We start from the raw sequence: 144,179 nt of genomic DNA on the forward strand, positions 1-144,179 counted from the left end.
ATAATTTCCTACTCCACATATAGTAAGAAAAAAGAACAAAAAGAACAGACCGAGTTAGAAGAAAAAATAAAACAATTGGGAACAACAATAGCTACTAATTCTTCTGAACATTTACTAAATCAGTTAAGACAATATAACTTTCAATTAGATATAATAATTCATAAAAAAACGGTTTTTTTTAGCTCAGAGACTAAGACAAGAACACTTTCACTTTAATAATAAATCTGGGAAATATCTTGCAAATCAAATAAAAAAAAACATGAAAAATTTACAATTCCTGTGATTAAGAACTCAGCAGGGAAGCCAGCATACTCCCCACAAGAAATAAACAGTACCTTTAAAGAATTTTACGAACAGTTATACACTTCACAAAATACTACTAAACACACAGAAACACATCATTTTCTAAACAACATTATACCATGGTCTGGGTGAATACTCGATTCTGATTGGCTGGTGGGTGCTAACAAGCGTGCATTATTTTCGTATAACCGCACACGTAGTCCGGTAGTAAATCACTGGGATGTCACTCCGCTGTGGTGGGCATCGCCATAGCAACGCATGACACAGCTGAATCAGATAAACACGTAATTAGTGACTGACAGGAACGTATGAGATGGATTTTGTTTAATTTCATCGTTTTTGGCCAAAACAAAATGTTTGATAAATGGGAAGTAGAGGAGAGTGAGCAGCTAGGTTAGCTACTGTTAATAAAATATGAGCTTTCCATTTCTATTGAAAACGGTTAAGGCACTATTCATGATTTTCAGGCGTACATAAAATGATCCTGCATTGAAGCATCTTTGTCTGGATTAGTAAAGTCAAACATAAAAGTTTGAGTTGGGGGGGCCCAGGTGTGAGCGACTCCACCGCAGCTGTTTCCATAAACAGTTGAGCTGGTTGAGCTAGCTAGCTAGCTTCAGGTTAAACAGCGTAAAAGTGAAATAACTCCTGCCCACGAGTGCCGCATATCAGTGTTTACTTCCACGGAAAAGTGCCGGGTTAGTCCTGTTGTGTTGTGATTCTGTGCTTATGTTGTGTCGTTGAGCCTGACTGAGATCCTCGTAATAGCTGCGGAGAATGACTCGCTCTGAGACCAGCCTTCAGTGACCGGCTAATAACACACACAAAATAGTCCCGGTGGTCTGGCATATTTAGTGACTTTAGTAAATGAAACAAATATTTATTATAAATGTTACGTTTGTGGGACCATGGTATAAGCGGATTAAACAACTCGGAGCCGTGCATCAGACGGTTATAATGCACTCCGCTGCGCGTCGTGGTGTTCTTGACTCCGCGTCGTGCATTATAACCGTCTAATGCATGGCTCCTCGTTGTTTAATCCTTACTTAACCTACCACATCTCACAGAGGATCAAAAAACCTTGCTGGATTCACCCCTAACTGAAAATGAACTCTTTGATGCGCTTAAAAAGATGCCCAACAATAAATCACCCGGACCCGATGGCTTCCCTGCGGAGTTCTATAAACATTTTTGGTCATTGCTCACCCCACTTTTTCTTAGAGTGGTGGCAGAAATCTCTCAAACTAACAAATTACCTGCCACAATGAACACTGCAACAATCTCACTCTTGTTAAAACCCAATAAAGATCCAACTCTTCCAACAAGTTACCGTCCCATCTCTCTAATCAATGCTGATTTAAAAATTATTACCAAAACACTAGCTCATAGATTGGAGACAATAATACCAACAATTATACACCCTGATCAGACTGGCTTCGTCAAAGGTAGAAACTCCGCCAATAATACACGCAGATTATTCAACATTATGGACCACTCAATATCTCATAATTTGGATACAGTCATAATCTCTCTCGATGCGGAAAAAGCATTCCACAGAGTTAACTGGACTTTCTTGATCTCCGCTTAACATAAATTTGGGTTTGGGGAATCATTTATAAATTGGACTAAAACTCTTCATTATCTCCCTACGGCTACAGTAACCACAAACGGCTTATCTTCTCAACCGTTCACTTTACACAGAGGGGTTAGGCAAGGCTATCCACTTTCACCAATCTTATTTACAATCTTCATTGAACCTTTAGCTGCCTTAATTCGTCAAAATTTGCGCATCCAAGGAATACAAACATCCAACTTGCATCATAAAATTAGCTTATATGCTGACGATATATTATTATTTTTGCAAAAACCACATATTTTTTATTACCAGAAACTATTACACTTATAGAAGAATACGCGATTTTTTCTGACTACTCAATTAACTGGCAGAAATCATCTATGCTTTTGCTTCAAAAGGATGCATGGGATGTGGCGGTCCACCCTCCACCAGTACCAATATGCCAAGATCATATCAAATATCTAGGCATCAATATTTCCCCCAGGCTGTCAGAGTTGTTTCACCTAAATTTTGTTCCTCTCCTCCAAACAACTACAGATAACCTCCTCCACTGGATGAACCTTCCACTGTCCATAATGGGTCGAATAGCCTTAATAAAAATGTCCATATTGCCTAAAATAAATTACTCCTTCAAAATGATACCAATACAACCCACAACCAGCTGGTTTAAATCGTTAGATTCAGTCATCACTAAATTTTATTGGAAAAACAAAACCCCTAGAATCAAATTAAGTACTCTTCAAAAGAATAAACCACAAGGTGGGCTTAAAGCTCCACATTTTTATCATTATTATATCGCTAGTCAAATTCACTACATACTTACATGGATCCACCCAGATAACTCAGACTCCGTATGGCGAGATTTGGAACAAATTCCATGTAAAAGCATCAATATTTCAGATCTTCCATTTATTAACAACTCAGTGAAACGCTACCCTTGTTTTAAATCTTTAACAATATCAACAACTCTGACAGCCTGGTGGAAACTCCACACCATCACAAACTCCATCGTAACTCCTACAATACTCACCCCAATATGGAATAACCCCAACATACAAATCAGGAAATCACCATTGTATTTTAAATCATGGATAGACAAAGGAATCACACATTTTAAACACATATTTCATGACAACGCTCTAGTCACATTTAAACATCTCCACGAGAATTACAATATTGGGAACAATGAATTTTTGCATTTCTTTCAGCTCTCTTCAGCAATTAAAGGAATAGGCCACCATTTTTACATACTGAGATATGTTCTTACCTCACTTTAGCCGAGTTAATATATCCCCGTCTGGTCTTTGTCCGTGCGCTCTGTCAGGCAAACGGAGCACATACGCAGCCTCTCCCACATGTCACATAGCTCCAAAAAAGCTCACGATAGAAGCTACCAAGCTCTTCCACGTGTTCCCTATTTAAATAAAGTTATGTGAAGTGTTTTCATACGAAGTATATTTACACAGAAATGTAGCATGTCGATTTTATAAGCAAATAAAAAGGGGGACTATATTGTGAGGCGTAATGATACGAGGAGCAAAACGTCCGCGCAGTAACTCCTAAAGGTTATTGACGGAAGTGAGCGGGGGAAGTCTTTAGGAGTTTCAGGAGTTAGGAGTTCATTTCTGTGTAAATATACTTCACATGAAAACACTTCACGTAACTTTATTTAAATAGGGAACACGTGGAAGAGCTTGGTAGCTTCTATCGTGAGCTTTTTTGGAGCTATGTGACATGTGGGAGAGGCTGCGTATGTGCTCCGTTTGCCTGGCAGAGCGCACGGACAAAGACCAGACGGGGATATATTAACTTGGCTAAAGTGAGGTAAGAACATATCTCAGTATGTAAAAACGGTGGCCTATTCCTTTAAGGAATCATTAAACCTAGAAACATTAAATCTGAGCCCACCAACTCCAATACTAACCTTTCTGAATATTAAACATACAAAAAAAATAATAGCCAAAATATGTATAACCATTCAACAATCTAATAAAGAAATATCTATACCAACCAAGAAATGGGAAAAAGACCTAAATATTCCTCCGAATGAACAATTCTGGAAATCCACATGTACCATTATTCAGAATATATCAAACAACGCAAACATACAACTTATTCAATATAAAATTCTTCACAGGACACATTACACAGGACACAGGCTAGCACAAATGGGCCACACCAACTCGGACATCTGCAACTACTGTACTCTGAACACTCAGGATAACTACATTCATGCACTTTGGGAGTGTCCACCTATCAAAGTTTTCTGGAAAAACATTATAGATTATCTCTCCTCATTTCTGGGCCGTCACATCCCATTATCATCTTCTCTCTGCCTATTAGGAGATACCTCAGTAATTAACACGGATCCCCACATAGATAATAAATTGCTCATAGTGGCCTTAACCATCGGCAAAAAGACCATTCTCGTGAATTGGAAATCTAGAATCAACACAAACATATCCCACTGGAAAACCTGCTTCTAAATGATATTTCTTTGGAGTTCATGTCTCTGGAAAATCAAGACTTTTCCATTACTAGCTGGTCAGCCCTGGTTAATTTCCTACAGAATTAATTACTATTATCGTAGTAATTATATATTATTTATGTATTCATTAATTTTGCCCCTCCTTCTATGTGTACTTTCTAAGTATATGTATGTATGTATGTATGTATGTATGTATGTATGTATGTATGTATGTATGTATGTATGTATGTATGTATGTATGTATGTATGTATGTATGTATGTATGTATGTATGTATGTATGTATGTATGTATGTATGTATGTATGTATGTATGTATGTATGTATGTATGTATGTATGTATGTATGTATGTATGTATGTATGTATGTATATATGTATGTATATGTTTTTTTTGTTTTTTTTGTTTCTGTCCATAGTTGTCAATGTTGCCGTTTAACACTATTTTCAATATGTTATTGTCATTAATCATTAACAATACTACCTTTTCCTCAATATTTTCATTGTTTTACTGCCTGTGTTGTTATTTTTTTCCCTAGTTTTTTTTTTTTTCTTTCTCCCTTGATGTTGTCTATTAATCTACCCTTCTCTCTATGGGCTGCTTCTATCTGCACTACCATCTTTGTTGTTATTACTGTTAATATTGACTGATTACATAGTCGTCGATTCAACATTTTGTGGAGATTATGCTTACTATATTTATCCCAAAACTGTAAAAGCACAATTTTTAAAAATAAGTTGAAAAATAAATAAATTTAAACAAAATTTACAAAAGGGGGGTAGGAGAATCAACTTCTAAAAGGAATCCTATAGTTACGCTGGTATCGGTACTGGTCTGAGACTAGATGACTGAAAGAAGAGCCTTCATCGGACGGGGCAGACCTCCTCCCAAGGGGTAGGGGGTTGCTCTTACTGGTGCCTCCTCCTTCAATCTGCCTCCTCCACTATGTAGTGTGGGCGATTGGGGAGGGGAGAGGCTCTCCCCCTCTGCTGCCCTCCCCCTCTCCAATGGGTAGGCACTGAGGGGAAAATCGGTTCATTCTCCGATCACACTGGAATAGGGGAGAAGTGATAATAGCAATAATAATAATAATAACAATAATAATAATAATAATAATAATAATAATAATAATAATAATAATAATAATAATAATAACAATAACAATAACACAAACCTTTCAAATGAAATACAATACAAATAGGAAAAGGGAGAAATATTCATGTGTGTATATGTATAGGTATATGTACTTATATGTAATGGGAAACCCAATCGTAGTCTGCATAATCCCTACAAATCCCAGCAAGAATCATTCAACAGAGGTAGTGACGAGCGAAGCAGCACTTGAATTAGTAAGCCAAAATGATATCTTATGTTTCGAGTTTTGTCCCTTTTCTTTTTTTTTTTTTTTTCTCTAGCTGAAACTTACGCTTGTAAATTAGGTCAACATGTTTAGAACAAAAGGAAACGTATAACCACACACACACATACACTCACTCACACACACTACACTTTTCATTTTCTCTTTATGTTGCCTTCATACAAATTCCATTTCCTTTTCTGTACTGTCTTATGTCAATGTGTTGTCTTGTAAGTGGTATGTATGTCAGCATTGTTAAAACAAATGAATAAATAAAAAAAAGTAATACTTCTGGCCCAAAGCACTTGCATTAATCCCTTACTGTATGAAAAACGTATCATGCAGCAAACCCCCATGTCGACTTTAAGGGTTTAACTGGACTTTAGAGGTTAGGTATTTTTAGCTTCGATTGTTAGCCTGAAATATGATGTAAACCCCAGATTAGCACATGTGAGGCTGACAAAACTCACGACAACAGGTTCAGCAATAAGAAGCTCGCTGATCCAAGACATATTTAAACCACAACTACTGATAATTAAACATCAGACTGAACAGACACATTATGCCTTTGAGCAACCTACTGTTTCCGCTTTGGTTATTTTGAACCATAAACTGACAAGAATATGTTTTTATCCCTCAGAGAAAAATGGAACAAATGTCAGATGAAGTGGCAGAAAGAGAGACTCCAGCTGAATGTGATAATCCTTAAAATACACAAGTCTTGCAGTCGACATTTCTCTCACTGATTTTACTGAAAATCTGTTTCTAATTTAATGCACAGCACGTCATGGAGAGGACTTCAACAAAGAACCCAGTACAGACGTCCAGAAGAGTGAAAATCCTCGCTCAGACAGCTCTGAATGTGAGGACTCTCTTTTAATATTTCCATCTTAAATCAAACACTTATTGTTTATACTTGTAAATATATCTCTTGATTGTTCTAGTGACACATGGACCAACATTAGGTCAATGTGAGGCTGACTGTGACAGGCCGCTGGACTCAGAAGAACAGAATAACTCTGACCAAGAGGAGAGACCGACTCAAAGCCAGTCAGGTTAATATCTCCACATTCTGTCACTCTTTTCAAATGTGCCAGTGTTAAGTTAATGTTCAGTACTAAAGTAACACACCATTGTGTTTGGACAGATGGAGACACAGAAACTGAGGCCACTCAGCGAGGAGATCCTCCAACAAAGCCTCCTGGAGACAAAGGTAGAAAACAACTCTCACAGTCTAAAGATTTTTAAATGTCTTTAGTTTACTGATAACTGTTTGATCTTCCAATTTCCAAACCACATATAGATGAACCAAGGGGCAGCTCTGTGGACGACACAAAGGTAAGATTTATTTCAAAACTAATTCAAACAAACAACAATCATAAACGTCTGACAGGTCAATGTTTAACTTGGTAGGAAGGAAGTCTCGACATAATCTTTATTAAACGGTCTGAAACACATGTATTTTTTATTTTATAAGCGACCCACTGATAAATTGTATTAAACACGTTAGAACTACATTTCCCATGATGTGGCTGAAGATGTGGCTGATGTAGCGGTTCTGAGTAAACAACAGACAGAAGGAAGAGGTGACACTTGGTGGTCTTGGTGGTGACGATTTATGAACTTTTTAAACAAAGAATCAGACTAGAGGCAGAGACAGAGACAGAAGGAGCGTCTGAAACAGGTGCAGACCGAATTCAAGAGGTGAAACTATCTTTGTTCAGCTCAAATATTACAACCGCATGGTATTACAAAGTGAACCTCGTGATAAGAGTTTAAGGGTGTTTATGTTGGGTCGACTAGAGGCCGCCCTCGTTCCAACTGTATTTACTTCATAGTTAGTTCAGTCCGTGTTCACAGGCGCTCACACCATCAGCCACTTAACAACGATCAGCTGTTCATGAACTTATTCCCATGACAACGGGCATCGATCTGTCAATGCGCTGACACACTTCCCCGGTGTTATGCTATGGCTACTCCTGTCTGCTAGTTAAATACAGGCTGATGTGTGAAGCAGGAGAAATAACCTTTAATTGGCTCATGTAGAGGAAAGTTATTCTGCAGCAGCAAGAGAAGAAGTACAGAGCAAGAACAACAATAATACATAACTACAGTCCTGATCAAAGGTTAAAGAGAAGTTGAGAAATGGTGAAAATTCACATTGTTCATGGTTGATCTTAAACAGGTTCAAAGTAGAACTTCAATCTGCAACAAGAAGAAATGGGAGAGACAGAAAATGTTTAGAGTATAGCTTTTATTGGAAACAACAATTTAAGTGAACTGGTCTGTTTTTGCAGCTGATCAAGAGTTTAGGACCACATGCTTTTAAAAGGTCAAATCTGTTATAAATGTGGATTCAGAGTCAGTTTCTGTGAGCTTTTCACTCTGTCATGACTTTGTCCTGATGCAAAGGTTTTGATGGTGGTCGTGTTGTTGATTTGCATAAACTCTTGCAGAGCCTCATCACTGCTGAGACAGAAGCTGGTGGAGATCTTGACTCTGGCTCCTCCTGCAGGCAGCTGTAGGAATAACTTTAAAAAAACAAGGTCCAGTTTTAAAGCAGAACTATGTAACTTGTTTACCTTTAATAAATCCTTTCCGTAGTCCCTCTGGGGTAATACAAGTGTTAATGGGATGATTGGGGGGTCTTTCATCTCCCTCTGGTGTCTCTGGCCAGAAAACCACACTTGCAACTTCGCTGCCACCGTGTCAGAGTCACCAATACACACTAATGGAAATGGTGCCGACATCTCATTGTTCCGAAGGTTTACCATTGAGCAGATGTGCCATTAGTCTAACCCTAACAATTTCGGAATAATGAGACGTCCAACTACTGGGCCGACCCCATAGAATCACGAAGAAGAAGCTAGCAAGCTAACTGGCAAAGCTAACTGTGCCACTTAATCAATATTTACAGAGAAGTTTGAGTGGAAAAAATAATCTCCATTGTGTAAATGGATGAACAATATCCATTTGTCTTTTCTGTCAGTGTAGTATTTACTCTCATGGACAATTAATGAGTAAAACAACATGTACGACACCTGCAGTGGCGCTTATGGCCTCTAGGGGCACGAGTTACTTAGTACTGCTTGAATTCACAGGCTTCATAAACGTGGACGACAGTTTTTGTGTTTTAATAATAAATACAGAACAAAAGAAAACCAAAGAAAAAAAAAAGAGTGGAAAAAGAGTGGTGCGCAGTGAATGGGTGCTGCTGCCGGATGCTCTCTCATCGAATGCAATTTCTCCATCTGTGAGATCAATAAAGTATCATCTTATCTTATCTTATCTTATCTTATCTTATCTTATCTTATCTTAAAGTGCTGACACCGTAGAAGAAGACAAAGCTAAATTTAACAGCTTTGCACAAGGATTACTCAAATCTGTTTGAATGTAGTGAAATACTGCTCCAGGTCTGTTGGAACATGGTTTAATGCTCTAAAAAGTCGATTATGCAGGATATGTCGACTTTAAAGAACTGGACTTTAGAGGTTAGGTATTTTTAGCTTCAATAGTTAGCTTGAAATCTGACGTTAACCCCAGATTAGCTCATGTGAGGCTGACCGAACTCACGACAACAGGTTCAGCAATAAGAAGCTCAGTCATTAGAAACAGTTCATAATCTGAGACATATTCAAACCACAACCACTGATAATAAAACATCAGACTGAACAGACACATTATGCCTTTGACCAACCTACTGTTTCAGCTTCAGTTATTTTGAACCATAAACTGACAAGAATATGTTTTTATCCCTCAGAGAAAAATGGAACAAACGTCAGATGAAGAGGCAGAAAGAAAGACTCCAGCAGAATGTGATAATCCTTAAAACACACAAGTCTTGCAGTCGACATTTCTCTCACTGATTTTACTGAAAATCTGTTTCTAATTTAATGCACAGCAGGTCCTGAAGAGCATTTCAACAAAGAACCCAGTACAGATGCCCTGAAGTGTGAAAATCCTCGCTCAGACAGCTCTGAATGTGAGGACTCTCTTCAATATTTCCATCTTAAATCACACACTTATTGTTTATATTTGTAAATATATCTCTTGATTGATCTAGTGACACATGGACCAACATTAGGTCAGACTGAGACTAACAGGTCACTGGATTCAGAAGAACAGAATAACTCTGACCAAGAGGAGAGACCGACTCACAGCCAGTCAGGTTAATATCTCCACATTCTGTCACTCTTTTCAAATGTGCCGGTGTTAAGCTAATAAGATAAGATAAAGATAATCCTTTATTGATCTCACAAAGGAGAAATTCACTTGTTACAGTCGGCGTTGAAGAAGATCACTCAGAGTTAATAAAGTGCAGCTGATACAGAGATTATTGCACATGTTACTTTACAGTCTGACAGCAGTGGGGATGAAGGCTTTGCGGTAGCGCTCCGTCCTGCACTGAGGGTGTCTCAGTCTGCCACTGAGAGAGCTGCTCAGCTCTTCTACAGTCCCGTGCAGTGGGTGGGAGGTATTGTCCATGATGGAGGTGAGCTTGGCTAACACCCTCCTGTCACTCACCTCCTCCACAGAGTCCAGGGGGCAGCCCAGGACGGAGCTGGCCCTCCTGACCAGCTTGTTCAGTCTGTTCTTGTCACGCTCTGTGCTGCCCGGGGCCCAGCACACGGCAGCGTAGTGGAGAGCAGAGGCCACCACAGAGTCATAAAAAGTCCTGAGCAGAGGCCTGCTCACTCCGAACGACCTCAGTCTCCTCAGAAGGACCTCAGTCTCCTCAGAAGGACCTCAGTCTCCTCAGAAGGACCTCAGTCTCCTCAGAAGGACCTCAGTCTCCTCAGAAGGACCTCAGTCTCCTCAGAACAACCTCAGTCCAGTTTATTGTTGAGGTGAACACCCAGGTACTTGAAACTGTCCACCTCCTCAATGTCCTCCCCCTGGATGTTCAGCGGTGTGTGCGGTCGTGGCTTCCTCGTGAAGTTGATCACCATCTCCTTCGTCTTACTGATGTTCAAGCACAGGTGGTTGCGTTCACACCAGTCCACAAAGTCTATGATGACTGACCGGTGCTCCAGGTCGTTCCCCTTAGACACACAGCCCATGATGGCGGAGTCGTCGGAGAACTTCTGGAGATGACAACTGTCCGTGTTGTATGTGAAGTCCGATGTATAGATGGTGAAGAGAAACGGTGAGAGGACGGTGCCCTGAGGGGCCCCAGTGCTGCAGACGACCACCTCAGACTCACAGCTGCGCAGCCGCACATACTGTGGTCGGTCCGTGAGGTAGTCGATGGTCCATGCGGTGAGATGTTCATCCACTCCCGCGTCCTCCAGCTTCCCCCGCAGCAGCGCCGGCCTGATGGTGTTGAAGGCACTGGAGAAGTCAAAGAACATGACCCTCACAGCGTTCCCGGCGTGCTCCAGGTGCGTGAGCGCCCGCTCCGACAGGTAGATGACAGCGTCCTCCACTCCGATGTTGGGTCTGTAAGCAAACTGCAGCGGGTCGAGGGTGGGGCTCACCACAGAGCGGAGGTGGGTGAGGATGAGCCGCTCCATCGTCTTCATCAGGTGGGAGGTCAGGGCGACTGGTCTGTAGTGGGCCGGTTCCCTGGCGTGCGCTGTTTTAGGAACCGGGATCAGACAGGAGGTCTTCCACAGGACGGGGACCTTCTCCAGGCTGAGGCTCAGGTTGTAGATGCGGCTGAGGACCTCGGAGAGCTGGTCTGCGCAGGTCCTCAGCAGCCTGGGACTGATGCCATCTGGTCCTGCAGCTTTCCCCCGCTTCAGTCGCCTCAGCTCCCTCCTCACCTGGTCCGGTGTGATGGTGAGGGGGGAGTGAGGAGGGGACTGGTGTGAGGGTGGCCTGCCGGGGGTGGGGCAGGTGCTAGAGGAAGTCCGTATGGTGGGGGCTGGAGACGTGGGGCAGTGTCCACTGGGCTGGAGACATGTGAAGAGACATGTGAAGAGGAGGGAGTGGGGGGAGAATCAAACCGGTTGAAATGTTCGTTGAATTGATCCGCCCCGCGCTGGTCTCCATCAGCTGTCCCTCTGGCACTCTGTCCAAAACCGGAGATGTTCTTCAGTCCCCTCCACACGTCCCGTGCGTTGCCCTGCGCCAGCTTCTGCTCCGGCTTCTCGCCATAGTCCTTCTTGGCCTTCCTGATCCTCCACTGGAGTTCATGCTGGACTCTCCTCTGCTCCTCTCTGTCCCCTGAGTTGAAAGCCCTTTTCTTTTGGTTCAGGAGGGCTTTAAGTTCAGGGGTCACCCAGGGGTGGTTGTTGGAGAAACACCGTACCTTCCGGGTTGGTACAGTGTTTTCCACACAGAAGTTGATGTAGTCTGTGATGCAGTGGGTCAGGCCGTCGATGTCATCTCCATGAGAGCTGCAGATCATGTTCCAGTCTGTGGTCTGGAAACAATCCCTAAGTCTCTCTTCAGCCTCTTCACTCCACACTTTCACAGACCTCTTCTGTGCTGGCTCCCTTCGCATCTTGGGTGTGTAATCCGGCCGCAGTAGGACGAGATTGTGGTCTGAGCGTCCGAGCGGGGAGAGGGGGGCAGAGGTGTAAGCGCCCTTCACGTTAGCATACAGAAGGTCCAGGGTCTTATTGTTCCTTGTGTGGCACTTAACATACTGTGTGAGTGTGGGGATAGTGGCAGAAAGAGAGGCGTGATTAAAGTCACCGGTGATGAGCAGCAGGGCGCGGGGATGACGCATCTGGGTCTGGGTCACGGTACTGTGGATGCGCTCACAGGCTGCGGCGGCGTCGGCCGAGGGAGGGATATACAAGCACAACACCACCATGTGTGAAAACTCCCTCGGTAGATACCTAGGCCTCATGCTGACGACGATCATCTCCAGGTCCCGGGTGCATATCTGTTCTTTCACGTGCACGTGTCCGGGGTGGCACCATCTCTCATTCACAAACACAGCTACTCCCCCGCCTTTCTTCTTCCCGCTCCCCTCCACACACCGGTCTGCGCGCGCCAGTTTAAATCTGTCCAGGGAAACCACAGAGTCCGGTATATTCCCGTTCAGCCACGTCTCCGTAGAGCACATCAGTCCGCACTCCCGATAAGCCCTCTGATGTCGGGTTAGTGCGGCCAGCTCCTCGGTCTTGTTCACGATGGAGCGAACATTACCCAGGATCACTGAGGGCAGCCATCTTCTCCTCTTGTGTCCACCTCTGCAGCCTCTGCGTTTCCTGTGTATCTCGGTGGGGATCACCGGCCTCTCCACATGCATGAAATGTACAAAAGTAAATAATGTTCAGCACAAAAGTAACACACCATTGTGTTTGGACAGATGGAGACACAGAAACTGAGGCCACTCAGCGAGGAGATCCTCCAACAAAGCCTCCTGGAGACAAAGGTAGAAAACAACTCTTCAAAAAGACACAGTCTAAAATTTTCAAGTATCTTTAATTTACTGATAACTGTTTGTGATCTTCCAATTTCCAAACCCCAAATAGATGAACCAAGAGGCAGCACTATGGACGACACAAAGGTAAGATTTATTTCAAAACAAACCACAACAATCATAAACGTCTGACAAGTGCAGACTTTAAAAAGTTTCCATTCAGTCTCTGCCAAAATCGGATATGTTCGTTGTCCACGAGACCAACCTAGAGACTCGCCCTGCCTCCAGGGCACGTCTCGAACACATCTCTGTGACCAGCAGCAACTCAGGTCTCTAACTGGTCTCCAACTGTACTCCAGGCCGGTGAGACAGGCCCTTTAAGGCGAGACACGGCAGGTCACTGTGGTAATACATCATTAACCATTAGCTCAAATGAGATTCATTAAAAAAACACAAATTGTGTGTCTGCGTTTGTAATTTCTACATTCAGAAGCAAAACAGATACTAAGTCCGATGAAATCATGGAAGCTTAAAAGAATATAAGATAAGGCTCAGTCTGTTACTGCCCGAAAGGCCTGGTCAGTACTTGGATGGGAGACTGGAAACACCAGGAAGCCGAACGAATGTAGTGAGTGGTTGGTGGTGGTCGATGGCACAGATTGGCTGCCTCGCTTCCGTCAGTCTACCCAAGGGCAGCTATGGCTACAATAGTAGCTTATCACCACTGAGTCTGGAGTGAATGAATAATGCAATGTCTCAGAGTGTCCTGAAAAGCGTTATATAAAACCGATGCATTATAAGGCCCAAGTGGCCTGGCAGGGCCCCGGGGGCTGTTTCTGCAACTTCCCACTGACGAAAATTCCTGATGTTTGCCTCAAAATTCAATAAGGTGAAATAAAAACCCTTCACATCTCCAAAATTCATTTTTTTAAAACAATGGCGCGATAGTGCCCCCTGGAAAAAACTTTAACATTGTGCCTTATGGCAAAACCCCCCAAAATAGCGAAAACCACGAAAATTTTAGTTCGTCGTAGACGATAAAATTCGGGAAAATGATTGCTGACATGGTTGCTAGGCAACCAACTGCATGGCGGCCATATTGGCCTGAAGAGGGATTTGGGGCCAAAGGCGCCATTTCATTTGAACAAACTCGTGCTAGGGCGTTGAACGCAGCGACTCCCCGGTCGCTCCAGATCATCTACACAAGTGGGACATTAATAGTTGTTAAAAACTTTCTAATAGGATTAACGGTGTAGTCATGGCAACGCCATGAATTCAGTGTACGTTTTCGGCGCTCGCCGTCACCTTCAAAGAGTCATAACTCGCACATACTGTGGCCGATTTGAGTATAACTTGAATCGTTGGTCGAGTCACCAACCCCAGATGTTGTGATATATGAAATTTGAAAATGGGCATGATAGCACCCCCTGCAGAGAACCGAATAAAAATGAATGAAGAAAAATAGTGAACTCTGTCGTTGACAGATAAAATTTGGCACAGACATCCGTCACGTGACCCCGATCAAAAAAATAATGATGGCCACGCCCATTTCCCCACCGTGTTGCCATGGCAATGATTCGATGCATCATGACTGTCCGGAAAAAAAAGTACATTACGTGGTTGCTAGGCAACCAACAGGAGGTCCTTGTTCTTGTACTCTGTACAGCGACATTATAACAACGTAGGGCACGGCAGCACCCCCCAGTTTTTGCAGTGGGGGCCTCTAAATGCCACTTGCACACAGTGTCTCATGAGGGACTAATTAGTGTCAATAACGGGGGACGAGCTAAGGTAGGAATATAAACCGCTAAACTCTTTATGCTCCTGTCTCCTCCTCTCCAGTCGCTCCTGTCTCCTCCTCTCCAGTCGCTCCTGTCTCCTCCTGTCCAGTCGCTCCTGTCTCCTCCTCTCCAGTCGCTCCTGTCTCCTCCTGTCCAGTCGCTCCTGTCTCCTCCTCTGGAGCTCGTGCTTCTCTCTGACCTGCTCGTGAGCTCGCCGCTCAGCTGCAGCGCTACCGCCCCAAAAGGCGAACATAACAGTGAAAATAGATACTTCTTTGGGGAATAAACTGTCGGAAAGTGCGTATTGGCAGAAAGTAATAGAAGGTTAATTCATGTCGGGACACGTGGCTTCTGTTGCTGTCTGTATTTCACCTGTCTCTCGGACAAACAGGGAGACCGGGGCACTTGCCTGGACAAAACGTTTAGCATAAACACCAGCTGACTTCTTCAATAATAGTAGAAGTTTGGGCTGACTTTACTCCACAGAATAAGCATAAAACTGTGCACTCGATCTTCTGGGGATCCATGATTCTCACTCTGGTCAGTCATCAGCTCCAGTTGGAAAAACTTTATAATCCACAAAAACAGACTTTCACCTGCCCCGCGCCCATCGCCGCTTGATTTACGTGTCTAAGGTTGTTAATAAACTTGTGTGAAGTTAGCCCCCCCATAGTGTCAAATTTGCTTCAAAATAGTGTCATTCGTTTGTGCACACAAAATTAGCGTTTGTGCGCACTTAGTTTTTGAGGTATTGATCATTGATTGGTAGTTGATCAGCCCCCCCATAGTGTCCTATTCACTCCAAATTAGTGTCATTGTTGATCAATTGCCAATCAATGATCAATACGTCAAAAACGAAGTGTGCACAAACGCTAATTTTGTGTGCACAAACAAATGACACTAGTTTGAAGCAAATCTGACACTATGGGGGGCTAACTTCACACAAGTTGTAAATAAGCCTTAACTTATCCATGTTGTAGCTGCTGGAACCACGCACTGTTGTTATGGTGCGAGGCAGCGTGGGAGATGCATTCAGGAACAGCACCGCATCTCCCTTTCCCTGACTGATGTTTACATTCCCACGTCCACAGCAGCGTTGGTGCCACCACGCGGTGCCTCACGGGAAATGTAGTTCTAACGTGTTTAATGCAATTTACCGGCAGGCTGCATATAATATAAATAAGAAATTATCTTGCGGGCCGCAAAAATTATCTCGCGGGCCGCATTTGTCTGAGACGCCAGTGCTATAGGAAATCGGCCATCTTGGCCCGAACCTCAAACCTTCAAAATCGTACCTCTTGAACTTCTGGCCCCTGATCCCCGAGTCTTCAATGGAAAGCCTCCAATTTTGGCCAACATGTCCCAAACCCATGTGGCTTTCAAAATCATCATTACATTTTTGACATATTATTGGGCGTGGTCATGACAAGCCCACAACTCAGAGGCCATTTTCATTAAAATTCAAAGCCTCATGTCTTTCACACGCTTTGTCGGATTGAAACCATAGACTGTAAAAAACAATGGACGTCTTCTGCTCACTCCTCCCCGTATACCATAATGACCACGCTCGAGGGGGAATTCATGGAGGATTTACAGACTCCTCCTCCCCAGCTCTGACGAAGCATGTTCCTAAAAAGGGCATAAGGGCGGGATCTTCACTGTAGACTCCGCCCTTGCGTAACGTGTAGCTCGCGCTGCTCCAATGCTAACAGTCCGACCCTCATTAAGTACGAGATTTCTAAAATTCTTCTTACGAAAACCAGCCTGGTTTCATTAATTGTGATTAACCCAGCGTTATCTCAGGAGGAAGATCTAGCCTAGTTTAGTGTTGAAAAAATTGAAACCAGGCTTAGTTAAAGTTTTTTTTTTTCAAGGTGTCTAAACTCCAATGCTTTTCAATGGGGGCCTAGTGGCGATATGGAGGTACTACAGCAATGGCGGAGCAATGGCAGCCCCCAGTGTCGTGGTCATAAAGCAGAGCAGCCAGCGCCCATTGATTGAAATGGACCCAATACGGCGCGCATGCATATTCCTGACCTGGACCTAATGGTGTGCACACGCAGCCACTATCGCCAAAAATGACTTTAAATGGCTTGTAAGTGTCCTACCCATCCTTCGTAAGAATATCCAGAGTTTTTAGTTTGGCAGCATGTTGGTCTCTTTCAGCGTTTCTCCTGAAATTCGTCAATTTCCTTGATTTCCCAACCGTTTTAGACTTGTACGTATTTGTACTACCCCTTTGTCACCAAAAGAAGTTATAATTGGATGTTTTTTATTCCAAATTCTGCTTTTTGTAGTCAATCAAAGGAAGTTCAGTTAGGCTGTTTCCTGTCCGTCTCCCTGTGTGTTCCTCGTCCTATATGGGTCTCTCCAAAATATTGCTTCATATATCGAGGGGGCTGCGGGGCTGGAGCACCCTCTCAACAAATATTTGGGCGGCCAGGGGAATTTACCCTAATTACAAAATGATTCAAACTGCAATTCCGTTTTCTGCAAATACACAAGTGCGGTCGTTCATAAGATTAATGTAACATCGGCTATGTTGTTCACTCAGTGTGTGTAGCTCCATTGATAGAGCGCTGGTTTCCCATCTATAAGACTGCTGGATCGATCCAAACATTGACTCTTTTTTTTTTCCTTTTGGACTTGACCCTAACTGGAAAGAACATGAATCGGTGCCTATGCTCCAACTCTCATTAAAAATGAGGAAATTACCCCTCTCCTCCAGTGGGGTGCTGGGACCTAATTTTGCCCCGGGAAGATAGAGAAGCCTCTATGTTGTGCACTTTTACACACTTCAACAGAGTCAATAACTAAATTGTGTCTTCATCTTTTCCAGATGAAGGCGCTGTTGAGCAGACTCCACCTCCAGGACAGATCTGAGAATAAACTGACCTCTGCAGAGTTTCTTCAGATCAAACCGACTCTGAAACATGAGGACGAGCTGAGTGAGAGAGACCTCTGCTCTGTTTATCTCCACAAACTGATGATGTTAGACTACAGGGTTAGGTACATTCAGGCTAAACCGGAAAACACAAATGTAGATGAACAAAATGAGACAGATGATTTTTTTGATGACACTGATGATGTATCAGAACAGACCAACATCCATCCTCTGGACCTCCAGATGGCGGTGTTTCACTGCTCAGACAGCTTTCTAAAGCAGAAGATGGTCACTAAACTGTCCCAGTGTCAGTACGCCTTACCTCTGCTGGTGCCTGACCCTTTCACTGGGGACATCGAGTGTCCTCTGTGGACGTTTCGACAGATTAAAAAGACCTGGAAGAAAAGTGAAACCAAAGATAATAAAACTGTAGTGACCATGAAGTCGATGTCCATCTGCAAAGCAGAGATTCCGATGGTTCTATGTTTCCGTCTGGGATCTCTGTCTGGGTCTAAATCTCAGCTGTTAAACTCTGTGATCCATGATCACCACAGCACCTTCTTCCACAGAAACTGTCCAGGCAGCTCTAAAAAGCGCCTCCTGTTGGATGGTGTAGCAGAGATCGCCTGGTACTGTCCCTCTGGAAAACCCACTGACAGCTTCTGCGACTGTGTGGCCTTCTGCAATCTTCATGGAGATGGTCTGACTCACCACAAACAGCTGCAAATACTGATGGACAAGGCGTCAGTCAATGTGGCTTTTGTGCCTACGTTGGATCGGAGTCATGAGAGTGCAGCTGTGATCAAAAGTCTTTTAAAGTCCACCAAACCCCTCATAGCTCTAATTGAAAACAGTGGCAATGATATGACTAAGCTCAAAAATGAAAACACAAAATACAAAGTTGGCCTTAAAGACAAAAGCCTGTCAGATGTTTCTGAGGAGCTAAGACGAAAAATAAAAGACATTATATCCGGTGAACATAAGTCCTTTCAGCTTGAATCCATGTCAGACACTGGACTCAGAGTGGATGAACATGACACCAGCTGTGAAAATGGCCTAACTTTAACAAAAGAAATGATGACGATAATTGAATCTGTCGATGCGTCTCATGTTAAAAAGAAATTCCTCCCATGTCAAGGCCAGCTGTGGCATGACTGGAGCAAGGTAAACAAAGAGCAGTATCAACTCAAAGGAAACGTTGAAGAAGAAAAATCTAAAAAGCTGAATGTGTGTAAGAAACTACGAGAAGATCAGGTCAAAGCTTCCTCTGGTGAACTGATGAGGTCTTTGATTCTTCACCTCTCGTCTTTGAGTCCAACAGACAGAGAATATTTCCTCAAATGGGCTCAGATCTTATTGGATGATTATGCCACAGATCAACTTTCTGCAATACTTCAAAAATATAACCAAAACTGGTCTCTAGTCTTGGATCTAAAGAAAATGTCTGAGGACTTGGACCAAAAGAAAAAGTCTGAGGACTTGGACCAAAAGAAGAGGTCTGACATAACTAAAGAGTTACAGACCAAACAAGCAGAACTTGCAAACATCTCACAAGACCTTCAGTCTGCCACATGTGGCCTGGAGCACATCTTCAGAGAAATGGCTCAGATTTATGAAGCCCATAAGAGTCTAGATAAACCTCCAGGACAGAGGCCGACTGACTGGTCTAAATACCCAGAGCTGGCAGCAGAGCTGATGATCTCAGGACACCCAATGGAGCTGATGGATGGAGATGCAGGTCACGTCCCTTTGACTTGGATCTCAGGTCTTATTGATCAGGTCATAAAGAAACTGGGAAACAAGAAGGTCTTTGTTCTGTCCGTGTTGGGGATACAGAGCAGTGGGAAGTCTACGATGCTCAATGCCATGTTTGGACTCCAGTTTGCAGTCAGTGCAGGCAGATGCACCAGAGGAGCCTTCATGCAGCTGGTCAAACTCTCAGAAGACATGAAGAAGGGTTTTCTGTGGGACTACATCCTTGTGGTGGACACTGAGGGCCTGCGAGCTCTGGAGTTAGACGGAAATAAAACCATTCATCACGACAATGAACTTGCTACATTTGTGGTTGGTTTGGGAAACATGACTCTGGTGAACATCATGGGAGAGAATCCCTCTGATATGCAGGACGTTCTGCAGATTGTGGTCCAGGCTTTCATGAGGATGAAGAAAGTCAGACTTTCACCGAGCTGTGTGTTTGTTCATCAGAATGTCTCTGATGTCAGTGCGACAGAGAAAAACATGGATGGAAAAAGGAAACTGCAAGATAAATTGAATAAAATGGTCCAACTCGCGGCTAAAGAGGAAGTTTGTGACGCTGAAAGTTTCAGTGACATCATTGAGTTTGACGTTCAGAAAGATGTGAAGTACTTTGCTCAGCTGTGGGAGGGAAGTCCTCCGATGGCTCCTCCAAACCCAGGATACAGTGAATGTGTCCATGATCTGAAGAGCTTCATCCTCGAGAAAGCAAAGAAATCTCCTGGTGTCACTCTCTCTGAGTTCAAAAGTAAAGTTACAGATCTGTGGAACGCTCTTTTAAACGAGAACTTTGTGTTCAGCTTCAAAAACACTCTGGAGATCGCTGTTTACAGGAAACTCGAAGTTCAACACGGAAACTGGACCTGGGCTTTGAGAAGTGAGATGCTGAAAATTGAAGAGAAACTTTATACCAAAATTACAAATAAAGAAATTCACCACGTTGACCCCAGTTTACTTTATGGAGAAGTTCGCAAGAAATATGATGAAACTAAGCTTTTAATGACAAAGTACTTTGAAACTGGGGAAGACAAAGACATGTTAATTCAGTGGCGTCTCCAACATGAACTAAAACTTAAAGATTTTCTGGATGAACTGGTTCGAGGACTTCAAAGAAAACTGAATAATGTGATTGAACAGAAGAAAGCAAGTAAAGAGGCTGAGGAGAAGAAGACTGTGTTTGAGAACAACCTGCTGCAGAGGAGCAAACAGCTCGCTCTAAAACTGAAAGACAACTTACCAAAAGATCAGGATCTGCGTAAACAGTTTAACGTTGATTGGGATAACTGGGTTTCTGAACTGACCAGAGGCTTAAAACCTGCTGAAAAGATCAACATTATGGAGGACCAGATTCAGGCCATTCAGGAGCTGGGATTTGAATATGACTTAATCATGAAAAGAAAAGAGACAATATGTTACCAAGAAATATCTGTCCTTAGAGATTATACTGAGTATGTCGGCCAGAAGCGCCAGAATGCTTTTATGGAGACCTGGGATAAAGTGAAAAAAGTGGTGTCATCATCTGGCAATCTTCCACATGAAGACCAAGAGAAGATCAGAAACCTCATCACAGATGTGGAAAAACAGGCTGTAGAACAAATTAAGCAAAGGCCTGTGGCACAAAGAGGCTACAGTTCATCTTACCTGAGTGAAATGAGCTCAGATGTGATCACATCTATGACTGAATTTGAATCATTAAAAGAATGGAAATATCCTCTAAAGAAAGAGTTCAAAGTGGATCTGATCCTGTTTGTGTTCTCCAGGACTCAGAGGTGGATCTCAGACTCTCATTCTCAGTTCATCAAAAACAATGACGTCCGCACATATTTAGAGAGTAAGAAAGATGGATACTACAGTGTCTTCAGGAGTTTCTGCAGAGGAAGCTCCTCAGCTGTTGTTCTCGCTGAAGTGATCTGTGAGAAACTGAAGTCCTCCATGACTGAAGCTGTGTGTAACCAGACTGCTATTGATATCGCTGGAGACATGAGATGTAATGTCCCAGCGTTCAAAGAAAACAGACTCAACCTGGAGAAACATGTGTTAAAGTCACTGGCAGAAAAGAGAAAATTTAACAAATATATTAAATACATCAGAGATCCAAAGGCCTACACTGAGAAGTTCATCAGAGAAGAAGTGGAAACTCACCTTCAGAAAAAAGAGAACATGGACAAATGCAACAGTTTCTACAAACAGAAAATCTGTAACATCCAATCACAGATTCTTCATGCTCTTCATGAGACGACCAGAGAAAACTGTGGAGACATAAACATGTGGCTGAAGGAGTTTACAGGATCTATTAAAGGTGAACTCCCATTTGGAACAATAGACCCTCAAAACTTTAGTGATGTGAACAACTTTGATTTTCTGAAGGAAGAAATAGAGAAAGGACTAAACTCCAACTCTGCCGACCTTTCACATCTCTCAGTGGACAAGTTAAAAAATTCAAGACAGAGACCAGACCAGATCCTCATCGATCAGTTGTGTAACTGCTGTTGGGAAACATGTCCTTTCTGTCGTGCAGTTTGCACCAACACCATCAAAGATCATAAAAGTGCTGAAGATGGAGGTATGGATCATAGCACTCCTTTTCATCGCTCTCCTTCTGTCAAAGGCTTCCACTACAGAGACACAGTGGAGATGTCTTTGCCGTTCTGCACTACACAAGCAGCAGGTGATGAATCCTTCTACCCTTACTCTTCTTCAAAAATATCAGTGCGTTACAAACAATACCGTACCGCTGGCCCTCCATATGACACATGGAGCATCACTCCTGACCTGTATCAGATGTGCTACTGGCAGTGGGTCGTCTGCACATTTCAAAAGGAGATAGAAAAGCATTATAATCTGAAATATGAAGGTCAAGGAAAAATTCCTTACGATTGGAGAAAAGTCACTGATAAACAGGCACTGGCAAACTTGGAGGAAATGTACAAATAGATGAAGAATCAGTTAAATACAGTACATTTGTACAATATCAGAAATGAAAAAAACAAATTGTGCAACTAGTTAAAAAGTAAAAGTAAGAAATTATTTTTATGAATAAGAAGAACTTTGGCAGAGGCTGAGAAAGCTATGAGTGATCACTATTTTTTTTTATTATAAACAAATGTCAAATACTTCACTTTTACTTTTACTTTCTTTCTATTGTTATTATTTTAGTCATCTAAAATGGAGAAACAATACTGCATGGATATAATACAGCATGAAATGATCTTAGTTTTATTTTGTCATTTTAATCTAAGGGACAATATAAACAAAGAAAATTATTTCTACATTTAATCACATTTTTCACTTCAAACTTTCTAGATGTGATGTAACAGTTATACTTTTTTAATGATGAACAAAACTGTTGGATATGATACTAACTTTAAACATGTAATGATCATTTTATGGTGTTGGTTTGTTTTATTATTATGTCGGGTTAATCATAGAAAAACATTTAACCTGAAGTGACAGTTTACTGTGTGTGTAACTATATCATGTGTGTGTAACTATATCACCTTCATCATTAAAATCCAGCACAAATAAAAAGAACAATATAAAAGTTGTGTAACTATATGGTTGAAAACAGATTTAAATCATGTTGGAAAAATGTCCTGAAGACGTTAATATTGTGAATGAAACTAACCAACGTTCTTATAATAAAGTGATTAATGGTGATGGAAAACAAGTTGCGGTTTATTATTAACTATATCACTGTTTTTAAAGTGTTTGCTCAGTCTTTATATTGAGATGTTATTGATTGTTTGGTCTTTGAATGGACTGTGGTAGTATTGAAAGGTCCTGTTTCCAGAAGGACTGGGCCACACGTCTCTGTGCACATGGATCAATAACAAGAGAAACTCAGACTGGGTTCATTTTCTTTGAACAGACTGTATTTAAAGAAAACAGATGGAAAAACACTGTGATCACAAAGTTTCTGGCTTCCAAGTCGTGAAGGTCCAAGTCCCAAGCAAGTCCAAGTCAACTGGTCATGAGGTAAAGTCAAGTCATGCCTTTTGTCAAGTCAAGTCTTTCTTTAGCCGGCAAGTTAAGTTATACTTCATTAATCTCTGTAGAGAAGTTTGTTCTCTGCATTTGACCCATCCTCAATGTTGCTGGGCGACCTTTAGGAGCAGTGAGCTGCCAGCATGGGCTGGCGCTCGGGCTAGTCACCTCAAGTCGCAAATGTCAGCATTAAGCCTAATTCTTCTTTTCAAAATGTGTTTAATGTACTTGAAAATATAAAGTGCTTTCTCAAGATTTGGTAATTTTGAACATTTTGATTAAAATCAAACTTTTTACAAATCTAATGGATTTGAAGTCTATTTAATGAATAAATAGCCCACCATTTAAACTGTATATATTTTAATGCTCCAGTCTATGTACAAAATTACTGGGACAGCTTTTTAAGGAAGGGGGCCGGGGGGGCTTGCTTAACAAAAAAATAGAAACAGAGTTATTTAAACATCAGTTGCTTTTTCCTGCAGTCTGAAATATAAATATATACAATAATATGGTTATTTTAGTTACTTTTTGGCAGGTTTTCTGTCAGTGGTTCCCCTGTAATGCCCCGGCCCCTGTACACTTGGATTCGTGCCTGTTCAAAGTAGACTTAGAGCAGCCTTCAGTCCCGCTGTCACTGGGCTCAGTGTGGCTGTGGAAAATAACCTCGAAATGCTGTAGCTTTTGAGAGAACGCCACCAAAAAGCCCCAAGATTTCTGCCATTAATCAGCTCTTACATCGTGGTTCTGGAGGCTCCTTTCTGCGCTGTGGTTTCAGTCATTGTCAAAAGTTTTCCTGTCCTTAATAAATTTCTGTGAATCTTCACCTCTTCACTCACTGTAGAAAACTTTGAATGCATCCAAAGAAACACACATTTCCTCCTGCCACACTGCATTGATTTAACACTCCATCTTAAGCTGAAAAAGCATGTGGCAAATTACCAAATGTAAACATAGATGCGTTGCTTTTATCAATGAATCCTGATCTTTCAACAGTTTCACTCAAATAAATAATAGCTATAAAGTCATCGCGAGTCCAAGTCCAAGTTGCTGATGAGGTGAGACGGGCTTTAGAGGTCTGTGTTTGCTCTTTCCTGTCGCTCCGTCACTCTGGCTTGGTGGTCTTTACAAGCTCTCACTGTCAGTTACTACCTTTGCCCTCATGTTCTTCAGGGTCCTCTGTGCTGCTCTTTCTGACATTGCTTGCTCATTCCTTTTCCTCAACACTGCCACCAATTCCTCTGAAAAGGTCCTTCAGAAGATCCTTCAGTATTTGTTATTTATTTATTTTCACATAAATAACTACAGAAATTTTGATAACATGAAAAAAAATTAAGGCGTGATGGAGTGTAAAACCTCAAAGGGCTTATACTTTCCGTCACTCCCCTAAATGAATTACAGCGCTTGAGATAGAGAACAGGGATATATTCTTTGGGTCAAATACATAACAAATGCAAATCCCATTGCAATATCATCAAAGAATCACGAGTAGACCATCATATCGTATAATATTTTAATCACCAACTTAAACCAAAATGCTGTAAACAGTATTTTTTTTCTTTTCTTTTTCAGATTAATCTTTTGACTGAGATCGAGGCTTATATTTAGTGAGCAAAAGATTTTTTTAGGCTCTTTTTGCTGTTAGTATGTAGCAGTAGAAACTTAGAGCTGTGGTTTTGTAAACTAATATGACACGAGTAAATTTGATTAATTAAATATAATTAGAACAAAATAATCTAATTATAATTTAAATAATACATTTTCTCTCAGAGTTAACTACTAGTGGCAACTGGTAACTTGTAGTAACCAAACGGCTAGTGCTACAACAGTTAGCTCATACGATGCTAATTTATTTATTTACCTTTATTTAACCAGGATAGTCCCACTGAGATTAAGAATCTCTTTTTCAGGGGAGTCCTGGCCCCAGAGGGGAATCTATTGTACATGTTTTTAGTGGTAGGGGAAACCGGAGTACCCGGAGGAAACCTACGCAGACACAGGGAGAACATGCCAACTGCACACAGAAAGGCCCTGTCCAGGTGGGAATCGAACCCAGGACCTTCTAGCAGTGAGGTGTGAGCGCTAACCGCTGCACCACAATTTTATATGAACATTTCCAAAAACCAGGTGTAATTAAAAACATAATGTTTTGTTTAAAGCTGTGAATAAAGTAACATCATGTCACTGAGGCAGTGGTTTAGTTACAGTTTGATTTTTAACTCCTCCACTGGGGGGCGCCGTTACTGTTTTCATCTGTATCTGGACTTGTATCTCTCTGGAGGTCTCAGAGTTTATAAATTGCAATCACCACCGCGGCTCCAATGCACTTACCAAGTGTGAGGTGGAAATTTACCAGTTTCCTGGAACGCACCTAATTCTGATTCAGATTTACATTTACATGTTTTAGCTTCTTCAAACTCACAGTCAGAGCCTTTCCTCTGAATATAAACTCATATCAGGTCTCAGTGCTTTCTCTTTCTGTAACACAGATCTGTGTGACTGTACAACAGTTCAGCCTGTGACTCTAAATAAAGGTGAAGCAGTTTGGTGGAGCTGCTCTTCAGTCTAACCTGTGAGTCTGTGAAGGATCTGACCAGACTCTTCTCCTGCTCGGTGTCTCTCAGACCTTTCCTCCAGTGTTAGTGAGCAGGAAAAGGTTTGTGAAAAGGCCTCGGCTGATCCCCTCCTGTCCCTCAGCCCCTCCAGAGTCCAGAGCCCAGGACAGAGCTGATCCTCCTGACCTGATGGTTTAAAGAGCCTCAACATGTGACGAGGGTCATCGATTTAGCTTTGGAGAATTAACTATAAATGTTAAGATTATGAATAGAGAAAACGAATGAATGTCCTAAATGTTTACACAAAGATAACGTTTAGTTTGTGACTCTAAAACATCCACAATCCTTCTCTTGAATCTCACAAGCTCATCTAATCTCTCTGTGAAATCAAGATCATCTTAATCCTGCTTCAACTTTCCTGTTCACAAAAAAAAACAAAAAAACAACAACAACATCTGCACAATCGTTTAAAAGGTTATTTTATGTTACTGGACAATGTGAAGCTGTCACTGTGTTTAAGAAGTAAAACAAAGTGGTCTGTCTCCATCTAGTGGACAGTTTAGCTTTACCCAAATCTAAAAGCTTATCTACTGGAGAGTTTACAGCCTATAGGTCAATGTAGCGCCTCATTTGAAAGCTAAGACCTACACAACTGATCTAAATGGGTCTTTTTCCTAGAATTTTTGCCCCTTTTCTGTTGCATTTTTGTTGCTACTTTAACACTTTTTTTTTTCAAGAACCTTTTAGATTTGGATAAAACCAATCTAGTAAGTAAGTGTGTTTGGTTCAGGTGGGGGTTAAGAGGTTAAACAGTAGAAAATGTTCCCTGAGGTTTGACTCTAACATGTTCCATCTTAGTTCTGTTCACATTTGTTCTTCTTTGTTTTAGCTCAATCATCTGAGTGAAAGTTCTATAGTTGATCCAAATGGTGGTACATGAGGCACAGGTTTCCTCAGGCTCATCTGCACATTTATTTACAACAGGTAAGGTTTTCAAGTGTTATAATGATGCCAGTCTTGATTTGATCTTGATCTCGCCTGGTGGACAAGGCTCAAACATGTCATGAAGTGGCACTTGGTGTGCACAGTTTGGAGAACTCGACAGCACAGAAGGATGAACCCAGAATGATTCACAGTCGTGTTGGAACATGTGGTTTGTCCAGTGGTTCGGATGGTTGGACTTTCCTGAGCAGTTGGAGTCACTGCTGCCTCCTCATCTTCCACCTCATGAGGGATTTCATTTCATCACGTTATAGTCACGGTGAGTGCATGTAGTTATGAGTGACTCCACTAGAGGGAGAACAACCACATGAAAACTCCACACAAGTTATAATGGAGGTTTTAGGTCTGAATAACTTCAAAGGGTTTATTAATATTTTTCATATTTGAACTTCATTTAAGCAGGTTTGGCTGAAGTTCGACCTGGTCTATTTCTGTCCTGACGTCTAAATACTTTTAATCCTGGCTTCATATAGAGTTTCAGTGCACAGACATTTCCACCTTTGTCCCACATATTTAGATTAAGTCCCACTTTTCTAATAAAGTTAGATTCAATCAGAGAAAGATCCACCAGTGTTTCAGAGTTTGAAGAATCATGAAAAGAAGTGTCAAAATGAAAGTCTTAACCTCTTAACCCCCACCTGAACCGAGCATATTTTCTCCAGTTCAGCTTTACCCACATCCATAATGTCACAGCCTATAGGCCAGAGTAACACCTCATTTGAAAGCTAAGACCTACAAAACTCATCTAAATGGATCTTTTTCCTCAGTTGTCATCCCTTTTTTGACATCACTTATGTAACACCCGTCCCATGTGACCAGAGTTTTGGAACTAATTAAGTCCAAGAAACGTACTTTAAAGTTTAAGTACAAACACTAAAGTTAGATGAGGACATCTAAACCCTTTAGAAGGGGGAGGATGTAGCCCAGTCTAAGAAATGCTACTTTAGACTAAGCTGTCGATGTGCATAAGTTCATTGGATAAAACTACTAATAAATATTCATTGATTAAAATGTTTGATTAAAATGCTTTAAAATTGACCTAAATAAATAATTAATTTCATGTACGTATAAATAGTGAAAAAATAAATAAGCCTCATGTTGTTTAAAGTTCATTTGCATAAGAATGGTGTGAAGACCGTCTAGCCCTCGAGTCACTCGGCTTTTAGCAGCGTACTGAACAGATGTAAGGAAACCAGTCCAGTAAACACGGTCTATCCAGGTGGATGCAGAGTCTACACGCTGTGGATGGAGTTGTTGTTACCAGTGATGTGAGTACATGCTGTATTTATTGTTTTTATTTGTGTATGCTCAGACGTAAAGTGTGTGTGTGTAGAATTTTGATGCTGACCGTGGCGTGGTTTAGCATGCTAAGCGCGGCTAACGCTATTGCTAGTTTTTTTTTGCTTCGTCTGTATGAAGAGTGTAGATGGGTCAAATTTGTTTAAGACTAAGTATAGATTTCTTGATACGCAGTGGACCATGAGAAGCCCTCTTTGGACCCTACTGCGGGAGTTTATAGTCTTGCTGTTCGTCGTTTGGATCTGTCCTGCTGCTCCGGGGAGGACTTGTTGAGCCGACCCCGCCATTTTACCGCTTGATGTCTCATCTCGTCTCATCTCGTCTCATCTGCCGCCGAGCCCGGACACTACCATCTACCATCTAGTAGAAGCCAGGTTCCTTGAGTACTCCGAAAACACCAGGTGCACGTGCTGTTTTTTTTTCTGCTTGCATGGCAAGTGAAGAGGCCATTGTTTCTGTTTGTAAGGCCACAACGATCGCAAGCATCAACAGGCCTGCAACAAAAAAACTGAAGTAATCTGAAAAGGGGGGTATTTGAAGAGTAATTGTATCAGCCCACAGTTTTTTTTCTTTCTAATTTTTATACTAAATTTCTACTTTACATTCAACTTCACTGTGTGTGTTTTGTTTAATTATTATTTTTTTTGTAAAAGGTTTCAAGAGTATTAATTTTCTTGGTGGAAGTATTTAAATTGTATTTCTTTCGCTAAGTGGAGGCACCGTCATTTATAACTTAAGTAGTCCTTATTTTCTCGTATTTCCTGTTTACCAGAATATTTATTTTATAGTAAAAGTACCCAGGACCCCACCCATAGTCTACCACCACATTTAATTAGTTCCAAAACTCTGGTCACATGGGACGGGTGTTACACTTATATGTTGGTTTTTTGTCCATTTTTTGCCACATTTTCATCTTTTTTTTTGTCACCCTTTAGTCGCTCTTGTGTTTTTTTTTCATATACTTCTTTTTAGACTTGGGTAAAGCCAAACTGGAGAAAAAGTGTTTGGTTCAGGTGGGGGTTAAGAGGTTAAACGTCACTGAAAAGCATTACAGTTGTTTCCAGTCGGCATTACATCTACATTTCTTAACGTTTATGCCATAGATTCATAAAACAAAGATATGCATGAAGTGTGTTCTAAAGCGCATTCAGCTGCATGTTTCGATGTCATTTGCATTGTTTGGTTCACTTTACATAAAAAAATACAATTACAAATACACATTTTGTCACATTTGTGCAATATCCAAATATGACTCTTCCTCTGTTTATTGTTCCCAAAGTTTTACAAAAGATAATTGCATCGATTTGAGACATTTACAAACTGTGTTGCCGTAACTTTCGGGATTACTGTATGTCCTTTGTGTGATTTGGAAATGCTCCGGTGCTGATCCTCATGTAATCTAAGATCTAATTCCTCACGTCTGTTCCTCCATGTCCCACCGCGTCACATGACCTGTCCCACTTTCACCACGAGTGGAGTAGGTCACCCGAGCTTCACAGCGAGTCAGGATTAAAACTACTGACTGTAATTTAGGGGAATCAAGTTTTCTCTGGTTAAAATAAACTCGCTAATCGTCCCTGTTTAACTGGCACTGACAAAAACAAGTGTCAAAGTGTTGAGACAAGCATGAGGAGATCAGCTGAGAAGAGACTGACCTGATACAGCAGGACCCTGTACACTCGGGTCACCAACTTGAGAACAGAAAATAAGGGAAACTATTGGACGACCGGGCGAAACGACATTAAAATATGCAACTTTTGAGCTTGTGATTTGTAATTACAGATTCTGCTGGCATTTATGCCAGTTTCATTATGTAAACTTTGAAAAATGTCTAACTAAAAAACAGAAAAACTTGAATATTTTCTGAATAATAGATAGTTTAGAGCTGGGGCTTTGGTGACAGCATTTGTATTTTTTTTGTAGTGGACGATTCTTTATGTCAACATGTTCTTGGCCCCCTTGACTTCCATTATAAAGACATTCAGGACTTCCAATTGTCTTTATATACTGTATTTTGTAATGTCAGTATTTCATTTTGAAGAACAAGAGTCCGATTTGACATTTTGGTTGTATTTTTTCAGTTTGGACCTTGCTCCTGTTGTCGCAGATGAATGAAATCATGGTATTTTCCCATTAGGATATAATGGGGCCATGGCAGAACCTGGGACCTTTCTGACATAAAACTTCACATATTAAATCTCACTGTAATACAGGAAAAAAGTCACATATCTGTGATGTCAGCATTTCATTTTGAAGAAAAGGAGTTGAATTTGACATTTTCACAGCATTTTAGAATTTTCCACTTTTCTAAAATTGTACACAGATGCATGTATCTTCAGTCAACTTATACTGAAGCTGTGGCCGAGGGGAAACAATAGGATTTGTTTGCCTTTGTGTTTTCTCTAAAATATATCTATATTTTTAAAATTAACAAGTAATTTATTGACAATAATGTTTAGTTTGAAGATTTTTACAGTATAGAAATCTTAAACACCAAAAAAGCTCAGCCGGGAGCGTCACGATCACTCTGTTTTGAAGCAGAAAAGTCTCTGTTTTGAAAACGAGGCCCAGGTTTGTAAACCTGAGGGAAACACGAGAATAAATCCAGATTGCAGGTCTTTGTCCAAGTTTTTTTAATGTGTTGAGGTCACTTTCAGCTGCTTATTAATATTTTTGCACAAAAAAACTCATAAATGAGTTTAGGCTCCGCCCACCACGCTCTGGTTATCACATAAACATAGCGTTTACAAACTGTAGAACATGGTAACAACACTGGCTTTGCCAATTGTCAAAAAAGTTGGAATTGATACAGTACCAAAAAATTTAGAATTTCACTAATTTTCTTCCAAATGAAACCCTGATATTACAGTTTGAGTGATTTTATGCCGTATTTCAGTGAAATTTAAAAATTGAAGTTTTCAGGGTCAAATCCATTGGAAATGCCTTATTTCTCTTATATTCAATAGGAGAAAATACAGTGATTTTATTCATGTGCCAACAATGCAATGAGGTCCAATATGATGAAACTCAGTAAAAATTTTCAATTTCACTCCTTTTCTTCCAAATGAAATGCTGACATTGTTAAAAGTGAAGTTTTAAATGGCTCTGGAAGAGCAAAGGAAACATGTGTTTATAATGGAAGTCAATGGGGCTGTTTCAGCTGCTGCCATTTTCAGATAAAGAATTGTCCAATACAGAAAATCTGTAAATGCAATTAAATCCATTTGACTTCATCTGTGACACAAACAAGGCTCTGGAAACAGACAAAGCCTCAGCTCTCGACATTTTATTATTACAAATATAATCCCTCTTTTGTGTTTTTGTGTAACAATTTTTTTCAGTTCTAAGTTTTGAAACTGGGATTTTAAATCCAGAAAATTATAACATGTTTGGTAGTTTTGGAAAAAAAATCAAGTATTCCATGTGATTTATGCAAAAAGAAGTGAAAAAAAAAACTGAGATATTATGGCTGTTTTTAGGCGTGTACATTTTTGTACCCTAGGGTGGTGAACGTATGGAAAGTTGTAAATCTCTCACTGCAGAAAAACTACAAATGCTGTCGAGTCAATTTTTGTCTCAACTTTGACACATCCAAGGCCCTAAAATCCACCAAAGTCCCAGCTCTGTAATATGAATTTTTCAGAAAATATTCCAGTTTTTATGTTTTTTAGTTACTCATTTTTCAAAGTTATTGTTTTCAAACTGGCAAACAAAGGGCTACGATCCCCAAATAAAAAACAAGTTTGGTAGTTTTGAGAAGGTGAGAAGTGATTCTTGAGATTTATGGGAAAAAAAATGAAAGAAAGATGAAAGTATGTGTTTTTTATAGCAGTTTGAAAAGTGTGTACATTTTTGTACACTAGGGAGGCAAACGTCTAGCAAATAAAGATCTCCAATATAAAAGACATGAGAGAAAAACAAACACTGGATTCGGAAAATTTGGCTCAAAAGAACATTTTCTGCAGAAATTCACATCTCAAGCTGCAGCACAGACAAAATGGTCGTCAAATAAAAATAAAAAAACTTGCAAAATGTACACAAATGTACATAGGATGACACAAGGATAAATGGCAAATTGGGAATAAATAAACAAACAAAACAAAAAAATGTGCAAATCTTCCATACTTACTGAGCAGAAATCCAGCTTACCAGAACTTCCAATACAGTTGACACGCTAAAATTGTTTTGTCAGTGCAACTGAGAGCTAGCACAAAACCACAAACGACATAAAGCTGTTCAAATTGCAACTGACATTTTTAATTTACCTAGAAAATCAAATGTAAAATCTAAAATACGACAATTTAAAATGAGCAACTACAGTGCAGGGATGCACCAATGGCAAGGGCATCAGCGCTTTGAGAGCAGTTCATTATGGTTCGACATTGCATCCTTTACCGTGACGTATTATGTATATGAGGTGCATCCATGAAACAAAATAATCAATGTATATGAGGCGATCCCAAATTATGGGGCTGCGGTGCGCCCCACATTCCTTTAATACAAATTGTAAAAATCAGTACTATTCTCTTAGTCACATTGACGACTCTCATGAAAATACTTAAACATATAAAAAAAATAAGCTATACTTTATCAAACTCTGTAGAAAGTGTTCCATAATATCATAATTTCAATGTTTATGTAACAATTGTGTGCATGGCAAAATCTACTCTGAGATGGCATTTGTAACTTGACTCAAAATGTTCATGAAATGATTTTCAACAAGAAATACATATTTATAATACTTACAGTTTGATTACTATGGAAGACAGAATTCACAATCACATAAAAGTATATGTTGATTTTGTTAAGGAATATATCAGAGCAACAACCAACTCATTTGTCCACATATTTCTGATTTGACCAAATGGAATAGGTTTGTAGATACATCAAATAAGACAGATTTTTAACAGTGAATATTTTGCCTGGCTTTGATTGATTTTTTTTGTTTCCCTTTTACCGCAATTTTCATTCTCGCAATTCTCTTCACACGCACTCTTTGATGTAATTGAAGAAACAACTAATGCTGTAGACAACAAGAAATATGCAATAGGGTTATTTATTGACCTGAGCAAAGCATGTGACACAATAAACTATACTATATTTATTGATAAACTAGAACATTTTGGGATTAGGGGGGTAGCTCAACAGTGGGTTACCAGTTATTCAAAAAATAGAAAACAATGTGTGAAAATAGGAGACTATCAGTCGAGTTGTCGAGAAATTCCAAGGTTCCATTCTGGGCCCAAAATTATTTAATATGAAAAAACGACATGAGTAAAACATTGCAAGTACTTCAATTAATTTTGTTTGCAGACGATACTAATATGTTCGCAGCAGGAGATGATTTGCAACAACTGTGTCAGGTTGTTAATTTTTCAAGGGTGTCAATAAGTGGTTCAAACAAAACAAATTATCCTTGAATTTGAGTAAAAGCAAATTGATGATATTCAGCAACTGATTCTAATGCTCTGGAAGCAATTCAGATAGAGGGTGTTGTTATAGAGCAGGTGCATGAAATCAAATTCCTCAGCGTTATTACAGATAACAGAATTACTTGGAAATCACACATTAAATATATTTCTACTAAAATTTCAAACAGCATTGCAGTAATAGCAAAGCACATTTTAAACATCAAAGCTCTACATGCTTTATACTGTTCTCTAATTTTGCCCTATTTATATTATTTTACTGTGGTTTGGGGTAGTACTTACAAAAACAGAGTAAAAACAATTGTATTGCTGCAAAAAAGAGCTGTTCGATTAATACATAAAGTTGGGTTTTTGGACCACGCAAACTCATTATTTTTAAAATCAAAGATCATGAAGTTTTGTGGCATTGTTGAGTTCCAAACAGTACAGATGTTTTACAAAGCAAGATACAAACTGTTACCAAACCAAATACAAAGAAGGTTCCAAGAACGTGCTGGTCGTTATGAATTACACGATGAACTAAACTTTAGGATTCAGAAACATAGCTCAACTTTGAAAGGTTTTAGCCTGACAGTTAATGGTGTACAATTGTGGAATACATTGGAGATGGAGATGGCACACTGTCCAAATATCAACCTGTTCAAATATAATTACAAACAAAAGACTTTCGAAAAGTACAGAGGAGAAGAAACGCGTTGCCACTAGGGGGAGTAGTAGGATCAATTTGTTGCTCTGAACAGTTGTCATTCCATTGCTCATAATTGCAAATAGAGAATCAGGGCAGGTGAGATACAAATCTGCTGAGAGGCCCCTCCCAACGGACTCATAGACCTTGTCTTTTAATGCACCTCACAGTACAGAAACATCATCTAAACAATCAGCTGTTAGGGCAGCTGGGTGGGGGTTTGTTGATGGGGAGCTAGTAGCCCGCTCGACACCCTGGCTTTTTAATGCACTACACTATGCAGGGCTTAATTACTTAGTACATATTACGTAATTCGTTGTAAATTGAAAATAAAAATGAACAAGGATAATATGTATCGTAATGTGCCTTTTAACACAACACTAGGGACTTTTGGGAATGTTAACTTTGTTTGGCATTGATTGATAGCCATCTGTAAGTCAGTAATGATCGCCGTCTGTCACTTGCTTTGTTCCAGACATCGTACATGTAACCAGACAGTTGTAGTTGTGCTTCGCTTCTGTTAATTACTGCTAATTACATGAACATTTCATAAAGTGCTTTGTAAGGGTGGTCCGTGTTAAAACAGCCGCTTTGTACTGTAACAGGTTCTTTTGCTAACGAGGCAAATCCAATTATGATGCTAAATGTATAATTGATCATGTGTAAGGTTAAATCACAAACGGGTGCATTGTGCGTACGTGTGCATGCTGTGTTCCAAGGCTTTCGTACTTTGTACTTGCAATAATGTTCTTTTGTACTATTGTTGTAATAAACATTTTTATTGTAATGACTTCGGGGTGGGCGTTTATAAGCTTTTGCTTGGGCCCACTCCTTTTGAGCAGAATTTCAACTGCTCAAATAAACAAATAAACTAAACTAAGAATTTCGAAAGCAGTGCAGTGTGATGCAAATTCAAACATTTTTTTCACTGTGTAATGTCAACCAAAATTAAGTGGGAAGTGCTCAGCATTGTTCATCTTTTTTTTTTTTTTCAGATACCGAGAAGACACGTTTACGCATTCCAAAAACCCTAAAACTAAGACCATAGGGAAAACAAACAAGGCAGTATCAATACCGTAATTTTAGATTGAGGGAGACAAAACCCTTGCTTTGGGCAGGGCGGTCGGCGAGGGCCAATAATCGCCGATTTGCGGCTATATTATATATTGTTTTTGCTTCCTAGATAACTGCACATCTAAGAGTGCGGCTCGTACTGGCTCTTCATTCTCAGATATAGGACCCTTCCGACTGTCAAAATGCACAAATATACGTCCAACCCTTTATCTGCTTCACACGTCGTTTTCTGTGGATTATACCGTGAAAGACGCTTTTGAACTCGTCAGTGCCTCTTTCACATCTAAAACCTCTAGTATTAGATATTTGTTTTAGTTGATAACGTAAAGTTGTACATTTTGCAATAAGAATTTACATCTTATCATCTAATGATTACAAGGTCTACACAGGACTATATAAGCTTTTTGGATATTATTTAGAAAGCAGACTTTTCTCACTGAAAAGTGGATATAACTTGAAATATTTGGTGAATTGGGCACTGGGAGAGGCTCAAAGGTAGAGCAGGTTCTCCATCCATCCATCAATTTTCTTCCGCTTTATCCGGGGCCGGGTCGCGGGGGCAGCAGTCTCAGCAGAGATGCCCAAACTTCCCGGTCCACACACACCTCCTCCAGCTGTTCTGGGGGGGCCCCTAGGCGACACCAGGCCAGCTCGGAGACATAGTCCCACCACCGTGTCCTGGGTCTTCCACGAGGCCTTGTCCCACTAGGACATGCCTGGAACACCTCCCGCGGGAGGCGACCAGGAGGCATCCGGAACAGATGCCCGAGCCACCTCAGCTGCTCCTTTTGACATGAAGGAGCAGCGACTCTACTCCGAGCTCCTCCCGGGTAACTGAGCTCCTCACCCGATCTCGGAGGGTGCGCCCAGCCACCCTGCGAAGGAAACTCATTTCGGCCGCTTGTATTCCCGATCTTGTCCTTTCGGTCATGACACAAATCTCATGACCATAGGTGCTGAAGGTCCTGGTTCGTTGAAGCCATCAGAACAACATCATCCGCAAACAGCAGAGATGAGATCCTGAGGCTCCCAAACCGGACACCCTCCGGCCCCTGGCTGCGCCTAGAAATTCTGTCCATAAAAGTAATGAACAGAACCGGTGACAAAGGGCAGCCCTGGCGGAGACCAACACGCACCGGGAACAGGTCTGACTTACTGCCGGCAATGCGAACCAAGCTCCTGCTGCTCATACAGGGAACGGACAGCCCTTAGCAGAGGGCCCCGGACCCCATACTCCCGGAGCACCCCCCACAGGGCACCACGAGGGACGCGGTCGAACGCCTTCTCCAGATCCACAAAACACATGTGGACTGGTTGGGCGAACTCCCACGAACCCTCGAGCACCCGATGAAGGGTATAGAGCTGGTCCAGTGTGCCACGACCAGGACGAAAACCGCATTGTTTCTCCTGGATCCGAGGTTCAACTATCGGCCGGATCCTCCTCTCCAGCACCCTGGAGTAGACCTTACCGGGGAGGCTAAGGAGGGTGATTCCTCTGTAATTGGAACACACCCTCCAATCCCCCTTTTTAAAGAGAGGGACCACCACCCCGGTCTGCCAATCCAGGGGCACTGTCCCCGACCGCCACGCGATGTTGCAGAGACGTGTCAGCCAAGACAGTCCTACAACATCCAGAGACTTAAGGTACTCAGGACGAATCTCATCCACCCCCGGAGCCACCGCGGAGCTTTCTCACCACCTCGGTGACTTCAGCTTGGGTGATGGACGAGCCCACCTCCGAGTCCCCAGCCGAAGTACTCCTTCCACCGCCCGACGACATCCCCAGTTGAGGTCAGCAGCTCCCCACCCGCACTGTAAACAGTGTTGGTGAAGCACTGCTTCCCCCTCCTGAGGCGCCGGATGGTTTTGCCAGAATCTCCTCGAGGCCGACCGATAGTCTTCCTCCATGGCCTCCCCGAACTCCTCCCAGACACGAGTTTTAGCCTCCGTGACAGCACGAGCTGCAGCACGCTTGGCCTGCCGGTACCTCTCAGCTGCCCTAGGAGTCCCACAAGCCAACAAGGCCAGGTAGGACTCCTTCTTCAGCTTGACGGCATCCCTTACTTCCGGGCGCTACCACCGGGTTCGGGGATTGCCGCCGCGACAGGCACCAGAGACCTTACGGCCACAACTACGAGCAGCCGCATCGACAATAGAGGAGGAGAACAGGGTCCACTCGGACTCCATGTCCCCAGCCTCCCTCGGAATCCGGGTGAAGCTCTTCCGGAGGTGGGAGTTGAAGACCCCACTGACAGAGGGATCCGCCAGTCGTTCCCAGCAGACCCTCACCACACGCTTGGGCCTGCCAGGTCTGACTGGCTTCCTCCCCTGCCAGCGGATCCAGCTCACCACCAGGTGGTGATCAGTTGACAGCTCAGCCCCTCTCTTCACCCGAGTGTCCGAGACACGCGGCCGGAGGTCAGACGACACAACTACAAAGTCGATCATCGACCTCCTGCCTAGGGTGTCCTGGTGCCACGTGCACTTATGGACACCCTTGTGCTCGAACATGGTGTTCGTTATGGACAAACCGTGACTAGCACAGAAGTCCAATAACAGAACACCACTCGGGTTCAGATCAGGGAGGCCGTTCTTCCCAATCACTCCCTCCCAGGTCTCACTGTCGTTACCCACGTGGGCGTTGAAGTCCCCCAGCAGAACAATGGAGTCCCCAGTCGGAGCACCATCTAGTGCCCCTCCCAGGGACTCCAAGAAGGCCGGGTACTCTGCACCGATGTTGGGCCCGTAGGCCGAGACAACGGTGAGAGACCTGTCCCCGACCCGAAGGCGTAGGGACGCGACCCTCTCGTCCACCGGGGTGAACTCCAACACGTGACGGCTGAGCTGGGGGGATATGAGCAAACCCACCACAGCCCGCCGCCTCTCCCCGCGGGCAACTCCAGAAAAATGGAGAGTCCAGCCTCTCTCCAGGAGTTGGGATCCGGAACCCAAGCTGTGCGTGGAGGTGAGCCCGACTATATCCAGCCGGTATCTCTCAACCTCCCGCACAAACTCAGGCTCCTTCCCCCCCAGCGAAGTGACGTTCCATGTCCCGAACGCCAGAAGCTGTGCATGTGGACCAGGCCGTCGAGGCACCCGACTCCTACGGATCCCTCTGCGGGTGGTGGGTCCACAGGAGGGCGGGCCCACGTTGTCCCTTTGGGCTGTACATGGGTACATGGGTCTCACAAAATTATTGCTTCAATATCGAGGGTGCTGCAGGGCTGGAGCACCCTCTCAACGATTCTTTGGGCAGCCAAGAATTTACTCTAATTACAAAATGATAGAATGTATTATTTTCTAAACTGTAAATCCGTTTCCTGCAAATACACAAGTGTGGGTCTTTCATATCATTAATCTCAAATCTGCTGCAAATCCTTATCCTAAGTAGCTCCATTGGTAGAGAGCTGGTTTAGTGTACAGGAGGTAGCTGGATCAAATACCAATTGTGGCTCTTTTTTTTTCCTTTTTCTTTTGGACTCAGCATCTTCCGGGAAGAACATGAATCATTGCCTATAGTCCCACACTCATTAAAAACGGGGAAATAACCACTCCTCCAGTGTGTCGCTGGGACCAAATTTCAGTCTGGGAATTTAGAGAAACCAAGCCATCATCAGGCCCACGTTTCAAGTGAAGGAGGTAGCTATTCGAAACCAATGGCCGCTGGCTGCCCTGCTTTTTGACCACAAACATGGGGGCCGCCATTGCTCCACCAGTGCTGTAGTACCTCCATATCGCCGCTAGGCCCCCATTGAAAAGCATTGGACTTTAGACACGTTAAAAACTACTTTAAAGCCTGGTTTCAATTGTTTCAACACTAGACTAGATCTTCCTCCTGAGATAACGCTGGGTTAATCACAATATATGAAACCAGGCTGGTTTTCATAATACGAATTTTTGAAATCTCGTACTTAATGAGGGTCGGACTGTTAGCATTGGAGCAGCGCGAGCTACACGTCACGCAAGGGCCGAGTCTACGGTGAAAATCCCGCCCGTATGTCCTTTTTAGGAACATGCTTCGTCAGAGCTGGGGAGGGGGAGCCTGTAAATCCGCCATGAATGTCCCCACGGCCGTGGTCATTCTGGTAAACGGGGAGAAGTGAGCATAAGACGTCCATTTTTTTTTACAGTCTATGTTCGAAACACAGCCTTGACACTTTTTTTAATGCCTTCACCTTTTACTGCTGCACACATGCACACATTGTCCAGGCCTAAAACACATGAGCCCGGGGCATTTCATCTCAGTTCGGCTGGTACAGTTGCTGTGCCTGTGTAGCATCATAGGTAGAGTGTTGTGTTCCCAACCAGTAGACAGCTGGATCAATTCTCACCTAGATTTTTTTCTCTTTTTTTTTTAGACTCGTACGTAGATATATTACGTCTTTGTCACCGAAAAAAGTTTTCATTTAGACGTTGTTGGCTCCAAATTCAGCTTTATTTGGACTGTAATCACAGGAAGTTCAGTTTGCCTACTTCTTGTCAGTTTCTGTATGTGTTCCTCGTGCTACATATGTCTCACCAAAATATTGCTTCATATATCGAGGGTGCTGCTGAGCTGGAGCACCCTCTCAACAAACCAGGGGAATTTACCCTAATTACAAAATGATTCAATATATTTTTGCCCAAACTGTAAATCCGCTTTCTGCAAATACACAGGTTCGTTTTTTCAAAAGATTAATATAAAATCGGCTGTTTTATTCTCTCAGTTTGTGTAGCTTCTTTGGTAGAGTGCAGGGTTCCCATCCGTAAGGTTGCTGGATCAATCCCAACCCACCCCTTCACTGGGGTGCTGGGACCTAATTTCGGCCCGTGAATTTAGAGAATCCTCGCCCTAGTCAGGCCCATGTTTGTATGGACTTATACCTCAGTGATAGTGTGGTCGTCTCAGCCTTGACACTTTTTTAATGCTTTCTCCTTTTACATGGGCCGCTGCACACTTGTCCAAGTTTAAAAGACATGAGCGCGGGGCATTTCATAAGATGTTTTTCCAGATCGGTTAGTTCTGCGATCTCTGTGTAGCATCATAGTGTTGGTTTCCCAACCGTGAGGTTGCTGGGTCAATTTTGACCTTGACTCTTTTTTTGTGTGTTTTTTTTTGGACTCGCCACCAAATGGATATAACATAAATCAACGTAAATCAATCATAAATCAACCCACCCTCTTGAAAAACGTGGAAAGAACGCTTCCAGAACAGGGTTCAAGACTAACTTTTATTTTAGTAGCGCTGGTGCTACCAACTTTTTCATTTGGTCGCACAGACAATATTTTGGTCGCACAGACTCGAGACACAATATCAAAATTCACCATTTTAATAAATTAAAACAAGAACAATTATAAACATGTTCGATAAAACTTATAATTGATCTTAATAATGATAAAAATGGTGTTAAAACTTTTTAAAATTGAGTTTTTCATATTATTAATAATAGTGATTTTATATGTTTTATTATATATTTTTTTGCATTGTTCTGCTTTAATTTTGTGTTTTCAATCCATTATTATTCATCTTCCTTGGCAATTGTTTGTCTCTTTCTTTCCAAATCTGCAATATCACTGTCACTTACAGGATATTCACTTATAAAATTATGCATTACTGCCAATTAAGACCGTATTAATCACAGGCAAAAAGTATCTGTTTTAGCCTAAAGCCTAAATAAAATACAGGAGCTGAATCTGCTGCGGCTGAGGGGGAGGGCGGGTCATAACAGCAGCTGTTAGCTTTATGTTAGCTCTCTGTTAGCTTTATGTTAGCTCTCTGTTAGCTTTACGTTTGCGCTCTAAAACAAGCTTTTTCTGACCGCGAGGAGATCAGAGCGAGCTCAGGTAGGAACATAAACCGCTGATCTCTTTCTGCTCCTGTCTCCTCCTCTCGAGCTCGTGCTTCTGTCTGACCTGCGCTCGTGAGCTCGCCGCTCGGCTGCAGCGCTACCGCCCCAAAAGGCGAACATAAAAGGGAAAATAGATACTTCTTTGGGGAATAAGCTGTCGGAAAGTGCGCATTGGCAGAAGATGATAGAAGGTTAATTCATGTCGGGACACGTGGCTTCTGTTGCTGTCTGTATTTCACCTGTCCCTCTGACAAACAGGGAGAGCGGGCACTTGCCTGGACAAAACGTTTAGCGTAAACTACCAGCTGACTTCTTCAATAATAGTGGAAGCTTGGGCGTGTGCGTGCGTGTTTGTGCAGTGTGTGTGTGTGTGTGTGTGTGTGTTCTCAGAGGAGTGCTCTGGAGACGCTGTTTATAACGTTATTTGCAGCACTCCTCTTAAAGCCTATTAGACTTTCTTTCTTTTTTTTGCTCGCACAGATGCTACCACTTATTTTTTTACTCGCACATTCTCTAAAAATAGTCGCATATGCGAGCATTTTGGTCGCAGTCTAGAACCCTGCAGAATATAAAAAATAAAGACACAGAAATTGTGGGACAGTAGGGAAACAACTGAGGCAACACTGGGGACAATGTCGAAAACAATTGAAAAAAATGTATGGGGGGACACATGACCTGAACTGACCCCTCTCCTCCAGTGGTTTACTGGGAACGAATGGTAATTTAAAGGAGAGTAGCCCACATCAGGCCCACATTAATATGAAGTTACAGCTCAGTGATAGTGCGCTGGTCTTTGGTGTAGGAGGTCGCCAGTTCAAATATGGCTTTGACCCTTTCAAAATGCTTTCACTTTTCTTCAGGGTGTGAGGCAGAGGTGAGAGCAGATTTGGGCGAGAGCGAGCGGGGTGGTCGCAAGGGTGGAGTTCGCCAGGGGCGAGGGCCTTTATCGCCGCGCACGGCTTTAATTATTATTATTATTGTTATTATTATTGTTGTTGTTGTTGGAGTGCATTATCCCGCTTATACCTCGGTCCCGCCAACTGAAACTGTTCACTGGGGCCTGTTTGCATATTTTTTGTTGTTTGTTACTCGTATCATTACGCCTCACAATATAGTACCCCTTTTTATCTGCTTATAAAATCGACATGTTACACGTGGGAACACGTGGAAGAGCTTGGTAGCTTCTATCGTGAGCTTTTTTGGAGCTATATGACATGTGGGAGAGGCTGCGTATGTGCTCCGTTTGCGTGACAGAGCGCATGGACAAAGATCAGACGGGGAACCACATCTAAGGTTAGGTAAGAACATATCTCAGTATGTAAAAACGGTGGCCTATTCCTTTAACTCTCCTACGGCGGCGTGTCGGCGCCGACACAGTTGCGCATGCGCTGTTCTTTTCCCCATAACTGCAAAAGTAAACACGCAATCTTAAAAATTTTAACTGTGTTGGAAAGCCAACCCCTTGCGCTGTTTCTCAGTGTTGTTGCCATTACGGTAGGAAGCTTCCTTCGCGTGACACACGTCGTCCAATCACAGGCAAGAAAACAGACGGATACACGCTGTGGGACCAGCGCACTATGCAGGGAAGTGAAGATTTCGAGCGAGAAATGTGTTGTCAGCGAGTGTTTTGGGAGTATTTGGAGTGTTTGGAGAGTTGGAGCGATGACGAGGAGGAGCTGTCGTGTGCCCAAACCCCCCCGGAGGTTTATCGAAGAGGGTGAAAATGCGCTGGACGTCGGGGCGAAAGAGGAGGAAGAAGGCACCGGTCTGCCTCTCATCCAGCTTCGAGTAAGTTTGCAAATGTGTAAAAACTAACATGTATGGTGGTAGTATGAGTTAGCATGTATGTTATCTGTGTAAAACGATCATAGAGGCGCGTAACGCCACTTTTCTCTGTTTGTAACCGGGGCGCGCGTAAAGTTTGCCGCGGTTGTCTTTGCGGGAAATGTAGATTCGCAAAACCAGGATTTTTCGTGACCTACCCGCGGACTATGACAAGCTTACGTTCTTTCTTTGTGATTTTTATGTCAGAAAGACCTAGATCTCAATATGTATTGCAAGTTTATTCCTAAATTCAACCCGTGTAGCTTTTCTCTATGAAATCTGCTAGTCTGAATGTACAAATAGGAAATTGAAGTGCCAAACACATTATTTGAACAGATCAATGTATTAGTTTTTCTTTGTAAATGCTCACTACTGTGATGTTATACTCACTTCTATATTGAGTTTACTAATGTACATAGCTTCAAGAGCATGTTGTCAGATAGTACATGGGGTAGACAATACAATAAAGTTTGCATGCATGTTGTAGCAAAAAGTAATGAAACTATGGCTATTTTCTGAAAGAATAATGGTAGTTGGTAAAATGTATTGATCATTGAAGTAATTTCATATTACTGTATATGTACTTCACAGTAAGTAATTTGTATTTATTTTCTATAGGAGGCCTTGTGAGAGGGCATCCAATGGCCATGCTTTGGTCCGTGACTGGAGCAGGGTCAGGCTTGGCCGATCTGGAGGGTGGAGATGCCAGGAGCAGGTCACCCATCAGGCCCGCTCCAGTGGCGTGGAAGAGTGCGGAGGGATGCCACCTCTGCCACCTCTGCCATCACTCCACTCCCTGGCACTGTAAGACGTGCCTTTTGCCACTGTGCCTAGATGACCAGAAACTGTCATGACTACGGGATGCAGCACAGGTGTAGAGACTTTTTAGAAGCCCACCTTTTGTAAATAATGTAAATTTGTATATAGTTAGTTTGTGTTCATTTTCTAATCCTGCTTCACTGAAAGACCCAAAAAAAAACTGCTAGATATCCAAATGGAGTAGGCATGTAATGAGGATCAAAAGCACATGTATGTGACAGTTATGATTCAAGGTGAACTATGTCAACCTAAAAACGTCTGGAATTTTCTTCATATTGAAGACTGTACAAGCTAAACTAGAAGCCTAGTGAAGCCTAGTGAATGCATAATATGGTTCTAGGATCCAATTTATTGTGTTATTCAGTTGGCCCTGATGCTTTGCCAAGAATTGTTTTCTTTGAAAAGTAAAAATGTTACCCTAGGCCAGCTATCTCAACCTAAAAACGCCTGGAATTTTCTTCATATTGAAGACTGTACAAGCTAAACTAGAAGCCTAGTGAACATTCTATTTTGTGTGAATGCATAATATGGTTCTAGGATCCAATTTATTGTGTTATTCAGTTGGCCCTGATGCTTTGCCAAGAATTGTTTTCTTTGAAAAGTAAAAATGTTACCCTAGGCCAGCTATCTCAACCTAAAAACGCCTGGAATTTTCTTCATATTGAAGACTGTACAAGCTAAACTAGAAGCCTAGTGAACATTCTATTTTGTGTGAATGCATAATATGGTTCTAGGATCTAATTTATTGTGTTACACAGTTGTTCCTGATGCTTTTTCTATTATTGCCTAATAAAAAAGGCTAAAATTAATTTCCGTTTTTTGAAATGTTCTTCTTTTACAACAGCAATTACACATTAAGTAATAATGCTATGTTATTGAAACTTTAAATATATAAAGAAGTGGTACTTTTGTGAATAACTGCCAAACCACACATTGATATCTCTTTTTTTGGCCCTACAAGACAAGTTACAAGGAAAATATTCCAGGCGAATTTTTTATATCAGTATTGCAGTCAGACCACAGAGAGTTAAGTGTGGATGCCGTTTTTTTTTTTAAACGAGGCAGTGTGGACTGAATTTTTCTTCTAGGCGGAGGGCGGATATATAAATAAATGCCCTGCTGCGTGTGGACTAGGCCTAAACTGAAGTTTGTGTATTTGTTGTTTATTTTATGAAACAAACCAGTTTGTGCAGAGGAACGTCCATGGTTTTTGTTACATAACAACCACACGGTCTTTAACACGAGATCTGCAAATGCCGTTCAAGCAAAAGGATTAACTTTAGTAAACTGCACCCTGTGTAAAAATCTCACTGTTCCCGACAGCTCTGTGAACAGGTGAAAGGTCAAAGCGGTCACTGTGAAAAGCACTCTGTTACATTATGCTCTCCTTCAGACCCAGGGTAGCCAACATGTAAATGAACTTATATAGGCTCAACCATTTCCAGATGGTTGCTATAGCGCGCACAGTGGCGCAGCGGTTAGCGCTCGTGTCTGCAGTGGATTGTGCACTAAAGGTCACTCATAAGTGACTAGATTTTGGATATCAAACACAACGCTGGTGTTGTGATGTCATTATTTGTTGCAGAGAACCGGGCTTGGTAAACGATCGATTAATGATCCCCAACACGAATGGTATCCTGGATTCATGAAATAGTTGTGTGTTTAGTCCTCAACTCTATGTGGACGGTGATTCAAGGGCTAAGACCGCCAAGAACACCCAAGGCTGTTTACTCTGCTCACCAATGACTCCAATACAAAACAGTTCTTAAAGATTGGAATTAAACAAAGTTGAATAAGTGTGTAAATTTAACCCTCATTACAGTTAACATGTGGAAATCTGCAGTGTCATTGTCTCGCTGAAAGGTGCGGCACTGACAGGAATCCAGTGTTATCTTTTTAGAAGCGGATCTGGATAAACTGGTTTTATGGCGTGTATAAAATGATAATAAAACATGAGTCCAAACAAATACACTGTGCTTTTACAGTTCAAACACTTGTCCTTTCTGCTTCATCCGTATAGAACAGAGGAAGGCAGACTGCAGCCCCTCGACTCTATCCATTATTTCTATAATATTTTCTATCATGTGAGTGGGCTCAAACGGCTCTATAGTTTTTATTTTCTCATTTTCATTTAATTTTTTATTTACAAATGTATATCAAAATTGCTGAGTTAATGCAGATTGATTGAAAAGGAGCAGAGGGAAGAAAGTCTTAGTCTGTTGTTTTGGCCCTTTTTAATTTACAAATGAATTACTAAATTAATATAGTGCATTTTTCAGTGTGAGAAAGTTGAGCAAAAGTAAGTTCAAGCTATTGCTGGTGTGGCCCTTCAGGTTACTCATGTGGCCGCTCACGGTGGCGCAGCGGTTAGCGCTTGTGCCTCACAGCTCGAAGGTCCCGGGTTCAATTTATTTCTGTGTTGAGTTTGCATGTTCTCCCCGTGTCTGTGTAGGTTAGTGGTAAAAACATGTACAATAGGTTAATCCTCCAGCCAGGTGTTTCTGACCACCAGCCTGGCTCCACATCATGGAGATGGGTCCCCGAGCGCTGGCCTAGGCTGGAGCTCCTACAGGTCACCCATGTCACAATTTTCTCTACAGAGATTAATAAAGTATAACTAAACTTAATTTGTAAAACTTTGTTGTGGCACCGATTTTTTTCCTTTTGGGATTTTGTATTGTAGTTTTGGATTCGCGTCTTGCCATTATTCATGTGTTCTTCATGTTATTCATATTCTGGCTGACTGTTGCGGACAGCACTTTTTTAAAATGGTGAAAAAAGCAGAGGCATTTGCTAATTAGTCCTCACACGCTTCCAACTTGGAATTCACCTTCAGAACACAGAGGATTTTCCCGACTTAAGAACATGTCGTGAATCTGGCGCAGTTTCCTGACGCTGGAAGTACGGATTTTAAGGAGATAGACGTTCATAAATGAGGCCCATTGTGTTTGTTAATCTACCTTCTATATCAGGAAAATGGAACACGAGAGAAATACCAGGGGCTCATAGAAGAGCTGCAGAAGCCTGGAGAGTGAAGGCATCAGTGGTGCCACTCGGGGCAGTGAAGGAGGAGTGGCTCCAGCAGATCCCAGGAAATACATCAGACATCTCGGTCCAGAAAAGTGCAGTTCTAGGAACATGTCATTGAGACCAAATTTTGTTCTGTTGTGTTGTTAACCTGCTGGAATGAGAAATGCCTTAAACCTTGAAGGGCACTGGCCTTGTGTTGGTACCAATACAGTTGCACACTTCATACATTCCCTCAAAACATTAAAATATAGAGTCCAACACTTGTTTAGGCGCTGATCATGCTTTGGCCGAGTCATGAAGTATGTACATCACGATTACAGCTTGTTGCTTTTTTGGCTCTGTACTGTCACAAGAAGTGGTTTCACTTTTGCCTCACACAGACACACACCTCCCATGTCAAGGAGGGGCCGGCCTTCGCTGGAAATATTTAAGAGCAGGAATTGAGAGAGAATTTAATCATTTGACATGAATATCTGGAGGAGCTGCAGAGGAAAATAAAAGGCTGAGGTAAGTTTCTTCTTTTAGAAAGACAAACTCACCACGTAAGCTTTAGTAGTGCTTAGTTTGTACTTTCCTTTATCTGACTGCATGTTGCAGAGGGTTTTACAAGTTGGTTGTAAACTGGTGTAACCACTTTCAAATCAATCGTTTCACATCATAAAAATGTTTTTAGGGTCTTTGATATTCAAAAGCAATGTCCCATTATGTTTGTAATAATGTTATAACGCATTTTTATTTTAACCTGGAAATGATAATTAAATGTGGATGTGTTTTTCAGGATTCTGAGTATAGAAACTAATGGAATAATAAAGTATAAGTAATAAAGCATTCTCAAAAATAGAGCACAAAGCACAATAATCAGCCCCTCCAGGATTTTGTGATGTGGCGATTGCCACTATTAACGCAAGCTCAAGCAAAACACCACAAAATCAGTGTGACTTTTCCGAGGTCCTGCAATCCCAAACACGTACGGGTCAATCAGATGTCTGCACACTGATCTGTGCCAAAGTGTGTGAATTTTTATTATATGGTTCATTAGTTTTGCCATATTTAAATTACTGTGTAGAAGTTTGGGGAAATAATTACAAAAGTTCATTACACCCCCTTGTTATACTCCAAAAACGTGCTGTAAGAATCATACACAAAGTAGGATATTGTGATCACACAAATATATTATTTCTGCAATCTAAACTGTTTAAAATGCGTGACTTAGTTGATTTCTCTACTGCTCAACTTCTATATAAAGCTAACAACTGTGTGCTACCTGCGAGGATACATATGCTTTTTACACGTACAGAAGGGGGTTATAACCTGAGGAGGTGTGACAAGATTCAAGCAGTGTCTTCCACTAGAACAAGTATGTGTGTGTCTGTATGTGGAGTTAAACTCTGGAACAAACTGGGGTCAGAGCTCAAGCAATGTCCAAATATTCAACATTTCAAATCAAGATATAAAAAGATTGTATGGACAAAGTACGGGAAATGGGTAATTGATTGTTAAAGGAATAGGCCACCGTTTTTATATACTAAGATATGTTCTTACCTCACTTTAGTCGAGTTAATATATCCCCGTCTGGTCATTGTCCGCGCGCTCTGTCACGCAAACGGAGCACATACGCAGCCTCTCCCATATGTGACATAGCTCCGAAAAAGCTCACGATAGAAGCTACCAAGCTCTTCCACGTGTTCCCTATTTAAATAAAGTTACGTGAAGTGTTTTCATGCGAAGTATATTTACACAGAAATGTAACGTGTCGATTTTATAAGCAAATAAAGAGGGGGACTATATTGTGAGGCGTAATGATACGAGGAGTAAAACGTCCGCGCAGTAACTCCTAAAGGTTATTGACGGAAGTGAGCGGGGGAAGTCTTTAGGAGTTACTACGCGGACGCTGTGCTCCTCGTATCATTACGCCTCACAATATAGTCCCCCTTTTTATTTGCTTATAAAATCGACACGTTACATTTCTGTGTAAATATACTTCGCATGAAAACACTTCACGTAACTTTATTTAAATAGGGAACACGTGGAAGAGCTTGGTAGCTTCTATCGTGAGCTTTTTCGGAGCTATGTCACATATGGGAGAGGCTGCATATGTGCTCCGTTTGCGTGACAGAGCGCGCGGACAATGACCAGACGGGGATATATTAACACGTCTAAAGTGAGGTAAGAACATATCTTAGTATATAAAAACGGTGGCCTATTCCTTTAATGGGTGTTAGAAAGTGCTATATATCAAAGGATAGATCAAGCTAATGATGAAGTCTATTGTTATTGTAACACGTATAGTTGTAGTGTTTTGATCGGGGTTACAAGTCCAAAGGTCGTGGGTAAACAGCACACGGAGAGGGAATAGCTCCAGCGGAATCTTTATTTTTGGAACAATTTATAGAACAGCCCGTGACGTCTTAAGTGACTTTTATATGTGAACTCATATCCCTACGCAAAGAAGTAGTCCCACCGTAAGAAAGGTATTGCATATGATATAAATGTTAGATGGATTTTAAAGAAATTTAAATCCTGTTACATACTTCCCCCTCTTCAAAAGAAATGTCCTCATTTCGAAATATAATTACTGAAATCCTGAACATTAAATCACCACCATATAACATTGTCACAAAGTGTAAACGTGAACAAAAGTTATTATTTTTATTTTTTTTAAAGTTCTTTCTCATGAGAGAAGGCGCAGTGGTTTTCGTATAATGCACCCACTCCTGGTAGTAAGATCCCCACTAGGGGCCTGCTATGTTTCACTTTGGGTTTGCAAGGGTGGCCTGTGAGAGACCCGTCCCGTTGGTCCCCTTAGTGAGGGTACAGAAGGCCGATTCCCTGGTACTTGGTTTACTGTTTGGCCAAAAAGCAAGGAAAGGGATCCAGACAGTGCAGTTTACCTTGGTGTAGTGTCTATTACAGGGGGAGTTACAGTCTCATTAGAGCGGTAAGGTTTTAAACAATCATAATGAATGACATTTGGTGCAGCTTGAGGGTTTTTCATTTTCCAACAGCTTATAAATTAGTCCATTGTCATGCACAGATACAACTTTGAATGGTCCAGTCCAGTTTGGGCAAAGTTTTTGTCTTTGAGTAGTGGGGTCATCTAACCAAACAAGATCACCACATACATAAGGCTTGAACTTAGTCTGTTGGTTGTAATAATGCTCACACTTTAGCCTTTGTTCCTCTCGATGAAGTTCAACTGCCTCAGAAGCAGAGTCCAAGCGTGAAACCAGTTCTGAGGCATAGTTTTGCGAGTTGTTGAGATCTGTAGGCGATGACACATGAACATGAGCAGGCAACCTGGGCTCTCTGCCATGAGTAAGAAAGAAAGGCGAGTATCCAGTTCTCGAATGAGGTGTGGAGTTAAAAGAGAGAACCACAGCTGGGAAATAGTGGTCCCATTCACCTCCATTATCCTGAAAAGGTTTCGCCAAACATTCTTTCAAAGTTCTATTGAATCTTTCCACCATACAATTTCCTCTTGGGTGATATGGAGTTGTCCTTTTCTTTTGAATGTTCAGTCTTTGCTTTTTTTGTTTTTGTTTTGTATACTTTATTGTCCGAGTAGGGAAATGTGTCCTCTGCATTTAACCCATCCTTCGATGCCGCTGGGGTGACCCGTAAGGAGCAGTGGTTGACGGCAAATGTGTCATAATAACCTATGACACATTTGACACATTGTCTGAATAATTTCAGACTTGTACTGTCTACCCTGATCAGAAAACAGTTCCTCAGGAACACCATGTTCAGGAATGTTCCTCTCACATAGTAACTGTGCTACAGTAGCAGCCCTTTGGTCACACACAGGATAAGCATTCACATATTTGGTGAAATGATCTTGTGCTACAAGCACACATCTGTTACCAGTAGAAGTAACAGGGAGTTCAGTAATATCATTACAAACAAACTGAAAAGGATGGTCAGCCTGAATAGATTTTAAAGGTGCTCTGCGCTGGGGTACAGGCCTCCTGAAAGCTTCACATGACTTACATTGGTTACAAAAGTTCTCAATATCAGACCTCATACCTGGCCAATAACACATTGACCTGGCTTTCTTGGAAGTGTGCTCAGCACTGCAATGACCAGAACAAGGATTACCATGCAGGACATGCTGTGTCTCTGTACCTTGTGAAGATGGTATTAACACTTGATAAACCTCTTTTCCCAGGGGCACTATGACCTTTTCGACAAAGCAAGTTATCACATAACACTAGCTTAGGAAAGCGCCACCAAAGCTTTCTCTGAGTTTTACCTTTAGCCTGTCTCAAGAAAGGACGTTTCTCCTGTTTTACCCAGCTATGCACTTCTGAAAGAACTGGGTCAGAAAGTTTTGCAGATAAAATGTCAGCATTATTGACAGAAAAAGTCTGTGCTAATGTGGCAACGTCACTGTCCACAAAACACACCTGAGATGTTACATTAGTCTTAATAGAACATTCCAGAGCTAAATTTGGCAACTCTGGGTTTGACCTGGGTTTGTCTGTGTTACCAGTAAGAGAGTGACAGTCAGCAGGAGAGGGTGAAACTGTCACCTCTGTCAGGTCTGGAGTGGAAAGTGGTATAGGCAAGGCAAGGCAACTTTATTTATACCGCGCATTTCGTACACAAGGCAACTCAATGCGCCTGAGCGCACTATACGTGACATAGCATCAGCATGGGTATGCTTCTTTCCCTCTTTGTGAATGATTGTCCATTGGTAGGATCCAACTCCAATGCCCAATGACCCCACCGTCCTGTAGGATCGTGAGTGATGTCCAGAGGGCGATGGTCAGTAATGATGGTAAAAGGATTAGAACTTAGATAATGTCTGAAGTGACCACACAATAGCATACAGTTCTTTGTCGTATGTAGACCACTTTCACTCAGTTTTTGAAAGTATATGACTTGCATATGCTACCACCCTTTCTTGTCCATTTTGAATTTGAGAGAGCACTGAGCCAACTGCAAAATTAGAAGCATCTGTGCTCAAAATGAACGGCTGGTCAAAATTGGGAAATGCCATCACTGGAGGTGAAGTGAGTGCCTCCTTTTAAAGTTTGAAAAGCACCTGAACAGTCCTCAGTCCACTCAAATGACACTTGTTTTTCTGTCAGTTTGTGTAGAGGTTGTGCTATGAAGGCATATTTGTGTACAAAACATCAAAGTTTTTACCCATGCAAATAATATCATCCAGATAAATAACACAGGTAGTCCAGTGAAGTCCCCTCAAAACCAGTTCCATGAGTCTCTGAAATGTTGGTGGTGAGTTTTGAAGGCCCATAGGCATGACCTTAAACTGGTAAAGGCCGTCACCTGTTACAAATTCAGTCTTATGTCTATCTGCGGGATCCATTTGTACTTGCCAGTACCCGCTTGACATGTCCATTGTAGAGAAGTACTGAGAGCCAGACAGTGCGTCCAAACTATCAACGACTCTAGGCAAGGGGTGCGAGTCAGTAATGGTGACAGAGTTGAGTTTTCGGAAGTCAACACAAAATCTGTATGAGCCATCTTTCTTTTTCACCATAACCACTGGACTGGCCCACGGGCTTGTACTGTCCTCAACCAAGTCCTGCGCTTTAAGAGCCTCAACTTAACGGCAGATTTCAGCTTTTATAGCAGGTGACGTGTGATAAGCTCTTTGGGATATAGGTATATCACAGCCGGTGGCAATTTTGTGGGTGACTAACTCGGTTCTGCCAAAGTCAAGTGTGTGTTGACTAAACACATCAGCGAAAGAACTTAAAACGTCTTTGAGCTGTTTTTGTTGAGTATGCGTCAGATCTGAGTTTGTTACATGTAGGATAGTCACTGGCTTTGGAGAGTGGTGGGCATCTGTATATATACATTACAGACAGAACTATCCATAACCGTAAACTCACTTTGTCCATCTTCTGACACAGCCTGAAAACATCCTATCTGAGTAGCTCCATATATTGACTTCACTGTGAGAGAGATTTGCCACATTAATAAAAGTAGACCCCCTTTCTTCTCTGGCTATAGTCCATGCAAAACTTGCAGAAGTTTGGTCTGTGTAATGAGGTTCAAACACACCTGTATAGCCATTGGGTAGGAGTCCTTTGAGGGGTGCATCCAGAGAAGCTGTGATGACTGTTAGGATCCGGTTCTTTTGTATCGCGCGAGAACAGTTATTTGGATATGGCCAAAGCAGACACTGGAGATAGAAGTCGTCTCAAAGATAAGGCTTTTATTGCCATTGTTCCTAGTTACAAAGCAGTATAACCAGCTGGTGACTTCAGAGAAAGAGAAGAAGTGAAGTCCAGACCTCCGTTGACAGTCGCCTTTTATCCTCGTCTTGCACTTCTCTGTGCAGAGAGGGTGACTGCCTATCTGTGAGTCAGTTGTTTGTGTCTATGTGTTTGTATATTATCTGTACTTCATGTTATGTTCAGAATGATTATGGTGTGGACCATTGTCTATCAGCTCATCTCAGTGATATGGTCTTCTTGTTCTGTGTGAGCAAAGCATGAGTCAGAGGCCTGTTCAGATTTTGTTATAATCCTTACATGACCTTTTCAGACATAGCTGGAAGAGTCACTGTGGAGGAAGCTGAGACACCAGTTAGGTGCGAAACATACTGAAGTGGACTAACCAGTGGTACAGCTTTGCCTTCTACATCCGTCATGTTGCGGGTGTGTCCACATTAATACCATTGGCAATCAGAAAGTCCCAACCTATGATGACTGGTTTGGTGCAATTCCTGACAACTTGGAGTGACTGAGTCATAGATTTGTGTGCAATGCATATATTTACTGACATGGAGCCTACAGCGTCAAGTGATACGAGTTACATCTTAAGTATTTGATTGAAAGCCAGTCTATGTTCTGACATTCTAAACTGTCAGTCCTGCCTCTATTTTTAGCTCAGGCTAGTAAGTGTCACTTCCAACAAGGCAGTTTTACATTGTACTTTGATCAAAAACAAGTTCACCTGTGCAATTAGGACATTTATATAACAGTTGCACAAACAGTTTATAAAACAATGACACAAGCAGAAATCATAAGACAAAGTCCAACCAGTCCTTCTCCGAACGTTTTTTAAAAATAAGTTTTTAAGGAAGCTGATAAAAGTACATAGTTGACATAGCCTTTGTTTAAACTTTGCACACGTTTGTAAACTTCACACAATTACAGATGTTTTTACCAGCATGGCAAGTGCAACTTACTTATGACAGCCTTGTGATGATGGTGTTGTGTGTTTTAGGCCAGTGTTTCCCAACCAGGGGTACGGGGTCCCCTGGGGGTACTCGAGGACTTGGCAGGGGGTACTTGGAACTATTTCAGATTGAAAAAAGGGGAAAATGTAACATTTTTTAAATAGGAAAAGGTATATTTTTCAGTAAAATGTGTTGCTTTGGGAGAATTGTAGGTTTATTTTAACTGCAACATTGTCATTTTTCTTACAAATACCACCTTTAAGTATTTACTTTTAAAATGAACTGTAACACCCTTGAGGTAGGGGGTACACGGTTGACCACTGAAAGGCCAAAGGGGTACGAAAGACAAAAAACGTTGGGAACCACTGTTGTAGGCTGCCATCATGGACTCGTCAGGGAGGGAGAACGTGTGCTTCCCTCTGTCTGAGGCCATCTTTGGGACAGCGTGTCATGTGTGGGAGGAGGTTTTCAAATTGTTTGACTGGTTCATGTACGTCAGCGCCTGTTTGGTCCTGATGTTGATTGTCTCTCTGATCTGGAGGGGGCATTTGTTACATTCAGCCACCATTAAAACAGCACCGGTAAGGCTCATGCACACACGGCCTGCCCACGTCTGGAGCCATCGCTGCATCTAATTTCTGTTCTGTGTTTATCTCAGAGAAAAATGGAACAAACGTCAGATGAAGAGGCAGAAGGAGAGACTCCAACTGAATGTGGTAAACCTTAAAATACAAATGTCTACAGTCTACATTTCTATAATAGATTTTACTGGAAATCTGATTCTAATTTTAAAGGCCTGCAGTGCCGGTCCTGACCCTTCTGAGGCCGTAAGCCAAAACATCCACTCGGGGGCCCTACAGTACGCATTGCAAGGCCTTTTTCAGTGGCGCTGAGTGTTTCAGCAGCTGGTCACTTCGGCTCTCTCACCTCTTTCATTCTTTCTGCTCTTTTCTATTATTTGTAGACATGTTTTTTAAATTGTCTTTGAAGTAGGCAATGCAATCGTGCATACAGGAATCCTACTTTTGTTACATATTTTTCTGGACTTATGCTACTTTCAGCACTTTTGGAGTCCGTGTCAGGGTCCCATTGTCTATACAAGGGAGCAGCTTCTTGAATTTAAGGACTGCTTTCCTCCATGCCGAGAAACCGGTGCTCCCGGCTGAGATACATAGGAAACGCAGGGGCAGCAGAGGTGGACGTACAAAGCCATTATCATGTGGAACATGCACTCCATCAAGACCGAGGAGCTGGCTGCACTAACCCGCCATCAAACTGCTTATAGGGAGTGAGGACTCATGTGTTTCACGGAGACATGGTTGAATGTAGGGCTGAAACAATAATCAACAACTTATCGACTATTGTAATAGTCGACAATATTATAGTAATCGATTAATCGTTTGCTGGTTCACACAGACTCAAACAGAGCAACAATGACATGAAAATGGTGTATTTTTTATGAAAACCGACATCTTTATGTGATAAAAAAAAAGCCTTCACTATTCACAGCCAAGCGATAAATTAAGTAATTGTAAAAATAATCGATAGATTAATCAATTACAAAATAATTGTTATTTGCGGCCCTAGTCGAATGGGAATATACCGGACTCTGTGGTTTCCCTGGATGGATTCAAGCAGACGCGCGTGTTGCGGGGAGCGGAAAGAAGAAGGGCGGGGGATTAGCAATGTGTGAACGAGGGTTGGTGTAACCCGGACCTCGTCTGCTTGAAAGAACAGATCTGCACCCGGGACCTGGAGATGATCGTTGTGAGCATGAGGCCTAGGTATCTACCGAGTGAGCTTTCACACACCGTGGTGATGTGTGTATATCCCCCCTCGGCTGATGCCGCTGCAGCCTGTGAGCCTGCGCATCCACAGCAACATGAACCAGAAACAGATGCAACACCCCTGTGCACTGCATCACCGGTGACTTTAATCACAGTATGTAAAGTAATAAGAAAGACGCTGGACTTATTCTGTGCTAATGTTAAGGACGCTTACACCTCCTACACCTTGCACTATGATGTGAACCTGCACTGCTTGTTATTGTCTGTTTACTTTATTATTATTTACTGTCAACACTTTTTGTCCCCACAAAGTCCTTGGTAGTCATTGTCTAAAAGATACCACTATTTACTATTTAATTTTCCTTTTTTGTTTTCTCACATTTCCCGCCTATTTGCACACCCTGAGTGTTTCTAAGAGCTGAATGTAAACAAGTAAATGTCTCCATTGTGAGATCAATAAAGGCTTATCTTATCTTATTTGACGAAGAGCGAACCCATTTACGGTCAAAAACAGTTATTGTGCAGTAGTGCAGGGCAGAAGTGGGTCAAAATGACCTCAATTTGGGCCCTGCCCCACTGTGTAAGAACCACTAACCACTAAGCAACACATTCAGACTGTGATTTAGGACTACACTCAGCTATTTTCCCTACTTTTTAAAATGGTAAATGGTCATGTTGTTTCACCTCTGGTCCCTGCCCCACAGTTTGGGAACCTCTGATTTAAAACTAACTTACACCTGTTCCTGACGGTTATTTCTGTCTCACCACTGAGAAATAGCCTGACAGTCATTCGTTTAACACCAAGCATATTCGGAGAACTGGAGTTACTGAAAGTAACTGCGCTCATGAGAACCGTGTAGTTTCAACTCCTATTTGAGGAAAAATGCATGACTATATTTTGATGTTTTTTCCAGAGGGATTTTGAATATCTAATTCCAATCCTGATTTATTCAGCTTTGAACCTCTGAAAAAACAAGGGGCAGTTTGAGTTTTTACAGATTTTTTTCACTTATGATTAGTTTATTGAAGAACTAAACAAGATCCAAAATCCCTCTGAAAACATCTTATTTACTAGTATGTCAATAAAATAAAACCATACCTTATAATCTGGCTCAATCCATTTTTTAGATTTCGTGTCCTAAATTATGGACAATGTTGGCCATTTTCATGCACAAAATGTCTTATTTTTATAGGAATACATAAAATGACAGAAAATTCGCAATAAATTATTTTCTCATGTTTATATCAGTGATGTTAAGCAAAAGTTTCTACATTTGTTTTTTTTCCTCTGTTCACCTGCAGTGTCTCATCTTAAAGAGGGGGTATTGTGCTTTTTTCAGCCACATAGCACCAGTCTGTCTCACACTACAATGATGACAAACCTTCTGTTGGTCTGTCAATGCAGTAAATTAGAATAACTGCCTTGTATAAAATTGCTCTTTCAAAATGGCCGTAGCAAATGACTTGAAATAGGCCTCTGTCTCTTTAAGAACCTCTGAGCCTTTCCGACACGACCCCTCCACACGCTGTCTGTGGCATCACAACACTTTCTCCACAGTATGGAAACTACGATCGGTGCAGTTTAATTTTTATTGTTGGAAAGGAGCTGCTGTTTATCACTTTGGGTACAATGGCCACACAGGATATGATTTAAAGACGAACCTTCCACACCGGACGCTTGGAAGGGGCTCTGGCCTGAAAAATAACTGCTGTTTGGAGGCTTCTCTTTGCATCTGCCATGCCCTATGGATCTCTAACTATACCCCCATGGACGACACCAGGATCTGCAGGAGCACATACCATTCAAAGACGGACATTATCTGTGCAGGTGGACAATGGTTTTTCGAGGTTACCCGTTAGCTTGTTATAATCGACTACAGCTCATTGTTGATGAAAAGTCTGCAATAAACCACAAATGTGTAAAGCCAGGCTCATTGTGTGATCATCGTAAAGGCTGCTTCGAGTAGTTGCTGCTTTATTGACGTTATTTGTGCATAATATGCTGCCTGTTTTCAATGAATGTTGTGAAGGTGAAGGTTGTTAGCTTGTCGCGGCTAATAGTGCCTTAGCTCCGGGAGAAACCACTCGGCTACGACTCACTGTAGATGAAATGTGAGCAATAAACTACGAAATCAACAAGCCCGGCTCCGTGTGTGATCGTCATAAAGGCTGCTTCAAGCAGTTGCCTGTTTTAGTGACGTTTTCAATGCATAATATGCTGCTTGTATTCAGTGAATTTTCCCGTTAGCTTGTCGCGGCTAGCTTGTTAGCTCCGGGAGAAAGCCACTCGGCTATGACCCATTGTAGATGAAATGTGAGCAAAAAACTTCCAAATCAACAAGCCTGGCTCCGTGTGTGATCATTGTTAAACGGTTCTTTATGTGTGTGGTGGTTTTATTGACTTTATTGGTGCATATTTCTCGTTTTCACGTGATGACTCGAGGTTTAGCTTAGCATTAGCTTTCTCCGGAGGCTCTGTGCATCATCAAGGCCCAGCGCAGAACCAGACACTGAAATAAGTGTTCTTGTCACCGGTTTTAATCCTGGGTGTTTCGGTAACAGAAACACTGATGTGTGTCTTTGTAAAAGTCTGCTGTGGCTCCGGTTCACAACACATGAAGCTAATCCTCCATGATGACTCTGTTTACATCTTAGGGCTGGACGCTGCGGGGAGGGGGTTCTGCTGAGGGGCAGTGGTTGGTTACTCGGCTGGTGATGAAAGGTCGGAGGCGTCTCCTGGAGGTCGAGGCGTTCCCTGAAGAAATCAGGCGTTTTATCCCTAAAATGGCCGCCATCAGAGTTTTTACAGATTACTCGAAAATACGTGAATGTGACAAGGCAACACTTCAGGCCTGTTTTTAATGAGGGAATGACTTAATAACATGATGTAAAGCTTGAAAAAGTCGATTTTGCATAATACCCCCCCTTTAAGTCAAACACTTATGGTTTACATTGGTAAATGTAACTCTTGATTGTTCTAGTGACACATGGACCAACATTAGGTCAAAGTGAGGCTGACTGTGACAGGCCGCTGGACTCAGAAGAACAGAATCACTCTGACCAAGAGGAGAGACCGACTCAAAGCCAGTCAGGTTAATATCTCCACATTCTGTCACTCTTTTCAAATGTGCCAGTGTTAAGTGAATGTTCAGTACTAAAGTAACACACCATTGTGTTTGGACAGATGGAGACACAGAAACTGAGGCCACTCAGCGAGGAGATCCTCCAACAAAGCCTCCTGGAGACAAAGGTAGAGGCTTAACAACTCACCTGCACCTTCACATGTGGCCTGTAGCCAGTCTGTCTTCATCCATGTATTAGATACAAGTCAGTGTGGAACCCCTCAGGCTGAGACTGGCTACAGGCTACTTCACATGTGCACTGTCAAAACGTTATTATGTCTTTGATTTACTGAAGTTCTTCCATTTTCCAACGTAGATGAACCAGGGAGCAGCTCTGAGGAGGAAACTGAGGTAAGATTTACTTCATGAGGCAACAGATTATTACTAAATATAGATGTTAAATATGGAGAGAAGCTGTGAATGATCAAATCACCAATGGGCAGAAACAAAATACAACTGGACACAAACGTCTGACCAAACAAAGGTTAACTTGGTAGTTCGGTAGCCTGACCTGCCAGACTACATGCTTTTTCCCAGATTCTTTTTCAAAGACATGTGTCTGGGAGTGTGATCTCAGCGATTTCCCGGTGGTGTGATTGACAGACGGGATCAACCAATTACAGAAACTCTGGAATGGACGCAGGAAAAGCGGGAGGAAGCCTTTTTTAAAACGTCCTTTTTCACCAGGAATGTTTCCAACGCTGTGTCTTGCTCCGGTTTTAGGGATTTTACATTTTCCAACTGATTTAAAACAGACGAATGAGCTAAAGAAAATAGTGTATCAGTCGCTGCCATCTTTAATGTTTTGGAAGAGTGCAGTGACAGCTTCGGTGTCTTGGTGCCATGAACTCCTGCCTCTCGGTCTGTAATTGGACCGATAGTGGAAAAGTAGGGAAATGATCCAGACGGTTCTTCTTTTGAACAGGAAGGAGGAGCATCTGATTGGCCAGGCCAGTAGTTAGGTAGTCACAAAATAATTAACTTTAAAATCACACATTTGTTGGAAACCACAGCATTCAATGAAGTGAATATAAAAATGACCACGAAGGCTCACTGCGTTAAACGTAGTGACAGTCACTTGTTCCATATAAATGGAGGTCCTTTTTCATATTAGTTTGGTCCGTCAGGGTGTAAGCTCTGACTTGTTAGGCCCGAGCTGGACGAAGTCCCTGGCAAAGAGCTATTGTTTTTGTTTTATGTTTTGCTTTTCTCCGTCAACGATGGCACTTTTGACCCGCTAAACGTTGCTGAGAACTCACCCGTTTTGGTGGAGACATTTAGGTTGTGAAAAAATCGATGGAAATTGACCACGCCCAAAACAAGTTGGCTCGACAACGCCCCCTCAAAGTGGACCCCAATGCAAATCGGGACATGAGTTTTTTGGCATAGGACAAAACCGTTCAGTACAATGAAAGGGAACAACATAACAAACCAGAAACTGAAGAGGAGTGCCACGCCCTGATGCACAGGAAGTCGGCCATTTTTGATTCAAATACAAAATCTGTTTTGACTACTCTTGTGTTTTAATGAACTAGTCCCTGGTGTGAGATCTTACTTGGTACAAAGTATCCAGACACAATGAACTTCTAGATTTTACCCAGGTTTGAAAAACTTTTCATCTGCCTCCTTATTATGCCACGGTGAAGAACTCGTAGAGTTCATGTATTTTCAAGGACAGCTCAAGACCACAGGCATTGGCCGACAGAGCTCATATTCAAGTCAATAATGCACAACCCCAAACTGAACAGAAAGCAGCCATTCATTTAATTACTCCCAGGATAGCGCCCCCTACCTATACCTTGAAAACTGCAGTTTGGAGTATTTTTATTCCACTTTGCCAGTATATTTTAACCCCTTAACGCCTGAATGTATTTCCAATTATACCAGAAAATATGTTATTAGTGTTTTTGCTTTCAAGCTGGTGGTAAATTAAGTGGAGATTGTTAATTTATCTGTAGCACATAGTACAGATATAGTTTTAGGTATGGTGCAAATGAGCAACGACAGGCAAAAATTGTAGTTGTGTTCAAATTACAACATTTATTTGTTCTACATGATTACAAAAGTAAATGCACTGTAAGATACACTGAACACTTGTGTATTCAGGTTAGGATATTAGAACAGTAAACAGAGCTAACGCTTTTCACAAAACACTTGTCAACTTTTGATTTGGAGCAGCTGATGCCGTCTAGCAGCAGGAGCACTGGTAACAGGAAGGGCATCAGGATTTTCAGGAGCATCTTCATTACTGCTGCTCCTGTCATCAGTGCCCTCACTGCTGCTGCTGCTGCTGCTGCTTTCATCACCTGAAGTAGGGAGGAAAAAAGCACTTTAGAAAAGGTGAAGACAATTTATCTACAAAATATCTACAATTTTTATGACTAATTATCATATTTTACTCCCTTTCCTCAGGTTTTATTATACATTGTACATCAGATACCTCTATTTACCATGACCTATTTGCAAATTATATTATAATTGCACGTCAGTGGCTTGGAACTCTAGTTTGTGGTCCAGGAGGTCCACCTTGTGGTCGCTTTGCAAACAACACCAACGGTTTCATTTTGTTCTGTGTAAACAAATGGATAACTTGTTTTTTTTTACATCCTTGTATGTTATTGTTACAATGATTATAGAAATTCACTAGAATGGCATGTTCTAAAAGACGTTTCAGCACTGTAGTAAATATAAATGCTACTAAAATGTGGTCCCTGTGGCCACCAGATGGAGCTACTGCAGTTTTCCTTCATGGCCTGACGTTGCAAATTCATGACGTACTGAAATCTTCAAATAAAAATAAAAACCCATCACACGAAGTTCATTCCAATCGATAATCTAAAGATGGAAACGATGCGCTGCTACATCATTTTATTTTAGCACAACTCAATTTACATTTGAAGATTCCATCAAAGTTGCTGCCTCGATTTGGACAAATGCTATTTCCGCTAAGTAGCTACCTTGACCCGGATGTGGTTCTTTCTCTGTCCGGTCCTACAAGAAACTAGTGCTTGCAAAACGTTCCTAAGTACGGCTTGGATGTGCAAACAGGCATCAAGGGAAAACATGCCTTATTTTAACCACAGTCTGGCAAGAAGAGGCATGGAACTAATTAGTGCCACTCGGCCTTTTTATGAAGTAACATTTTTGAACCATAAAGTGACAAAATTATGTTATGATCAATGAAAGGTTTGAGAATTCAATCTTAAATGTGTCCATGTCGTCTGAGGCCTGTCTCGTTTTTATCCCTCAGAGAAAAATGGAACAAAAACCAGATGAAGACACAGAAGGGGAGACTCGAGCTGAATGTGGTAACCCTTAAAACACACAAGTCTTACTGTCTACATTTCTATAACGGATCTTTACTGAAAATCTTTTTCTAATTTAATGCACAGCGCGTCATGATGAGGATTTCAAAAAACAACCCAGTGCAGACGCCATGAAGAGTTCCAGTCCAGCGTGTGAAAAACCTCGCTCATACAGCTCTGAATGTGAGGACTCTCTTCAATATTTCCATCTTCAATCAAACACTTTGTGTTTATATTTGTACATACACTGCTCACCAAAACTTAGGGCACACTCAAAAAACACAATGTAACTCCAAGTCAGTCAAATTTCTGGGATATCAGACTGTCCAGTTAGGAAGCCACGCTTATTGTGAATCAGTTTCACTTGGTGTTGTGGAAATTAAACAGACACAGGTGGAAATGAGAGGAAATTAGCAAGATCACTCCAAAAGAGGAATGGTTTAGCAGGTGGTGACCACAGACCATTTCCCTGTCTTCATCCTTTGGACCGTATTTTTGGAACACTTTTGCATTTGTCCAGTGTTCTCACCACTAGAGGCATCATGAGGAGCATCTACAACCCACAGAAGCTGCTCAGGGAGTGATGCTCATCCAAAATGGCACGTCCAGTCGTGCTGTGGCAAGAAGGTTTGCTGTGTCTCCCAGCGCAGTGTCCAGAGCATGGAGGAGATACCAGGAGACAGGCCAGAACACCAGGAGACCTGGGGGGGGCCGACCGAGGTCAACAACCCAGCAGCAGGACCGCTATCTGCTCATTTGTGCACGGAGAAACAGGAGAAGCACTGAGCCCTACAACATGACCTCCAGAGGGCCACAAATGTGCATGTTGGTCCTCAAACGGTCAGAAACCGACTCCATGAGGGCGGTATGAGGGGGGTATGAGGGTGGTATGAGGGGGGTATGAGGGTGGTATGAGGGTGGTATGAGGGCCCGACGTCCACAAGTTGGGCTGGTGCTTACTGCCCAACACCGTGCAGCCCGATTGGCATTTGCCCGAGAACACAGCGATTGGCAGATTGGCCAATGGTGCCCTGTGCTCTTCACGGATGAGAGCAGGTTCACCCTGAGCACATGGGACAGATGTGACAGAGTCTGGAGACGCCCTGGAGAACGTTCTGCTGCTGCAACATCATCCAGCATGACCGGTTTGGTGGTGGGTCAGTGATGGTCTGGGGAGGCATTTCATTGGAGGGCCGCACAGCCCTCCATGTGCGAGCCAGAGGTTCCCTGACTGGCATTGGGGACCGGGATGAGATCCTCAGACCTATTGTAAGACCATATGCTGGTGCTGTGGGCCCTGGGTTCCTTCTGATGCCTGATAATGCCAGGCCACATGTGGCAAGAGTGTGTCAGCAGTTCCTGCATGATGAAGGTATTGATGTTATGGACTGGCCTGCCCGTTCCCCAGACTTAAATCCAATAGAGCACATCTGGGACATCATGTCTCGGTCCATCCATCAACACCACGTGACACCACAGACTGTCCAGGAGCTGACTGATGCTCTAATCCAGGTCTGGGAGGAGATCCCTCAGGAGGACATCCGTGGTCTCATCAGGAGCATGCCCAGGCGTTGTAGGGAGTGTATTCAGGCACGTGGAGGCCACACACACGACTGAGGATGATACAGACTCGTTTGGAGGAATTTCTACAGAATTTGGATCAACCAGTGACCTGATTTGTTACTTTGATTTTGACTATAATTTTGGATCCAGACCCCCAGGGGCTGAGAATTTGATTTCCATTGATCATTCTTATGTTATTTTATTCTCAACACATTGCCCTACACTATGAATAAAGATTTTCATATGAAAAATCGAATTGATCATCAGGATCATCTAGGATGTGTTTTTTGAGTGTGCCCTAAGTTTTTGTGAGCAGTGTATATATATATATATATATATATATATATATATATATATATATATATATATATATATATATATATATATATATATATATATACAGTGCCTCTCGTAAGTATTCATACACCTTGAACTTTTGCACATTTTGTCATGTTTACAACCCTAAACATAAAGATTTTATTTTGATTTTTTTACTGAACGTTCACACACAAGTAACAAACAACTGTGAAGTGAAAGCAAAATGATACATGATTCCGTTATTTTTCAAAAAATAGAAAAGTGTAAGTATTCATACTGCATTTTATGAGTGCATTAAATTGCCTTTATGACATTCCTAATGACTCCAGAACGTTCACACCTTGGCCTAACGGTTAAATAGAGGCCACCTGTGTGTAATCTACTCTCAGTACAGGGGCCTATATTGATTGATCCGATTAAGCTTCTACTGCTTTCATTCACATAACTTTTTTTTATGCCTCTCTCTACCTCGTGCAGAAAAATACTTGTGAAAGAGAAGTTGTCTCGCTTCAACCCGATCTCCTCTGTGACCGGAGTTTATAGCTCGTCTGTTCGTAAATAGTTGTTTATTTTTTTATTTCTCTTCTTTGCTCATGTCCACTTCGAGCTCTTTGTGGAGCTGCAGCGGTGGAGATGACTGTGGCAGACTGAAGGGGAGACTGTGGGTGTTTATGTCGCTGCCGGTCGGAGGCGGTGAGGAGCGGAGTGGAGCTGAGCGAACAGGCGGAGGGTGTGGAGTCCTGGTGTTAACCAGGCTAAGCTAGTTACACTAAAACTAGAAAAGAAGAGACATTTCAAGTAGAATTTAGCTGAAATAAGTCCAGTTTGGTGAAGAGAGAGAGAGAGAGCTTCTAATTGTAGTTAATTGTATATTGTGTCATAAGCAAAGACACTCATTTCTAACATTTGTTTTGTATTTTTTGTAGACGTCGATGGGGAAAAGTACCAAGAAAAGGTAACAAACTCTTAAAACCTACCTGCACGGATTGACCCAGGGACGTCAGGTTAAAAGTAAAAATGACCTCAGAGTTTCTATCTGTGTGAATCTGTCATGTTGGTATCCTTGACCCATGATATATCACCACCATCAGTCCGAAAACTCAACTAAAGCATTCGGGCGAAAGTGACAAAGTAAAATTCCCCTCATTTTTAACGTGATTCATAAAACCCTCAGTCCTTAAGGGATTCTAGTCCCGTGTGAATCCACATGTCGGTGTTTCGAACGTTTATAACCTGATTAAGGGTAACATTAATTTAAAACCAGAATATAATGTGTATTTAAGATACATTAATACCGTGGGAGGAAAATATATGTATGCACTTTGGAATTTCTATCATTTCTGCCTAAATGTGTCACTAAATGTGGTCTGATCTTGATCAAAATCATAAGAATGAATAAACAGTATCTGCTTAAACTAAAACCACCCACACATTTACATTTGATCATATTTTTATTGGCCATAACATGCAAACATTCACAGGAGAGCATGGAATAAGGAAGTACACCACCTGAATGTGACTGAACTGCAGCAGTTTTGTAAAGAGGATGGTCCAAGATTCATCCTGGTCGTTGTGAACGTCTGATCTGCAACTACAGAAAAGCAGTTACTGCACCAAAAGGAAGGATCAGCAGAGATTTAGTACAGGGGTTCACTTACTTACTCCACGTTTTTGTGAATGTCTCTGTTTTCTGCAAAATATCTTTATAAATGTGTGAATTCATTTTCCCATTGATGGCATCACGTTGTCCTGAGGCAACAGAACAGCCCCACACCCTGATGCTCCTGCTCCAGACTCCAGACTGAACAGTTTAAGCAGACACTGTTTAATCGTTCCTGTGATGAAGATCAGACCACATTTAGTTACCGATTTAGACAGTAATGTGAGAAATTCCAAACGTTGTACTCACTTTTTCTCGGCACTGTATGTGACACCAAGCGTTGTAAATGTGCTACATTGACTTTATTAGGCCCGAGCAACGGACACGCAGTGTCCCGCGAGGGACTCATTAAAACCGTTAACGGAGGACGGAAACGCAAGAATTCACTTAGCAAACGTGAACCGATATGCAAGTAACCTGGGTCAAAACGTAGTGCTCCGCAAGCTCTAATTTTGGGTGGGGTTCGCGAGAGAAAATAATAAAAGTTGGCTCTGTGGCGCCCCCTCAAACAGGCAGTTTACATTGACCCAATGGAGGACTGGTCGCAAAAAAAATCATCGTACACACGTGACATTGGCCAGGGACATAGACCACGTCAGGACATGTCAAAAAACATATTATGACCCCGCCCTAAATGCTACAGGAAGTCGGCCATCTTGGCCCCGAAACCTCAACCCTTCAAAATCGTACCTCTTGAACTTCTGGCCCCAGATCCCCGAGTTTTCAATGGAAAGCCTCCAATTTTGGCCAACATGTCCCAAACCCATGTGGCTTTCAAAATCATCATTTCAAACTATTTTTAATTATTGGGCATGGTCATGACAAGGCCGCAACTGAGAGGCCATTTTCAGCAAATTTCAAAGCCTCATATCTTTCACAGACTTTGCCGGATTGGAACGGAACCAATCCGGCGCATGTGCACATTCCCCACCTGGACCTAATGGTGTGCACACGCAGCCGCTATCGCTAAAAATGCCTTTTAAGTGGCTTGTAAGTGGCCCGCCCATCCTCCGTGAAAATAGCCAGAGGTCATAGCCTAGTAGCGTGTTGGCCTCTGTCAGAGTTTCTCCTGAAATTCGTCAATTTTCCAAATTTCCCCCTTTCTTCACAAAAGCCACAGTTTTAGGCTCGTACGGACTATTACTAACCCTCTGTCAGCGAAAGAAGTTTTTATTTGGACGTTTTTGGCTGTAAATTCAGCTTTTTCGGGACTGTACAATCAAAGGAAGTTCAGTCCGGCTGTTTCCTGTCCCCCTCTCTGTGTGTTCCTCGTGCTATGTGGGTCGCACGACAATATTGCTTCACATATCGAGGGAGCACCCTCTCAACTAATCTTTGGGCGGCCAGGGGAATTTACTCTAATTACAAAATGATTAAATATATTATTGCCCAAACTGTAATCCCGTTTTTTGCAAATACACAACTGTGGTCTTTCATAAGATTAATGCAAAATCAGCTGCAGTTTAAAATCAGTCTGTGTAGCTCCATTGGTAGAGTGCAGGATCCCCATCCATGAGGTTGCTGGGTCGATCCCAACCTTGGAATTTATTTTTTCCTTTTTTCTTTTTTCTTTTGGACTCTGCACTTACTGGGAGGAACATGAATCACTGCCTATGGTTCCACCCTCATTAAAAACAGGGGGAAAAAACTCTCCTCCAGTGGGGTGCTGGGACCTAATTTCGGCCCGTCAATTTAGAGAATTCTCGCATCCCATGTTTGTATGGACTTATAGCTCAGTGATAGTGTGGTCGTCTGAGTTGAAGGAGGGAGCTAGTCCACACACAGCCTTGACAATTTTTTAATGCATTCTCCTTTTACATAGGCCGCAGCACACTTGTCAAAGTTTAAAACACATGAGCGCGGGGCATTTCATAAGATATTAGGTGTGTTTGAGATGGCGTTGTGTCTCGCCTGGATGATCGGCGAGAGTAGCCGACGCAACGGGGGCGGAGAAAAAAGTCTGAAGCCCATCAGACCACTCCACATGCAGAACAACGAGAGCCTCAGATCACGCAGAGTCTCGTTCAGATATCGCGTTCATTTAAAGTTTATCCTAAGTAAAAGTCATTCACCTCCTGCTCTGTTTCCTTTACTCCAGAGACATCATTCTTCATCAGAGAAAACTTTCCCATTCGTTTGTTTGTTCAGGTTTGTGAGATAAAACACGTCCTTTTAAATCACGAGTTGTTCTGTAAGAGCATCAAACATGAGCTCTATTTTAGGGGCGATACAGAACTTTAATAGTTTCAGTCATAGTTTATTTGTTCAGATCTAAAGAGGAGAGAGGAGGGGGAGGAGCACGTTTCTGATCACAGCAGACTCGTATCCAATCACCTGAGCGTGAAGACAGGTGGGTGTTTTCCCATCATGCACTGGGCCGAGGAGCCGCTGCAGTTGCCTCTGGAGAGATGCAGCGGCTGATCCAGTCGGCTGCTCTCGTTGGGGTCTCACGATCTTTCTGTGCCCCACGTGCCCGTGACATCAGAGCCTCTGGAGCAAGTCGGACAGAAATCTAACCGGCACCGAGAGTCTGCAGTCGGCTGTCAAAACTGCGTCCGTCTGGCTCATCTCAAACACACCTAATCTTTCATGTCGGCTGGCATTTGCTGTCCCTGTGTAGTGTCATAGCTAGAGTATTGGTTTCCCAATTGTGAGACAGCTGGATCGATTCTCACCTTGACTCTTTTTTTTTTTTTTTGGACTCCTCACCAAATGGATATAACATGAATCAACGCCTATGTTCCCACCCTCTTGAAAAACGAGGAAAGAACGCTTCCAGAATATGCAAACTAAAGAAAAAGAAACTGTGGGATTGTACGGAAACAACTGAGGCAACACCGGGGACAACGTCGATGACAATTAAAAAAGTGTATGGGGGGACACATGGCCTGAGTTGACCACTCTCCTCCAGTGGTATACTGGGAACGAATTTGCAGGTAATTTAGAGAAGAGAAGCCCACATCAGGCCCACAATAACATGGAGTTACAGCTCAGTGATAGTGCGCTGGTCTTTGGTGTAGGAGGTTGCCACTTCAAATATGGCTTTGACACTTTTATAATGCTTTCTCTTTTCTCGCTGGCGCAAGAGTGAGACCAGGCTGGGTGTGAGGCAGAGGCGAGAGGAGGTTTGGGCGAGAGAGAGCGGGGACGGTCGCAAGGGGCAGCGCGTGCGGGGCTTGCAGGGGTCAAGAGCGAGCGGGGGTGGTCGCAAGGGGAGGAGTGTGCCAGGGCGAGGGCCTTTATCGCCGCGAGCGGCTTTAATTTATCTTTAATACAATCTCATTTTACATGAAAAAAATCTTGGTTTCATATATTTCAGATATTAAGATCTTATGAGGCTTTTCTTCACAAAATGACATTTTAAAATAACCAAACAAAGTCTTATCAACCTGTCATATGCTCTTAAACATTCAGCTCATCAGTGATAAAAGACTGAATGAAGAAAACTAGAAAATGAGCTCCACAACTGCACAAAACAATAATACACTTTACTATGCTTACTACTATACATTAATAAAAACACTTCACTAAGATTAAACAGCTGGCACAGACACAGCTAAGGAAATACTTCCTCAAATCTATGTGACTTCCTGTATCAGTGTCCAATAAGGACGTGAGCTGAGCAACAGTCAAACCAGGAACATGTTTTATTAATTTAATTGCAAATATGAAGTAATGTGTTAATGTTTAAAGTGTGTAATGTGACACTTTAAAACAAGTCTAATCCTCTCTGTGCATTTACAGATGATGGCGCTGTTGAGCCGACTCCATCTCCAGGACAGATCTGAGAATAAACTGACCTCTGCAGAGTTTCTTCAGATCAAACCGACTCTGAAACATGAGGACGAGCTGAGTGAGAGTGACCTCTGCTCTGTTTATCTCCACAAACTGATGATGTTAGACTACAGGGTTAGGTACATTCAGGCTAAACCGGAAAACACAAATGTAGATGAACAAAATGAGACAGATGATTTTTTTTATGACACTGATGATAAATCAGAACAGACCAACATCCATCCTCTGGACCTCCAGATGGCGGTGTTTCACTGCTCAGACAGCTTTCTAAAGCAGAAGATGGTCACTAAACTGTCCCAGTGTCAGTACGCCTTACCTCTGCTGGTGCCGGACCCTTTCACTGGGGACATCGAGTGTCCTCTGTGGACGTTTCGACAGATTCAAAAGACCTGGAAGAAAAGTGAGACCAAACATATTAAAACTGTGACCATGAAGTCGATGTCCATCTGTAAAGCAGAGACTCAGATGGTTCTGTGTTTCCGTCTGGGATCTCTGTCTGGGTCTAAATCTCAGATCATCAACACTTTGATCCATGATCGCTATGACACCTTCTTCCACAGGAACTGTCCAGGCAGCTCTAAAAAGCGCCTCCTGTTGGATGGTGTAGCAGAGATCGCCTGGTACTGTCCCTCTGGAAAACCCACTGACAGCTTCAGCGACTGTGTGGCCTTCTGTAATCTTCATGGAGATGGTCTGACTCACCACAAACAGCTGCAAATACTGATGGACAAGGCGTCAGTCAATGTGGTTTTTGTGCCAACGTTGGATCGGAATCATAAGAGTGCTGCTGTGATCAAACATCTGTTAGAATCTCCTACACCTCTGATTGTTCTCGTTGAAAACAGTGGACATGGTGTGATAAAGCTTAAAAAAGGAAAATACAAAGTCGGTCTTAAAGACAGAAGCCAGTCAGACGTTTCTGAGGAGCTGAGAAGAATCATTGGAGACATTATATCTGGTTCATGGTCCAAGTCCTTTCAACTGGAATATATGTCAGAACCTGGACTCAGAGTGGATGAAGACGTCACCAGCTGCAAAACATCACTATCTTCTGCAAAAGAAATTATGACAATAATAGACTCTGTCCCTGTGTCTGATGTTAAAAAGACATTTCTGCCATGTCAAGGCCAGCTGTGGCATGACTGGAGCAGAATAAACAAAGAGTGGTATCGTCTTAAAGGAAATTCTGAGGAAGATAAATGTAGAAAGTTGAGTGAGTGTAAGATACTACGAGAAGATCAGGTCAAAGCTTCCTCTGGTGACCTGATGAAGGCTTTTATTCACCATCTATCTTCTTTGCATCAAACTGAGAGAGAGTTTTTCCTTACATGGACTCAGATCTTATTGGATGATTATGCCACAGATAAACTTTCTTCAATTCTACAAAAATATGATCAGACGTGGTCGGAGGTGTTTGACCTCAAGAAACTGATGGAGGAGAAAAAGTCTGAGGACTCGGACCAAAAGAAGACCCCAGACAAAGAGCTAAAGTCCAAACAAGACGAACTTTCTAAAATCTCCCAGGACCTTCAGTCTGCCACCTGTGGCCTGGAGCACATCTTCAGAGAAATGGCTCAGATCTATGAAGCCCATAAGAGTCTAGATAAACCTCCAGGACGGAGGCCGACTGACTGGTCTAAATACCCAGAGCTGGCAGCAGAGCTGATGATCTCAGGACACCCAATGGAGCTGATGGATGGAGATGCAGGTCACGTCCCTCTGACTTGGATCTCAGGTCTTATTGATCAGGTCATAAAGAAACTGGGAAACAAGAAGGTCTTTGTTCTGTCCGTGTTGGGGATACAGAGCAGTGGGAAGTCTACGATGCTCAATGCCATGTTTGGACTCCAGTTTGCAGTCAGTGCAGGCAGATGCACCAGAGGAGCCTTCATGCAGCTGGTCAAACTGTCAGAAGACATGAAGAAAGAGTTTCAGTGGGACTACATCCTTGTGGTGGACACTGAGGGGCTGCGAGCTCTGGAGTTAGATGGAAATAAAACCATTCATCACGACAATGAACTTGCTACATTTGTGGTTGGTTTGGGAAACATGACTCTGGTGAACATCTTTGGAGAGAATCCCTCTGATATGCAGGACGTTCTGCAGATTGTGGTCCAGGCTTTCATGAGGATGAAGAAAGTCAGACTTTCACCGAGCTGTGTGTTTGTTCATCAGAATGTCACTGATGTCAGTGTGACAGAGAAAAACATGGATGGAAAAAGGAAACTGCTGGAAAAACTGGATAAAATGGTCCAACTCGCGGCTAAAGAGGAAGTTTGTGACGCTGAAAGTTTCAGTGACATCATTGAGTTTGACGTTCAGAAAGATGTGAAGTACTTTGCTCAGCTGTGGGAGGGAAGTCCTCCGATGGCTCCTCCAAATCCAGGATACAGTGAATGTGTCCAAGACCTGAAGAGCTTCATCCTCGAGAAAGCAAAGAAATCTCCTGGTGTCACTCTCTGTGAGTTCAAAGCTAAAGTTGCAGATCTGTGGAACGCTCTTTTAAACGAGAACTTTGTGTTCAGCTTCAAAAACACTCTGGAGATCGCTGTTTACAGGAAACTCGAAGTTCAATACGGAAACTGGACCCTGGCTTTGAGAAGTGAAATGTTGAAGATTGAAGAGAAACTTTATACAAGAATTACAAATGGAGAACTTGACCGTGTGGAGCTCAGTTTACTTTATGGAGAAGTTTGGAAGAAATATGATGAAATTAAGCTTTTAACGTCAAAGTACTTTCATAGTGAGGTAGACAAAGACATGTTTATTCAGTGGTGTGTCCCACATGAACTAAAACTTAAACATTTTCTGGAGGAACTGGTTCAAGAACTTCAAAGAAAACTGAATAATGTGATTGAACAAAAGAAAGCAAGTAAAGAGGTTGATGAAAGAAAGACAGCATTTGAGAAGAACCTCCAACAGAAGAGCAAACAGCTCGCTCTAAAACTGAGAAACAACTTACCAGATGATCAGACACTGCGTAAACAGTTTAATGTTGATTGGGTAAAGTGGGTTTCTGAACTGACCAGAGACATAAAACCTGCTGAAAAGATCAACTTAGAGCAGGATCAGATTCAGGCCATTCAGGAGCTGGGATTTGAATATGACTTAATCATAAAGCAGAAACAATCATCATACTACAAAATATTAGCTGAACGTGGAGATTATACTGAGTATGTTGCAAAAAAGCGCCATCAAAATATAATCACCAACGCCTGGAATAAGGTATCACAGTTCTTAAGTGGTCGTCTTCCACATGAACACCAAGAACAGATGAAAAACCTCATCAAAAATGTTGAAGAAAAAGCATTAAAAGAAATAAATGGAAAGCCTGTGGCACAAAGAGGCTACAGTTCATCTTACCTCAGTGAAATGAGCTTCAATGTGATCACTTCTATTACTGAATATGAATCACAATGGAAATATCTTCTAAAGAAAGAGTTCAAAGTGGATCTGATCCTGTTTGTGTTCTACAGGACTCAGAGGTGGATCTCAGACTCTCATTCTCAGTTCATCAAAAACAATGACGTCCGCACGTATTTAGAGAGTAAGAAAGATGAATACTACAGTGTCTTCAGGAGTTTCTGCAGAGGAAGCTCCTCAGCTGTTGTTCTCGCTGAACTGATCTGTGAGAAACTGAAGTCCTCCATGACTGAAGCTGTGTGTAAGCAGACTGCTATTGATATCGCTGGAGACATGAGATGTAATGTCGAAGCGTTCAAAGAAAACAGACTCAACCTGGAGAAACATGTGTTAAAGTCACTGGCAGAAAAGAGAGAATTTAACAGATATATTAAATACATCAGAAATCCAAAGGCCTACACTGAGACTTTCATCAGAGAAGAAGTGGAAAATCTCCTATGCACAAAGTACAAGGATAAATGCCACAGTTTCTACAAACAGAAAATCTCAAACATCCAAACACAGGTTCTTCATGCTCTTCATGAGGCATCAGAGACGACCAAAGGAAACAGAGGAGACATAAACAAGTGGCTGCAGGAGTTTACAAGATCCATGAAAGGCAAACTCACATTTGGAACAATAGACCCTCAAAACTTTACTGATGTGAAAGACTTTGATTTTCTGAAGAAAGAAATAGAGAAAGGACTAAACTTCATCTCTGCCAATCTCTCAGTGGACAAGTTTCAGTGGTTCAGACTGAGACCGGACCAGATCCTCATCGACATGTTGTGCGACTGCTGTTGGGAAAAATGTCCTTTCTGTTCTGCAGTTTGCACCAACACCATCAAAGATCATACAAGTGCTAAAGACGGAGGTATAGATCATAGCACTCCTTTCCATCGCCCTCCTTTTGCTCGTGACCATCACTATTGGACGTCAGACAAAGAGTTTGTGACATTTTGCACAACAAGAGTCGGAGGTGATGGATCCTTTTATCCTGGTTCTTCAGACAGATCAGTGCCTTTCAAACAATATCGTTGTGCAGGTCCTCCATATGACAGATGGAGCATCACCCCTGACCTGTATCAGGAGTCCTACTGGCAGTGGGTCGTCTGCACCTTTCAAACGGAGATAGAGGAGCACTATAATCTAAAATATGAAGGCAGAGGAGCAATTCCAAGACATTGGAGAAACATCACTTTTGACCAGGCAATGAGAAACCTGGAGGAAATGTACAGATAAATGTTTTAAAAAGTTTCACGTAATCAGTTCATTGGAACAACAGTTTCAACAGTAACAGTTTCAACAGTAACAGTTTCAACAGAAAAAATAATAGTGTTGAGAAAAATAAAAGATCCCTATCCATTTTATCTTTGTTTTGTCATTAACCTTTTCCCGCCTTGTCTGTAATGAATTTGCAGTACAAACATTTTGTTTTATGTTTTGTAGCCGTATAAACCTCGATTCATTCATTCATTCATTCATTCAACTCACCTCACAAAATAGGGAAAACAATCAAGTAAATAAATCGATAATTACCGAGGAGAAACATGATTTTTTTTGAGAATGTATATGTACAAATAAATATAACATTACAATACTGTAAAAATAATAATAATAATAACATTAAGTGCTATATTATCATTGTTGTTGTTATAATGGTGATGATGATGATGATGATGATGATGATGATGATGATGATGATGATACTAAAATAATGTGTCGTGTTGATTATAAAAGTTATGACAAATGTAATAAGTAAATCTATAGCAGTGACTGGTGTTTAGTCATGATTGTTGGGTGGATAAAAACATATTAATATTATCATTTATCACCTACATTACGGAACTTCTTCCAAACGTCGTCTTTAAGCCTCATCAGATTTTCATCTTGTGAAATGTAAAATCTTTGATTTGATTGTAGTTCATACAGAATCATGTGATGATGTTCTTGTTGCATTATTATATCATGTTCTGTGGTGATAATGTACAGATTATATTAAAAAGATCAATTTTGATGGAAAAAAATATCCGTATTTAGACTTGACTTTATTTATGTGGTAAACAGGTTCATTTTCCACCAGAAAATGGCTAAAAAGAGCGAAAAATTGTGTTTTCCAAAAGATATTATTTCCCCCCTTGGTGAAGCCACGCCCACTTCTGTGACTCTAAAAAGGTTCATACTGATTCTACAGAGAAAACATGATTTTGAGCTAAAGTATTTTTTTTCACCAAGACTATATTTTGTTTAGAGCTTATACTATTACACATAAACCATATGACTTAGATTAGAATGAATTGTAGTTTCTGAGGCAAAATGTGATGCACGTTTCCCCTGATAATCCACCACACGTGTATCAGAAACATCCACCATGCTGACAGGACACACATGTATCAGAAACATCCACCATGCTGACAGGACACACATCAGAAACATCCACCATGCTGACAGGACACACATGTATCAGAAACATCCATCATGCTGACAGGACACACATGTATCAGAAACATCCACCATGCTGACAGGACACACATCAGAAACATCCACCATGCTGACAGGACACACATGTATCAGAAAAATCCACCATGCTGACAGGACACACATCAGAAACATCCACCATGCTGACAGGACACACATCAGAAACATCCACCAGGCTGACAGGACACACATGTATCAGAAACATCCACCATGCTGACAGGACACACATGTATCAGAAACATCCACCATGCTGACAGGACACACATCAGAAACATCCATCATGCTGACAGGACACACATCAGAAACATCCACCATGCTGACAGGACACACATGTATCAGAAACATCCACCATGCTGACAGGACACACATCAGAAACATCCACCATGCTGACAGGACACACATCAGAAACATCCACCATGCTGACAGGACACACATGTATCAGAAACATCCACCATGCTGACAGGACACACATCAGAAACATCCACCATGCTGACAGGACACACATCAGAAACATCCACCATGCTGACAGGACACACATCAGAAACATCCACCATGCTGACAGGACACACGTGTATCAGAAACATCCACCATGCTGACAGGACACACATCAGAAACATCCTCCATGCTGACAGGACACACGTGTATCAGAAACATCCACCATGCTGACAGGACACACATCAGAAACATCCACCATGCTGACAGGACACACATCAGAAACATCCTCCATGCTGACAGGACACACATCAGAAACATCCATCATGCTGACAGGACACACATCAGAAACATCCACCATGCTGACAGGACACATGTGTATCAGAAACATCCACCATGCTGACAGGACACACATGTATCAGAAACATCCACCATGCTGACAGGACACACATCAGAAACATCCATCATGCTGACAGGACACACGTGTATCAGAAACATCCACCAGGCTGACAGGACACACATCAGAAACATCCACCATGCTGACAGGACACACATAAGAAACATCCACCATGCTGACAGGACACACATCAGAAACATCCACCATGCTGACAGGACACACATCAGAAACATCCATCATGCTGACAGGTCACACATCAGAAACATCCATCATGCTGACAGGACACACGTGTATCAGAAACATCCACCAGGCTGACAGGACACACATCAGAAACATCCACCATGCTGACAGGACACACATCAGAAACATCCACCATGCTGACAGGACACACATGTATCAGAAACATCCACCATGCTGACAGGACACACATCAGAAACATCCACCATGCTGACAGGACACACATGTATCAGAAACATCCACCAGGCTGACAGGACACACATCAGAAACATCCACCATGCTGACAGGACACACATGTATCAGAAACATCCACCAGGCTGACAGGACACATCAGAAACATCCACCATGCTGACAGGACACACATCAGAAACATCCACCAGGCTGACAGGACACATCAGAAACATCCATCATGCTGACAGGACACACGTGTATCAGAAACATCTACCATGCTGACAGGACACACATCAGAAACATCCACCATGCTGACAGGACACACATCAGAAACATCCACCATGCTGATAGGACACACATCGGAAACATCCATCATGCTGACAGGACACACATCAGAAACATCCACCATGCTGACAGGACACACATGTATCAGAAACATCCACCATGCTGACAGGACACACATCAGAAACATCCACCATGCTGACAGGACACACATCAGAAACATCCATCATGCTGACAGGACACACATGTATCAGAAAAATCCACCATGCTGACAGGACACACATCAGAAACATCCACCATGCTGACAGGACACACATGTATCAGAAACATCCACCATGCTGACAGGACACACATGTATCAGAAAAATCCACCATGCTGACAGGACACACATCAGAAACATCCACCAGGCTGACAGGACACACATGTATCAGAAACATCCACCATGCTGACAGGACACACATGTATCAGAAACATCCACCATGCTGACAGGACACACATCAGAAACATCCACCATGCTGACAGGACACACGTGTATCAAAAACATCCACCATGCTGACAGGACACACGTGTATCAGAAACATCCACCATGCTGACAGGACACACATCAGAAACATCCATCATGCTGACAGGACACACATCAGAAACATCCACCATGCTTACAGGACACACATCAGAAACATCCACCATGCTGACAGGACACACGTGTATCAGAAACATCCACCATGCTGACAGGACACACATCAGAAACATCCTCCATGCTGACAGGACACACGTGTATCAGAAACATCCATCATGCTGACAGGACACACATCAGAAACATCCACCATGCTGACAGGACACACATCAGAAACATCCACCATGCTGACAGGACACACATCAGAAACATCCATCATGCTGACAGGACACACATCAGAAACATCCACCATGCTGACAGGACACACATCAGAAACATCCACCAGGCTGACAGGACACACATCAGAAACATCCACCATGCTGACAGGACACACATGTATCAGAAACATCCTCCATGCTGACAGGACACACATCAGAAACATCCATCATGCTGACAGGACACACATCAGAAACATCCACCATGCTGACAGGACACATGTGTATCAGAAACATCCACCATGCTGACAGGACACACATGTATCAGAAACATCCACCATGCTGACAGGACACACATGTATCAGAAACATCCATCATGCTGACAGGTCACACATCAGAAACATCCATCATGCTGACAGGACACACGTGTATCAGAAACATCCACCAGGCTGACAGGACACACATCAGAAACATCCACCAGGCTGACAGGACACACATCAGAAACATCCACCATGCTGACAGGACACACATGTATCAGAAACATCCACCATGCTGACAGGACACACATGTATCAGAAACATCCACCATGCTGACAGGACACACGTGTATCAGAAACATCCACCATGCTGACAGGACACACGTGTATCAGAAACATCCACCATGCTGACAGGACACACATGTATCAGAAACATCCATCATGCTGACAGGACACACATGTATCAGAAACATCCACCATGCTGACAGGACACACATCAGAAACATCCACCAGGCTGACAGGACACACATCAGAAACATCCACCATGCTGACAGGACACACATCAGAAACATCCACCATGCTGACAGGACACACATGTATCAGAAACATCCACCAGGCTGACAGGACACATCAGAAACATCCACCATGCTGACAGGACACACATCAGAAACATCCACCATGCTGACAGGACACATCAGAAACATCCACCATGCTGACAGGACAGACGTGTATCAGAAACATCCACCAGGCTGACAGGACACATCAGAAACATCCACCATGCTGACAGGACACACATCAGAAACATCCACCAGGCTGACAGGACACATCAGAAACATCCACCATGCTGACAGGACACACATCAGAAACATCCATCATGCTGACAGGACACACGTGTATCAGAAACATCTACCATGCTGACAGGACACACATCAGAAACATCCACCATGCTGATAGGACACACATCAGAAACATCCATCATGCTGACAGGACACACATCAGAAACATCCACCATGCTGACAGGACACACATCAGAAACATCCATCATGCTGACAGGACACACATCAGAAACATCCACCATGCTGACAGGACACACATGTATCAGAAACATCCACCATGCTGACAGGACACACATCAGAAACATCCACCATGCTGACAGGACACACGTCAGAAACATCCACCATGCTGACAGGACACACGTCAGAAACATCCACCATGCTGACAGGACACACATCAGAAACATCCACCATGCTGACAGGACACACACCAGAAACATCCACCATGCTGACAGGACACACATCAGAAACATCCACCATGCTGACAGGACACACATGTATCAGAAACATCCACCATGCTGACAGGACACACATGTATCAGAAACATCCATCATGCTGACAGGACACACATGTATCAGAAACATCCATCATGCTGACAGGACACACGTGTATCAGAAACATCCACCATGCTGACAGGACACACATCAGAAACATCCATCATGCTGACAGGACACACGTGTATCAGAAACATCCTCCATGCTGACAGGACACACATCAGAAACATCCATCATGCTGACAGGACACACATCAGAAACATCCACCAGGCTGACAGGACACACACCAGAAACATCCATCATGCTGACAGGACACACGTGTATCAGAAACATCCACCATGCTGACAGGACACACATCAGAAACATCCACCATGCTGACAGGACACACACCAGAAACATCCATCATGCTGACAGGACACACATCAGAAACATCCACCATGCTGACAGGACACACATGTATCAGAAACATCCATCATGCTGACAGGACACACATGTATCAGAAACATCCACCATGCTGACAGGACACACATGTATCAGAAACATCCACCATGCTGACAGGACACACATCAGAAACATCCACCATGCTGACAGGACACACGTGTATCAGAAACATCCACCATGCTGACAGGACACACATCAGAAACATCCACCATGCTGACAGGACACACATGTATCAGAAACATCCACCAGGCTGACAGGACACACATCAGAAACATCCACCATGCTGACAGGACACACATGTATCAGAAACATCCACCAGGCTGACAGGACACATCAGAAACATCCACCATGCTGACAGGACACACATCAGAAACATCCACCAGGCTGACAGGACACATCAGAAACATCCATCATGCTGACAGGACACACATCAGAAACATCCACCATGCTGACAGGACACACATCAGAAACATCCACCATGCTGATAGGACACACATCGGAAACATCCATCATGCTGACAGGACACACATCAGAAACATCCACCATGCTGACAGGACACACATGTATCAGAAACATCCACCATGCTGACAGGACACACATCAGAAACATCCACCATGCTGACAGGACACACATCAGAAACATCCATCATGCTGACAGGACACACATGTATCAGAAAAATCCACCATGCTGACAGGACACACATCAGAAACATCCACCATGCTGACAGGACACACATGTATCAGAAACATCCACCATGCTGACAGGACACACATGTATCAGAAAAATCCACCATGCTGACAGGACACACATCAGAAACATCCACCAGGCTGACAGGACACACATGTATCAGAAACATCCACCATGCTGACAGGACACACATGTATCAGAAACATCCACCATGCTGACAGGACACACATCAGAAACATCCACCATGCTGACAGGACACACGTGTATCAAAAACATCCACCATGCTGACAGGACACACGTGTATCAGAAACATCCACCATGCTGACAGGACACACATCAGAAACATCCATCATGCTGACAGGACACACATCAGAAACATCCACCATGCTTACAGGACACACATCAGAAACATCCACCATGCTGACAGGACACACGTGTATCAGAAACATCCACCATGCTGACAGGACACACATCAGAAACATCCTCCATGCTGACAGGACACACGTGTATCAGAAACATCCATCATGCTGACAGGACACACATCAGAAACATCCACCATGCTGACAGGACACACATCAGAAACATCCACCATGCTGACAGGACACACATCAGAAACATCCATCATGCTGACAGGACACACATCAGAAACATCCACCATGCTGACAGGACACACATCAGAAACATCCACCAGGCTGACAGGACACACATCAGAAACATCCACCATGCTGACAGGACACACATGTATCAGAAACATCCTCCATGCTGACAGGACACACATCAGAAACATCCATCATGCTGACAGGACACACATCAGAAACATCCACCATGCTGACAGGACACATGTGTATCAGAAACATCCACCATGCTGACAGGACACACATGTATCAGAAACATCCACCATGCTGACAGGACACACATGTATCAGAAACATCCATCATGCTGACAGGTCACACATCAGAAACATCCATCATGCTGACAGGACACACGTGTATCAGAAACATCCACCAGGCTGACAGGACACACATCAGAAACATCCACCAGGCTGACAGGACACACATCAGAAACATCCACCATGCTGACAGGACACACATGTATCAGAAACATCCACCATGCTGACAGGACACACATGTATCAGAAACATCCACCATGCTGACAGGACACACGTGTATCAGAAACATCCACCATGCTGACAGGACACACGTGTATCAGAAACATCCACCATGCTGACAGGACACACATGTATCAGAAACATCCATCATGCTGACAGGACACACATGTATCAGAAACATCCACCATGCTGACAGGACACACATCAGAAACATCCACCAGGCTGACAGGACACACATCAGAAACATCCACCATGCTGACAGGACACACATCAGAAACATCCACCATGCTGACAGGACACACATGTATCAGAAACATCCACCAGGCTGACAGGACACATCAGAAACATCCACCATGCTGACAGGACACACATCAGAAACATCCACCATGCTGACAGGACACATCAGAAACATCCACCATGCTGACAGGACAGACGTGTATCAGAAACATCCACCAGGCTGACAGGACACATCAGAAACATCCACCATGCTGACAGGACACACATCAGAAACATCCACCAGGCTGACAGGACACATCAGAAACATCCACCATGCTGACAGGACACACATCAGAAACATCCATCATGCTGACAGGACACACGTGTATCAGAAACATCTACCATGCTGACAGGACACACATCAGAAACATCCACCATGCTGATAGGACACACATCAGAAACATCCATCATGCTGACAGGACACACATCAGAAACATCCACCATGCTGACAGGACACACATCAGAAACATCCATCATGCTGACAGGACACACATCAGAAACATCCACCATGCTGACAGGACACACATGTATCAGAAACATCCACCATGCTGACAGGACACACATCAGAAACATCCACCATGCTGACAGGACACACGTCAGAAACATCCACCATGCTGACAGGACACACGTCAGAAACATCCACCATGCTGACAGGACACACATCAGAAACATCCACCATGCTGACAGGACACACACCAGAAACATCCACCATGCTGACAGGACACACATCAGAAACATCCACCATGCTGACAGGACACACATGTATCAGAAACATCCACCATGCTGACAGGACACACATGTATCAGAAACATCCATCATGCTGACAGGACACACATGTATCAGAAACATCCATCATGCTGACAGGACACACGTGTATCAGAAACATCCACCATGCTGACAGGACACACATCAGAAACATCCATCATGCTGACAGGACACACGTGTATCAGAAACATCCTCCATGCTGACAGGACACACATCAGAAACATCCATCATGCTGACAGGACACACATCAGAAACATCCACCAGGCTGACAGGACACACACCAGAAACATCCATCATGCTGACAGGACACACGTGTATCAGAAACATCCACCATGCTGACAGGACACACATCAGAAACATCCACCATGCTGACAGGACACACACCAGAAACATCCATCATGCTGACAGGACACACATCAGAAACATCCACCATGCTGACAGGACACACATGTATCAGAAACATCCATCATGCTGACAGGACACACATGTATCAGAAACATCCACCATGCTGACAGGACACACATGTATCAGAAACATCCACCATGCTGACAGGACACACATCAGAAACATCCACCATGCTGACAGGACACACGTGTATCAGAAACATCCACCATGCTGACAGGACACACATCAGAAACATCCACCATGCTGACAGGACACACATGTATCAGAAACATCCACCATGCTGACAGGACACACATCAGAAACATCCACCATGCTGACAGGACACACATGTATCAGAAACATCCACCATGCTGACAGGACACACATCAGAAACATCCACCTTGCTGACAGGACACACATCAGAAACATCCACCAGGCTGACAGGACACACATCAGAAACATCCATCATGCTGACAGGACACACGTGTATCAGAAACATCCACCATGCTGACAGGACACACATCAGAAACATCCACCATGCTGACAGGACACACATAAGAAACATCCACCATGCTGACAGGACACACATCAGAAACATCCATCATGCTGACAGGACACACATCAGAAACATCCACCATGCTGACAGGACACACATGTATCAGAAACATCCTCCATGCTGACAGGACACACATCAGAAACATTCACCATGCTGACAGGACACACATGTATCAGAAACATCCACCATGCTGACAGGACACACATCAGAAACATTCACCATGCTGACAGGACACACATGTATCAGAAACATCCACCATGCTGACAGGACACACATGTATCAGAAACATTCACCATGCTGACAGGACACACATGTATCAGAAACATTCACCATGCTGACAGGACACACATGTATCAGAAACATCCTCCATGCTGACAGGACACACATCAGAAACATTCACCATGCTGACAGGACACACATGTATCAGAAACATCCACCATGCTGACAGGACACACATCAGAAACATCCACCATGCTGACAGGACACACATGTATCAGAAACATCCACCATGCTGACAGGACACACATCAGAAACATTCACCATGCTTAGAGGACACATATCAGAAACATCCACCATGCTTAGAGGACACACATCAGAAACATCCACCATGCTGACAGGACACACATGTATCAGAAACATCCACCATGCTGACAGGACACACATGTATCAGAAACATCCACCATGCTGACAGGACACACATCAGAAACATCCACCATGCTGACAGGACACACATCAGAAACATCCACCATGCTGACAGGACACACATCAGAAACATTCACCATGCTGACAGGACACACATGTATCAGAAACATCCACCATGCTGACAGGACACACATCAGAAACATCCACCATGCTGACAGGACACACGTGTATCAGAAACATCCACCATGCTGACAGGACACACATCAGAAACATCCACCATGCTGACAGGACACACGTGTATCAGAAACATCCACCATGCTGACAGGACACACATGTATCAGAAACATCCATCATGCTGACAGGACACACATCAGAAACATCCACCATGCTGACAGGACACACATGTATCAGAAACATCCATCATGCTGACAGGACACACATCAGAAACATCCACCATGCTGACAGGACACACATCAGAAACATTCACCATGCTGACAGGACACACGTGTATCAGAAACATCCACCATGCTGACAGGACACACGTGTATCAGAAACATCCATCATGCTGACAGGACACATCAGAAACATCCACCATGCTGACAGGACACACATGTATCAGAAACATCCACCATGCTGACAGGACACATGTGTATCAGAAACATCCACCATGCTGACAGGACACACGTCAGAAACATCCACCATGCTGACAGGACACACATGTATCAGAAACATCCACCATGCTGACAGGACACACATCAGAAACATCCACCAGGCTGACAGGACACACATCAGAAACATCCATCATGCTGACAGGACACACATCAGAAACATCCACCATGCTGACAGGACACACATGTATCAGAAACATCCACCATGCTGACAGGACACACATCAGAAACATCCACCAGGCTGACAGGACACACATCAGAAACATCCATCATGCTGACAGGACACACATCAGAAACATCCACCATGCTGACAGGACACACATGTATCAGAAACATCCACCATGCTGACAGGACACACATGTATCAGAAACATCCTCCATGCTGACAGGACACACGTGTATCAGAAACATCCACCATGCTGACAGGACACACATCAGAAACATCCACCATGCTGACAGGACACACATCAGAAACATCCACCATGCTGACAGGACACACATCAGAAACATCCACCATGCTGACAGGACACACATCAGAAACATCCACCATGCTGACAGGACACACGTGTATCAGAAACATCCGTCATGCTGACAGGACACACATGTATCAGAAACATCCACCATGCTGACAGGACACACGTGTATCAGAAACATCCACCATGCTGACAGGACACACATCAGAAACATCCACCATAATGACAGGACACACATCAGAAACATCCATCATGCTGACAGGACACACATCAGAAACATCCACCATAATGACAGGACACACATCAGAAACATCCACCATGCTGACAGGACACACATCAGAAACATCCACCATAATGACAGGACACACATCAGAAACATCCATCATGCTGACAGGACACACATCAGAAACATCCACCATGCTGACAGGACACACATCAGAAACATCCACCATGCTGACAGGACACACATCAGAAACATCCACCATGCTGACAGGACACACATCAGAAACATCCACCATGCTGACAGGACACACATCAGAAACATCCACCATAATGACAGGACACACATCAGAAACATCCACCATAATGACAGGACACACATGTATCAGAAACATCCACCATGCTGACAGGACACACGTGTATCAGAAACATCCACCATGCTGACAGGACACACATCAGAAACATCCACCATAATGACAGGACACACATCAGAAACATCCACCATGCTGACAGGACACACATGTATCAGAAACATCCATCATGCTGACAGGACACACATCAGAAACATCCACCATAATGACAGGACACACATCAGAAACATCCACCATAATGACAGGACACACATGTATCAGAAACATCCACCATGCTGACAGGACACACATCAGAAACATCCTCCATGCTGACAGGACACACATCAGAAACATTCACCATGCTGACAGGACACACGTGTATCAGAAACATCCTCCATGCTGACAGGACACACATCAGAAACATCCACCATGCTGACAGGACACATCAGAAACATCCACCATGCTGACAGGACACACATCAGAAACATCCTCCATGCTGACAGGACACACACCAGAAACATCCACCATGCTGACAGGACACACATCAGAAACATCCACCATGCTGACAGGACACACATCAGACACATCCACCATGCTGACAGGACACACATGTATCAGAAACATCCACCATGCTGACAGGACACACATGTATCAGAAACATCCACCATGCTGACAGGACACACATGTATCAGAAACATCCACCATGCTGACAGGACACACGTGTATCAGAAACATCCATCATGCTGACAGGACACACGTGTATCAGAAACATCCATCATGCTGACAGGACACACATCAGAAACATCCACCATGCTGACAGGACACACGTGTATCAGAAACATCCATCATGCTGACAGGACACATGTGTATCAGAAACATCCACCATGCTGACAGGACACACATCAGAAACATCCACCATGCTGACAGGACACACATGTATCAGAAACATCCATCATGCTGACAGGACACACATCAGAAACATCCACCATGCTGACAGGACACACGTGTATCAGAAACATCCATCATGCTGACAGGACACACATGTATCAGAAACATCCACCATGCTGACAGGACACACATGTATCAGAAACATCCATCATGCTGACAGGACACACATCAGAAACATCCACCATGCTGACAGGACACACGTGTATCAGAAACATCCATCATGCTGACAGGACACACATGTATCAGAAACATCCACCATGCTGACAGGACACACATCAAAAACATCCACCATGCTGACAGGACACACGTGTATCAGAAACATCCATCATGCTGACAGGACACACATGTATCAGAAACATCCACCATGCTGACAGGACACACATCAGAAACATCCACCATGCTGACAGGACACACATCAAAAACATCCACCATGCTGACAGGACACACATGTATCAGAAACATCCACCATGCTGACAGGACACACATCAGAAACATCCACCATGCTGACAGGACACACATCAGAAACATCCACCATGCTGACAGGACACACATGTATCAGAAACATCCACCATGCTGACAGGACAAACATCAGAAACATCCACCATGCTGACAGGACACACATCAGAAACATCCACCATGCTGACAGGACACACATCAAAAACATCCACCATGCTGACAGGACACACATGTATCAGAAACATCCACCATGCTGACAGGACACACATCAGAAACATCCACCATGCTGACAGGACACACATGTATCAGAAACATCCACCATGCTGACAGGACAAACATCAGAAACATCCACCATGCTGACAGGACACACATCAGAAACATCCACCATGCTGACAGGACACACATCAGAAACATCCACCATGCTGACAGGACACACATCAGAAACATCCACCAGGCTGACAGGACACATCAGAAACATCCTCCATGCTGACAGGACACACATCAGAAACATCCATCATGCTGACAGGACACACATCAGAAACATCCACCATGCTGACAGGACACACATGTATCAGAAACATCCACCATGCTGACAGGACACATCAGAAACATCCATCATGCTGACAGGACACACATCAGAAACATCCACCATGCTGACAGGACACATCAGAAACATCCATCATGCTGACAGGACACACATCAGAAACATCCACCAGGCTGACAGGACACATCAGAAACATCCATCATGCTGACAGGACACACATCAGAAACATCCACCATGCTGACAGGACACACATCAGAAACATCCACCATGCTGACAGGACACACATCAGAAACATCCTCCATGCTGACAGGACACACATGTATCAGAAACATCCACCAGGCTGACAGGACACACGTGTATCAGAAACATCTACCATGCTGACAGGACACACGTGTATCAGAAACATCCACCAGGCTGACAGGACACACATCAGAAACATCCACCATGCTGACAGGACACACATGTATCAGAAACATCCACCATGCTGACAGGACACACATGTATCAGAAACATCCACCATGCTGACAGGACACACATGTATCAGAAACATCCACCAGGCTGACAGGACACACATGTATCAGAAACATCCACCATGCTGACAGGACACACATCAGAAACATCCACCATGCTGACAGGACACACATGTATCAGAAACATCCACCATGCTGACAGGACACATCAGAAACATCCATCATGCTGACAGGACACACATCAGAAACATCCACCATGCTGACAGGACACACATCAGAAACATTCACCAGGCTGACAGGACACACATGTATCAGAAACATCCACCATGCTGACAGGACACACGTCAGAAACATCCACCATGCTGACAGGACACACATCAGAAACATCCACCATGCTGACAGGACACACATCAGAAACATCCATCATGCTGACAGGACACACATCAGAAACATCCACCATGCTGACAGGACACACATCAGAAACATCCATCATGCTGACAGGACACACATCAGAAACATCCACCATGCTGACAGGACACACATGTATCAGAAACATCCACCATGCTGACAGGACACACATCAGAAACATCCACCATGCTGACAGGACACACATGTATCAGAAACATCCATCATGCTGACAGGACACACATGTATCAGAAACATCCACCATGCTGACAGGACACACATCAGAAACATCCACCATGCTGACAGGACACACATCAGAAACATCCATCATGCTGACAGGACACACATCAGAAACATCCACCATGCTGACAGGACACACATGTATCAGAAACATCCATCATGCTGACAGGACACACATGTATCAGAAACATCCACCATGCTGACAGGACACATCAGAAACATCCATCATGCTGACAGGACACACATCAGAAACATCCACCATGCTGACAGGACACACATCAGAAACATCCACCATGCTGACAGGACACACATCAGAAACATCCATCATGCTGACAGGACACACATCAGAAACATCCACCATGCTGACAGGACACATCAGAAACATCCACCATGCTGACAGGACACACATCAGAAACATTCACCAGGCTGACAGGACACACATGTATCAGAAACATCCACCATGCTGACAGGACACACGTCAGAAACATCCACCATGCTGACAGGACACACATCAGAAACATCCACCATGCTGACAGGACACACATCAGAAACATCCACCATGCTGACAGGACACATCAGAAACATCCACCATGCTGACAGGACACACATCAGAAACATTCACCAGGCTGACAGGACACACATGTATCAGAAACATCCACCATGCTGACAGGACACACGTCAGAAACATCCACCATGCTGACAGGACACACATCAGAAACATCCATCATGCTGACAGGACACATCAGAAACATCCACCATGCTGACAGGACACATCAGAAACATCCACCAGGCTGACAGGACACACATCAGAAACATCCATCATGCTGACAGGACACACGTGTATCAGAAACATCCACCAGGCTGACAGGACACACATCAGAAACATCCACCATGCTGACAGGACACATCAGAAACATCCTCCATGCTGACAGGACACACGTCAGAAACATCCACCATGCTGACAGGACACATCAGAAACATCCACCATGCTGACAGGACACACATGTATCAGAAACATCCACCATGCTGACAGGACACACATCAAAAACATCCTCCATGCTGACAGGACACACATCAGAAACATCCACCATGCTGACAGGACACACATGTATCAGAAACATCCACCATGCTGACAGGACACACATCAGAAACATCCTCCATGCTGACAGGACACACATCAAAAACATCCTCCATGCTGACAGGACACACATCAGAAACATCCACCATGCTGACAGGACACACATGTATCAGAAACATCCATCATGCTGACAGGACACACATGTATCAGAAACATCCACCATGCTGACAGGACACACATGTATCAGAAACATCCACCAGGCTGACAGGACACACATGTATCAGAAACATCCACCATGCTGACAGGACACACATCAGAAACATCCACCATGCTGACAGGACACACATCAGAAACATCCACCATGCTGACAGGACACACATCAGAAACATCCACCATAATGACAGGACACACATCAGAAACATCCATCATGCTGACAGGACACACATGTATCAGAAACATCCACCATGCTGACAGGACACACATGTATCAGAAACATCCACCATGCTGACAGGACACACATCAGAAACATCCACCATAATGACAGGACACACGTCAGAAACATCCACCAGGCTGACAGGACACACATCAGAAACATCCATCATGCTGACAGGACACACATGTATCAGAAACATCCACCATGCTGACAGGACACACATCAGAAACATCCACCATGCTGACAGGACACACATCAGAAACATCCACCATGCTGACAGGACACACATCAGAAACATCCACCATGCTGACAGGACACACATGTATCAGAAACATCCACCATGCTGACAGGACACACATGTATCAGAAACATCCACCATGCTGACAGGACACACATGTATCAGAAACATCCACCATGCTGACAGGACACACATCAGAAACATCCACCATGCTGACAGGACACACATCAGAAACATCCACCATGCTGACAGGACACACGTATCAGAAACATCCACCATGCTGACAGGACACACATCAGAAACATCCACCATGCTGACAGGACACACATCAGAAACATCCACCATGCTGACAGGACACACATGTATCAGAAACATCCACCATGCTGACAGGACACACATGTATCAGAAACATCCACCATGCTGACAGGACACACATCAGAAACATCCATCATGCTGACAGGACACACATGTATCAGAAACATCCACCATGCTGACAGGACACACATCAGAAACATCCATCATGCTGACAGGACACACATGTATCAGAAACATCCACCATGCTGACAGGACACACATCAGAAACATCCACCATGCTGACAGGACACACATCAGAAACATCCACCATGCTGACAGGACACACATCAGAAACATCCACCATGCTGACAGGACACACATCAGAAACATCCACCATGCTGACAGGACACACATCAGAAACATCCACCATGCTGACAGGACACACATGTATCAGAAACATCCACCATGCTGACAGGACACACATCAGAAACATCCACCATGCTGACAGGACACACATCAGAAACATCCACCATGCTGACAGGACACACGTGTATCAGAAACATCCACCATGCTGACAGGACACACATGTATCAGAAACATCCACCATGCTGACAGGACACACATCAGAAACATCCACCATGCTGACAGGACACACATCAGAAACATCCACCATGCTGACAGGACACACATGTATCAGAAACATCCACCATGCTGACAGGACACACATGTATCAGAAACATCCACCATGCTGACAGGACACACATCAGAAACATCCATCATGCTGACAGGACACACATCAGAAACATCCATCATGCTGACAGGACACACATGTATCAGAAACATCCACCATGCTGACAGGACACACATCAGAAACATCCATCATGCTGACAGGACACACGTGTATCAGAAACATCCACCATGCTGACAGGACACACATGTATCAGAAACATCCACCATGCTGACAGGACACATGTATCAGAAACATCCACCATGCTGACAGGACACATCAGAAACATCCTCCATGCTGACAGGACACACGTCAGAAACATCCACCATGCTTACAGGACACACGTGTATCAGAAACATCCATCATGCTGACAGGACACATCAGAAACATCCACCATGCTGACAGGACACACATGTATCAGAAACATCCACCATGCTGACAGGACACACATCAGAAACATCCATCATGCTGACAGGACACACATGTATCAGAAACATCCACCATGCTGACAGGACACACATCAGAAACATCCACCATAATGACAGGACACACATCAGAAACATCCACCATGTTGACAGGACACACATGTATCAGAAACATCCACCATGCTGACAGGACACACATCAGAAACATCCATCATGCTGACAGGACACACATCAGAAACATCCACCATGTTGACAGGACACACATGTATCAGAAACATCCACCATGCTGACAGGACACACATGTATCAGAAACATCCACCATGCTGACAGGACACACATCAGAAACATCCACCATGCTGAGAGGACACACATGTATCAGAAACATCCACCATGCTGACAGGACACACGTGTATCAGAAACATCCATCATGCTGACAGGACACACATCAGAAACATCCACCATGCTGACAGGACACACATGTATCAGAAACATCCACCATGCTGACAGGACACACATGTATCAGAAACATCCACCATGCTGACAGGACACACATCAGAAACATCCACCATAATGACAGGACACACATCAGAAACATCCACCATGCTGACCGGACACACATCAGAAACATCCACCATGCTGACAGGACACACATAAGAAACATCCACCATGCTGACAGGACACACATCAGAAACATCCACCATGCTGACAGGACACACGTGTATCAGAAACATCCACCATGCTGACAGGACACACATCAGAAACATCCATCATGCTGACAGGACACACGTGTATCAGAAACATCCACCATGCTGACAGGACACACATCAGAAACATCCATCATGCTGACAGGACACACATGTATCAGAAACATCCACCATGCTGACAGGACACATCAGAAACATCCACCATGCTGACAGGACACACATGTATCAGAAACATCCACCATGCTGACAGGACACACATCAGAAACATCCATCATGCTGACAGGACACACATGTATCAGAAACATCCACCATGCTGACAGGACACATCAGAAACATCCATCATGCTGACAGGACACACGTGTATCAGAAACATCTACCAGGCTGACAGGACACACATCAGAAACATCCACCATGCTTACAGGACACACATCAGAAACATCCACCATGCTGACAGGACACACATCAGAAACATTCACCATGCTGACAGGACACACGTGTATCAGAAACATCCACCATGCTGACAGGACACACATCAGAAACATTCACCAGGCTGACAGGACACACGTGTATCAGAAACATCCACCATGCTGACAGGACACACGTCAGAAACATCCACCATGCTGACAGGACACACGTGTATCAGAAACATCCATCATGCTGACAGGACACATCAGAAACATCCACCATGCTGACAGGACACACGTGTATCAGAAACATCCACCATGCTGACAGGACACACGTGTATCAGAAACATCCACCATGCTGACAGGACACACTTGTATCAGAAACATCCACCAGGCTGACAGGACACACATGTATCAGAAACATCCACCATGCTGACAGGACACACATCAGAAACATCCACCATGCTGACAGGACACACATCAGAAACATCCACCATGCTGACAGGACACATCAGAAACATCCTCCATGCTGACAGGACACACGTCAGAAACATCCACCATGCTGACAGGACACACGTGTATCAGAAACATCCATCATGCTGACAGGACACATCAGAAACATCCACCATGCTGACAGGACACATCAGAAACATCCTCCATGCTGACAGGACACACGTCAGAAACATCCACCATGCTTACAGGACACACGTGTATCAGAAACATCCATCATGCTGACAGGACACATCAGAAACATCCACCATGCTGACAGGACACATCAGAAACATCCACCATGCTGACAGGACACACATCAGAAACATCCTCCATGCTGAAAGGACACACATCAGAAACATCCACCATGCTGACAGGACACACATCAGAAACATCCATCATGCTGACAGGACACACATGTATCAGAAACATCCACCATGCTGACAGGACACACATCAGAAACATCCACCATGCTGACAGGACACACATCAGAAACATCCACCATGCTGACAGGACACACATGTATCAGAAACATCCACCAGGCTGACAGGACACACATCAGAAACATCCTCCATGCTGACAGGACACACATGTATCAGAAACATCCACCAGGCTGACAGGACACACGTGCATCAGAAACATCCACCATGCTGACAGGACACACATGTATCAGAAACATCCACCATGCTGACAGGACACACGTGTATCAGAAACATCCACCATGCTGACAGGACACACGTGTATCAGAAACATCCTCCATGCTGACAGGACACACATCAGAAACATCCACCATGCTGACAGGACACACATCAGAAACATCCACCATGCTGACAGGACACACATGTATCAGAAACATCCACCATGCTGACAGGACACACATGTATCAGAAACATCCACCATGCTGACAGGACACACATCAGAAACATCCACCATGCTGACAGGACACACATGTATCAGAAACATCCACCATGCTGACAGGACACACATCAGAAACATCCATCATGCTGACAGGACACACATGTATCAGAAACATCCACCATGCTGACAGGACACACATCAGAAACATCCATCATGCTGACAGGACACACGTGTATCAGAAACATCCACCATGCTGACAGGACACACATGTATCAGAAACATCCACCATGCTGACAGGACACACATCAGAAACATCCATCATGCTGACAGGACACACATGTATCAGAAACATCCACCATGCTGACAGGACACACATCAGAAACATCCACCATGCTGACAGGACACACATCAGAAACATCCATCATGCTGACAGGACACACATCAGAAACATCCACCATGCTGACAGGACACACGTGTATCAGAAACATCCACCATGCTGACAGGACACACATGTATCAGAAACATCCACCATGCTGACAGGACACACGTGTATCAGAAACATCCACCATGCTGACAGGACACACGTGTATCAGAAACATCCACCATGCTGACAGGACACACGTGTATCAGAAACATCCACCATGCTGACAGGACACACATCAGAAACATCCACCAGGCTGACAGGACACACATCAGAAACATCCACCATGCTGACAGGACACACATCAGAAACATCCACCATGCTGACAGGACACACATGTATCAGAAACATCAGAAACATCCATCATGCTGACAGGACACACTTGTATCAGAAACATCCATCATGCTGACAGGACACACACACATCAGAAACATCCACCATGCTGACAGGACACACATCAGAAACATCCATCATGCTGACAGGACACACATGTATCAGAAACATCCACCATGCTGACAGGACACACGTGTATCAGAAACATCCATCATGCTGACAGGACACACATCAGAAACATCCACCATGCTGACAGGACACATGTGTATCAGAAACATCCACCATGCTGACAGGACACACATCAGAAACATCCACCATGCTGACAGGACACACGTGTATCAGAAACATCCATCATGCTGACAGGACACACATCAGAAACATCCACCATGCTGAGAGGACACACATGTATCAGAAACATCCACCATGCTGACAGGACACACATGTATCAGAAACATCCATCATGCTGACAGGACACACATCAGAAACATCCACCATGCTGACAGGACACACATCAGAAACATCCACCATAATGACAGGACACACATCAGAAACATCCACCATGCTGACAGGACACACATCAGAAACATCCACCATGCTGACAGGACACACATCAGAAACATCCATCATGCTGACAGGACACACATGTATCAGAAACATCCACCATGCTGACAGGACACACATGTATCAGAAACATCCACCATGCTGACAGGACACACATGTATCAGAAACATCCACTATGCTGACAGGACAAACATCAGAAACATCCACCATGCTGACAGGACACACATCAGAAACATCCATCATGCTGACAGGACACACATGTATCAGAAACATCCATCATGCTGACAGGACACACATGTATCAGAAACATCCACCATGCTGACAGGACACACATCAGAAACATCCTCCATGCTGAAAGGACACACATCAGAAACATCCACCATGCTGACAGGACACACATCAGAAACATCCATCATGCTGACAGGACACACATGTATCAGAAACATCCACCATGCTGACAGGACACACATGTATCAGAAACATCCACCATGCTGACAGGACACACATCAGAAACATCCATCATGCTGACAGGACACACATCAGAAACATCCACCATGCTGACAGGACACAGGTGTATCAGAAACATCCACCATGCTGACAGGACACACGTGTATCAGAAACATCCACCATGCTGACAGGACACACATGTATCAGAAACATCCACCATGCTGACAGGACACACGTGTATCAGAAACATCTACCATGCTGACAGGACACACGTGTATCAGAAACATCTACCATGCTGACAGGACACACATGTATCAGAAACATCCACCATGCTGACAGGACACACATCAGAAACATCCACCATGCTGACAGGACACACATCAGAAACATCCACCATGCTGACAGGACACACATGTATCAGAAACATCCACCATGCTGACAGGACACACATGTATCAGAAACATCCACCATGCTGACAGGACACACATCAGAAACATCCACCAGGCTGACAGGACACACATCAGAAACATCCACCATGCTGACAGGACACACATGTATCAGAAACATCCACCATGCTGACAGGACACACATCAGAAACATCCTCCATGCTGACAGGACACACATGTATCAGAAACATCCACCATGCTGACAGGACACACGTGTATCAGAAACATCTACCATGCTGACAGGACACACATGTATCAGAAACATCCACCAGGCTGACAGGACACACATCAGAAACATCCACCATGCTGACAGGACACACATCAGAAACATCCACCATGCTGACAGGACACATGTGTATCAGAAACATCCACCATGCTGACAGGACACACATCAGAAACATCCACCATGCTGACAGGACACACATCAGAAACATCCACCATGCTGACAGGACACACGTGTATCAGAAACATCCACCATGCTGACAGGACACACATCAGAAACATTCACCAGGCTGACAGGACACACATGTATCAGAAACATCCACCATGCTGACAGGACACACATGTATCAGAAACATCCACCATGCTGACAGGACACACATCAGAAACATTCACCAGGCTGACAGGACACACATGTATCAGAAACATCCACCATGCTGACAGGACACACGTGTATCAGAAACATCCATCATGCTGACAGGACACACATCAGAAACATCCACCATGCTGACAGGACACACATCAGAAACATCCATCATGCTGACAGGACACACATGTATCAGAAACATCCACCATGCTGACAGGACACATCAGAAACATCCATCATGCTGACAGGACACACATCAGAAACATCCATCATGCTGACAGGACACACATCAGAAACATCCATCATGCTGACAGGACACACATGTATCAGAAACATCCACCATGCTGACAGTACACACATCAGAAACATCCACCATGCTGACAGGACACACATCAGAAACATCCACCAGGCTGACAGGACACACATGTATCAGAAACATCCACCATGCTGACAGTACACACATCAGAAACATCCACCATGCTGACAGGACACACATCAGAAACATCCACCATGCTGACAGGACACACATCAGAAACATCCATCATGCTGACAGGACACACATCAGAAACATCCACCATGCTGACAGGACACACATCAGAAACATCCACCATGCTGACAGGACACACATCAGAAACATCCATCATGCTGACAGGACACACATGTATCAGAAACATCCACCATGCTGACAGGACACACATCAGAAACATCCACCAGGCTGACAGGACACATCAGAAACATCCACCATGCTGACAGGACACACATCAGAAACATCCACCATGCTGACAGGACACACATCAGAAACATCCACCAGGCTGACAGGACACATCAGAAACATCCACCATGCTGACAGGACACACGTGTATCAGAAACATCCATCATGCTGACAGGACACATCAGAAACATCCACCATGCTGACAGGACACACATCAGAAACATTCACCATGCTGACAGGACACACGTGTATCAGAAACATCCACCATGCTGACAGGTGTAGCGTGTATATTAATTACACTTACGTTGTTACGAGGTAATAGATAAGGAGATTGTTTGGGAATAAAATTATTACGACTAAACTCTATCTAATTTATTATAAAGTGTTAGTTCAGAATTAAAGGGGCACCATCTTGAAATTTTCCAGCAATTTAGGAGGCTTTTGCAGCCGAGAAATTCATGATTTGATTGATTAATTAATCTGAAGTTAGTTAAGTTCTTGACTCCTTTAACTACTGCTGAAACCAAAGTACAAATACACTATGAACCCAAACCTCAAATCGTTGCATATTTATTCAAGGACACACAGCAAATCTTAAATCATCACGTTATTCAGATGTAATTCATAAACAGACATTAGAATGATTTAACAGATTGGTGAAGCGCCTTCTTATCTTGGTCTAACTAGATATTAATAAGGTTTTGCCCTGGTCGAGAGCTAAGGGGCTATAAAACGAAATCACGCAATAAAATTCAAAAGGGGTTGTTTGCAACACTGAGTAGCTTTTATCTTGACGTAGCCAAAGCACTTTCACAGCTTGTGGGAAAAGCGAAATTTCACCTGCAGTAGGGGCCGGGGAAAGTCGACACCAGCGGTTATGAGGCTGCGGGTCCGGGGTCCGGGGTCGTAAGCCTGGATTCAGCGCCCGAGTGGAGCTAGGTGCGCTGTCTTCTCCTCGCCGAAGGGTTCCGGAGGCTTTTCCCTGGTGGATTTGACTCGCCCGTCAGGCCCGGCGTCTCTGGTGTGGCTCGTTCAGGCCCCGGCGCGTGCGCGTGGTTTGAGCGCGCGCTGGTGTGGCAGTGCGGGCGACTTTTTGGCTGATGACCGGCTCTTTCGGATGAGAACCAAAGGGGAGCTTTGACTCAAGTGTTGCAGTTGCAAAAATTGGTGATCAAAAACGACGTTACAAAATCACGATTTAGTACGTGGAGTCTCTGTTTACGGATAGGACTTGCTCCCAAAAGTAAAGGTTCGACTTAAACAAATACGTATATATAAGCTTAAAATAAACAAAAGGGAAAAATATAAATGAAAAGAAAGAAACGCGAAGTTTCGGAAAATTACAGGACCACGTGGGTCTGAAAATAAGCTAGTTGCTTGCCAATGGCGTAAAGCAACACGGCAAACAAAGAAAAGTTGAGGATCAGTTGAGGATCAGAGAGAGCGGTCACTATTGATTTTGGCTTTTATCCCCAGAGGAGATGGGCGGTCCTGGGGGGCGTGTTTTACTGCTATCTCCTAGGTAGGTGCTTCACCAACTTGTTACAAAATGTAAGAATGTAAGACAGCGATATAAAGTAACAACACTTCACATATTGACATCCAGATGAAATACACATGTCACACAATGAAAGTTAGCAACACAATGTGGTTGGCAGCACCCCTTCTGTTTCACGTCCCGGGGTTACCTAGACATAAAAAGAGTTAGAGTCTTTGGTCTAGTGAAATTAGACCTTCAGTGGACTTCTTTCTTCTCGAGGGTTTTCAGCCTGGTAGGACTTTGGCGATTGGTCATGTAAGAAACTAATAATTAAACATCCATGGTTTTCTGGTGTGATCAGTGTTCCTTGAACGGAAAATCACTGACGATTGGACCCGGTTTGACCTTCCTGGCTGCTGCAAAGGGGTCGTAATTCACAGTCCCGTATATCCTTGTCTGCACAGGAAGTTCCCATCTGTAGAGTGTCAAAAACCCCCATCCCCTTTTGGTCTTTTAAATCAGGTCTTTGTTATCTGGCAACAGTCACTCCAGGGGGGGGGCTGTTGACCTGATGGTGGGGAAGTCATTTGGGCTCCTAAGTTGATTAGGAGTTTGGAGCAAACCACAGATTTCGGTCCAAAAGAGGTTCATGTGCTACACAGGACACACATCAGAAACATCCACCATGCTGACAGGACACACGTCAGAAACATCCACCATGCTGACAGGACACACGTGTATCAGAAACATCCACCATGCTGACAGGACACACATCAGAAACATCCACCATGCTGACAGGACACACGTGTATCAGAAACATCCATCATGCTGACAGGACACATCAGAAACATCCATCATGCTGACAGGACACATCAGAAACATCCACCATGCTGACAGGACACACGTCAGAAACATCCACCATGCTGACAGGACACACATGTATCAGAAACATCCACCAGGCTGACAGGACACACATCAGAAACATCCTCCATGCTGACAGGACACACATGTATCAGAAACATCCACCAGGCTGACAGGACACACGTGCATCAGAAACATCCACCATGCTGACAGGACACACATGTATCAGAAACATCCACCATGCTGACAGGACACACGTGTATCAGAAACATCCACCATGCTGACAGGACTCACATGTATCAGAAACATCCACCAGGCTGACAGGACACACGTGCATCAGAAACATCCACCATGCTGACAGGACTCACATGTATCAGAAACATCCTCCATGCTGACAGGACACACGTGTATCAGAAACATCCACCATGCTGACAGGACACACATGTATCAGAAACATCCACCAGGCTGACAGGACACACGTGCATCAGAAACATCCACCATGCTGACAGGACTCACATGTATCAGAAACATCCTCCATGCTGACAGGACACACGTGTATCAGAAACATCCACCATGCTGACAGGACTCACATGTATCAGAAACATCCTCCATGCTGACAGGACACACGTGTATCAGAAACATCCACCATGCTGACAGGACACACGTGTATCAGAAACATCCACCAGGCTGACAGGACACACATGTATCAGAAACATCCACCATGCTGACAGGACACACGTGTATCAGAAACATCCATCATGCTGACAGGACACATCAGAAACATCCACCAGGCTGACAGGACACACATCAGAAACATCCACCAGGCTGACAGGACACACATCAGAAACATCCTCCATGCTGACAGGACACACGTGTATCAGAAACATCCACCATGCTGACAGGACACACGTGTATCAGAAACATCCACCAGGCTGACAGGACACACATGTATCAGAAACATCCACCATGCTGACAGGACACACGTGTATCAGAAACATCCATCATGCTGACAGGACACATCAGAAACATCCACCAGGCTGACAGGACACACATCAGAAACATCCACCAGGCTGACAGGACACACATCAGAAACATCCTCCATGCTGACAGGACACATCAGAAACATCCACCATGCTGACAGGACACACGTGTATCAGAAACATCCACCATGCTGACAGGACACACGTGTATCAGAAACATCCACCATGCTGACAGGACACACATGCATCAGAAACATCCACCATGCTGACAGGACACACGTGTATCAGAAACATCCACCATGCTGACAGGACACACGTGCATCAGAAACATCCACCATGCTGACAGGACACACGTGCATCAGAAACATCCACCATGCTGACAGGACACACATGTATCAGAAACATCCACCATGCTGACAGGACACACATGTATCAGAAACATCCACCATGCTGACAGGACACACGTGTATCAGAAACATCCACCATGCTGACAGGACACACGTGCATCAGAAACATCCACCATGCTGACAGGACACACATCAGAAACATCCACCATGCTGACAGGACACACATAAGAAACATCCACCATGCTGACAGGACACACATCAGAAACATCCACCATGCTGACAGGACACACATGTATCAGAAACATCCACCATGCTGACAGGACACACGTGCATCAGAAACATCCACCATGCTGACAGGACACACATGTAACAGAAACATCCACCATGCTGACAGGACACATGTATCAGAAACATCCTCCATGCTGACAGGACACACGTGCATCAGAAACATCCACCATGCTGACAGGACACACATCAGAAACATCCTCCATGCTGACAGGACACACGTGTATCAGAAACATCCACCATGCTGACAGGAAACACGTGTATCAGTTTATCTGCACACACAAGGACTTTATTTTGCCCGCGGGACGATTACGCTTTTCTGTGTGCGCGTGGAGCAGAGTCTAACCTACGCTGTGGCTAAGGAGCCGATGTTTTCCAAAACCTGGACATTATTTATGGGATACTCTGAAGACTTTTGAAGCTTTTACACAATGGAAGAGCGACGTCTGCGTTTGGTGAGTAATGTAACTATTTTTGTTCTGCATGTTTAATGAATCAACAAGTGGCTTTAAGACACTACCGCTTTGTGGAGGTTAGCTTCTTAGCTTTTCAGGGCTGGTGTTCACTGTGCGATTTGTCTAAGATTTTAGATGTCACGTTGCATGACGTTGGGTTTGTAAAATCGTGAGCTGCTCTGTCTCCAGAGTGCAATGGTTCAGAGAGGCATGCTGACGGATGCTCGGGGTGTTTTTACTTCCAGAGTCAAATCCTGCTGTTTATGGAGCGGTCACGGTACAGATCCACGCGTGATTTCATTCTGCAGACTTTATCTGATGTATCGGTTTGTGTTTGTGAGCCTTTGTACTGCGTTTGTACTCCGTGTGGATGTCATCTCTTGTGGTTAGCTTTGGTAATGGCTGCTGTTGTTAGCTTTGGTAATGGCTGCTGTTGTTAGCTTTGGTAATGGCTGCTGTTGTTCGCTTTGGTAATGGCTGCTGTTGTTAGCTTTGGTAATGGCTGCTGTTGTTCGCTTTGGTAATGGCTGCTGTTGTTAGCTTTGGTAATGGCTGCTGTTGTTAGCTTTGGTAATGGCTGCTGTGGTTAGCTTTGGTAATGGCTGCTGTTGTTAGCTTTGGTAATGGCTGCTGTTGTTAGCTTTGGTAATGGCTGCTGTTGTTAGCTTTGGTAATGGCTGCTGTTGTTAGCTTTGGTAATGGCTGCTGTTGTTCGCTTTGGTAATGGCTGCTGTGGTTAGCTTTGGTAATGGCTGCTGTTGTTAGCTGTGGTAATGGCTGCTGTGGTTAGCTTTGGTAATGGCTGCTGTTGTTAGCTTTGGTAATGGCTGCTGTTGTTAGCTTTGGTAATGGCTGCTGTGGTTAGCTTTGGTAATGGCTGCTGTTGTTAGCTTTGGTAATGGCTGCTGTGGTTAGCTTTGGTAATGGCTGCTGTTGTTCGCTTTGGTAATGGCTGCTGTGGTTAGCTTTGGTAATGGCTGCTGTTGTTAGCTTTGGTAATGGCTGCTGTTGTTAGCTGTGGTAATGGCTGCTGTGGTTAGCTTTGGTAATGGCTGCTGTTGTTAGCTTTGGTAATGGCTGCTGTTGTTAGCTTTGGTAATGGCTGCTGTGGTTAGCTTTGGTAATGGCTGCTGTTGTTAGCTTTGGTAATGGCTGCTGTGGTTAGCTTTGGTAATGGCTGCTGTTGTTCGCTTTGGTAATGGCTGCTGTTGTTAGCTTTGGTAATGGCTGCTGTTGTTAGCTTTGGTAATGGCTGCTGTTGTTAGCTTTGGTAATGGCTGCTGTTGTTAGCTTTGGTAATGGCTGCTGTTGTTAGCTTTGGTAATGGCTGCTGTTGTTAGCTTTGGTAATGGCTGCTGTTGTTCGCTTTGGTAATGGCTGCTGTAGTTAGCTTTGGTAATGGCTGCTGTTGTTAGCTTTGGTAATGGCTGCTGTTGTTAGCTTTGGTAATGGCTGCTGTTGTTAGCTTTGGTAATGGCTGCTGTTGTTAGCTTTGGTAATGGCTGCTGTTGTTAGCTTTGGTAATGGCTGCTGTTGTTCGCTTTGGTAATGGCTGCTGTTGTTAGCTTTGGTAATGGCTGCTGTTGTTCGCTTTGGTAATGGCTGCTGCAGTTAGCTTTGGTAATGGCTGCTGTTGTTCGCTTTGGTAATGGCTGCTGTTGTTAGCTTTGGTAATGGCTGCTGTTGTTAGCTTTGGTAATGGCTGCTGTTGTTAGCTTTGGTAATGGCTGCTGTTGTTCGCTTTGGTAATGGCTGCTGTTGTTAGCTTTGGTAATGGCTGCTGTTGTTCGCTTTGGTAATGGCTACTGTGTGTCACGGTGTAGAGGCCAAGTTTATCATCAGCCACTGTCATTTTACGTTTCTACCGTGAGCGAATCGCTCTCCCGGTAATGCAAAGCACAACATAAAAGTGGCTGCTAGCAGCTGGCGGGCTTGTCAGCTTTAGCTTGCTAGCTTCTTTGTGTTATCAGCGCTGAACTCCACTCAGTGCATCAAGACCTTTTTAAATGTCAGAGCTCCACATTTGTTCTTATCGTTGGTCCTCAGTCTGTCACATTCAGTCCCAGGTTCATGGTGATATAGTTGTGGTTCACTGAATGTTTGTGGGAGAGACACAGTTTACAGTTTATTTGGACAAATTATCCCATTGACTTCAATACATTTCAGCGACCGTTAACAATTTTCAGTATTGTTCTACGTCACTTTCACTCTCCATGGCCCATGCGGAAGCGTTTTTTTCCTACATAAAAAGGTCTTTTTTGCCAGATTTAGGGAAAATTTTAACTTGACTCTTGAATGCAATTGTGTGAACTACGAATCTGTGAAAATGTAGTCTAATGTGTCATATGCACTTTAAGCACTAGATAACTCTGACTACAACAATGAACACATGAAAGTAGTGGCAAAATATATTATTTTATTTGCACATTTAATTTAAACATTAACAGCAATTTCATTCAGATTAAACTGTAAAGGGCAGCTGTTAAAATGATAGATACGAGCAAACCCACACTTATGAGCAGCACCAGGGAGGCTAGAGACAACCCCAACCGTACTCTACTAATCCCAAACAAAATACACAGTTATCAAATGTACTTCAAAAAGGAATTAACATCCTAATCTGACAGTCTGTGAAATAATCAGTACTTACACACGACCACGCTTAGACAAGACCACAGCCCCAACGCTGAATCCAGTTTGCACACCTTTTAATAATGAAGCTAATCAGGGACAACAGAGGGAATGGGCACCTGTGTTTGTTTGATAGGTGTTGAGGATTTACAAACACAATCCCTAAAACACAAGGCAGGATCCACAATCCAACTCGAAATCTTGACTGGACATCCTTCCACAGCCGTGCCAGGCCTCTGGTCTTAAAGGCAGGGTGGGGGCACAGGACCTCTTTGGGTTATGCAATGACATCTGAACTGGTTCTCCATCTGGATAGGCTGCCGATCCATCTCGACTTATGGACACGCCAGGACCTCTTCTGTGGGCACTTCCACAGAACCGGCCCCTGGGCGTCCAGACCTGCATCCCCATCGTCCCCTGAGCCAGCGACACCTTCTTGCCCCCTCAACCCAAATGGCTTGGCCGCCTATGGTCTTGCCATTCACCGAAACCAGTGCAACCTTGGCATCTTTGGCCCGTGGCATATTTGAAGAAGCCAAAACCACGGGAATTCCCAGTATCTCTTCAGGATAACTTCATCAGCTTCCAGGATGCCATACTTTCCAAAAACTGCAATCAGCATGTCCTCATGGGCATCCATGTGCAGGCTCCTAATAAAAAGGTTTTCTTTGTCCACCCCTCGTTTCTTCGTTCTACATGGCGGACCTGAGCTGCCCACTGGTGCAGGGTAAACAGAAAACTGGGACCCAACTGTGGCTAAAACCTTAGAGAAAGTGGACCGAGCAAATTTGGAGTAAACGAGCAACATGAACTGGCCTCCGACACCGGTAACACATTCTTGCAATATGACGAACTGAGCCAGACTCCCCCCTTTCTAATGTTTGGCTCCCAACACTAGGGGGAGCTAGTTTTCCGACCAGCCAGAGTTCGGGGCTGTTGACATTTGAGGCGGCAGGTCCTACACCATAGCAATAACGAGCTTTATGACCCGGCTGCTGACTATGGTCACAAACGCAATTAGGACCTGGTGGAGACCAACGACTAGTGGGTGGCTGAATGGTAGCGAGAACTTGAGGAATCTGTGATCACTGTTATTGTTGCTTTTGAACTAAAGCCATTAGAATTGCCAACTGTGAGGGAGTAGGGTCAATCGAAGGAGTAGCAACCTGAGGCTGCATGACAACACAACACACAGCAGCACACAGTGTGGGTATAGAATCATAGTTTTCCTTGAGTGCTACGTAAACATTGCCCCCACAAATGGGCCTTTCATGTGTCAAGCGCTTTGGGTGTGACTTGTGTCATATGAAAATTGCTATACAACTAAGATTTCCTTCCCCTATCGGCACGTTCGAGAGGGGAGAGACAGCCAACACAGATTTAAACCATTAAACCAAATACTAACACTGTGATTTAAGTTTCACTTTGACGGATCAAAGGCATTATTAAAAACACTGATAAGATAAACCACAGCCATTTTCCTCTAAAACCATAAACCATGGACTTTGAACGAATAAAGTTGTCACGTAAAGGCAATAAACTGAAGATAAGACTGATCATTATCTTTTATGGGATCAGCTTAGGGTGAAATATTTTCAGTTTTTATATGACTGTTAGTCAAGCCTTTCAGGACGTGACCACAAAGTGACCACAAATAACCTCCTCTTTCAAACATGACCCTTTAGGTTGTTTCAAACAGTAAAATTATCAATAACTTAGTTTCATATGTATTTATTGCCTCTCTTAAATACATAATCTTGACTTGCGAGATATGATTTCACACAAGTAGTGAGACAATATCTTAAAAAGCATAGATAAACATAAGCTAATCAAAATCTAACCATGATTTAATCTTTAAACAGAAATAAAACCCTATGGGACAAAGAGGCTACAGTTCATCATACCTGTGAGAAACGATTGTCATCTTTGGCAGTGATGTTGAATGTGAGGATGGATTCAATAAAACACTTGTACAAAGCTGTGAGGATGGATTGATGGATTTGTAGTTTGCAGAGCTTACAGGGGAAAAAGAGGCTTTGTTGACATTTTGAAAATAAGTGTTCAGAGTTAATTTTGAATGTGAGTTTATGGTCAATGATGGAGCCGAGGTATTTGTGTGAATGATTCTTTTTCATTATTTCATAGTTGACAGTGTGTGAGGGAGAGCTGGAGTGGCCATGATGGAAATGAATGACAAGTATTTAAGCTGCTGCCTGCCACCTTAGGGTTAGCTATTATTTATATCCAAATCTCAAAGCGTATTGACTTGAGGGGCCCGATCTTGTGCCTCAAAACGCAGACAATAGTGTGACATTTTGCGCTCAGTAGGAGCGCACTTTGTGATCTTGCCACTCCAGATTTAGCGCATTTAAGTGGGTGGAGACCAGAGGTTCCGCTACTTTGAATGGCCCCAGCCGCCACTTTGGCCGGCTGGGGCCATTCACAAGAATTACCGGCCATTAAAAAAAATATACAAAATGAATGTGACTTATTATCAATAACAATCTATATTTAGACAGAGCAACACAAGGGCTTTAGTGGGTCCAAAACACAGCTAATGCAATGAAAAAATGACGTTAGAAAATGCAGCTCAAATCCAATCATAAAGTTGTGCGCGTGGAGACGATGGAGAGCGGCAGGTGTCACGCGGATGAAGACTACTCATCTGCCCTTTTACTGACAGAAAGTAGCCGTTATCTATGACCCTAAAGCCAGGCGTTTATCGCTTGAATATTTGGGGTCACTTGCTTCTATCGCAGGGATTACTCGCACCTGTCACCAGAGTAAATTTGCCTCCATAGCATCTACTACGCCTGCCCAGTTCAATGACCAATTTATTTATTTCCTTCCTCCACATTCAGGGCCAAGATCTGAACAGGATGCTCTTGCTTATTTTGTTCAGATTATTGTTTTAATGCTCGTTGATCTAGCACTAGAAAAGTTGTGTAGCTGATAAATATAAAACTTTGACCGTTCCAACTCCTTACCGTTGGCTCTTGTGTCTTCCCGCTTCCCCTCCTGCCTTCAGCGGACATTCAGCCACACTCTCCCTGCTCTACAGCATCCAGCTCCGGTGCAGGCGTCCTGGCTTCTCCGGACAGTGAAGCCTCTCATACCGGCTAGCTTCTCTTTCATGCCTCTCGTACCGGATACATGCCGAGCACACAAAGCGGACATTTGGCGCTCGTATCTCCCCGTTCCTCCTCCTGCCTTTAGCGGACACTCAGTCACACACTGCCCCGCTCTAAGCCTCGAAGGCAGCCCGGGATGGCTAACTGCTGCCGCTGGTGTCTGTGAGCTCTCTCTGAGTGGGGGACACTATAGTAAAAATCGGCCCTCAGCCCAATCTCATAAGCACTGACAGCCCTCTGATTAGCTCTCTCTGCCCAATACAGCTTCATTGTGTCTGTATTTTCAACGTGAAAACATTCCAGCCATGTCACTAAATAAGGCAATGGTATTATGATCCCAGTCTTTGAGTTTTATCTGGTTTATAGACATTTATCAATGCACTTTCCTCTATCAGAATCTGGGAAATTTGAGGTTACATTTGTGTTTTTATTAAGTAGGAGATGTCGGGGATATGAGTGCTGTGGTACACACACAGAGTGGAGCGGCGCCCGTAGATCAAATCCCCGTCTCGGGTCTGCTCTCCTCATCCCCCCCGCTCCCTGGCCGCTCTGACCGGCATGTTGTGCTCACGTTACAAAAAGAGCTCTGTCTTCTGATTGGTCAACACGCCGTGAATTGACCAAAACGTTTTTTTCAACTCGAGCGAGGAGACAGTGGAGGCGAAATTACTACTCGCCCTCATCGCCACGCTCTACTCTCGTTCATCGCACCGCCGAACATGTGCATGCAAAAAACTTTCTCCAGCTAAACCAGGACAAAACTGAAATGCTAATCATCAGCCCTGAGGCCCAGAAAGAGAGACTTTTACACCAATCCTTGCTTCTTTGCACTGGCTTCCTGTTAATTTTATAATTGATTTTAAGATTTTATTGTTTGTTTTTAAAGCTTTGAATGGACTGGCCCCTCAGTTCATCACAGACCTCATCCAAATGTACTCTCCAGCACGCGCTCTGAGGTTTGGTTCCTAAGACGAACTGTAAAACAGAGGGGGCAGAGCATTCTCCGTTGTCGGCCCTAAGCTGTGGAACGCTCTGCCCCTTCACATCCGAACGGCCCCCACCGCTGTTTTAAATCTCGTCTTAAAACCCACTTTTATTCTCGGGCTTTTAACACCATGTGAGTAGTGTGGTCCTCTGTCTCTTTTATTTTCTTTTATTGTGTTTTAATTTTATTTATTTATTTTTTTACAATTTTATTAAACTTTTTAAAATTATGTCTTATTTATATTTTTTCATGATTTGGTTTTAAACTATTTTATCTCTTTTCTGAATGTCTAGTTTGGTTTCACTTGATTTTATTATATATATATTTTTTTTTATTCCTATCTTGCCGATCTTATCTTATCTTTGGAAACACTTGTTTATAAAATGTACTATATAAATAAAGTGGATTGGAGAAACTTTTACCCAAACTACAGTCACTTTCTATGAATCCTTCCTCACAGGTGAAGAACCTGGGCATGATCTTTGACTCTGAGCTGGCGTTTATTCCACACATTAAGAATATCACAAAGAGTTTTTTACCATCTAAAGAACATAGCCAGAGTCGCCCCATTCTCTCTCGGGCCAACACGGAGACGCTCATGCAATTTTTTTTATGTCAATCTACTAGCTGTCTGACTGACTAGCTGTTTCTAAATGTTATACATTTCTGCATGACTTGTTTAGTAATAAGCTATTTTGCAGATGAATGTATATGTGTGCTTATTTTACCATAGGCTGTAATCCGTTTTACACCTTTGAACCGGATTTAAAACTGATTCTAAGTGACACATGGCCAGATCCGGATAGGATCCGTCCCAAATTGCTAAAATCAACACTCATATCACGTGTCTGCGCCAGACACGTCCTGGATCTACATCTGCGCCGGAACTGTACCGAATGTAGCAAATTCTGGAAAGATCTGGGGCAGCTCTGGCCAGCTTCCCTCCAGATCCATAAATGGATCAGTGCCTGTATTGGGCCATTGGAAAAAAAGACAAAGGCCCAGGTAGGAATAACGGAGTTGGGCCAGATCTACTGCTAGGTCTGGCCCGGATCCGGTCTGAATGTATTTTGCTGTCTGGGAGTCTGTCCTTTTTGAAAAGTGCAGACCTGTTAAAAAATGTGAAGAAATTGTCCACGTATGGGATGTTGTTTTTTGTGAAGTAGTTCTTTAAAAACAGATGGAGCAGCCTCGCTCTACTAAATTATCCATCCCCAAAACGGGGGGGAAGAGAATGGTCCGGAAACTATGCAAGTTTTATTGTTGTTTTTGATGGTGTTGATGAGTGAAATTAATTCCTCGTTGAGTTTTTCTGACTGCTGAAGTCTGAGGTGATTGGTATGAATCCACTTGTCTGACTTCCGTGGGGTCGAACTAGTTGGACGTTTGGGCTTAGCATCGATTTGGAGCCAGTAGTTTACACTGCTGGGGACATGTAGCGTCTTCGGAAATGTCACCGGAAGAATGCACCGTGTCAGCCAGCTCCGCACTGGTGGGACTGGTTTGACTTTTGGACATGGAAATCCTTTGATCCAGATCAGCAAATCTTTGGCTCAGACCAGCGCAGTCCCTGCAACTGGGCATGGAGGTGAGTGTAGCCATTAGCTAGCCGCCGGTTACCACAAGTCTTGCTAAATCTAATTCAATTCCCATTTTTAGGAGTATTTTTATGACCCTCTGGGTGGGTCTGGTTACCTGTCCTGGCGTTTAAAAACATGCCACCGAAACTCTGTTACATCAAAGAGGCCCACTTCAAACTTTGAACAGGAGGTTAGTCCAAAGAGAAAGAGGCAGCTTCAACCTGAAGATCCGCTATTCGGAGACACCTGCCAAGAAGCCATAGCGATAATGATGCATCCAACCAATCCAACCATCATAAGGTTCCTTCTCTGTCTTAGAGATCTTTTCAAGATTTCTTGACACAGCAGGTCTAGTAAGTGTAATGCTCCGTCCACACCAAACTCGATTTGGGCGTCAAAAACGCGCGTCACGCCCGTTGTTGGACGCCTGTGCTTATTGAAGTCAGACGCTCGTCACCAAGCGTCAAGATGCTCTCGACGCGCGTCAAGAGAAGAGCGTCGTCGTGGAGCGCGTTGGGAGCATTGACAGTGGATTGCTGGACAGAGGGAGCAATGGCCGCCCGCGCGGGTAAAATGAAGCCAATCGAGGCTAGTCGTATAGCCGTTATGGCGGTCGCGCTGTTGTATTTAGTTGGAGCCAGCTTCCATATTTGGAATTTCCGAGTCACGTTTCCAAGGACACCAAAGAGCCAATCAGTGACGAGGTTGTTGAGCGGAGGCACCGCCTCCCCCGCCCGCACCGGTTTGTTCCCTCGGTGTCAAACGGAGCTTTGCTGCAGGTGAGAGCTACAGTTTTCCCGTTTGAACATTGTTGGGTTATGTTTTCATTGTCCATGACTTTTTGAAATACTTTTGTATACTGATAAAAGCAGTAAATAGTTAGCATAACGTGGCTAACGCTATCGCCCAAAGTTATTTCTGTGGATGTTCTGTAATAGTTTAACACTGATAATCACACTTTTCTATTTTAATTTTAACATATGTATCATTATCATTGTCAAAACGTCTTTCAGTATTTGCAAAGTTTAGCCAAATCAACAATGAACACGGACTTTAGTACATATTCAAATTATTAGCCTAATGCTCAGGTCAATAAATACAAACATGTACTTCTACACATTAAAGTGAGTTAAGCACATAAACTCTTTTAGGTTGCAGTCTATGGGTTTATCAATACTAGAATGTAGTTTTGTTTTCTTAACATCTACTACCTCAGGCCTTCATAACCTGTACCTACCTGCTCCCATGAATATTAGTCTTAGGACAATTACATGTGTACTCTTTGGCATATTTACTTTACTGTTGTCTCTGTCCACAGCTCCTCTCTGGATGCCCTATGGAAGAGATGAACATACCCATCCAAGAAACAAGCTTCAGCAGGAAAAAAAGACTGATTAAACCATGTGCTATTGAGACTAGTTAAACTGTTTGGCAAAGTTTAGGTTAGACTACCCCTTTAGTATCTTATCAAATTAACTAACCTTCAGTACACATAATCACTAACAGCAGAAAGAAATGTCACAAACATGGTATGTAAAACTTTATTATAAAGACTGAGTGTTGTGATAACAGGCCAAGCAGGAGGATGAAGGAGATGGTGCGTCAGCTGCTCAGGATCAGGCTGTCTGCTGGAGAGTAGAGAGGAACCCTGGCTTCCTACAGGAGAGGAAGTCTGTCTCGGCAGTCAGAGGAGATCCAGGGAACCAGGGCTTTCTGCAGGAGAGGAGTCCACAGGAGATCAGAGCTGTATGATTATCATGACCTGTAGATGGATTTAAAAACAAAACACTTAGTTTTAAGTGATATGCAGGTGGACGCCATGATGTGCTTTTAAACGTAAAACTAAATAAGGCCCCAAACACTGAGAACCTGCGACAGCCCAGGCACATGTGTAAAGTGAATTAATCATTATTCTCAATATGAAGTGAGAAATACAAGGCAGAAGACAAACCCCCTTCCGGAGATTTAAAAATAAATAAATCCTTAACCCAAGAAATGCAGTTTATTAGTAACATGTAAATGTAGTTTCTCTTAACCCACGCTTCAACCAACCACATTTTCTCCAGTTTGGCATTACCCAAATCTAAAAGCTTAAAAAAAGCATCAAAATAGTGACGACAATGAGGATGAAAACGAAACAAAATTGTGACAAGAAAGCGACAAAACCGGGAGAAAACCGCAACAAAAACATGTCGGAAAAGGAACAAAACTGGAGAAAATGCCCTCAGTTAAAGTGGGGGTTAAGAGTTTCACTTCTTAAAGGTCCTATATCATGCAAAATCGACTTTTTGTTGCTTTTAGCCATGTTGTTATGCTATTTCCTTATCAAAAACACCCCCAGAGTGGTTTGTGGCTTCATTCACGCAGCTCTCAGTAATCCTCCTGAATCCTGCTCTCTGAGGCTCCGCCCTCTCCTGGTGAACGACTGAGTGTTCAGTTGTGTCGTCACAGCAGAACGGAAGTGCTCGACGTCTGTAAAGTAATGTCTTAATTCTTTGCTTACGGCCGGATTTTAATTTGTGAAACAGCGTTTTCATTATTTCTGTCGTAAGAGAGAAACAAAGAGTAAAAAAAAAAAAAAAAAAGGATGTGCCCGAAGTGCTTCCAGGTCAGCTGTGGCCAAAACAAACACAGCCCTGAGCGTCTGAACAGATCAGTCATGTTTGCGCTGCAGCTGAAGATGGAGCTCGTTATAACTGGACACACCTGTTCTTTATTCTTAACTAACGATAATGTCACGGAGAAAAAGAAGCGCGTTTGGCTACGAGGACGAGGAATTTATTCAGCCTTTTTCAAGAAGAGGCCACTCCTGCTGTTTTTTTCTCCGGGATTCAGCGACTTTCACCAAAATATTGTTTTTCTGTGACTGTCTCTGATGGATGTTTGTGAACCTTCACCAGAATCAAAGTGGATTAACTTTTATAACCAACGCGAGTCCCATAATGTAAACAGCGATGGAGCAGAGGGTGAGTCAGTCCAAACGCGGGTTAGCATGTGTGTTAGCATATTAGCATGTGTGTTAGCATATTAGCATGTGTGTTAGCATATTAGCATGTGTGTTAGCCATTTATGAAGCTGTGTTGCAGATGTCAACTCCTTATAACTGCATCGTGAAGTAACTTCACTTATTGTTGTTTATTTATATTACAGTAAAGTATGTGCGGAGAGAGGGGGCGGAGTTAACTGAATCGAAGCGTTGTGTCTTCCGGGTTCGAATAATACCTCCAGAAAACACTTATATTTATCACAAAAATGAGTGCTCCATAGTGGTAGAGGTACAATATATCATATAAATGCCTATACTTAACTTTGGAATGGCTAAAATAGCATGATATAGCTCCTTTAATGTAATCTATGCACAAAGGTTCATGTGGTAAACTCACATCCTGTTGTATCCTCTTTGGAACATCTGTCTCCAGGTCTCCTGCTCCCAGACACTTTCTCCTGTGGGAGTAAAGTCAAGTGTTTTAATGTAATCCATGTATATTTTTTTTATAAATCCATAAATAAACATTGCAATGGTGGTGAGGACATTGTACTAAGTTTACCATGTGTTGCATCAGTGTTAAACAATGTACTTGCCTACACACTGTTAAATGATGGTTAGCAACTCTCATTTTAAACAGAACCCTCTGTACTGAGTGTTAAAACATAGCAAAGGACACTTGGCCTGTTGTTCCTGCAGTGACAAAACACGTTCATTTCACAAGCTAAGCTTTTCAAAGTAATTAACACTATGGTTACGTTTTAATATGTCAGACGTTTACGGAATCTATCCCACTAAAGTAATACCTCAAATTGTTGTTTTACTCACCTAAGTCGACGCTTCTGACAAGCAGGAAGAACGTAGAGTCACGTTTTGGTCGTGGGGTTAGATTTCATTTCATTTTTTTTTTTTTCATTTTATTTATTTATTTCATTCAAAAGTGATGTTCACAATCACAATAAAACCGCCAAGCCAACACAGTATGAATGAAACGGAGCAGAGGAGAAGAACAAGTCTTATAATATCTGCCCCTTTTGTTACTTCACACTTTACACTTCACATTGTTGTGGTATGTCTACATACATATATTTACAGTCTTATGTATATACATATGTATATTCACAGTATTAACAGATGTTTTATATTCTATATTCAGTTTTTCAATATATAAAATACAGAACCTTCGTATTCTTGAATGTTTACAAATGGTCAAAAAGAAACAAACCGTCATATTCATGTTTGTTCAAATCAAATATCCCACATTATTCATGTCCAAATACTTCATACTTTTTTAACATTGTGGCTTTTATGTGTTTTTTAAACTCCAGGAGAGTTTCTGACTTTTTCACTTCTTTCTGGAGTTTATTCCATAAACTGATTCCTGTCACTGTAACAGTTCGTTCCATTGCTTTAGAGTTGAACCTGGGCTTGTTAAAGATATCTGTTCCTTTCAGATTATACTGACTTTCTCTTTTCTCAAACATTTCTTGGATGTTCACTGGCAATATTTTTCTATTTGCTTTATACAAAACCTGGAGGATATTAAAGTCTACTATATCCTCAAATTTTAGAAAATTACATTTAATAAAAAGTGGATTCGATGGATCTCTATATCTAACATTATGTATTGTTTTCAGAGCCCGTTTTTGTAGAATGAACAGCGGCTGTATATACGTTTTACAGGTTGAGCCCCAAATTTCCACACAGTAAGTTAAGTATGGTATTATCATTGTGTTGTATAAAGTGAGTAAAGCGGATTGATTTAGAGAGTATTTGACTTTATGTAACACCGCAATGGATTTGGCTATTTTTCCTCTTGTGTAGTTTATATGTGACTTCCACTTGAGGTCTTCATCAATGATGACTCCTAAAAATTTTGTTTCTTGAACCCTTTGAATTTCCATACCTTCAATTTCTATTGATACATCAACTGTCTTTCTTTTGTCATTGAATATTATGAAGTTTGTTTTTTTAACATTGAGAGACACTTTATTTAGATCAAACCAATATTTTATTTTTTTGAGTTCTTCATTGACTACTTCTGCTATCTCCTGTATATCTTTCCCTGAGTAAAATAATGTTGTATCATCGGCAAATAGAATACTCTGCAGTTTGTCCGATGCTTTTACAAAGTCATTCATGTATAATATGAACAGTAATGGCCCAAGTATCGAGCCTTGGGGAACCCCGCAGTTGATGTCACGCAGGTCTGATGCTGTATCATTTATCTGTACATATTGCTTTCTATTTTCTAAGTAACTTGTGATCCATTTATGAGCGATACCTCTGATTCCATATTTTTCTAGTTTCCAAAGTAGTCTTGAGTGATTAATTACATCGAATGCTTTTTGTAAGTCAATGAAAATACCTACACAATAGTTTTTGCTGTTTATTTCTCTTGCTATTTTCTCAGTTAATTCCATTATAGCCATTGCTGTGGAGTGATTTTTCCTGAATCCATACTGACCATTGATTAGAATATTCTCTGTTTTTATGAATTTGTGCATTCTTGCTGCAAACACTTTTTCTAAAATTTTTGAAAATTGTGGCAATAAAGACACTGGTCTGTAGTTTGAAAAGTCATGCTTGTCTCCGCTTTTGTATATAGGTACAATTTTGGCTTTTTTCATTTTCTCAGGAAAAGTTCCTGTCGTTAAAGACAGATTACAGATATAAGTGAATGGCTCAATAATAGATTCAATTATGTTTTTTATGATCATCATGTCTAAACCTTCACAGTCAGTTGATTTCTTGTTTCCACAGTTTTTTACAACTTTTCTTATTTCATCTATTTCCACATGGTCAATAAATATACTGTTTACATTATCTATGATTGTATTTTCTGTTTGGTGTATTATTTGGGGTATTTTTTCTGCAATTGTAGATCCTACATTTGCAAAATATTTACAGAACTCGTTTGTAATTTTTTTCTCCTCGGATATTTCAATATTTTCTTTAACAAAGTAATTTGGGTATGCACTTTTGATTTTGTTTCCTACAACACTGTTAATTATACCCCATGTAGCCTTTATGTTATTTTTGTTCTCATTTAGTTTTTCACTGTAGTATTCCTTTTTCCTTTTCCTGATGATCCACAGTAATTTATTTTTGTACTTCTTGTATCGGTTTTATCCAGGGAAAGGCTGAAAATCCCATTTAGCAAAACTAGCTACGAGCAAAAAGTACTTTTTCAGCGGTCAAATGCGACTGACGTGACATAATTACAAACTTTATAACTGTCACGAAACAAAACATCCCTAACTTTGCAAACGTGAGCATGTTAAGTGTCCAGGATCTTCTTAAAAGTTGCTTTTGCCTGCGGCCTCTTCACTCTGCTCCCGTCTCCGCCATCAGCAGCGTGGAGTTATTAACAACACAGAGGGGAGGGGTGGGGTCACTATGGCAACGCGTGTGTCCTGGCCGCGGCCGACTTCGATGAAAGAAGGCACCTGATTGGCCAGTTACTTTTGGTTAAAATCTTGATTTAGGGCGAAAATAGCGAAACAAAAAAATTCGGACGTTGTAGCGCGTTTTGAAACAAACACGTGGAGCGAGAATGACAAGCCATTGTTCAATAATGACTTAGAGAGGGTCAAAAACGTTTCAATGGAACGTCCATAGGACGTCAGACCGTAGGAGCCGCCGCCCATTTCCTATACGGAGTCATGGGTTCTAGGCTAACACGCTGTCCATTCTAAATATACTGTCAATGGTTGGGAGGAGCATGTCTGTTGCCGTTGTCAGTTATCAACATGGATGACATAGAGAAAGTGGCTTTTATTGCTTCATAAAGCCAGACAACATCGTCTACGGGCTCGTCGGCGCCGTGTCCGGATTCATGAGATCGTCCGAAGGCGTTCTCAGTTTGGCGAGTTTCACCATTTGCTCCAGGAGCTGCGCTCGGACGAGAGTCGCTTTCAACGGTACTTCCGCCGCTTTTAATCCTGGTGTTTAGATAAAGAAGCACTGATGTGTCTTTCTAAAAAAAAAAAGAGCGGCTGTAGCTTCGGTTCACAAAGAAGCTAAACGTCCGTGACTTGTGACTTGTTGACATCTGTGGGGCCGGCGTAGAATCTGCCCCGGTGGCTCAGCTACAACGTACGTCACTATGGGGAGAAAGCTCCTGATTGGTCGACGCTCGCGAATTTCGCCAAAAAGTTCAACATTTCCCAACTCGAGCGTCGGCCGCGCTCAACACCCTGGAGGCGCGTCAGAAGCTTTACCAAGCGCGAAAAACCTCAAAACGCTGCGGGACATCTTGACGCCCCCCGGAGGCGCGTCCTCCATGTATTTTAAATGTAAACCTGACGCTTTGGAGGCCCCAAATCGAGTTTGGTGTGGACGGAGCATAAAAGTATTGTATTTTAAAATGCCCATATCACTGTCATTATTATTATTACTATTTTAATTCACCAAGACTTTGAGATTATGTTTGGCAAAGAAGTGTCCAGTAGATTTGTCTCCAAATGGCCCACTTATTTCAAACCAAGGATCCTCGCTGAAAGTAAAAACCTCAATGGTAGCGGCCGCTTTGGAGAGCCCTTGGAAGATGGACTTGGTAATCTTAACTAAAACATCCTTTGTACTGTGCTTTTGTGTAGTTGTTATTAATCATACATCAGTTTCAGCATCCCCTGCTGGAGGCAGAATCACAAACTGAATAATTGTGTGTAGTTAATAATATTGTGCCAGTATGCTGAACAAAACAATGTCTGCATTGATTCAGTATGTATATTTTTGAGAGTATACTAAAAGAGGAGTATTCTGCTTTTTTCAATCACATAGCGCCAGTCTATACACACTACAATGATGACGAAACCTTCTGTTGGTCTGTAAATGCAGTAAATTAACTGCCTTGTATAAAATTGCTCTCTCAAAACTGAATGTCTTGTCCTTGTTCTTTCCAACACGCCCCCTCCACACGCTGTCTGTGGCATCATCACAACACTCCACTTGTCTCCACACGTATTAAAACTACGATCGATTTTCGGTGCATTTTAATTTTTATTGTTGGAAAGGAGCTGCTGTTTATCACTTTGTGAACAATGGCCACACAGGATATGATTTGATATGAGTCTGACCCGGAAAGGGACTTTGGAGACGAACCTTCCACACCGCACACTTGGAAGGAACTTTTGCCTGAAAAATAACTGCTGTTTGGAGGCTTCTCTTTGCATCTGCCATGCCCTATGGATCTCTAACTAGACCCCCATGGACGACACCAGGATCTGCAGGAGCCCATATGATTCAAAGACAGACATTATCTGTGCAGGTGGACAATTGTTATTCGAGGTTACCCGTTAGCTTGTGATAATCGAATACAGCTCATTTTTGCGGCACGGTAGTACAGCGGTTAGCGCTCGTGCTTCACAGCTACAAGGTCCGGGTTCGATTCCCACCAGGACGGGGCCTTTCTGTGTGGAGTTTGCATGTTCTCCCCGTGTCTGCGTAGGTTTACTACGGGTACTCCAGTTTCCCCTACCACTAAAAACATGTACAATAGGCCAGGATGAATGAGAGCGTGTTTGAGAGTGCACATGGGGGATGACGGATGGAAATTAGCCCAATGTACACATGCACTGTCCTGACCAAATAAGCCAATAAAAAAAAAGGCACTCCTCCCACATCATAATTTAAAACTAGCTTTATTTTTTATGCTGCGCTGATGCATCTTAAAATCTTTAAAACATATTGCTCCAAACAAGGCTTTGTCAAGAAGGTTTTAGCTGTACTTGAATATCTTGTGCTTAATGTTGTCATACTTAATGTCAATACTATATTTTACAGTTTGGAGTGAGTCTTGACACCTTTCTTGCTGGTTTTGTGAAGCCTGGACAACCATTTCTCCTGTGTGTCGGTAATGGGAAGCACAACATCCAGGCAGAGACGTCCCTCTCAGCGCTCGATGAACTCTTCAAGGTGCACTTCATCTTCAGTTTGAACTATGCAGAGTTGCTCAACAATTTCTCAACAATTGCTCAACAATTTCTACACCTCTATACAAACAACGGTCTACAACATCGACAACTGGAAAAGTGAAGCAAAACCCCAGAGTCAATGTCAAGTGCTCAAAAAGGTGCGTCTCTTAAGAAGGACAGGACTTCACTCTTTCCTTCCTCTGTTGCTTTGTATTGTCTTCAGCAACAGCATTGGCAGGTGAAAAACCTCAAAACAAAAGAACAGAAATACAACGTAAATCCACCAGTATTTGTTAACATAATTTTTACATCTGTGGTTAAACTTATTTAGCTTTCTTATTCTAATTTCTAATCTATCTAATTTGTTCATCTCTTATCAACAAATAAAATTCTTCAGTTATTTTACTGGCTGTACTAATTTATTTGATTCATTTGATTCAGTATTTATATATTTATTTAATATTTCATTATAAAAACACATTTATTAAAGCTATGTAACACTTTTTTGCAGGCTAAACAACAAGACCATGGTGTCTATAGGGATATATGTGCCGTCATGAGGGGCACTTTTTTTTTTTAAATTGGTGATTTTTGCTTTTTTGCAGAATCTGTGAGTTGAGATCACGAAGAAGCCTCTCAGTGTTTTAGATAACAGGATTGGTATATTTAAAAGGAGACATTTTGAGGGTGAAATTGTCTTGTTTTATCAGAGAATCTAGCAGTGCAGTAGTGGTGTGTCATTGTGCGTATTTCCATATCTTTTGTTATTACAGCAGCATCTGTTTTGCCTCCGGAAACTGGCTTACTTTCATGTGGACAGGACCATAATGTGACTGTTTTATAAATCTTGTGTTGAGTCAGTGCTAACATTTTCTATGATGTGTTGGTTTGGAAATATCAACATCCAAACGAAAAAGTCACTCAGCAAAATTGTAAATTTGAGTGCTAAGATTCTGGGAGCTCCTCAGACTCAACTTTCTGGCCTGTTTTCTGGACGGAAAGACTGAAGGCTCAGAGTATTCTGGCTAATGATGCTCATCCTCTTCATGATGAATTATGTAACTTGCTTTCTGGTTCGAGGCTTAGGGCTCCATTGGTGGGGAAAAACAGATACAAATACTCCTTTATACCTGTAGCCATCGTCATCAGATGTCAAAATCGCTTCCACAATGTCTTTCTGCTTTAGCGTGATCCCTCTGTCTATCATGTGAACGACAAAATGAACTATCATGTGAACAACAAAATGAACCGTCACAATGCTTTTGCCTAAAAGCGTTTAGACCCATATTGCACTGTCTTTTTTAACACTGGAAACCGCCACACTGGAAGGAGGGCATCTGGTACTGGAGTTTGGGCTGTGAAAGGATGGATGGCTGTGTGGACCCATCATACCTTTGAGACTCGTCCACGTAGGGTGAAGGACCAATCTGTGCAAAAATAAACAGTCAAATCCAAAACAGCTCATTCCACCATATTCATGAATTTTTAGTGACTTTTTGGCACATAATCAGCAATTACACAAAGGTTAATAATAATAACACCCATCAAAACGTGACAGAATGCTGCAGCAAACAAAGTGTATGGATATTCATGCAATGTTCTCCCTATAATAATTGAATCAGTGTCTCATGCCTATACGGCTTTATTACTTTTAATAACATAGGCTAACTCTAAAACCTCTAGACTCTTTGCTCCTTGACTATTTTTGAGAACTTGTGCACCTGGGTGTTGTGCAAAACAAAACCAAAGGACATAGTTATATCTAGCTCACTGAATCAGGTAAAAACTGGGTGTAAACAGGACAGACCCAGGACTGATAAGGACCATTGGTGTGAGCGCAGGCCGACGCCGTGCACATCAATGTCCGCTGTTGCTACCACAGTGCTTGTGATGGCACAACGCGCATACACTGGGAACCATGGTCATAAACACTCGAATCGAGGCTACAGGATAGCTTAGCATTAGCACCCTGTTAGCAGTCTGACTAGCTTAATTTTTTTCACCCACAAGACAAATGCTTACCAAAACATTGGATTAGCTCTGAATCTTCATGAAGTCTGATCAGTTGCATCAAATCTGCCATGACTGCAATTATTTCCACCAGCAAGAAGTCACCGTAGCCTGAGCCTGCCTGGCTCTGGTTCACGGCTGCTGCGCTGCTGAGGCAAGCTCTTCTCTGATTGGCCAAGAGCGGATTGCATAGCCAATTGAATAAAGAGACTTTCTGCGCGTGAGACGTTTTGTAATCCACAATGCTGTAACCACAAGATGGTGCTGTTTCACCACGTATTCTTTTATGTCAAATGCATGATTCTCAAAAGTCAACTAAAAATACATAATACATTATCAAATGTAAATTGCATTACACATTGTAGAATGTCAAATGCATAATTCTCAATTGCATTGTAAAATGAATAAAGAGACCAAAATCCCATGGCTATATGCTATTCATTTCAAAATCTTGTATTTTACAATATATAAAGACATTGCATCGGCACTTTACATAGTGAATTGCCATTAGAACTTTTGGAATAGAATATTAAATGTCAAAATTGGATATAACATTATACTTTGCCAAATACAATTACAAAATGTATACTAAAATAACATAATGCATAGCCATTTGACAAATGAATAGACAATTGAATTAAGGTGCCTATAGTCTTCCATAAACAAGAAGCCGAAGTGCAAACCTTACAAAAACAGTCATTGGCAATTTTATGTACAATAGGACAAGAGAACACAACAACTATTTTCCCTCACACAGAATTTGATGCCCATTTACTCCTTTTAAAGTCAGAGTTTAGAGTAGAGATGGCTACAGGTATAAAGGAGTATTTGTATCTGTTTTTCCCCACCAATGGAGCCCTAAGCCTCGAACCAGAAAGCAAGTTACATAATTCATCATGAAGAGGATGAGCATCATTAGCCAGAATACTCTGAGCCTTCAGTCTTTCCGTCCAGAAAACAGGCCAGAAAGTTGAGTCTGAGGAGCTCCCAGAATCTTAGCACTCAAATTTACAATTTTGCTGAGTGACTTTTTCGTTTGGATGTTGATATTTCCAAACCAACACATCATAGAAAATGTTAGCACTGACTCAACACAAGATTTATAAAACAGTCACATTATGGTCCTGTCCACATGAAAGTAAGCCAGTTTCCGGAGGCAAAACAGATGCTGCTGTAATAACAAAAGATATGGAAATACGCACAGACAATGACACACCACTACTGCACTGCTAGATTCTCTGATAAAACAAGACAATTTCACCCTCAAAATGTCTCCTTTTAAATATACCAATTCTGTTATCTAAAACACTGAGAGGCTTCTTCGTGATCTCAACTCACAGATTCTGCAAAAAAGCAAAAATCACCAATTAAAAAAAAAAAAGTGCCCCTCATGACGGCACATATATCCCTATAGACACCATGGTCTTGTTGTTTAGCCTGCAAAAAAGTGTTACATAGCTTTAATAAATGTGTTTTTATAATGAAATATTAGCCCAAGGTAAAAGATAGATCTGCCACAGGCCACTGGTGTTATGTTTGTAATAGCATCTTATTTGTTGCAAAAGGGCGTGCATTTAGTCGACCAATGAAAATCTTGGTCGACCACGACGTCATCGACCAATTAGTTGACTAAACGACCAAAAGGGGGCAGCCCTAGGGCTCAGCATTTAAGATTCTTGCTCTGAGCTCTTTGACTGTTCTGTTGAACCGCCCCGCGTGTTTCCTCCACCTCTCAACCCCCGCGGAGGAAGGTACAAACATGTCCGTGGGCTCGCGCCCGGAAGTAGTTAACACTGTGCACAAAGCTGATAGCACGGAGACGCTGGGTGGGACAATAGAAGTCGGCTCATTGGCGCAAGCGGCGCGAGCAAAAGAATGGACCCTGAGCCCAAAGGCTGGGCAGGCAATCTCTAAAACAACGGAAGAACAGCCATTGCATCCACACTTTACATATTGAATTGCCATTAGAACTTTTGGAATAGAATATTAAATGTCAAAACTGGATATAACATTATACTTTGCCAAATACAATTACAAAATGTATACTAAAATAACATAATGCATAGCCATTTGACAAACGAATAGACAATTGAATTAAGGTGCCTATAGTCTTCCATAGTATGGAAGATACAGGTGCATCAGAGATGCTCTTTGCGATGGTAGGAGTTGAGTAATACTCGCCTGAAGCTGAATAAATGACAATGTAAACATGAGCACGGATCTTGCAGGAGCTTTAAAGAGGGGTATTATGCTTTTTTCAGCCACATAGCACCAGTCTATATCACACTACAATGATGACCAAACCTTCTGTTGGTCTGTAAATGCAGTAAATTAGAATAACTGCCTTGTATGAAATTGCTCTTTCAAAATGGCCGTAGCAAATGACTTGAAATAGGCCCCTGTCTCTTTAAGAACCTCTGACCCTTTCTGACACGCCCCCTCCACACGCTGTCTGTGGCATCACAACACTGCGCTCGTTGTCTCCACAGTATTGAAACTACGATCGGTGCATTTTAATTTTTATGGTTGGAAAGGAGCTACTGTTTATCACTTTGGGAACAATGGCCACACAGGATATTATTTGGAGACGAAACCTTCCACACCGGATGCTTGGAAGGGGCTCTTGCCTGAAAAATAACTGCTGTTTGGAGGCTTCTCTTTGCTACAGCCCTTCCCTATGGATCTCTAACTATACCCCCATGGACGACACCAGGATCTGCAGGAGCCCATACCATTCAAAAGACGGACATTATCTCCGCAGGTGGACAGTGGTTTTTCGAGGTTACCCGTTAGCTTGTTATAATCGACTACAGCTCATTGTTGATGAAAAGTCTGCAATAAACCACACATGTGTAAAACCAGGCTCATTGTGTGATCATCGTAAAGGCTGCTTCGAGTAGTTGCTGCTTTATTGACGTTATTTGTGCATAATATGCTGCCTGTTTTCAATGAATGTTGTGAAGGTGAAGGTTGTTAGCTTGTTGTGGCTAATAGTGCCTTAGCTCCTGGAGAAACCACTCGGCTGCGACTCACTGTAGATGAAATCTGAGCAATAAACTACAAAATCAACAAGCCTGGCTCCGTGTGTGGTCATCATAAAGGCTGCTTCAAGCAGTTGCCTGTTTTAGTGACGTTTTCAATGCATAATATGCTGCTTGTGTTCAGTGAATTTTCCCGTTAGCTTGTCGCGGCTAGCTTGTTAGCTCCGGGAGAAAGCCACTCATTATGCCACTCATATGACCCATTGTAGATGAAATGTGAGCAATAAACTTCCAAATGAACAAGCCAGGCTCAGTGTGTGATCATCATAAAGGCTGCTTCAAGCAGTTGCCTGTTTTAGTGACGTTTTCAATGCATAATATGCTGCTTGTATTCAGTGAATTTTCCTGTTAGCTTGTCGCGGCTAGCTTGTTAGCTCCGGGAGAAAGCCACTCGACTATGACCCATTGTAGATGAAATGTGAGCAATAAACTTCCAAATGAACAAGCCAGGCTCCGTGTGTGATCATTGTTAAACGGTTCTTTATGTGTGTGGTGGTTTTATTGACTTTATTTGTGCATATTTCTCGTTTTCACGTGATGACTCGAGGTTTAGCTTAGCATTAGCTTTCTCCGGAGGCTCTGTGCATCATCAAGGCCCAGCGCAGAACCAGACACTGAAATAAGTGTTCTTGTCACCGGTTTGAATCCTGGGTGTTTCGGTAACAGAAACACTGATGTGTGTCTTTGTAAAAGTCTCAGAGCTGCTGTGGCTCCGGTTCACAACACATGAAGCTAAACCTCCATGATGACTCTGTTTACATCTTAGGGCTGGACACTGCGGGAGGGGGTTCTGCTGAGGAGCAGTGGTTGGTTACTCGGCTGGTGACCAAAGCTCGGAGGCGTCTCCAGGAGGTGGGGGCGTTCCTAGGAGGACTCAGGCAAACCTATCCCTAAAATGGCCGCCATCAGAGTTTTTACAGATTACTCGAAAATACGTGAATGTGTCAAGGAAACACTTCAGGCCTGTTTTTAATGAGGGAATGACATCATAACATGATGTAAAGCTTGAAAAAGTCGATTTCACATAATACCCTCCTTTTAATTTACTCAGTTTTATCACAAAGTGCGAGCGAGGGCTGGACATAAGAACAGGCTTCACAGGTGTTGGTCAGCTGTGAAGACTGAGCAGTCTCATGTTGGAGAAGCTCCTCACATGTAGCTGTGTAATTCTGTATTAGGCCTTTGGCCTGTTTCAGATGTGCTTTAGTCCTGCTCTAGCCCTGATATCAACCGTTTTTGCATTGATTTTGTCATGGTTTAGTTCTGAATAGTCCTGGTTTATTATTATGAAAAATCTAGCCCAGGATAAAATGTAATTGAACAGCCCTGGACTTTGTTTAGTTTTGAAAAGAGGGTAATAGATGAATGTTCACATTCTACTTATTTATGATTCAATTTTGTCTATTTTTCTCTTATTAATAACTTCCCAGGCCTAAAATGAGTCCCACTCCGGCCCTGTCTATGGGAGAATATCGGGTTTACACCCGCGCTAACTTCTCCTGGCCCAAGATGACTCAATCCTCCCTCCTTGACGATGCAGTACCTAGTCCTGCTCTCCATCCTGTTTCCACAGTTGCAAAACTCCACTATCAACTTCATGGCTTTCCGGTATGCAGCAAAACATCTACTTCAGCTAAACCGCTGCATCTTGGCCAGGACACTCTTGAAAAAGAGATTTTTAATCTCAATGAGTTTTATCCTGGATAAATAAAGGACAAATTAAAAAAATAAATAGAAAAAAATCCATCGCCTTCTCTGGAGCTCACCGCTGAAATAAAAACCTTCGGACTACTTCAACGCCACCGCTACATCCACAGAGGCTCCCACAGAAACGTACTCCACAAATCCACCGGGAATAACAGCTTCGACACACCACCTCCTCATTGCTTCTCTTCCGCTTCCTGGCGTCTCTACAGCAACACACATGCCATCAGAGCCAAAGTCACGTGAACCACTTCAACCTCCGGTCATTTCCCATTTCCGCTTCACTTCCTTCAAAACAAGAGGCTCTCAAGATTGGACTACTGAACACAAGATCCCTCAACAATAAAAGCCCCATACTCAACGAATTCATCCTGGACTCACAATTAGACCTAATCTGCTTAACTGAAACCTGGCAAAAACCCCATGACCATTTCTCTCTCAACTAAGCCACCCCCACTGGATTTTCATGCATGGACCAACCTCGTCCTGAAGGCAGGGGCGGGGGTATTGCTGTCATCCACAGACAAACTCTCAAGCTCTGCCCTCTCCCCATCCCACCTCTTTTGAACACCTCTCACTTAAACTCTTAGGCCCCACTCCTCTGACCATTTCAATAATTTATCGCCCTCCCAAACCCAATTCTTCCTTCCTGTCAGATTTCTCAGAATTCATAACTCAACTCTGCTCAACTTCATCAACCATACTACTCGTAGGTGACTTCAATATCGACTCCTCCACCTCCAAACCCACCACGGATTTCTTGGACATTATACACAATTTTAATTTCACTCAACATGTCAATTTCCCCACCCACACCCGTGGACACATCTTGGACCTGGTTTGCTCTACTGGACTCAATATTAACACTCTCTCACACAGATCTGGCCATATCTGATCATCTCGCCACAACATTTCACATCAACCTCCCCAGCCCTCATTTCAAGCAGACACGCACCATATCCTACCGAAATCTAAAGTCCCTCTGTCTTACCTCTTTCTCCTCCCATATTGCAAACACAATTTCCATACCCAGCACCCCCGAAAACTCCACCGTCGACCTAGTAGCTCACTACGATCACACACTCACATCCAGCCTCAATACTCTTGCATAAGAAAGAATGGACTCACTGTACACCTACAAGCCTACAAGGACCACAGTCATCATTACAGATCAGCACTCACATCTGCCCGCACAGCTTTTTATTCTGGTATCATTCACTCTGGATCCTCCAACCCCCAGACTCTGTTTGCCACAGTCAATAAACTACTCAAACCCATTGACAATATCACCCACTCTTTTACCACGGACAAATGCAATAACTTCATGGACTACTTCAAATCCAAAATTGACAACATTCACCAAGAGCTCTCCACGAACATCTCTCCCAGTACAGACCCTCAACCCGACTCATGCCTTCCATCTCACTCCACTCTCTCCTCCCTCTCAGTCATCACAGAATCTGACCTCATTAACCACTTCAATAAAATTTTCCTCACAACCTGCCCACTGGACCCCATCCCATCTGCACTGGTCAAGCTCTGCCTTCCCTGCCTCAGCCCACTCATCATGGACATCATCAACTCCTCTCTCACCTCTGGAATAGTTCCCTCCTCCTTCAAAGTTGCCGCCATCACACCAATACTTATAAAACCTGGCCTGGATCCTGACAACCCCAACAACTTCCGCCCCATCTCCAACCTTCCCTTTCTGTCAAAAATCCTGGAATGCTCAGTCACCTCTCAACTAAAACATCACCTCCTCTCCAATCAGCTCTACGAAACCTTTCAGTCTGGATTCCGCACTCATCACTCAACGGAAACTGCACTACTCAAAGTATCAAACAACCACCTGCTCGCCTCCGAATCTGGTCCCCTCTCCATTCTCCTCCTACTTGACCTCTCTGCTGCCTTTGACACCATTGACCACCCCATCCTTCTCCAACGCCTACAGCTTCTTGGCATCTCTGCCATCTCAGCTTCTGGTGTTCGGGACATGAAACGTCACCTCGCTGGGGGGGAAGGAGCCTGAGCTTGTGCGGGAGGTTGAGAGATACCGGCTAGATACAGTCGGGCTCACCTCCACGCACAGCTTGGGTTCCGGATCCCAACTCCTGGGTCTCTCCCGATCTGAACCCGAGTGGTGTTCTGTTATTGGACATCTGTGCTAGTCATGGTTTGTCCATAACAAACACCATGTTCGACCACAAGGGTGTCTATAAGTGCACGTGGCACCAGGACACCCTAGGCAGGAGGTCGATGATCGACTTTGTAGTTGTGTCGTCTGATCTCCGGCCGCGTGTCTCGGACACTCGGGTGAAGAGAGGGGCGGAGCTGTCAACCGATCACCACCTGGTGGTGAGCTGGATCCGCTGGCAGGGGAGGAAGCCGGTCAGACCTGGCAGGCCCAAGCGTGTTGTGAGGGTCTGCTGGGAACGTCTGGCGGATCGGCCCGGAAGTAAGGGATGCCGTCAAGCTGTAGAAGGAGTCCTACCTGGCCTTGTTGGCTTGTGGGACTCCGGAGGCAGCTGAGAGGTACCGGCAGGCTAACAGTAGCAGTGCTTCACCAACACTGTTTACAGTGCGGGTGGGGAGCTGCTGACCTCGACTGGGGATGTCGTCGGGCGGTGGAAAGAGTACTTCGAGGATCTCCTTAATCTCGTTGTCACGTCTTCCAATGAGGAAGCAGAGGCTGAGGACTCGGAGGTGGGCTCGCCCATCACCGGGGCTGAAGTCACCGAGGTGGTGAGAAAGCTCCTCGGTGGCTCCGGGGGTGGATGAGATTCGCCCTGAGTACCTTAAGTCTCTGGATGTTGTAGGACTGTCTTGGCTGACACGTCTCTGCAACATCGCGTGGCGGTCGGGGACAGCGCCCCTGGATTGGCAGACCGGGGTGGTGGTCCCTCTCTTTAAGAAGGGGGATCGGAGGGTGTGTTCCAATTACAGAGGAATCACCCTCCTCAGCCTCCCCGGTAAGGTCTACTCCAGGGTGCTGGAGAGGAGGATCCGGCCGATAGTCGAACCTTAAATCCAGGAGGAACAATGCGGTTTTCGTCCTGGTCGTGGCACACTGGACCAGCTCTATACCCTTCATCGGGTGCTCGAGGGTTCGTGGGAGTTCGCCCAACCAGTCCACATGTGTTTTGTGGATCTGGAGAAAGAGTTCGACCGTGTCCCTCGTGGTGCCCTGTGGGGGGTGCTCCGGGAGTACGGGGTCCGGGGCCCTCTGCTAAGGGCTGTCCGTTCCCTGTATGAGCAGCAGGAGCTTGGTTCATTGCCGGCAGTAAGTCAGACCTGTTCCCGGTGCGTGTTGGTCTCCTCAGGGCTGCCCTTTGTCACCGGTTCTGTTCATTACTTTTATGGACAGAATTTCTAGGCGCAGCCAGGGGCCGGAGGGCGTCCGGTTTGGGAGCCTCAGGATCTCATCTCTGCTGTTTGCGGACGATGTTGCTCTGTTGGCTTCAACGAACCAGGACCTTCAGCTGCTCTGTTTTGGAGCCGAGTGTGTAGCGGCCATGATGAGGATCAGCACCTCCAAATCTGAGACCATGGTTCTCCTTCCCCTCTACAGGTTGGTGGGGAGCCCTTACCTCAAGTGGAGGAGTTCAAGTATCTCGGGGTCTTGTTCTCAGTGAGGGACGGATGGAGCGTGAGATGGACAGACGGATCGGTGCGGCGTCAGCAGTGATGCGGTCGCTGTATCGGTCTGTCGTGGCGAAGAGGGAGCTGAGTCGGGGCAAAGCTCTCGATTTACCGATCGATCTACGTTCCCACTCTCACCTATGGTCATGTGATCCTCACCTATGGTCATGAGATCCTCACCTATGGTCATGTGATCCTCACCTATGGTCATGAGATCCTCACCTATGGTCATGAGATCTGGGTCATGACCGAAAGGACGAGATCGCGAATACAAGAGGCCGAAATGGGTTTCCTTCGCAGGGTGGCTGGGCGCACCCTCCGAGATCGGGTGAGGAGCTCAGTTACCCGGGAGGAGCTCGGAGTAGAGTCGCTGCTCCTTCACGTCGAAAGGAGCAGCTGAGGTGTTCCGGATGCCTCCTGGTTGCCTCCCTTGGGAGGTGTTCCAGGCATGTCCTATTGGGACAAGGCCTCGTGGAAGACCCAGGACACGGTGGTGGGACTATGTCTCCAAGCTGGCCTGGTGTGGCCTCGGGGTCAGAACAGCTGGAGGAGGTGTGGCCTCGGGGTCAGAACAGCTGGAGGAGGTGTGGCCTCGGGGTCAGAACAGCTGGAGGAGGTGTGCATGGATCAGGAAGTTTGGGCATCTCTGCTGAAACTGCTGCCCCCGTGACCCAGCCCCCCACTCCTTAACATTGCTCGTCTTCGCCCCATCCTCTCCATATCTACTGCCGAAACCCTTCCTCTGATTTAGAAAAACTACAATATGTTCAAAACTGCAGCCCGCCTCCTCACCCACACCCGCTCCAGAGACCACATCACCCCCGTCCTCCAACAACTTCACTGGCTCCCTGTACAACAGTGCATCCATTACAGACTCCTGCTCATCACCTACAACACCCTCAATAACTTATGGCCCCTCCCTCCCTCACAGACATCCTACAACGCCACCGCCCCTTCCGTCGCCTCCGCTCTGCCAACTTAACCTCTTTACTGCCCCCTGCGCGAGCTCGAGCACATTAGCATACATTTTCGTACACCCGGAATACACAATTTAATATTCATAAAAATCCTAGCATGTTGCACATCTACATTTTGAGAACTTTTCAAAAAAACACAATGTGAAGTGTAATTCACCATAAATGTCGACCAGAAAAGGCTTTAGGGTGTATTATCAACACAAATAAATAGTTATATTTAGTATTTCTTACTTTTGCGGGTCTACAAGTCCAGAAGCAGTCCCAATCCGGGCATATGTGGGCTTATTTTTCCCTCAGCAATCATCAGAATCAGAATATCAAGTAGTGTTTTCCATAAAGTGTGTCCTGTGGTGTAGGAGTTTGTCTAAGTTGGCTTATATTCCATGAAAGGCAAGAAAACGAGAATAAAAAGCTCTATTTCTCTTTGCTGTGAACTGATTGCTGGGGTATGCTTGGTTTCCTCTTCCTCTTGGCTTCAAAATGACATCTTACGGAGATTTCTCCGTACACGGGGTCGGCTGGGACAGCCCGGTGAGCAGAACATGCGCTCCCTTAGAAGGCGGGATCTTATCCTCTTCATGCAATGATTGAAGGCGAAGTCTGCTACGTAGCAAAACATGACTGATATATTCCGGTTGCCAATGAGCTCAGCTTTCCAACGATGTCTGGGATTTGTAGTCTTTATGCAGAATGAAGCTCTCCGTAGTACGCGCAAGTGATGCGTAAAGTGTGCACCAAGGAGAGACATTCGGCTTCGACTTTTCGAAACTTTTTTGACCATAAATCATGCCCAAGGCAAAGCAGAAGACGCTCTACACACAGAGTGAGGCTGTAGCTACGATAGTTGAGTGTAGTATGAGTAGCAGGCCTCAAAATGGGGGATAAACAAACCATGGATCACACGTTTGTTCAGGGAAAAGGTCCACTACTCAATGGGTATGTACAATCATACCCGTCGCTATGGGCGGGCCATAGATGCTTGTGCCCCCCCAGACACAGATGTGGCGTAGTCTACGTGATACGCAGGTATACGCCGTATAACCACAAGAAGGCCTGCAGAATTACTGTATAACCACTACAAATTGGGCAAAGATCACTCATTTGCGCCTTGTTACTTTTGCGCTTTCTGCCCGATTAGAGACCAGCCCAAACTCCACAAAAAGTAACTATTTCCTCCCCTAGCACGGGGAGAGGGGACCGGCGGCATTTCATCCCTCTCTCTCTTTCTTTGGCACGGTTCCCTCTAAGCTGCGCTCGTGCGCAATTGCGCTCGGCCCCCGTGTTGTCTGGGCACAAAATAAAACATAGCTGATATGATAGAGGAGTATTAACGATCATCCTCCGCTCTGAGAGTCCACGATGTCGGCCTCTTTATGCTCATTTCCCCGTCCCGGCTCGTGAGAGACTCTTGGTAACGGCAGTGACAGGTGCTCGTAGGGCTGCTTGATTATAGAAAAAATAATAATCACGATTTTTTTAGTAATAATTGAAATCACGATTATTCAAACGATTATTTGTTGCCTTAAAAAAAAATCTTTATTTTATTTATTCATTTTTATTATTATTTTAAAAAACAACTATGGACTACATTTTCTTTGGACAATAAAAACTTTTTTTTTTTAAGGCGAGACATTTCAGGTGAATGGGAAAAAAAATAAATGTAGAGATGTCAATTTGAAACTTTTGCTGAACATCACAGATATAAATATGAGAAAAAAATGTACTGCATTTTTTCTGTCATTTTATGTTTTCACAAAAAAACAACGCATTTTGACCATTTAAATGGCCAAAATTGCCTATATTTTGGGCAACGAAATCAAAATAATGAATTGAGCCAGATTAAATGTTATGGTTTTATTTTATTGACATATTAGTAACTAAGATTTTTTCAGAGGGGATTTTGGATATTTTGTTTAGTTTTTCAATAAACTAATCATCAGTGAAAAAATCTGTAAAAACTCAAATTCCGCCTTTTTTTTTTGGTTTCAAAGCTGAATAAATCAGGCTAGGAATTAGATATTAAAAAATCCCTCTGAACAAACCTTCTAAATGTTGTTCTGTCTCAGCCTGTAAAGTGTGGAGTCTGTGGGAGCTTCTATAAGGGCTCAGGCTCTGCCCGAGTGCGGCTTCTCTCATTCAGAGAAAACCAGCCCTGAAGTTTTGTAGCGAGTGCGCATGCTCGGCCCGTTCTTCCACTTTTCCGCTCCAGCGTCTCGTAGGAGGAAAAACACCATATTTGGGTGAAAGCGTCATCACGGGGCCCCTTAGCAGGACACGTGGATGTCAAATCTGTCAACATTTATGAATGAAAACCCGCGGGAAAGACAGCCTTTCTACGCGGCGCAGCAGCTACTTCCGGGTCGCCCCCACCTCGCAGACAAAACATCATAAAATAAACATCAGCATTTTTATATCTGACATGAAAACTAAGTTGTAAAGGCAGGAAAATAGATCAAAATCTCCACTTCCACCACTGCGTGAAAAATCAATACTTTCACCTGCCGTGTCTCGCATTAATACACTCACGTTTCTAAACCAGTCCTATAGGGACACCTGCCCCCTGCTGGCCAGCCCTCACACCTGTCCAACAGAACCGTGCGGCCTGATGACATCATCACCCAGCGCTAATGTTTTTATGTCAAAACAAAGCCTGAGCCTTTAGCTCGTGAAATGCGAAGGGAACAGAATCAATCATCTCAGTGGCATGAAGTAATAAGAGTTGGTTTGAGCTCCGCTGATCTGCTCCTGAAGAAGAGTTTTAGACTTTTCTACTAAACAAAACCAGTGCCTGAGCAAAGGATGTCGAGGCTTCTGAACAGCTGTTCTCCTTCAGCACAAGGTGAGCTCTTAACAGCGGTGTTATCTCAAGAGTTAGGCATAAAAAATATTAGTACGATGTTATTTACAGTTCTGTCACTGCTGGTATTTCAGCTGATCAGACGCGCTCACACAAACCGCGCAGGACGGACTTTTTGTGCTTTGGATGGACGAGCGGGAGGGCATCCTTAATAATCCTTTGTTCTCGATTATGCTATTTTTGTGATCGTCTAGTGTAATAATCAAAATCGTAATCAAATTTCGATTAATTGTGCAGCCCTAGGTACTCGTGTGTATTTTACTACAAATCGCTGAAGTCCACTGAAAAGAGCCCGCGTTCGAAGTGTGCGTTTTACACTCAGATACTGGAGATTTAGTGAAGGCTGAGAGAGACTGAAAAGTGGACGCGGCCTCAACACTGACTGAGCCATAATCATGGTCCAAAAACGGTGGCGCGACTGTGGGGGGGGAGTGTGGGGGTGCAGGCGCTCGTTCTACAGCCCCAGAGTCCGGTCGTTTTCCACACTCAGACACGTGTTTTCGTTGCATCGGCGCAGTATTCGGCACAGACACAAGACCCAGCTCATTCAGCTGCTTTTGAAAAGAACCTCACTCTCATAAGTTTAAGTCTGAATGGAAGGATGTGTTGATGAGGAGGCTCAGCTCGGAGAAACGCCACCTGCAACTGTAGGCCTACTGACGTTTCCGCCATGAGGACTGATGTTACAGCTGTATTGGGTGTGGTCATATTTGCTGTTGAAAGGTCTAGAAGGGTAATTTGCTTCAATCAAAATATGAAAATATGTTTTTTCTTGTCAAAATAGTCATAAAATGAAAATGATATAGTTTGGCACAATGTGCCATATGGCACAGTTTGCGCCGAAAATCCTATTTTGCGCAAAAAGACCCATTGCACCAAAACCCTTTGGTGCAGAGACAAACCACCACAACACAGATGTTGTCCACAAGGTGTAGACTGAGTGTAGTGAATTTCACATGATTACATTGAAGTTTACCACAGGGCTTGGCAGTTAGAAATTGGGAGTATTGTTTTCCAAGTGAAAATAACCCACATTTTTTACATATTTCAAGTGCTAAAATCTAAGTTTGTGAGTTCCCCTGCATATAATAAGTTGCCAGAAGGCCTCATCTTTCAAATGCAGTATCATACAAGGATCTAGGTTGTAAGATCATCTTTTAAAAGCCGATGGCATTTGGGTATGTCAACATTTGTGCACGGCCAAAATTTAGGCGGCAGGGAACAGGTTAAAGGCCTCTTCATACTCCACAAGACGCGAGAACTTTGTTCTTGTTCTTGAGGCAAAAAGAACGAGAACAAAGTTCGTCTGAGCTCTGACATTTCATACTCCACAAGACGTGTTGCTGCTGAACGGACACACCCACTTTTTCCGCAGCCAAAACAAACAAGGAATGAACAAAATAAAACGAGCCATTTGAGTTCAAACTATTATAAAATGAGTCAGTCACGGTATTGCAAACATTTTGAAGATTGACTTCATGTTTAGCCACATCTCCCACTGGTTTATTATGTTAGAAAACGTTAACGTTAATGTTGAAAGTTAACCTCCGTGTCACTCGGTAAAACCATGATGTTTGAGTCTGTGTAGCTCAGTACAGTTTCGCTCACAAGAACTACAACCTCAGGTATGATGTATGAAAAGATGTTTATTTTAGAACGTTGGCGTTGTCGTTTTGGGGCTTCAGATAGGGAAGCTCACGGGCTCTCGTCCCCAAAGAAGTCTAAGAGAGAAGCGTGGAATGAGCTTCCTGTAGATCGCCAAGGTTGTGGCGTGTGTAGACCTCGTATGCTGTGGATGACCAACGGACTAAGATCTTGATTAGGCGGTCGGGCACGCCTCGGCTGGCACCCACGTGAGGAAGCCTAGCCGAGCTGTGCACGAGGGAAGGAGGGGCAAACTCGGAGCAACGAAGAAAGCCAGCAAGAACATGGACTCGAGCGTGCGCGATATGTGCGGGGGCAGCACGTTAGAGCGGATAGAAGCTAAGCATCGCCCAAGCAGGTCCGACGTGAGAGGGAGTTGGCGGCGGGTAGCTTGTGGAGCTTGCCGCTGTAAGCCTTTAAGGACCTGACTCACCTGGTAGAGGATAGGCAAGGCAAGGCAAGTTTATTTGTAGAGCACAATTCATACACAAGGCAATTCAAAGTGCTAGGATAGATGCCGAAAGAGGCATGCCGGTTAGTGCTTTAGCGAAGAAGCTGATTCCACTAAGGTATGCCTTAATCGTGCCAATGGAGAGTGATTGATGAGAAAAAGCGTGGGAGACGAAACTTGTTAGAGTGAGGACGTCTAGGAGGGGAACGGCAACCCATAGTGCTCGTGGAAGGAGTGAAATTTAACCCCAGGCGGTTCGATAAGCTGCCTGAGTCCGGGGTGCCAGACTATCGAGGATGACGGACTGGGAAATCCGCAGAAGGTCGGCTAGGGCTGGTCACAAGACGAGGATCGTAGCTAAGAATGGTGGCACAGGAGTCGGAAGAGGCTCTGCATTGGGGGCCAGCATCCTGAAGGTCGGAAAAGCAAAACGAGAGAGGGAGTCAGCTATGCTGTTGTGGTGACCCGGAACGTGCTTGGCTCTAAGGATAAACTGGTTAGATATGGAGTGCCAAACTAAGCGACGCAAGAACGGCATGATTCGCTAGGCCATGGAGCTGCGAACCATCTGCCCCGGTAGAAACCCCCAAAACCGGCTGAAGGGGCAGCGTCGGTATACAACCGGGACGTCGGCGGGACGGATATCATGTCCCGTGGAGTGAGGGAGACGACGCGGCAAGGACCAGGAGATACGAAACGAAAGCGCGACCCTGGGGAATAATCCTTATGGCGAAATTCAAGTGACCTAAAAGGGACAAAAGCTGCCGCTTAGAACACGAGGGGCGACGAGGAAATAACGCTGCAGGAGCGCGATGCGATCCCGCTTCTCAGTCAGAAGCGAAGCCTGGAACGCAACGGCATAGAGGGTAATGCCCAGGAACTCCAAGGAGGTGGAAGGACCCAGCGTCTTCTCCTCCGAAAGAGGGACGCCGAGCGAGGCGAACACGCGCTTGAGAACGGCCCGGTCTCGGGCCGGGGGGGAAGAGCTGGGCGAGACGAGCAGGAAATCGTCCCAAGAGGTGAACCAAGAAGGGAACCCGGTGCTTGTTAAGAAGGATCCAGCAAAGCGCCTCAGACAGGCAGTCGAACAGCTTGGGGCTGCTTTTGCAGCCAAAGGTCTGAGACGACCGAGGCGAAGATGGCAACATCTGGGACAACTGAGGCGAGGGAGGCAGCGTCTGGGAACCCGGCATACCCTGGGGGCGGGGCAGCCGCGGCGTAGGACGTGGAAGGAAAGGACTGGTAACTGGACGAACCGGAGAGAGCCGGTATCCCGTAGCCTCCGAGGAAAGAGGGGCCAGCGAGCGCGGTGTAGGGAAACCCTGGCAAAACGGGAGAGGGCCCTAAGAGACCCGCGCCGCGTCCTGGAGGCGGAGCCGGCATCCGGGTGCCGGCAGGCCAAGCCTGCGCAGTGTGAAAAAGGGGGCGGGGCCTGCAACCCAGAGCCGAGGGGCAGGGCCTACGCTGTGGCGAGAAGGTACGGTGGCAGCGCGGTGGCAGCTGCAGTTGAGATGTCCGGCTGGACCGCTGGAACCGTGGCCGAAACCTGAGGCGGGGCCATGACGGCGGGGGGGGGCTTCGCTAAAACGGGCGGGCCCCAAGCGACTAGAGGCGGGGCCGACGAGGCCAGAGGCGGGGCTGACGAGGGCGGAGGCGGGGCTGACGAGGGCGGAGGCGGGGCCGACGAGGCTTCCGCAGAAACGGCGGAGCCCTGCGACTGGAGGCGGGGCCGATGAGGGCGGAGACGGGGCCGGGCCAGGGCCAAAACTGCAGTGGGGGGGCTTCCGCTAAAATGGGCGGAGCCCAAGCGACTGGAGGCGGGGCCGACGAGGCCGGGGGCGGGGCCGGCGAGGCAAGGCAAGGCAAGTTTATTTGTAGAGCACAATTCATACACAAGGCAATTCAAAGTGCTTCACAATTGCATAAATATAAGAAAACAAATACAACCAATAAAACATCAACATAGAATTAATCAATTACAGTAAGAGGCAAGAGTGTAGATAAAATACTTTCAGTTATATGCATTTTTAAGTCTTGTTTTGATTCGCTCTGTCTTGAGCACTATTTTTAAGTCGTGTTTGGACTTGCTCTGTCTTGAGCACTATTTCGCTCTGTCTTGAGCACTATTTTTAAGTCTTTTTTGACTCGCTCTGTCTTGAGCACTATTTTTAATTCTTGTTGTGACTCGCTCTGTCTTGAGCACTATTTCGCTCTGTCTTGAGAACTATTTTTAAGTCTTGTTTTGACTCGCTCTGTCTTGAGCACTATTTCGCTCTGTCTTGAGCATTATTTTTCTTGCTCGTTCACACAAAGTTACCTAACCTCTGTTTTTGTCGCTCCTTCTCCTCTGGACGTCAACATAGAATTAATCAATTACAGTAAAAGGCGAGAGTGCAGATAAAATACTTTCAGTCATATGCATCGGTAAACAGAACTGTTTTCAGCCTGGATTTGAACATTGTCAGAGTTGAGGCCTGTCTCACATCCTCATGAAGACTGTTCCAGATTTTAGCTGCATGAAACTGAAACGCAGCCTCACCGTGTTTATTATTGACTCTGGAACCACCAGGAGGCCCCTCCCTGAAGTTCTCAGGGCCCGAGATGGTTCATACGGCTGTAACATGTCAGAGATGTACTTTGGAGCTAAACCATGAAAAGACTTGTAACAAGCAGAGCTGTTTTAAAGTCTATTCTCTGAGTGACAGGAAGCCAGTGCAGAGACCGGAGCACTGGACTAATATGGTCATATTTCCTGGTTCTTGTCAGGACTCGAGCAGCAGCGTTCTGGATGTACTGTAGCTGTCTGATAGCTCGTTTAGAGAGGCCAGTGAGCAGGCCGTTACAGTAGTCTAACCTGCTGGAGACAAATGCATGGATAAGTCTCTCTAAGTCTGGTTTTGACACTATTCCTCTGATCTTAGCAATGTTGTTCAGATGGTAAAAAGCTGCTGATGTTATTGCTTTGATGTGGCTGTTTAAGTTCAGGTCTGAGTCCATGATTACTCCTAGATTTCTAACCTGATTTTTTGGTTTTAGAGAGAGAGACTCAAGGTGACTGATAACACGTTGTCTTTGTGCCTGTGGGCCAAAAACAATGATCTCAGTTTTGTCTGAGTTTAGTTGGAGAAAGTTGTTTTGCCTCCACAAACTGATCTGTTGGATGCAGTGACAGAGAGTATCTACAGGCCCATGTTCTCCTGTATCAGTGACAGAGAGTATCTACAGGCCCATGTTCTCCTGTATCAGTGACAGAGAGTATCTACAGGCCCATGTTCACCTGTATCAGTGACAGAGAGTGTCTACAGGCCCATGTTCACCAGCCGTCAGTGACACGTAGATTTGAGTGTCATCTGCATAGTTGTGGTACGACACATTGTTTCTGTTTATTAGCTGACCCAATGGAAGCATGTACAAGTTGAATAAGAGGGGTCCCAAGATTGACCCCTGGGGGACTCCACAGGTCATGGCAATTTTGTCTGAGACACAGTTGCCAATTTCAACAAAGTACGTCCTGTCTTTGAGATAGGACTTAAATCAGTTTAGAGCAGTACCAGAGATTCCCACCCAGTTTTCTAACCTGTGAAGTAAGATCCCGTGGTCCACTGTGGTCCACTGTGGTCCTGTGGTCCACTGTGGTCCTGTGGTCCACTCTTGTCCACTGTGTCAAAGGCAGCGCTCAGGTCCAGCAGAACTAAGACTGAGACCTTACCTGTGTTGGTGTTCATGCGGATATCATTTGTCACCTTGATCAGAGCTGTCTCAGTGCTGTGGTGGGGCCTAAAGCCTGACTGGAAAGTATCAAACACATTGTTAGACAGGAGAAAGTAAGTGAGCTGATGATATACTACTTTCCCTAGGACTTTTCCTAAGAATGGCAGGTTTGATATGGGCCGGTAGTTGTTCATTACCTTGGCATCAAGGCTGCTCTTCTTTAGAAGAGGCTTAATGACTGCTGTTTTCAAGGCCTTTGGAAATGCTCCAGTCTGGAGTGAGATGTTAACCAACTGAGCAAGTTGTGGTAACAAGCTGGTCAGCACAGACTTCAGAAATTTAGTGGGTAATTCATCAAGGCAGCATGTACATGAACTCAGACCGGAGATAACCTCTTCGATTGTTTTGTCAGTAACAGGTGTGAAATGTGTCAGCTCAAGGTGCTTATCTGGTGGCAGAGTTTCTATTTGTGTTGTGGAAATTATGGCATTTTTAATGCTTTGGACTTTGTCATAGAAAAATATTGCAAACTCATTGCACTTAGATGTAGAGATTAGTTCTAGGGCAGTGAAACTGGAGGGTTGGTTAATCTGTTTACTGTGGAAAACAGAACACGAGAATTGTTTCTGCAGTTTGAGATGATTGTAGAGAAGTACTTCTCCCTTGCTCCACGCAAAATCTGGTTGAACACACAAAGCACTTCTTTGTAAACCTCAAAATGAACCTGGAGCTTTGACTTGCGCCATTTCCGTTCGGCTTTTCGGCACTCCCTTTTCTGTGCCCTGACCGAAACTTCACTTCTCCAAGGTGCCTTTTGCCTATTGTTAACCATTTTAACCTTGACAGGAGCAATAGTATCCAAAACATTTAAGACCCTTGATGTGTAAGAGTCCAACAGATTATCAACATTAGAACATGGGGCATTTTCAAATCTGATCATCTCCATAAACTGTGTCCCTGTTGTATCATTTATGTGTCTTCTTTGAATAACTCCAGGCCCAACCACTGGTTTAGGTGTAACACACAGGTCAAAGAAGACACAAAAATGATCAGATAAAGCAACATCAACAACATTCACATTTGATATATTAACACCTTTTGTAATAACTAGATCTAGAGTGTGGCCTTTGTTGTGAGTCGGGGGCGGAGCCCAAGTGACTGGAGGCGGGGCCGACAAGGCCCGGGGCGGAGCCGAAGTGACTGGAGGCGAGGCTGGGGGCGGAGCCGAAGTGACTGGAGGCGGGGCCGACGAGGCCGGAGGCGGGGCCGACGAGGCCGGGGGCGACGAGGGCAAGTGACTGGAGGCAGAGCCCAAGTGACTGGAGGCGGAGCCCAAGCGACTGGAGGCGGAGCCCAAGCGACTGGAGGCGGGGCCGACGAGGCCAGGACTGTTGAGTACGAAGTCAAGTCCAGAGAAGCGGTTCCAACCGGTAGCCAGCTTGGAGAACCACTGGATGAACCGGCAGGGGCAGCATGAGCCTTAGATGCAACGGACTGACCTGGCAACCCGGTGCCGAGAAAGGAAACCGAAGGCCTGAGGCCTGTCGGAAAAGCGGGCTGGAAATTAGCCGAGGTATCTGGCAACCCGGGGCAGGCTAAGGCCAGCGCCGCACCCGCCAGAATGGCCGAAACGTGCAGAAGGTGGACCCAGCAGAGCCCAAACTCGAGAATAGAATGAAGAAGAGGGCAACCCGGTGCCTGAGGGAGATGCAAGAGGAATAGAGCCCGACGCAGTGCCAGGTGACGAGGCACGAGGGCCGAAAGTGAAAACAAGCTGTGAAACCATAGGCAAATCCGAGGTGAAAGAGATAGGTGGAGAGATATCTGGCGACACGCGGCCTGTTGTTGCAGCGCCAGGGACGCTGTTGACGTGGCTCCCAGAGGGAGCCGGCTGCGACCTGGAGAGAGGTCTACCCGGAAGTGGAAGCTCGGGAGCGGTGATCGCGAGGAGGCTGCATGCTGGAACCAAACAACAACCTAAACAGCGCGAGGCGGTCCGCAGCGCTCTCTGCGATCCCGCCACCGTGGTCTAGGCGCATGACGCTTTTGACAGAGTACGAGGAGAGCTCCGAGTCGGCGGAGAGCCGCGGCTAGGCTGGCGGCTAGCCCCAGAGCTAACCCTGGAGCTTGCGCTAGAAGGAGGGGAGCCGTCATGCTGGCCTGGATGAGTACGGCGGGGAGAACGTGCGGGAGACCTGGGAGGAACAGATTGCGACGTGGCGTGGCGACGAGCCACGCCGAGGTGGAGAAGGACAGAAACGACTCCTCCGGGCAGGCCGACGCTTGCCGGTAACCGGTGTCGGCGGGACCGAGTCCGGAGCGGCGCTCCCCATGAGGGAAAACTGGGTATCCGGGACTGGCTGTAAGAATTCGTCGTCCGACGGTTTGAGGGAGAGTTGATCCATACCGTGCGGAGAGGACAGCACCTGGGACTCAAACCGGAAACGGAACAGAGACGGGACGGAAGCTGGACGGCCGAAAACTCCGAACGAGAGGACGAGGTTAGTAGTCGGGGGGCTTAAATAGGCCGGCGGGCGGAAGAGGCGTATAGGAGGTGTGGTCCGGCTCTCGAACCTAGATAAATATAAATACTTATCTCCATTTTGTCCATCCAAGAACCTTCACTGAACATGTTGGTGACATTTCCCGGTGTTTGATGAAAGGGTATGAGATGTACAAGCTTGGTATTCCTCCGTCCACAAGCCTGAACCACTTTTTTCTTTATCACTCGCTTCTTTCACGCAGGCAGCGCCAGGCTCTTCTGTTTCCTCTTCGTCCTCGCCCCAAAACGTCCGTGTGTTTCTCCCCAGGACTTTGTTGCCCTGTGCGTGTCCTTGTCCTTCAGCGAAGTATTTTACTGCCGCGAGCGGTGCCGCAAAATTGTCCGTGTTGTCTCGGTTTTCCGCACCGGTGTTAGGACGTAAACATTGGATTCTCGCTTCCCGCTTCCGCCAAAATAACCACGCCCACTAAAAATCCAGCCAATCACAGCCAGAGTTCTCGCAGCCTTTCCGAACAAAGTTCTTCTGAGCTGATGCGTCAGCAAGACCTGCCGAACAGGAGCTGCGAGAAGAAAATGACGTCATTTTGTTCTCGAAGCTCTGGGTGCGTGAACAAAGTTCTCGCGTCTTGTGGAGTATGAATAGGCCTTAAACCTTCTCAAACCCATCACCAAATCAAAGCACCGATCCTTGGGGGACCGAGCCTTCGCCATCGCCGCCCCACCCTCTGGAACTCACTCCCCATCCACATCAGGAACTCAGACTCACTGACCACCTACAAAAAACTGCTCAAAACCCACATGTTTCAGCTCGCCTACAACCTACAATAGCACTCCCATCTTTGGTTGTTTGTCTCATTTGTAAAGCGTCATTGAGTCCCATGAAAAGCGCAATATAAGACTTACATATTATTATTAGCATTATTAAGAATAGGACAGAGATCACAGAGCCCAGAAGAAAGGGATTAGCGGTGCCGTATGTAGCTGGGGTCTCAGAGAAACCTGAGAGAATCTTTAGGCAGCACAGGATTCCAGTTTACCACAAACCAGTGAATACACTGAGACAAAAATGAGTTCATCCCAAAGAAAAAACTCTGAGCCAGAAATTGTCTATAAAAATGGGAACCACATTTTATTGCACTCTGTAAATTGTTTAAACTACTGTGATCATGTGGGGCGCAATTTTTAAGCTTGTCGCGCATGGTCAGCACAGCCAGCGCTAGAGTTGGGAAATGTTGGACTTTTTGGAGAAATTCACGAGAGTCAACCAATCAGGAGCTTTCCCCAACAGTGATGCACATTGTACCTGAGCCACCGGGGCAGATGTTCTGCCGGCCACAGATGAAAACAAGTCACAGAGGATTAGCTTCATTGTGCACCGGAGCTACAGCATCTCTGGGACTTTTACAAAGACACATCAGTGTTTCTTAACCTAAACACCAGGATTAAAAGCGGTGACAAGAAAATTAATTTCAGGGGCTGAACCTACACTTGGAATGTGTTTGGGCCTTGAGGATGCCTGTTGTAGCCTACGAACACACGCTGACGTGTGGCTAGAGCGTCTTGATGCTCGGTGAGATTTGTGACAAGCATCTGACTTCAGTAATCACAAGCGTTTAACTGCGGGCTTTAGCCATGTTTTTGATGCCCAAAAAGCATTTGATCTGGACAAAGCATGACTCTATTCTTCATCAAAGTACCTGCTGTAGTTTATGTCAGGAA

The 144,179-nt window shown here is 43.8% G+C and overlaps 2 protein-coding genes across 2 annotated transcripts; both read left to right on the top strand.

Annotated features, from left to right (window-relative positions):
- Positions 1-17,658: 17,658 nt before the first annotated feature.
- LOC306982734 (interferon-induced very large GTPase 1-like) lies at positions 17,659-74,331 on the top strand (the record flags this gene model as incomplete). Its single annotated transcript, XM_079583196.1, has 2 exons — positions 17,659-22,126; positions 74,069-74,331. 2 exons carry the CDS (start codon positions 17,659-17,661, stop codon positions 74,329-74,331), a joined length of 4,731 nt encoding a protein of 1,576 aa, XP_079439322.1.
- On the top strand, positions 42,974-73,955 carry LOC306982731 (interferon-induced very large GTPase 1-like; the record flags this gene model as incomplete). Its single annotated transcript, XM_079583193.1, has 3 exons — positions 42,974-43,099; positions 69,637-73,877; positions 73,919-73,955. The coding sequence occupies 3 exons, from the start codon at positions 42,974-42,976 to the stop codon at positions 73,953-73,955; spliced, it is 4,404 nt and encodes a 1,467-aa protein (XP_079439319.1).
- Positions 74,332-144,179: the final 69,848 nt, after the last annotated feature.

Source organism: Gobius niger (genome assembly GCF_951799975.1).
Source record: "Gobius niger genome assembly, contig: SCAFFOLD_47, whole genome shotgun sequence".
NCBI classification, from domain to species: Eukaryota; Metazoa; Chordata; class Actinopteri; order Gobiiformes; family Gobiidae; genus Gobius; species Gobius niger.